We start from the raw sequence: 123090 nt of genomic DNA, 5'->3' as shown, positions 1-123090 counted from the left end.
ACTGTCGTGCGAAACCTAATTTCATTGACCTCGAGGTCACCGATGACGTCACAGGTCAGGTCAAAGTAAAAATTATTAGCATTTTGGCTTTTTCACGTTTTGGGCTCTGGCCGCCGTTTTACAAGTCAGATTAGGCTCATTTTTGGTTCACACACTCGTGAACAGATGCTCTAGATACTCTGAGGGTACCAAACTTGTACTTTGATTTTCAGGTCAAGGTCAGGTCATCACAGGTCACGAAAATATTATATCATCCGTCGGTCACGTGACACATAATTTATGGTCCATTTAGGCCAAACATTTCGAATTTGATGTCGTCTGTGTCATTCGAGGTCATTTTGAGTCAAATTCTGCTCAGGTCAGGTCACTTTCAGGCAGTGGCGTAGACAGGGGGGGCCATGGGGGCCATGGCCCCCCCTTTCCGCCCAGCCGCCCAGGTGGCGCCCCAATTAGCGCCGACTAGGCTGATGTCGTTTTACAGAGGGAACATGAATTAAAAAGTGATGTGCAGGCAGGGATCGAACTCAATATCTCTGGGGGTGCCTGGACACCCCAATGTTCTCCAGGGCACCCCCAAATAGGACCTGAGCCCTCCAATGTTTAAGGGCGCCCCTCCGGAAACCAGAATATTCCGAACCCCCAGGGTCGATGGCGCCCCTGAAAGCCGCTGGCACCCACCTGAACGGAACAGTCGCCCCATTGAAGGTTGATTGCGCCCCTCTGAAGTCCACAGCTGCCCCATTCGGCCCATCCAAGATCGATGGCGCCCCCTGAAACTACTGGCGCCCCTCTAAAGCACCCGCATTCTTCTCAAGATCACAGTCGCCCTATCCGAGATCAATAGCGCCCTCAAGAGAGCCACTAGCGCCCCCCTTGAGACTGAAGTCGTCCCGCTTGAGACTAAAGTCGTCCCATTCAAGCCCAATGACGTCCCTCCAGAGCGTCCGGTGCGTTTCTGAAGATCACAGTTGTCCTCATCCGAGGTCGCTGGCGCCCCTCAAAAGTCACTGGCGCCCATCTAAACGGAGATCACAGCTGCCCCATCTTAAGATCGATGGCAACCCTCTGAAACCAATGGCGCTCTTCTAGAGTACCCGGCGCCCCTCTGAGAATCATATTCGCCCCATCCGAGACAACGCCCCTTGAGACTACAGTCACCCCATTCAAGCTCAAGGCGCCCCTCTAGAGCGTCCGGCGTCCTGCTGAAGGCAACAGCGGCCCCATCCATGCCCAATGGCGCCCCTCAACGCCCTTCTAAAGATCACAGTCGCCATCAATCCAAGGTCGCTGGCGCCTCTCAAGAGCCACTGGCGCCCACCTGAACCGGGACTTCAGTCGCCCCATCCTAAATCAATGGCGCCCCTCTGAAAGCACTGGTGCCCCTCTGAAAATAACAGTCAAATCATCCGAGATAAATGGCGCCCCTTCAGAGCGTCCGACGCTCTAATGATGGCAGCAGTGACCCCATCTAAGCATTACATCCCTCTAGATCACCCGGTGCCCTTCTGAAGATCACATTCGCCCTATCCGAGTTCGTTGGCGCCCTCCAGAGTCCAGTAGTCACTGACGCCCATCTGAATGGAGACTTCAGTGGCCCCGCCCCATTCAAGATCGATAGCGCCCCCCCCCCCCGAAACCACTGTCGCTAGGTAGGTAATTATTTGACAATGGGGCTGTCTCATCGACACCAAGGACCCTTTTCAAGATTCAGCAGCCAGGCGGCGCCGAGCTGGGCTAGGATGTGCCAAGCGTTTCTTATAAGGCAGCCTCGTTAGTGCCACCCCTCGTTGCGATACCACCGCTCAATGCGACGCCGCCCCTTCACCGTACAATGCCACCCCTCAACGCAAGTGGTGCCCCCCAGCGCATTGCCGCCTATTTTTGCGATGCCGCCCCCGCCTAGCAGTGCGTTGCCGCCCCAGCGTACGCTACACCGACGGAACGATCACTTTTGAAACTTTCAGAGATTGATAAGACTAACAATATGTATAAAATGTTTAGCTCGGACTTTTGATATCCATGACCAGGTCAATTTTGCGACTTCTATTGGAGAAAATTGAAATGCGCCTCTTTTGGACGAATGTGGTTCAAAGCCCTCTCAAACTCGGTTCATAGGTAGACATAACACACTGAATCGACAAAATGCACCTGTTACCCTGCTGTGTGCCCCTGAGGTCATCTCAGGTCATGAACGGTCACCAGCATTTCTTTCGCTATACCTTTTGATAGAGACGTGCTAGAGCGGTGAAAACACGTCAGATGTGTTCAGCTCGACGAAACGGATCGAGTGATATGCAGCATGACCCTTTCCGTCAAGGTCATGACCTTGACCTGAGGTCAAATTTTCAAAATGACCTTCCAATGTCAACATTCGACGCGTTTCGACGAGAGGAGCACGATGCTGGCAAAATAAATGTCGTCACTGTCTTGAGTCAAAAGTTATTGCAGAAAACGATTTTAATAAGAACTGCTATTTTTGGAGTTGTTGCCTTGTTGCCCTCTGGAGGCTAGTGGCAGTCAGTCACTGGAGGCTGTCATGCATGTCCACAAGTATAGGCTGCACGCACTAGACATCGAATTGTAAAGGTGATGTGTGGAGAAAAAATCCAGAACGTATGTCAGTGTTCGGTCGCCTCTGACTGCAGTCGCTCCTGGTATGACAATGAGTTGAGATCTCATGGTGGATCTCATGGTCTTAAATGTTCAAGTCTTTCCTTGATTCCAATTTAGGCAATGAGTCGCAGCGTGAATCCTACATACGTGCGCTCTGAGATTCTAAACACGGCAACCCCGGTCGACCACAGGCTGCAGCCCACAGGTCACTTCGGATCAGTGAAAGAGCCCGTATATTTTTCTTTTTTTGCAAAGAATTAAGATTGTGCCTATCGATCAACGTATAGTCATTTCATCGTTTCGAATTCGCATGGATGCGTTTGAGAATAAAATGTCCGTAGCCTGAGCTCGTTTCCTATATCATGCTAAAAATTCATCTAGATCAAGGTTTTTGATCAAAAAAAAACACCAGGCTGCAAATTGCATTAATTGGATTTTATGAAAATCAGCGAAAGCTGGTTCTTATGTATTTTGCAACACCTAGTAAATCATGCATGAACATGACGTTACATTTTAGACTGACGCACCTGTCACTAGCTGACAATGTCGCCCCTCTTAAGGGAAAAAGTCGCCCCCTCGAGGACCATGGCCCCCCCTTTCGCTGATCTCTGGCTACGCCACTGCTTTCAGGTCAAAAAAGGTCAAATTTTGAAGTTATAATTTTTCAATAAAAAAGGTGTCTATTGGATGCAGTTTGAGCTCAGGAACACGATGGTGCTATTTATATTGGCGTACGATGTCAAATTCGTGCTGAAAAATTGATTTGAAAAATTAATAATTGTTAATTTTTGCAATAATGCGTATAACTTGGCCATTTTTGAAGATATTTAGCTAAAACTTGCTAGACTTAGTCATAATAATGCGTTCTATCACATATATTCCGGTTTTTTTCGAAAAGTCAAAAAGTTTTTGAAAAAAATGTAAAAAAATAAATTTTGAATTTTATTATATAAAATTTTCGAAATTTTCAAAATTTCGAAAATCCGAGATAGCAGTTTGATAGCGCAGTCTATTCTGAGTCCGCTCATGCAAAGAAATTGGATCTAGCTTAAAAACTGAGCTCTTGGGAGCGATTGCCGTGGTTCAATGTTTTGCGTCGAAATCGGCCGAACATGACGTCACTCTGACGTCATTTCCGGCCGACCTATGGTAGGTACGAAGTTCAAATTTTGACACAAGGTGTCAAATTGATGCAGCCAAAGGTGCTGAAAGTTTGGCGTCGATACGTCAAACGGTTTGGAAGTTATTGCAGAAAAACGGGAGGGGGGTTATAAATAGCCCCCCCCAGTGGGGCGCGGGTTAACATTAAGTACATCCACTAAATAGCGCCGAATGCAGGGCACAGACAAATGGAATATTTAGTAAAATGTAAATAATGAAATTTCTTAGATGATATATTTTGAATAAAAGGCATGTGTTGTGTTCGGGTATAGGGGGTGTGTACTTGGACCGCCTCTGCGGCCCCACCTCTGTGTGCCTGGGAGCGCCCCTGCCGGCGCTCAGATGATCGTGCGCGCCAAGCGGCGTTACTGGCGCGGGCGACTAGGCGTGGCGCTCGCCATACTTGTTTAGTTTTTGGAGGACTCTCTCGGCCCATTCGCACCGGCAGTAAATAAATCGCGTTTCTCTTAAGCTCTCTCTCACTCGAACCGTGAATTACGAACATAACAGCATGCTTTTCACAAATACACAATAAAAAGCAAATGATAATGACCCAAAAAATTAGTCATGCAGCGCACGCGTCAAGTCACCAATAAAACACTCAAAGTCTTGTTATTGGTTTATTGCAGAGTGATTCACCAATGCGACCCCAGATCCGAAGCGTAGGTAGTTGAACCTACGAGTACACAGCAGCTCTCTGGCTAACAGACTACCAGCTGTGCGGCTGTCCAGGGTAACGGCGCGGCTCTCTGGGGTAACGGCGCGGCTCTCCGGGGTAACGGCGCGGCTCTCCGGGGCAACAGCGCGGCTCTCCGGGGTAACAGCGAGGCTCTCCGGGGTAACAGCCTACCAAGCACGCGGCTCACGGGCAGCGGCGGTGCTGCGCACTGGCGCGGTGCCACGCCACGACAAGGGGCCAGCTACTCTCAGTGATATGTGACTACGTATGGACTGCCAGCGGCCACCACCGCGCCGGCAGACGAAACGGGGCGACCGCCGCCCGTATAGCGGACGCGCATCACAGCTCAGAACCAGGAGAAGAGGAGCGGCCGGTGGGGGGAGGGGGCATCACAGGGGCACCGGTAGCGGGGCGGGGGGGGGGCAGGGGCGGCCGAGACCGGCCGGCCCGGGGGCACAGCGGGCCGCAGCCCACGCACGGCGCGCGGCGCGCCAGTATACACCAAACTCGTATGCACGTGTGCAAAAGTGACGACTGTCATACATAACTATATCGACGGTATGCATCAAACATCGACAGAGCATTCAACAGGAAACAGTCAGCTGTTGGTTTGACACGGAATAAAGTGAATAGTACTGTGATGGATTCGAAGCATGAGCCATCGGACATGGTGGACGAACTAATTTTGAAATAGTGGCACACAACTCAACCCTCGCAGTGCCAGGGGGCTTACGCCCCCCCCCCCCTTCGTTTTTTTTACAAATAACTCAGAAGCTATCATAGACAGACGGCTGAAATCGGGTCATGTTCCTATTGATACATCATTTTTTCAGCTTGTACTTAAAGTTCAAGCTGAGGTCATCTCGGGTCAGGTCACTATGGAGTGCCCCAGCCTCAGAAAAAGCTTGAAATCTCACCGCAACCACTCTTGCCAACAGATCAAATTGAAATGCTCAAAAATTCATAAGCTAACTATTACATAAACTAACTCGCGACAGCCATCTAGTACACATTTGGTGCAGATTCCGTCAAATTAGGTTCACTGTGTTTCTTACAAGCTGTCAGTTTGGGCTTATCAGATGCCTATATACCTCATTTTTTCAAATTATCAGACATTTTTTTCGATTTAACCCTATTCCTGGCGGGCTCCGCCGGGACAAGAAACTGGCGGGGGGGGGCGATTCGGCCCCCCCCTCAGATCTCAAAAACTACACATCGTAGCGACAAACGGTAAACGACATCGGATACGCACGGTCAAGATCTACAATTTTTACTAAGGTCATTTTCAGGTCAGGTCAAAGATGACGTCACAGGGGTCGAAAAAGTCAAAATGGCGGCGCTAGATATGGAGAGAGTTTTTCTCGAATAACTTTCGAATTAGTCAAGATAGGAACAAACTAAGGGCATCATCGTGATCCTCTCGTCAATCCGCATCGAATGATATATATGTTGACCTCGAAAGGTCAAGGTCAAAGGTTGACCTCAGGTCACGTGACCTCGAGGTCATCATGTATATCATTCGATGCGTCTTGACGAGCTGAACACAATGAGACCATCCACGCGTCTGTATCTTGTTCCTGTACGGAGTTATTGGCCAAAAACCTTTGGTGACCTTTGATGACGTCACATGACTTCACAGCTGCCCAACAGCAAAACAGACCTCAAGGTAGTGAAAGTTGATCGTATATGAAGTCATGTATGGTATATGGGGCCATTCCGACCCGTTTTACTGGTAAAAACAGGGAGTTGATTTTTCCCCCATTGACTTATAATGGGGAGGTCGCGAAACAGACCTGACCTTAGGTCACCGATATCAAAATTCCGAGATATACAAATTGCACATACTGGTACCCTAACTAAAGCCTGAAGAGAAGAAATTGATCGGTCAAAAACTCTAGCTCTGGCGTGATTGCAAACTTTTCTGAGGTAGGGTCACCAAACCGCCTCTGGTGACCTGACCTGAGGTCAGATCAACTCAAAATTTTCAGAGATGTTGCGTAGAAGCCTTTTAGGAAAAGTCAGAAAATTTGAGCTTCCTAGCTCAACGCGTTTGGGAGAAATAACCAAAAAACCTCAGGGGGGGCTCCTGAGGCCCCCCCCCGCCAGGAATAGGGTTAAACGCTGAAATAAATTCATGACATGAAGACAATTTTAAGACATTTGCTGCAGAGTTGGTCAAATTAGCTGCATTCGCCAGACAGCTAGCCGCTGATCACGAATCTGGCATCCATTTTTCTCTCAGCGTTCATTTAGAGTCTCCGGATGGCAAAATTATTTTATTTATTATTACTAACTTGAATCAGTGAAATAGCCTCTAGCAAGGACGCTCTCCCATGACCTAGACATTGGAACAGCCTTGTATCGAACGATGAACTACACATTGGGACCTAATAAGCCTCAAAGCATTTCAAAACATCTTGGAATTTAGTACGCAAGATGTTCGAAAAAGTGAAAAGTTTGAGGTCAATTTTGAGCATGACCTTGACCTGGACCTTTCATTTAGAGCACATTTTCGGAATCATCAGATTTCCATCTTTCGTTTCACTCCCATTTTAGCTGGTGGTGTGCATCCTGCCCTTCTCTTGAACACTTACCCTGAGATTACTACACTTGTACCGGGTTTTGCCTTTGATCGTGACCTGTGCGGGCTGTGACTTTGAAAATTGACCTGAGATAAAAAAGTTAGGTGATTTAGAATCGTCTTGTCGAGACCTTTCGTTTGGTTCCACTTTTGTTTCCGTAGCTCCCTTAGGTACGGCGTAAGACAGGGGATGGGGCGAAAAACGCACCCCATGCCCCCTCCCCCACTTTTCAGCAATTTTTCAAAGTAAAATATTTATTTTTGATTTAAATGCAACATTAAGAGCAGGAAATGGCTCAGCAAGGTGAGATGAGCACAAAACTGCAAATAATTTCTTTATAGGGTTATTGGGTCTCAAAAAGTGACAATGAAGTTTCGCTGCCCCCCCCCCCTCACTTTTCGTGAGGTTCCTACGCCCACGGGCCACGACCCCCCCCCCCCCCCCCCCCCCCGGCTGCGGTGGTTGGGATTACCCCGCGCCCCTCCCGGGCCCGGCCAGGTTAAGCAGAAATCGTTGTGGATGATAAGGGAGGCATGGCGAGGCTTGAACAACAGTCATGTGCAGCTGAACTTGAGTAATTTGTGCGGCTCATGATAACTTGCGACATTATTTGAAGGAACTGCAAAAAAAAAAACATAAGTGTTTATGTTACTTTCATTTTACTAGGCCTTCCATTACTTGAGAGGATATGCTATTTTGAATCGTTGTTTGTAAGTGCACGATTGAGTTAGCAAAATTTTCATATAAATAAAAATATCATATCAGGCACATGGAGTCAATGACACTGTTTCTGCCAGTGCCGCACATTGCAGTACCTGATAACAATGGAATTCTACGCGACCACTGATAGAAACTCGGACAAATACGACCTAAGTAAAAGGCTTGCGAAACTACGGAGCATCTCGCAGTTTCACGCAAACATTATCTCGGTGAGAAGTAAACTCGCTTGCGATTGTGAGAACATCTCACAGTCTCACATAAGCACTGATTCGCAGTGAGTAGGTAACAAACTCAGGTGACAGAAAGGGTCACCGCTTATTCACCTCGGTACAATTCGACTGAACAGTCGCACACACTCGCACCTCTGCGCGGCCCGCGGCCTGTCGCACCTCCCTCGCGATCCGCCCGGCGGAGCGATACACGCACTGGAGCGCGCTCGCTGCGCCCCCGCTGTATCGTTGATGATCGTTGCCTTCGTGTGTGTGCAATGGCAGGGTGGTGGGCCTGCCACCTGAGCCGTGCACTCGGCTTCGAGAGGCACTAGCCGGGCGCACAGGTCAGGCCGGCTCGGCTACCCTCAACTTTAGGCATACGCAGGTTAGACACCTGTCATAGCGGCTAGAACTCGCGTGCCGAGAGCGCCGGCCGCCGGGACTGGGCGAGCGCCGCCGGGACTGGGCGAGCGCCGCCGGTCGGTTCCGTGCGGCTGGTGGCAGGCGGGCCACGCAGATGTGCGGCCCAGAGACAGCCGTACGCCCGGCCCGGCCGCGCAGCTGTCCTCTGCCTGTGCTCGCCGCGCGATCCTCGCACCGCCGCTCAGCCGCCCTCGGAATTTGTACCGGCGACACGAGCGGCCCACCGGTCCTCCAACCGGTCCGCTCCAGCTCGCGGCACACTGCGGGGCCTCTCGGGGCCTCTCAGGGCACACTGCGGGGCCTCTCGGGGCACACTGCAGAGCCTCTCGCGGCGCGCCCCGGCCGTCCCTCGGCTTCAGACCGCCGGTATAAAGACCACGCGCCCTCTACGACACTTGTGTTTTCCTACATCAGTTCACACTTTTCCTTGATCTTGCGTGTGCCCTTCTGCGACTTCTTCTTGCCGTCCATTTGCAGAGTCATGGTACGGGTTTTGTCCATGTTCAACAGCTCCTGAAATAGCTCCTTGACGTTTGTGTTATTTTTGGCTGAAGTCTCCAGAAAGTTACACCGCCATTTCTTCGCCTGTAACGACAAAAAAATGAAAGAATTTCATGATGTGTCGTTAAAAAGACAAAAGCGAACGGGAAGAGTGTGATCTCGTTTCGCATGGACTGAGAAGATATCCCCCCCCCCAACCCCCCAACCCGAGATTCGGAACACTGAACAACGGTACGAGTATGAGTACGACATTAAAATTTCGCAAAAAGGTTTAAATAGTTACCTGGATTTTTCATTGCGAATGCAAGGGTAGCGTCAACGGAGGTCACCAATGAACAGGACCAGAGACTGGAGACTGGACTGGATAAAGGGGCGCCCGTCCAGCGAACAGGTGCTCACGTACCTGCTCCTCGCCCTCCGTGTGGGACACCTCGCGGTTTTCGTTTTCATCGCACTTGTTTCCAACAAGCATGACCGGAATGTCCTCCTCTGAGCCGCTTTTGACCTCCCGGATGACCTCGAATATTGGCCTGCATTGTCAGACAATAGCACGTACTGTGTGAGGCACTGCACTGCCAAAACTAGGCAGCAGGCGACAGTCAAAACGCATAGAAAGCACAAGACTGATTGGTAAGATTAATGAACATTAGATATAATGGTATCCATGCTTTGTTTCAACTCTGGATATGACCATCAGCAATTAAAACAAAATAGCATGCATAACAAACTGTTAGAATAGTGAGCCGATCGAACGAGGTATTCTTTTTTAACGGATCAATCTGTCAACAATTTAGTTTTCGTTATTTGACCCAGCTTACTGAGAAGGAGGATCATAGAGGTCATAAAATCTCCATTTGATCATAAGGCGACATTGCATGCCCATTGCCCAATTGCCACTGTCCACTCGAGCTCGATGGTGACCCCTGATACTACCATGTCCGGTCTCGCACCTCCAAAGTCCTAACCTTCTACCACCACTAATTGCATCCTGTCCCCAACCAACCTTCCTGTGGCGAGTCAGTCTCAGCACCGCGCCCCAGTGTCCCCCAGTATCACGCCCCGCGCCCCTCAGCACCGTGCCCCGTGTCTCTCAGCACCGCACCCAGTGTCCCTCAGTACCGCGCCCCACGCCCCTCAGCACCGCTCCCCGTGTCCCCTCAGCACCGCGCCCCGTGTCCCCCAGTACCGCGCCCCGTGTCCCTCAGCACCGCTCCCGTGTCGAGCGTACCTCAGCTCCTCCAGGCTCTGTCGCGATGTGACGGAGAAGACCAGCACGAAGGCGTGTCCCTTGGAGATGGAGAGCCGCTGCATGGCCGGGAACTGGTGGCTGCCGGTCGTGTCAGTGATCTGCAGCGTGCAGATGTTCTTGTTGCAGCTGATCACCTGTGAGCACACCACGCGGACCGTGACCGAACGGCGTCTATACGGGCACCACCGCCAACGCGGCAGCAGACACCGGCATCAACACGCATACACGGTCACACACCGACCGACTGACCGACAGACAGACAGACAGACAGACAGACAGACAGACAGGCAGACAGACAGACAGACAGACAGACAGACAGACAGACAGACAGACAGACAGACAGGCAGACAGGCAGACAGGCAGACAGGCAGACAGACAGACAGACAGACAGACAGACAGACAGACAGACAGACAGACAGACAGACAGACAGACAGACAGACAGACAGACAGACAGACAGACAGACAGCTATCGCTGGGTAAGCCGCGTCCGCCGGGACGATGGGACGCCCGGTCGTCCCATACAGACAGCTATCGCTGGGTAAGCCGCGTCCGCCGGGACGATGGGACGCCCGGTCGTCGCGGAGCGTCGGAAGTCGGTCGCAGCTCACCCCAGCCCAGCCCAGCATCCCGGCGCGCGCGCGCGATCCGTCCCGGTGCGGCGTCGGTCGGGCGGCCGTCCATTAGCCGGTGCTCTATTTGTGGTGCGGCTGGTTGGCCGAATCAATTGCCTACACGTCGGCTCGGTGACCGCGCACGGACAAACGTCACAGCCGCAGCTGAACAGCCAGCCGGACGCACTGTGTCCGCCTACATATCTAACATGGAATGCTCAGCAATATAATATAGGCTCTGAGGTATATGTAGGCTGTGCAGTGCCAGTTACGAATCCCTTACACCTGAGTTACATACGAGTAGACTAATCTGTGTTTCGGAGTCGAAGTCGCAGACGGAGGAGTCTGGGGTCACAGCAGCCAGTCAGGGGTCGTATCGGGAGTCGAAGTCGATCAAACCACCGTCAATCCGACAACGAAAGGTTCAGTAGGTACCGAGCGAGCGAGCGGGCGAGTTTACCTGTGGTAGCGGAACAATATCACCATTAGGGTGTGTCGATAGTCGCAGATTCGCGTTAGACAAAGATATAAATTGGCGCGAGCATGCCAAAACACTAGCCCTGCAGTTGGTTTTGCGTAAAAATGCGATTTGACGAGGCTCGGGCAGGTCGAAGTTACAGCGAAAAAGTCGCAGTCGACGGTGCTGCCACCTACATTGCCAATAACGGGCACTATCATATCGTGATAATTGGGGTAGTTTCAAATGAGAAATGACTTCTATTTTTGTTCAAACTGCTTAAGAAGAAATAAACCTTTTCGGAAACACACATTTTTCCCAAATATCGCGTTCCATTTTTTCCTGTTGAGTTGTTAGGAAAGTGGTAAATTTCAAGGTTGACGGCCAAAAAACGAAACAGGAGGAACAGAGCAGGAATCACCAAGACGTGTGCCGCGCCGATGCTGTAGCCTGTAGATAAGGGGTGAGCAACAGAACCAGCATACCTAACGATTTGATAGATATTTTTCTCTAAATGGAGGACTATTAGTACCTAACTCAGACAAGCCTTCTAATATAGGTAGGTATCGACAGGGTTGCGGTAAAAGGTACAATCGATGGCACATTACCTACAATTATTCTGAGTTGGGTAACAACACTCTTCAGATACCTACCATCAACAACCTCACTATCTCCTATATGGGAGCTATATCATCTGATTCCAGCGCCCTGAAAACAAACAGGTTATTACCAAAAATCTCTATATTAGCGCCTACCGACATACGCTGAATGACGCTATCAATACCCGACATTTGTAAAAGGTGATTCGCCACACAGCCCGCCGGCGTCTGACGATAGGCGTTATCACAAGTGTATTCGCGGCCATTGGGGCGACGTAAGGAAAGAAGAAAACATCTGGCCCCAAGAGCTTTAAATTATCAGTTAGCATGCAACTTTTCCTTGCTGTGTAAAGATTCTACCATCAATTATTAGATAAAATTGCATTTAAAATCTTCCTTTTATGTTTTTCCATCGTTTGCACAATATATTACTTTACTAAGCTAGATTAACACTAATTATAAATAGTTCCAGCATCATCAAGAACAATAAGGAAGGCTTGAAGTGAATACAATAATCTAAACGGTTTTGCAAGATGTGAAGATCACTTCTAAAATTGCCTCTAGAAATATTGAAGGCAAAAGTTCAACTTTTTTACAAGACGGGTGTCTATAAACCTATTCAACGTGTAACAACTCAGCCGGTATTTCGTCGCCTACAGCCCAGCTTTCCCTAGTGACCGCTAGAGGCGCTGCTATCGATGTCCACCCGTGCCGCCTAACGAGGGGTTGAATAAGTGAGCCAGATTGCCAGCGACTCACCGCTGAACTACCGGGCATAACAAAACGGACGATGCGACATGACTCAGAGATCATCACAGACGCAACGAAAAATGCAACCGAAGGCCATCTGAGCTGTTGTTGTTGTTGTTGTTGTGTGTTCCCTCCAGCCGCGTCACCGCGGTGTAGCCGTGCGGCTCTGGAGGTCCCTCACGGCGGCCGCCAGGGCCGCCACCTCTCCGTCGTCGCGGACGTCTTCCGGGTTCAGGAAAATCGTTCCGTACATCCGGAGACGCCAGCCCATGAGGGCCAGGCACCGGAAGAAGTGCCGGGGCGTGTGGCCTCCTCCCGGCACACGGTGCACCGGCCCGCCGCACAGTCGGTGTCAGGGCACTGGCGGCAATCATCGGAAGGGTTCCGTCCAATCCGGTGAAGGTATTGGCGGGATCCTGACCAGTGGCCCGCGCGGAGCTGGTGGACGTCGACGGCCGACGATCTGTCCCCCGTCGCGGCCGGCGGCGGCAGCCGGTTCTCCATCAGGGTCCGGTACCAGCCCTCCGGCCAGGCGGCGATGGTGCGGTCGCGGGCCAGTCGGGCGGCCGCGCGGTGGGCGGTAGCGACGTCCACCGGGACCGCCGCCTGGGGGAGCGCGGTCGCCTCCTTGGCGATCTGATCGGCGCGCTCGTTTTCGTCGACGCCGCAATGGGACGGCACCCACTGTAGGTGGATCCGGCGGGACGGACCGGCCAGGGCCGCTAGTTCGGTCCAGATGGCGGCTCCTAGCAGGGTCTTCTGGGACGCCGGGCCCTCTCTCAGCGTCGCGAGGGCCGACTGCGAATCCGAGCAGATGGTGATCGGCGCGCTCGGCTGGTGCGGGTGGTCGCGCAGGTGGTTCAGGGCCGCGCGGAGTGTGACCATCTCCGCCCTGAAGCTCGAGCAGAGTTGACCGGCAGGGACGCGTAGCTCGTCGGTTGCACCGTCCGGCCACTCCACAAAGGCTCCTGCTCCTCCGCTGCGGACTCCCGCATCCGCCGACCCATCCGTCCAAACCCAGATGGCTTGCTGGGGGAGGGACGCTAGGTGTCTCTGCGCCGCCTGGTGCAGTTCGTCAGGTGGGGCGTCCCGCCGCAACGCTCCGATGTCCAGGGAGAATGTGACGTGTGGGCAGGCGGCCACCTCCCACGGCGGCGCGCGGGCGGGCAGCAGGGGCTCGATCGGCAGCACGATCCCAGCAGCCCGCCAGGTGTCGTGCCCCACCCCGCCCCATCTGAGCTCGTGCGGAACCCTCGTTCAGATACGTAATATCGCTATCTGCCACCTCGCGGTTCCCTTGTCAAGCCGAACTCATAGGCGGCGGAACGGGGAGGGCACCGCGGCACCGTGCCCCCTTTGATTTTGGCATTTTAACATTAGCCCTATGGGCGTTGCATGGAATGAATGGGACCAAAAGTCGGCAGTGCCCCCCTTAATTGAAGGTATTCCGCCGCTACTGGCCGAACTGATGACACGCAATGGCCAGTCAGTCACAGCTCAGCTTCCTGCGGAACACAGGAAGACACATTCAGTGAGAGTCGGTGGTTATTGATTGTGTCAATATTATTGACATGGTGACTAAAGAACGGTTATATTGCGCCAATACTGTTGCCAGTAGCAGCACCACCAATCTTTTGAACTAAAACCACTTGACATCGGTAAAAAGAAACCCTCTAGCTTTTTTCAAGCAATCCGTGAAATAGAGGGGATTAGAAAAACCGAAAACCCAAATATTAGCACTAGATAACCCGCGCCCTGCTGGGGGGGGGTGTTTGAACACCCCCCCCCCTTGTGGTTTTTCGCGAATATCTAAAAAACGGCGGCGCGGAGCGCCGCCGTTTTTGGTACACCTTATCATACATCAATTCTACACATGTTGTGAAAATTTCAGACCAAGGTCATTCAAGGTCAGGTCACCAGTTCACTTGAAGTGACCTCACCTCATAAAAACTTTCAATGTCTGTCATAGCTACACCGAGTGACCGATCGCTTTGAAACTTTCAGCGATTGCTAAGAGCAATAGCATGTACAAAATGTATATCTCAGAATTTTGATATCGATGACCTAAGGTCAGGTCAATTATGCGACCTCCCCATTATAAGTCAATGGGAGAAAATTGAAATGCGCCTCTTTTGGATGAAAGACATTATAAACACTCCCAAACACCGAATTACAAGTGGTTTAGACACACCGAACTTGAAAATGGTGTCCGTGACCCTTGTTTATGCCCTGAGGTCATCTTAGGTCACGAATGGTATCTAACAGTTTTTCGCAAATAACTTTTGATAGAGGCATGCTAGAGCGCTGAAAACGCCTTAGATGTGTTCAGCTCGACGATACGGATCGACTGATATGCAACATGACCCTTTCCGGTCAGGTCATGACCTTGACCTGAGGTCAAATTTTCAAGTTGACCTTTCAAGGTCAAGTCATAGTTCATTCGATGCGTCTTGACGAGAGGAACACGATGCCGGTAAAAATAAGCTCGTACAAGGCTTGGGTCAAAAGTTATTGCAGAAAAACTGTTTCCGAAAAAATCGCCTATTTTTGCAGTTTTTGCCCCCTGCAGGCAAAACCGTTGACGTTAGGTCAAATCTGAGAGAATTACTCAGAAAGGGCGTTAAAAGGGCTATCGAATGCGCTTTTCCGCGGCGCTGTAGCTCTATTGGTTCCCGAGTTATGCGTTGGCTTCTTGGAAATTTTCGACATTCGACCTGGAAATCGACGAAATTTTGCCTTCAATGACCTCTGGTGACCTGACCTTTGACCTGACCAAAAAATTGACCGAAGTGATTTCGTCATTATTTTTGACGCTCTTTCGAACGCCGCCTTCCGCGTATCGCTACGTGGCCCAGGAGCCGAGTTACAAGGGGGGGTGTTCAAACACCCCCCCCAGCAGGGCGTGGAAATCCAGGACCCCCAGCAGGGCGCGGGATAACATAGATCTTAAATTTTGGCCAACATTTTTAAAGCATAGGTACATCAGAGGAGCTGTTGGCGGCTTACCGTCGCGTCTGTGATGATCTCTGAGTCATGTCGCATCGTCCGTTTTGTTACGCCCGGTAGTTCAGCGGTGAGTCGCTGGCAATCTGGCTCACTGATTCAACCCCTCCGACGCCGGCGGGCTGTGTGGCGAATCACCTTTTACAAATGTCGGGTATTGATAGCGTCATTCAGCATATGTCGGTAGGCGCTAATACAGAGATTTTTGATGATAACCTGTTTGTTTTCAGGGCGCTGGAATCAGATGATATAGCTCCCATATAGGAGATAGTGAGGTTGTTGATGGTAGGTATCTGAAGAGTGTTGTTTCCCAACTCAGAATAATTGTAATGTGCCATCGATTGTACCTTTTACCGCAACCCTGTCGATACCTATATTAGAAGGCTTGTCTGAGTTACTAATAGTCATGAATTTAGAGAAAAATATTTATCACTAATCAAAATCGTTAGGTATGCTGGTTCTGTTGCTCACCCCTTATCTACAGGCTACAGCATCGGCGCGGCGCACGTCTTGGTGATTCCTGCTCTGTTCCTCCTGTTTCGTTTTTTAGCCGTCAACCTTGAAATTTACCACTTTCCTAACAACTCAACAGGAAAAAAATGGAACGCGATATTTGGGAAAAATGTATGTTTCCGAATTGTTTTATTTCTTCTTAAGCAGTTTGAACAAAAATAGAAGTCATTTCTCATTTGAAACTACCCCAATTATAACGATATGATAGTGCCCGTTATTGGCAATGTAGGTGGCAGCACCGTCGACTGCGACTTTTTCGCTGTAACTTCGACCTGCCCGAGCCTCGTCAAATCGCATTTTTACGCAAAACCAACTGCAGGGCTAGTGTTTTGGCATGCTCCCGCCAATTTATATCTTTGTCTAACGCGAATCTGTGAGAAAAACCCCTCTGTCGACACACCCTAAGATTCACCATGCACGACCGGGCCCGGCGCGGCCCCGTGACGCTTTTCAGATCTCGGCTTCCGCTCGACCGACCAACGAGCGGTCTTCTGCATCAGATCGATCCATTCCTTAGATAATGAACTTGTCTTCTTTTGATCCATATGGATGCGTTACCCAATGCGTGTATGTTCTGTTCACAATGAAGCCACATTGATTGGGCGGATTGCGCTGAAACCTGCTCAATAGGTGGACTACCGAGACCGAGACCGAGTGATGCATTCCCATGTACATACCACAGTTGGGGTGCCAAGTGTGCACGTGCAGAGGTCGCTTCAATATCTTAAATGTAGGCTGATTGCGTTAAAATGTGGTACACCGTTAGAAGCAGGTTAGTAACTGGGGTGCCCGCACAAGTCCGGTTGAGCCTCACTTTGCACGTGCGCACGTGCAGGGTAAGTACCGCTTCTATATCTCAAGAACGACTGGGCTAATTTCGCTCAAAGTTGATGCATGTGCTTACGTACATTGTACGTGTATTCACAAAGTATTTCACTTTTATTGCACAATTTTCGCTGTCATAAAAATTGCGCGGAGGAGGAGCCGGGACACAGCGGCTCCTGAGGAGACCAAAACGGGACACAGCGGCTTCCGGGGAGACGGAGCCGGGACACAGCGGCTCCCGGTCCGCGGGGGATGACAATGCAGTCTCTCCTGGTCGCGCCACCAGGCCGCGGCTGCACCGCCGCTGACCTTTACGAATAAAGGTCACAGTGGTCGACCCGGAGTGGGCGTCAGCCACAGCACTGGCAGCCGGAGCAAGGCGCGAAGACGACGGAACAAGGCAACAAAGACGCCGACGTAGCCGGGACGAAATATACCGGACCGGACAAAACCGCACGCCACGGGACAACCGGATCTGCAGGCGGGGACAGACGGGACACGTAGGTACGTCTTTAGTGTGCAAATGTGTTTGTTTTTTGTTGGGTCCTTTCAGTCTACCAAGTACCAAGACCATTTAAGAGTCATGGAATGGAATGATAGGTGCGAAGCATTCTGGACTGATTCCACCGCAACTTGGTGCGTCGCTGTGACTGAGCCCATCTGTAGATAGGGCGGAAGTGGAGATGTCAATCGAATGCTTACTGTTAGGCATATCAATACCAAACCGACACCGAAAATGCTGGTATTTGGCATTCTAAAGCTGACGGTTTTGGTCATTTCTAGGTCGCTGGTGTATGTGATGCCTGTGTCTAGCATAAAGTTAACATTTTTCTCAATGTCTCAGGTTGGTTTTGTTGCACCTGACAAGTATCTTTCATGGTTTGGTCTGTATTTAGCTTGACATCTGTTTCTATAGGATCTGCAACATCAATAAACGTAAATGCTTCATCCTCGTGGGACAGGACGCATATGAGTATAGGGAGTCCAATGATCACCGCCTCGTGGGGGCTTTACCGTCTATCGGCCATGTCCGGTGCAGGTGACCGTCGCTCGGACCTCGGTCCGGACTGTGTGGGGAGGTGGCCGTCGGTCCGGACAGGGTGGTGAGAAAGACGATCCTGTCGTCAGTCCTCGCCTATCTACATATAGACAGGTATGTCCTCGCCTGTCCATAGGTGTCCTTATCTGTAGATGTGTCCTTACCCCTCTATAGGTATGTCCTCACCTGTCTATAGGTGTCATCACCTGTCTATAGATGTGCCCTCACCTGTCTGTAGATGTGTCCTCACCTGTCTATAGGTGTGTCCTCACCTATCTATAGATGTGTCCTCACCTGTCTGTAGATGTGTCCTCACCTGTCTATAGGTGTCCTCAATGGTCGGTATGTAGCTGTCGCGGAAGGTGCCTTTCACAAAGCGTAGCACCAGCGAAGACTTTCCGACGCCTCCCGCGCCGAACACCACCACCCGGTAATCGTTACTCTGTTCCGGCATCCTGCCGAGGCTCGCCACTCTGTGAACGGGGTGGCATATGTCACTCTGTGGACGGGGTGGTATGTGTCACTCTGTGGACAGGGTGGTATATTGTCACTCTGTGGACGGGTTGGTATGTGTCACTCTGTGGACAGGGTGGTATATGTCACTCTGTGGACGGGGTGGCTCGCCACTCTGTGGACGGGGTGGTATATGTCACTCTGTGGACGGGGTGGTATATGTCACTCTGTGGACGGGGTGGTATGTCACTCTGTGGACGGGGTGGTATATGTCAGTCTGTGGACGTTGAGGTGTGTCACTCTGTGGACGTATGTCACTCTGTGGACAGGGTGGTGTGTCACTCTGTGGACGGGGTGGTGTGTCACTCTGTGGACGGGGTGGTATATGTCACTTTGTGGACGGGGAGGTGTGTTACTCTGTGGACACATCTAAAAATACAAGCGAATTTCGTAGCAGTCACAGGTCGGCTGGAAATGTCAGAGTGGCGTTATGTTTGGCCGCTTTTGCTACAAAACATGGGCTTAGGGCAATTGCTCGGCATTGGTCACAGGCTTCGGTGAAACATCGTTCGGAATTTAAAATTCAAATGTCGTTGTTACATCGCGTGTCCTCGTTTCGTGCTAGTGTTAATAGTAACGGATGTCTCAAACCGTGGATTACCAACTAACTTCTCCACTTCATCCACGCTAAAACCAATCCAGAGTAGGGGGATCTGGGAAAGTGGGGTAAGACGGACCAGCTGAGGTTTAAGGCCGCATATCTTGCTACACTGCTTCGTAACTCACATTGTTTATAGTCTTCTGAATGCTCAATTGTGGCGTGATACCGGGATCGTGGTACAGCCCAGATCAGGTACAACATCGGCGCCGGGGACGGGATACCACGACCCCGGTATCACGCCACATCAATCCTTCCTCTTTTAATATGTGCAAAGGCTGAAGCTCGCATCAAAGAAAAATATGTGGAGGCTGCTGTTAAAGGAGGACATGTCAAAATCTCCGACAAGAAAAAAAAACGCGGGGTAATACGGACCACCCAGCAGTGCCTGTTATTCATTCATGTTTGGTACGCTTCTAATCTCTACTCTTGTAAGTAGAAGTAACCAGAGTGGTAAAATATCCAAATGAGCCTTTTTTCTACTCCATCACCCATTAACCCGCGCCCCGTTGGAGTCTGCCGAGCAACGCGCTCTGCTGGGGGGGGGGGGCAATTTGCCCCCCCCCCCAAGATCTCGAGAACCACGCAACATAGCGACAAGCGGGAAACAGTGCTGGATAGCCCTTACAGGGAACTACCCTGTGACCCAATTTCATTGACCTACGTCAAACCGATGACGTCACAGGTCAGGTCAAATGTCGAATTTTCACCGTTTACAGGCATTTCAAGAAATGCGTTGTAATATCGAGTAAACTGCATTTCATTGAAAACCATCGATGGCGTATTGTTCGTCAAACACATATTTTGCTAGTTGAGGTCACTGATACCAGGTCAGCTCACAGAGGTCAGGTCACTGAGGGTCACAACATGAGAATATCATGTGATACATGTTTCATGGTCCATTTTATGTCAAATGCGATTATGTGGGCCAGGCAGCCTTTGGGGTCAGTTAAGATTATGTTCTGGTGAAGGTCAGGTCAAGGTCAGGTCAAGGTCAGGTCAAGGTCAGGTCAAATTAGGTCAAATTTCAAAGTTGATATTTAGCATAAAATGAGTATCGATGCGATGCAGCTCGTCACGGGGAGTTCAATGGTGGTCTTTGTTTTGCGATACGTGCTCTAGAATTGCCAAACATTGAGTTCAAATATCTGACATCATCAATTTTGAACAGTTTTTACGCTATAACTTGGCCAAAAAAAGAGGTATCGATCTAAAGATTGGTGTGTAGATAGAAAAGCACAGGAACTATCACATATATTCCGTTTTCTCGAAATTCAAAAAAAAATCTTTGGGATTTTTTTACGTTTTTCAAAACAATTTTTCTTTAATTTTTGGGGGTCGAAATTCAAAACTTTTGAAAATCTGAGATAGCAGATTTGTAGCGCCGTCTTTTTTCTACATGACCATATAAAGAACTTTGAAATTGCTAAGTAACTGTAGCTTTGGTGAGCGTTTTAAGATTTCATGTTTTTTGCTCATTTTTGCTCGAACATGACCTCAGTTTGACCTCAATAACTCCTGACCTAAGGTGACCTAAGACTTGAAATTTTGTGTGGAGGTGTCAAATTGATGCCCAGTAAGGTTGCCACCCCCCCCCCCAGCGGGACAAGGGGGAGTGGTGACCAGGAGTGCCCCCATCGTAAGCCCAGCGACTCACAGCACCTTACGTTAACACCAGACAAGAATAAAAAAGGATAAGTCGCGACACTCCAAGCTAGGAAAAGAAGGACATATAAATCAAGCAAAAGAAGTGCGGGCCACAGGTCAATATTAACCCTCGCCGGGCGAGGGGGAGCGGCAGGTGCCACCCCCCCCCCCCCATACGTTTTTTCGCGATAGCTCCGAACACGTTGGTGATAGAAAGCTGAAACTTGACATACCTGATCTTTGATTCAAGATGAATCTTTTGACACCAACCGCATTTTCGGGTCAGGTCAGGTCACTGACCTAAGACGTCATAAGCGAACCTCTGCACGGTCTTCAGATGTCGCAACTTCGCAACATGCTATTTATAGGTAAGCACTTGCATGCATGGCTCACATGCAACAAGGACTCTTTCCTGAAAAATAGCTTACTGAAACTTTTGTCAATGTTTTAGAAAATAACTTTTCATGTAAGTACAAGGCACAGTGGACCACCACAGGGTAAGACGGATCATAGTAGTCCGTCATGCCCCAAATCTAAGTTCTCTCATTTTCATCAAGTATATGTTAAATAGCCCAACATTGCGAAACCTTGCCTGTCCTAAAGTGTGACTATGTTACAGGCAATGTGTGGAATCAGGCATTCTATAGAAAGCCTAGGCATTCTATAGAATGCCTGACCGACCAGGCATTCTATAGAATCCCTAGGTATTCTATAGAATCCCTGACTGCTTAGGCATTCTATAGAATGCCTAAGTATTTTGATTGTCCGAAACACACTTCGAAAATTAGGGGTCAGTGGCAGTAATGCTATTTGTTTACCTAATTTTCATTGTTGTTCAGGGCAATGAGCTGAGAGGAAGCGAGGGAGGTATTGGGCTATGCCGACCACCAAATGGTGCGCCGCAAGCAGCAGCTGATCCAATTCCGTTGGCACGGGAGAGCCACGGCGCAAGGCACGCGGGAGAGTCACAGGCCAGCCAGTCGCTTAAACGGTTACCCTCGGAGGATTATGCTGCTACAGATACAAAGCTGCATTAGAAGAATGTTGGCTGGGAGGGTGGACCGTAGGCTTGAATCGAAAGTGATTGGGAATGACGATGGCTTTGTTCTGATGTTAGAAATGAAGGTGAAAAATACACCAAAGGTCACATTTTATGTCGTCATAAGCACTTCGTGTAACGACTCTCAATATGCGTACATGGATAGCTCAACCTACACCGTAATGTCAGGGAATGACCTGAATAAATGGTTCATTATTCCACGCCCGGCCGGTGGCCCGGCCGTAACAAGAGCCGGATTAGGTGTTGTTCGATCTCCCCTTCCAGCTTGACTTCTGGGCCATGCGATATTCGAAAGGTCGTCAAAGACTCAAAATTATGAAATTTTACTTCAGTTCTTCTTTGGCAATGTTCGAAAGGGTGCCATTTCTAAAACAAATAGCTAAGCCATTTTTTAGGTCAGCCCAATTTTTGTCCATTTTTGGCTCGTAGCCGTTTTCTCCAGTTTGAACTTAAATCAATTCCTTAGAAGGCAAACACCTCCAAAAATGGACGATTTGTCAATTTTTTTCTGTGTAATTTTTTTTACCAAAGGCGTTTCCGATATTGACATTACCACCATCGTCTTGTTTATTATTGTTTATTGTTTATTATCACTATAGTCTAGTCACGATAGTCACGACTATCTCTAGACTAGTCTCTAGTCTCTAGACTAGACTAGTCTCTAGACTATCGTGCCTTACTGCAGCATTTTAACACTGATTCCATTAAAGCTCGCCTCGTTCATGCCGATATCATGTTATTGTACAGTGTGCTTCACCATCGTATTGACAGTGCTCACCTGGTCTCCATGTTTGGTTTGAGTGTACCGGGGAGGCGCAACCGTCGCACCGGCCTTTTTCACATTCCATTCGGGAGAGTGAGCACTGTTAAGAACAGCTTGACCGCGCGCATCCCTCTTGTGTGCAACGAATTCCTGACGCATAGTCCCTCCGTAGACTTTTACCACCCGTCTGCATCATTTCGGAGTGAGGCTTTGACGTACAGTCTGTCTTGAAAGTACCGCAGCATGGGCTGCGGCGGCCCGGCGAACTGAAGGCCGGGAGCTCGGTGGTTTGAGAGCCCCAGAGCACGTGACGGCAGTGAGCCAGGAGAGAGTGACCGGGCAGGTCGCGTGGGGTGCCGCTCTCCCTTACTCTTTCCACCCCGCTGCGGCGCGTGTCGCCCGGGGGCACGGGCCGTCTGCGAGCACGAGTGGAGAACTTGACCGGCCCGGCCGATCCCCCGGTGGCCGGTTCACCCTTGGAACCGTTTTATTCTCGACGAAAAGACAGACGTAGCCAATCTAAAGGATGAGCGCGACTGCTTGCATTGTTATCAGAACATGATGCATATTGAGCAATAATTTACGATCATGGAACGGAACAGAATAAATGTAATAAAACTGAAGTGATGATGTGAATAACAACACAGAACAATGTCAATGCAGTAGTTTTGTCGAAAATCTCAGATTAACTATGGGTTTAAATCTGATCGATTGATCCAGTAACTTAGGATAAAGTAATTTTGTTTCGTATTTATTTATGCGAGATAAAAAAGAAATCCCATTCTCACCACCCTTGTTGAAATTGAAACACAATAGTACCTATTCAAAGCGAAAGCCAATGGTAGTAAGATGGAATGGTAACCTTTGCTAATAACTTAAGGAAGCCAAAGCAAATCATACACTTGGGTGTTTTTCGTCTTCCTTTTATTCCATCTTATTACATGTATAATCATCATAATGAAAAAAAAAACGTTTCGAACCATTCAAATTATAGACGGCCAATGGCTGCTACATAAAAAACAACACAAAATAACTAACGCATTATACTCCTTTGTTTCCTATCCATAAAAGTTACAGGCAAATATTTTCATTTTACGATCGAATGGCCAAGCAATTGTTCGTAGCGCCTACTTCCAGACCTAGAGGATACGATCACTTTGATAATCGTATACCAAACACGAATTATGCGTATTTGTGCGGAAGGTCACTGAGATTATGGGTAGCTAGCGGCATATTAATCTTTCAGTTTCTGAGTGCTCACTGTTCACTGTTCAGCCCAAGATGAGAGTTGAGATCATACGAGGCTGTATAACTAGTGTTTATCTTATTCGTTTAACGATCTATCAAAACTCCTCTCTTCCTCTCTCTCTCTCCCTCCCTCTCTTCCCCCTCTCTCTCTCTCACTCTCTCTCTCTCTCTCTCTCTCTCTCTCTCTCTCTCTCTCTCTCTCTCTCTCTCTCTCTCCCTCTCCCTCCATAAGATCTGCTGAAAATTTTAGCAGACCAACAAATGTTGCAGAGTCTAGCTAGGAAAGCAGTCCGGGAGAGTTGCGTCCATCCCCGTACCGGCAAGTGATACGTTTAGCTTATGGCAGGGCACTGGTCCGGAGTCAGAGTCGGAGTCGGAGCCGATCAGCAGACCGAAGTCAGATTAAGAGTCGCAGTCGGAACAGCGCCGTCGCGACTCAGAACCCTTTTTCTTTATAGCTTCGTCTTCAAAGTAGCTGGCTAGATTTATTGCTTAACAAAGCAGGCTCTCTGCACACTGCTGCGTTGGGGAGGGGGCTGCAACACCCCTCCACGCATGCCTGATAAGTGATATTGCATCTTTTCTTAACACTTGTGATGGCGGAATGAATCAGACCCAGATATTTCAAGGTCGGGTCACTTAGGTTACGTTATAGTGTCCTAGCCTCAGGAAAAGTTATAATGCTCGCCGGCACTGAATAATGCTCGAGAGGTCACCGGTTGACCTGAGCTCTTAACCTTCACACTTACAGGATGAGGTCAAACCGATGCGTCCCCCACGGCTTTTTCACGAATAACTCGGCTAAAAAGCGACCCACCTACAGACCACGACAAAACTTTCAATATGCTCGAATTGATCAATGTTATATCTTCCCTAAAAATATGACCCTGAACCCAATGGCCTTTGACCTGAAGCCTCTTTCTCGATACCATGTCAGGCCAAAATGCCGATTCCATGCATGTCAGCACATATTATCTACGCGTTTCCAGGCATTTTGTGATTGGAAACATCAGGTCCCAGCAGGTGAAATGATCAGGGCCGACCTGATCAATTCACATATCCGATCAGAAGCCGAACGGCTGTAAGGCAGGTTCCTACGGACCATTTTCATCAGTAGACGCTATAAAGCGGCCAATACTGGAAATGTTAGAGGTAGTTACCAGTCACTGTGTCTCGTAACCACGCACACAATTTGTTGGAAGCCCTAGCTTAATCTGAGCGAAACGACGGAGGCCGCACCCGCTGCCCTCTAGCCGGATTACATTGTAACACGTAAATGTCTGGCGAGGCTCGAAAGGGAAGCATCACTTTCCATTTATCAAAACTTTCATGTCAGGACGAGAATTACTACGCTTAGCTGGTGTCTCTGTTTAAGTAGGTATTCATAAAACAGCGCCTTGTCTGCCGCACTGGCAGCACAGAGAGCCCGCTCACTCGCGCCCATCCCTCTCCTCCCTCCTCCCCCCAAGGGTCAGGCGATCCAGTGGCCCTCAAACCTGACCGCCCTCCGCTGCGCCGGCCCACCAGCGCCACCCTGCCATGCTGCGGTACTTTCAAGACAGACTGTACGCCCGTACTCTGGGCAGCTACATTGGCTGATTGAATACCTACACTACAGCATCTGTTTTCAGTTTTATGCATGTGTTCGTGCATTTTGTCGATTGCCTTTTTAGCTATGTGACTGCATCCGTAAGTGGGCTCTTTGTGCCTGTGGGTGTCTTGGTGATAATAAACAATAAACAATAATAAACAAGACGATGGTGGTAATGTCGATAGTCACGATAGTCTAGAGAGGGACAGCGTCTCTGGGTCTTCGCCGCTAGCCACATAAGGAAGCGGTGCTGTAGCCGTTCCAATCGTGCAAGATGGGTTACGGCGGCCCCACTCCAAACCACGCTACCGTACTGGAGGACGGACCTGACATGCGCGTTAAAAACGCTCAACATCGCTTTGTACTCGAAGCGTGCCGCACGAGGACAGTCCGGCATCTGCATGCTCCTCATGAGAAGCCCAAGCATCCGATTAGCTTTTGACATGGTGTAATCGACATGATGACAAAACGTGAGCTTGGAGTCTAATATTACGCCTAGATCACGGATCTGACTACACCTTTCAAGCGAATGGCCATCCAAGTTGTACACAGCGTCAACAGGTGACGTACGAAGGGTAAAAGAAATGAATTTACACTTAGATGGGTTAAGACGAAGTCTCCACGTGTTCGACCAGAGGTGGAGGCGGTCAAGGTCAGCCTGCAGGGAAAGGACATCGGCGGGACTGCTGATGCGGTGGTAAAGCTTGAGATCATCAGCATAAGCAATGCAGTTGGTCTCAATGTGGTGAGGTATATCGGCCACATAGCACGCAAACAGTAAGGGGCCCAGGATGCTGCCCTCTGGGACGCCCGACTGGACAGGAATCCACTGTGAGCGTTTCCCATTGAGGACTACTCGCTGTGTCCGGTTCCTGAGATAGGAGCAGAGCCAGTCATAGGCGACACCAGATATGCCAAAGGAGTGATGCAGCTTGTGCAGGAGTAGGGTGTGGTTCACGCTTGTGAAAGCTGAAGAGTAGTCAGTATAGACTGCGTCAGTCTGCTTTCCTCTCGCAATCGAGGACCAGCAGTGATCAAGGAAACAGGATAGGTTGGAGACGCAGGATCGGTTTGGAAGGAAGCCGTGTTGGGAGGATGGCAGGGCAGGTAAGCAGGCGGGTAACAAGCTCTCCGAAACCACCTTTTCCAAAATCTTTCCACAGATCGGTAACAGCGACACAGGCCTATAGTTGTCGGGACTCTTTCTGGAGCCCTTCTTATAGACGGGAATCACGTTAGCCTGTTTCCAGGCCGCAGGAAATACCCCTGACCTGACAGAAACAGAACAAATGATCTCCAGAGGGGTTGCCAATTCCACCGCACACTCGTGCAAAATTCTAGCACTGAGCCCATCGGGGCCGCACGCCTTGTGTGAGCTCAGCTCTCGCAGGAGCGTAGCTATCCGCCCTCGTGGGACAGTGAACTCGTCCAGTCCAGGAGCGTTCAGCTCCGGCGGAATAGGCAGTGCGTCGACACGGGGGTCACAAAACTTTCTAGCGAAACATGCGTTCAGACAGTTTGCGCGTTGTTCATCGCCTTTAAAAACAGAGCCGTCTGATACTAGCACCGGTGAAACATGTGAAGATGATTTCAGTGATTTTATGAACGACCAGTAGCGTTTTGGATTGTCTTTAAAGTCGCGTACTAAGCCAAGCAGATATTCCCTATACTTGAGGTCTGACTGGTGCTTAAAGTCGGATCTAGCCTGAGCATGAGCAGCGACGTTCTCAGCTGTCGGGTTCAGCTTCTTACGCTTGTGAGCTATCTCTTTATCCCGGAGCAGAGCGCGTACAGATCGGTCGAACCACGGGGGATACTTCTGGCGCAGTTCGATCAGAGGCACATGATCAGTGATAGCCGCAAATACAAGGTCATAAAACACATCAACGGCGCTATCAACATCCAAACAGTCTAAAATATTCCATGGCATCAATATTTTAGACTGTTTGGATGTTGATAGCGCCGTTCTAGCCGTTCTATCTTTCTAGCGTTAAGATAAATACTCTGTACTCTCAGAATGAAATCCTGATACAATTTGACCTAATAAGGTCAGATTGAATACCTGACCGGAAAATTTGACTGAATGAACATTTGACTGAATGAACATAAATAGCTGAACGCAAGGTAGCCTGGCAGAAAATAATAATGTTACATGTCGGTCTGTGCTCATAATCTTATACAACATACACTTATATGTTGGAAAGATTCATTTATTTCCTAGGCATTCTATAGAATGCCTGAAAATCAGGCATTCTTTAGAATGCCTAGGGATTCTATAGAATCCCTGGTGGGTCAGGCATTCTATATAATACCTAGGGATTCTATAGAATGCCTGGTCGGTCAGGCATTCTATAGAATGCCTAGGCATTCTATAGAATGCCTGATTCCACACATTGCCTGTAACAACTATAACATTGTTCTTCACAAATCACAGTAAAGTGCAAATAATAATTAATCGTACAAAAAAGGCACCTTAGACCTCTTATATTAGATCGGTTTGACCACAAACAACATTTTTCTCAATAGCTCAAAAGCTATGAATCCTGGCAACATGAGGCGAGCTCAAGGTGGCCATTGGTACGAAGGAAAACAAAGGTAGTGTTTTCCTTCGCAGCAAATGGATAAAGCAGCATAAAGTAGATTAAGCTTCAAGCAGCAGATACCAGCAGCGGTTCAGCCGGGAAGGCAGGTGGTCCATTTTGCCCCGCTGGGCCGTCTTACCCCACCTTCCCCTAGGCCCTACTGCGGTGCTGGGTGCAGCCCCCCACTAACATGAAAGCGCTGATCAGTGCTGCCATCTAGCGAAAATGCAGTAAACCAATTCAAAGTACTGCGGTGTAGCCTACATGCAGGCACCGATTAGTGCTGCTATCTAGCGAGGATGCGTCAAACCAATCCAGAGTACTGCGGTGCAGCCTACATGCAGGCGCCGCTTAGTGCTGTCATCTAGTAAGGAAGCGCCAAAACAATCCAGAGTACTGCGGTGCAGCCTCCATGCAGGCGCAGATTAGTGCTGCCATCTAGCGAAAATGCGCCAAACCAATCCAGAGTACTGCGGTGCAGCCTACATGCAGGCGCCGACTTGCGCTGCCATCTAGCGAAGATGCGCTTAACTAATTCTACTGTGGTGGAACCTACCTGCAGGCCTGATAATTAATCAGCGCCTGCAAGTAGGGTTCTGGCAGCACTGGACATTGCGTTCATGCTGATTGTGGACTCAACCGCAATACCCTGCATTGGTTTAGTGTGGATGAAGTGGAGATGTTAGCTGGTATTCCACGGTTTGAGACATCCGGTAGGTACTACACCATTTACACCACAAATCGGCGTCTGGTCATTCGATTTCGACACTTTGCATTGGATATCGACAGAGCTACCTACCTCCGATAACTCGAGAACAAATAGGCGCAACGAAATGCGCGATGCGGTAAACGAAAGAACGTGACGAGATGCTCCGAATGAGCACTTGAAAGTTGAATTTTGAGGTCACAGGTCGGGTCAAGGTCAGGTCAAACACCTGAAATTGGGCTATCAATAGCATGGACTTTAAAAGGTCGTACTGGGCGTGTCTCGTCAGAAACTCTGTCAAGACTTGCACTATCCCTTATAAGTGCTACACGAGTGTCAGATCCATATAGGGGTCAGTCAAGCATAGGTCAGTGTCATGGTCAGGTCAATCCGGTAAGAACATATTTCCTAAAATCAAAATTGGTGTCCGCAGCATATGACACATGCTTTATAGGTACTTTTAGGCGTAGAAAACGATGGTGACATTCATTTAGTCATAGGAGTACAGGTTTGCTCCAAAAATATCGATTTAACCCGCACCGGGCCGGTGCTCGGCGCCAACCGTGCGGGCCGGGTGGTATCTAATTCCCCCCCCCTCCCCCTCCAACTCGGTTCCTGGGCCACGTAGCGACCCGCAGTAGGCGGCGTTCGAAAGAACGTCAAAAATAATGACAAAAATACTTCGGTCATTTTTTGGGTCAGGTCAAAGGTCAGCGGGAACTGATAGAGCTACAGCGCCGCGGAAAAGCGCATTCGATAGCTCTTTTAACGGTCTGTCGCCAGCATATCCTCAGATTTGATTTCAGGCTAACGGTTTAACCTCCAGAGCAAAAAAAACTTCAAAAATGGCCGTTTCTATGACAAAGAGTTTTCTGCAATAACTTTTGGCTTAATGACGTGACGATGTATATTTTACCAGCATCGTGTTCTTCTCGACGAGCTGCGTCGAATGAACTATATTCTGACCTTGACAGGTCATTTTGAAAACTTGACCTCAGGTCAAGATCATGAACTGACCGCAAAGGTCATGCTGCATATCAGCCGATCCGTATCGTCGAGCTGAACACTCTGAGGTGTTTTCATCGCTCTAGCATGTCTCTGTCAAAAGTTATTGTCGAAAAACTCCTGGGGACCTTTCATGACCTGATATGACCTCAGGGGCAGAAGGAGAGGTCACAGGTGCCATTTTTGGGTTCAGCTTTTCGAGTTTACCCGTAATTCGATGTTTGAGAGTGTTTGGAATGACGTTCGTCCAAAAAAGGCGCGCCGGTTAGAACGACCCCTCCCTCTCCCTGCCAGGCCGCGTTATGAAAAATGCCCTACCAGGAATAGGATTAAGACGAATAAAGATCGCCCTCCGGTGTCCCACTCACCACCATGGATCCACCTCTCCAAAATGGCCAGAGATCGCCCTCCGGTGTCCCACTCACCACCGTGGATCCACCTCTCCAAAATGGCCAGAGATCACAGTCGCCGGCGCACAATCAGTCACTTGGCACTGGGACTGGGGGCGGCGGCGAGCAGGGCGGCCCGCCATCCTGCCGGCGCTGCCGACCCACCTGGGCGAGTCTCACCTCTGGGCCCGCGATCAGCGGTCAGCGGTCAGCGATCAGCGGCCCGCGGTCAGCGGTCAGCGGTCGGGCCGCATTTCCGGTGGATGGCAGCAGCCGACCCGGCTCCGTACTGCCTCACTGGCCGGCCGCTGGAGGCACGCCTTCTGGCCGCTCGTGCCGTATTCGATAGCGCGTATTGACTGGACCTCCGTGACGTCACGTTGCCAAGGTTACGCCGCGAAAATCGTTGGCTGACGCCGCGGCGCCTGCGCCGACGGAGAAGTGGCACTGGGGCAGCGGTGACCTGTGCACGGGATCCACGCTGAGGGGCGGACAGACGTCAGGTGACGTCGTCCCAGCCAGGCAGCGTTTGTGGTGCCCGTCTGAACCGCCGAGCACATCCAGCCTGAAGTGAATGTCAATGCAATGAAGATAAAATTACCCCTCTGCCGGATGCAAAGCTTTTACCAAATAGGTCAGAGCTTCGTGGCATTCATGGATTATTAGAGAGCTGTGTGAAGGCTGAGTGGCAGCACCAGGCCGGAGCACGCCCCCACACCTGCCGTGGTGAGGTATGTGCCTCTGAGCTCCGCCGACGACCGGTCCCGCGTGACGGACACATCACCAGTGCCGCCCCGCACCACCCGCACACCGGCAGCCGGTCCCTTGTGGGTACTGGGTGCGTTTAACCCTCGCCGGACCTATTGGTTCAACATACGCGCCAGCCAAGGGGGCCAAGTTGGTACGACCGGCCAAGTTGGTATGACCCCCTCGCCGTTTCGCTCCTCATGGAGCTAGAGCGTCGCGGAAAAAATGAGCGCGTGCGCCGTTACGAGACGCAGCGACTGATACCTACTCGATTTCAAGGTCTCAGGTCAACCGGTTACCTCTGAGGTCAGGTCAAGTGGCCCAAGACACGGGCTTGGTTTTTATAAACAACTTCGCCAATTACAGTTACAGCGCCGCGATTATAGCACCATCGTGTTCGCCTCGCTCAGGCGCGTCGAATGGTATTATGGTATACTTTTGTTCGGGTGAGGTCAACTTGAGATGTTGACCTCGGGTCATGGTCAGGTCAGAGCTCGCAGGTCACGAAGCTGGTCGAAGGAGGTCATACCGCATATCATACCATTCGGCAGGTCTTCCGGAGTCCATTGGTGGCTCTCCCGACTCGCTAGCTCACTTTAATTAATTGAGAGTTATTGACGAAAAACACTTATGAACCTAGTGACGTCATAAATGACGTCATGCAAGGTCAACAATGCTGATTGAAGCATCGGACCTTGCAAAAAGTGCACGAAATCACGATTCCGTGTGCTTGAGATAGTTTGAGAGTTTCCCTTTTTCCCCTTTGATATAATGGTGACTGGCGAGGTCATGTGACCGAGCTAGCCTCATGTGACCTTTATGTAAAATCCTAGATATCCCGCGGCCCAGTGGCGGTCTCAGCCAACTTCCCCTAGTGGAGGGGGGGCATATGTTACCACCCACCTCTAACTCAAAAACTAAGAGGGCTAGAAAGACGCGGTAAAAAACAGTCGATAGCTCTCGATGCGTACGTTTGAAAATGATTCCTGTCATTTTTCATCTAAGAGCAAAATTGGGGTTACCAGAGGTCATCAAAGGTCAAAATTTGCCAATTGTCATTATAATTTTCAGAAAACATGCCGTTATCTCAGGAACTATGGTAGCTAGAAAAACGCATGGAAAAGCAATCGATTGCTCTTGAACTATTCTTTTGATAAGGTTGTATCAAAATTGACCTCAGGTCAACGGTTTAGCCTCCAGAGGGCAAAAACTCCAAAAATAGCTGTTTTTACGAAAAGTGATTTTCGGCAATAACATTCGACTAAAAAAGCCACGACATTTCTATTGCCAGAATCGTGTTCCTCTCGCCGAGACGCGTCAAATGAACTATAATTTGACCTTGAAAAGTCACCTTAAAAATTTAACCTCAGGTCAAGGTCTTGACCTGACCGGAAAAGGTCATGTTGCACATCAGTTGATGCGTCTCAACAAGACAAACACAATGAGACCATCCCCAGCGTTCTATCTCTTTCCAATCGCGAGTTATTGGCAAAAATCTGTTTGTAGCCTCAAATGTCAAAATATGTGAATCGTTTGCTGTGTCCAGGGACATATAATTCAATGCTAAGAAGAGTGTATGCATGGTGTTTAATCCCCAGCGTCCAAGTGCATCTTCGCATCTGTCCATGTCACAACCCCCAATTGCGAGGTTGTCAGGTACCAACCTAACATGGGTTGATGAGTTTAAGCACAGATAACAGTAGTAGTGGTTTAAGTATCTTGGGCATGTGATTAACAGCAAACTGAATGATAGCAGCGACATGCGTAAGCTGAAGAGATCGCTATACTATCGTGCTAATATGCTTTGCGCGTTGGTAGGCCATGCTAAAAGAGAAATTCTGATAAAGCTGTTTAAGTCCTACTGCGCGAGCCTGTATGGGTGTGAGCTGTGGGATCCATGTAAAGAAAAAAATGTGTTTCGTGAACTGTGTGTGGCGTATCACTCATGTGTGAAGAAAATAGTCAAACTACCGAAATCATTCAGGAACCATCCTCTCTGTCTAGCTCTTCAAATTCTCCCCTGTCCTATGCTAGTAGCAAGCAGACAGCTTCTGTTCTATAAAATACTCCACAGTAGTGAAAATGTGTTGATAAAGAGCTTGCTTGACAGTGATATTGGACAAAATGGTATAGCAGCGAGGGTGCATCTTGCCATCCGACGTGAATATGATATCATGGCCTTAGACTTGTCTTCCTCCTCTCGTGCAGACATTTTGAATATTTTCTTAGGTAGTCTGAAAAGAATGGTCAATCAAAATCCGACATATCATGCTCATGTGAGAAGTGTCATTACAGACAATGTATGAAGCTGAGACGAGCTTCCTCTTGATCGATGTGCGTGCCTGCACTGATTTTTAACGTTCTGAATATGAATATCTTGATGTGGGTGTGTGTGTGTGTATGTATGTATGTATGGATGTAATGATTGTGTTAGCTGTCACTGGAACTTCCTGTATGCACCAATGATGGTGTGAAATAAATGGCATTATTAAATGACCTCGGATGACCTTTCTAGAGACTATCAGCAAAAATGACACCTTGGTCATCACAGGTGGTCCAAATCATTGTGATTCTGAAATAGTTGGACTGTTCCTATGCGTACACACGGATCTAGAGGCATTTTCATTTTTCTCCATTGACTTGTAATGGAAAGGTCACGCCACTGACCTGACCTTAGGTCACGGATATAAAAAATCCGAGATATACAAATTGTAGGCGCCTATAACATCATGCAATCCACCAAGTTTAAAACCTTTCTGACAAACACTGCAGGCTGGACATGATTGCAAACTTTTTAGGCTTGGTCAGTTAACTTGACCTGGTGACCTGACCTGACATGACCTGGGGTCAAAAATTTCACACATTGTCCAAAATTGATGTACCAAAAGCTAAACCAAGCAGCGCGGCGCGCGGTTTTTTATTCACACGCAAAAAAACGCGACATGGTGGTAACATATGCCCCCCCCCCTCCCCCCCCCACTGGGGCGAAGGATATACAAGTTGTGAGACCTCTACATAGAGGATACACGTACAGAGAGAGAGAGAGAGAGAGAGAGAGAGAGAGAGAGAGAGAGAGAGAGAGAGAGAGAGAGAGAGAGAGAGAGAGAGAGAGAGAGAGAGAGAGAGAAAGAGAGAGAGAGAGAGGGAGAGGGAGAGACAGGGAGAGAGAGGGAGGGAGGGGGAGGGAGGGAGGGAGGGAGGGAGGAAGGTCCAATACTGATGTGACAAAAGACATGCCTATTGCCTATAGGTATATACGTATGCATTGGTATCAGCACTCAGTGTGCCAGTGTGCCTCCTGAGATGTTAGTGATTTTTATCGATTCATCAAGTTGACGATTTGTTTTCGCGGATATCTTAACCCGCGCCCTGCTGGGGCGGGGGTGTTTGAACACCCCCCTTGTGGTTTTTCGCGAATATCTCAAAAACGGCGGCGCGGAGCGCCGCTCTTTTTAGTACACCTTATCATACATCAATTCTACACATGTTGTGAAAATTTAAGACCAAGGTCATTCAAGGTCAGGTCACCAGGTCATTTGAAGTGACCTCACCTAATAAAAAGTTTCAATGTCTGTCATAGCTACACCGAGTGACCGATCGCTTTGAAACTTTCAGCGATTGCTAAGAGCAATAGCATGTACAAAATTTATATCTCAGAATTTTGATATCGATGACCTAAGGTCAGGTCAATTTTGCGACCTCCCCATTATAAGTCAATGGGAGAAAATTGAAATGCGCCTCTTTTGGACGAAAGACATTATAAACACTCCCAAACACCGAATTACAAGTGGTTTAGACACACTGAACATGAAAATGGTGTCCGTGACCCTTGTTTGTGCTCTGAGGTCATCTTAGGTCACAAATGGTATCTAACAGTTTTTCGCAAATAACTTTTAATAGAGGCATGCTAGAGCGATGGAAACGCCCATGTATGTGTTCAGTTCGACGATACGGATCGACTGATATGCAACATGACCCTTTCCGGTCAGGTCATGACCTTGACCTGAGGTCAAACTTTCAAGTTGACCTTTCAAGGTCAAGTTATAGTTCATTCGATGCATCTTGACGAGAGGAACACGATGCCGGTGAAAGTAAGCTCGTACAAGGCTTGGGTCAAAAGTTATTGCAGAAAAACTGTTTCCGAAAAAAAATCGGCTATTTTTGCAGTTTTTGCCCCCTGCAGGCAAAACCGTTGACGTTAGGTCAAATCTGAGAGAATTGCTCAGAAAGGGCGTTAATAGGGCTATCGAATGCACTTTTCCGTGGCGCTGTAGCTCTATTGGCTCCCGAGTTATGCGTTGGCTTCTTGGAAATTTTCGACATTCGACCTGGAAATCGGCGAAATTTTGCCTTCAATGACCTCTGGTGACCTCACCTTTGACCTGACCAAAAAACTGACCGAAGTGATTTCGTCATTATTTTTACGATCTTTCGAACGCCGCCTTTCGCGTATCGCTACGTGGCCCAGGAGCCGAGTTACGGTGTTCAAACACCCCCCCCCCCCAGCAGGGCGTGGAAATCCAGGACCCCCAGCCGGGCGCGGGTTAAAGGGACCCTCTCACCTTCAAAAAAGTTAATGAATTGGCATGAAAGCGATGTCGCTCGGTTCAGAAAGAGCGAAAACGAATATCTACCAAATTTCACCGAAAAATATTCACCGGTTTTCAAGATATTAGACTTTTACTTTTGTTTACTTTTTGGGATCTCCGCTGTTCCTAGCGACTTTATTTGGAAGCAATAGTTTGGCAGCTAAAAGTGCGGCACTTGTTGCGCGCAAAGCAGCATATACCACCGCGTGCTACAAAACGTTTTAGTCAAACATTTAAAATCGTTAGATATCTGCGCTGAAGTCACACATTCAGAGGGGTATTCCTATGCATTAGCCCCTCTGAATCAAAATGCTGCAATTTTGAAATTCAATATTTCCGATTTAAGGCATTTCTCGATGTTGTGAGTGCCGAAACCGGTAATTGTGAGCCAGGGACCCCATTTTGGCTATCTCAACTCAAATCTAATGTTAAGGTGGGAGGGTCCCTTTAACCCGCGCCCCGCTGGGGGTGGGCAGAATCTGCCCCCCTCCCGTTTTTCGCCAATAACTTCTAAACGCGTTACGCCAGCGACGTCAAACTTTCAGTACCTTATTATACATCAATTTGACACATTCTCTGAAAATTTGAGCAGAATCCGTCAGAAATTTTTTGAGAAATTGACGTTTTATTGACGTCATGTTCGCTATTTTCGCCTCAAAAACGGCAAAATTTCAAACGCCGCTAACATCTTCATTTTTAAGGGAATCAAGACGTTAAAAAAGGTTATACGTGATTCTACTTTGTTTATCAAATTGCTATCTCGGTTTTTGAAAATTTTGGATTTTGGCCCAATTTTTTTCTTTAAAAAGCTGACTTTTTTGGAAAATAATTAAAAAAATACAAAATTTTGAACGTATCGAAAAAACGGAATATATGTCAGAGAAGTGGTCTATGTGCACCTACATACCAATTTTTAGAAGAATCGGTTCAAAAATGTGGGAGTCATTCAAAATTTTATGACGTCACGACACACCAAAATTTTGAAAAATGATTTTTTTGGAAGTTCTAGACCTCGTACGAAAACAAAAATAGCACCATTCGATTTGCCGTGAAAAACTGCATCAGATAGACACCTTTTTAGGCCTTAACAACCAACTTCAAAATTTGACCTCACTTGACCCGACCTTGACCTGACCTCGACCTGAAATTCATCCAGATGTGGTCCATATCACTTATTGAGTGTGCCTATTGAATTATATGAGTAAAATGACCCATAAAACATGTGTCGCACATGCCCTTTGCTATATTTTGTTTTTGGTGACCTGACCTGACCTGACCTGACCTTGACCTTGACCTTTGAATGACATTGTATGCAACGAATATTGTCTTGGTAGTCTAAGAACACGTTTTGGGCAATCAGTCTCAGTCCATTCTTCGGCAACTACGGTGCAAGGCCGATACTGTAGAAACTTGCATTTTGTACCCTTGACCTGACCTTGAACTGACCTCTGACCTACTTAAGCAAAAAAATTTGGGCTCTTTAGATCTGCCTTGTTGAGAGCTTTCGATTGCCGTTTTCCCCGTCTTTCTACGACCATCGGTTCGGAAGTTAGACAGGGGGGGGCAGAATCTGCCCCCCCCCCCCAGCAGGGCGCGTATGGCTGAATAGCCCAGCGGGGCGCGTGTTAAAAACGGCAGCGCTCCGTGTCGGTGTTTTTTTTTAACTTATTAATAACTTTTAGCTTTGACTTTACCAATACCAATACTTACCAATACATACGTATACACCTATAGGCAATAGGCGTAGGGGAGAGTGGGGCACATTCGTGCAAAAAAATGGATAAACCCATATATCTGTTCTTTGGTTAGTGCAATGGCAAAATTGTTGATTGTAGTATGGAAAGGAACTATTGCAGATAGTTTTCCTCTTTAAAAGTTATCCTATAAAATTATTGCTTCCATTAGAAAAAATGACTTTTATTAACTCTGAACATTTGCACGAAACTGCCCCACCTATGGGGCACATTCGTTCAAGAGATGGGGCACTTCCGTTCACCCGGCAAAATTCGAGAAATTACCGGGCATTACCAGAAATTTACCAAAGGAAATTGGCAGGGGGTCATTTCACTTGATTCCTTTCGACGAGAATGCATTGCACAACAAATGTAGAAAGAATGGGCTGGCCAACAAGAATGTGCCAACTGCCGGCCTCCGTGACCTCGCCAAGTTCGCGTGAATTGCTCGTCACGACGTCGCAAGCAGTCGAGACTGAGTCAGGCGAGCGTCATTAGAGAAACCTACTACAGATAAAGTCATAAATCGCAAAAACTAAAAAAAAAATATGCACGAATGTGCCCCCAGGCAGTGCGTACACGAACCTGCCCCACAACGTTATTAGTAATATACTAGGGTTACCCGCGTGCTCCGCAACGCGAAGAAGGGTTATTTTTGACCCGTGGGTATTGGGTTGGTCTGTGTCGGTTTGGTTGGTATCCATTTCGGTCGATTGCTTTTTGACGGCCAAGCATTTTGTAATAAAACAAAAAGATACATCGCATCGAGGTGCCCGTGTCGTATTATCATGCGTTCTACTTAAGAATGATTCGAAAACTGGCGTGAAGTCTTTTGAGGGCCATCGCTGAATTTCGCTAAAAATGACAATATAATGGTTTGGAACATTTACATTTTTAAGAATACTGTTGCTCATCATGCAAACATGAAGAGTGAATCTTGGACAGAATTGAATGCTCTTTCCAACGGTGCCATTTTCAATTGCCAAACGTATCAGGTTATGCAGCAAAATCCGTGTAATTAATAAAGTGGCACATCATCGACAAACACCATTTTCTCTAGCGATTTGTACCACCTTGGCGTCGATCAATTAGCTATTCACAATTTTTATATGAGAGGCGGTACCTTTCTCTTGCAAATAGGCGTTGATTCAACTCGCTCCATTTAACGGTCACCTAAAAATAAAATTAATTCCAAAATCCCTCAAAAACCGCAATTTTTCAAATAAAAGTGCCCTCTCCGGTGCACGTGGCGCGTGCTATCCTCTGCATTGCACACCATTCAATAGCCCGTTCAATTCTGTACACGATGCTGTTTTCCCCGTGCCGATCCGGCCCACGGTTACCGAGATATTGCACGGGGACTGGACCCGTGTCGGCCAAAATTAGCCGTTTTCGCCCGATTTCGCACGCCGATTTATACATGTAAAGTCTATGACGCGAATTTGCACTTTTTGAGCACGCGCCACGCGCTCCCTATCAATCCGATCGAGAAAAGACCCCTCAAAGGCACGTCGCGCATCCTTGATCTATAAGTTGTGCAAATTTCACCGGGCTAGGTGCAACGGTCTGGCCTGTAGTCCACGCAAAGCACTACCAAGTCGGGACCTCGGTAACGGACAGACGCACCCTCCTCAAATAGTAATATAGACAAGCGGCTGCGCCACTTGCTTTGCTGCGTGGTGAGCAAATGCGAAAGCAAATTGAAAAAAACGCCCGTCCGCCGACGAACGCAAACATCGCACAAACAAAAATAAAAAACGACCGCCTCCAACCGCGAACAACACCGCAAACGCCGCAAAAAATGAAAACCGCCCGCATCCCGCGCCCGCCCGCCGCCAACCGCAAACGCCGCAAAAAATTAAAACCACCCGCATCGCGCGCCCGCCCGCCACCAAACGCAAACGCCGCAACAAATGAAAACCGCCCGCATCGCGCGCCCGCCCGCCACCAAACGCAAACGCCGCAAACAATGAAAACCGCCCGCATCCCGCGCCCGCCCGCCGCCAACCGCAAACGCCGCAAAAAAATTAAAACCGCCCGCATCGCGCGCCCGCCCGCCACCAAACGCAAACGCCGCAACAAATGAAAACCGCCCGCATCGCGCGCCCGCCCGCCACCAAACGCAAACGCCGCAACAAATGAAAACTGCCCGCATCGCGCGCCCGCCCGCCGCCAACCGCAAATGCTGTAAAACTGAAAACCGCCCGCATCGCGCGACCGCCCTCCGCCAACCGCAAACGCCGCAAAAAACGCCCGTACCTCTACCCCTACCAACACCACTGGGTCACGTCAGGTCACGGACTAAGTTAATATAATAATAAGTACTAAAAATAAGACTTGAAGTGTTCCCAGCCCTGCTCCTATTCGTGCCATTCCATTACGCTTAATCGTATTTGTCGGAAATGGCGCTTTGTGGCGTATGTGGCGCATTGTGACAAACGCGGCGCATTTTCACCCGGCGATTTACCATGCATCTTGGCACCAAATTGCACCCATATCGGACTACATTTGACAAAACTGTGCGATTTGCGGCAAAAATGACGCCCTGAGATAATTGTGGCGCATTGCGGCAAACGCGGTGCATTTGTAAACTCTTATCACAAACTGTTTCCATCGAACGAAAATTAACACATTTTTCGCCACTTTTCATTCAAATTAATAACTTGCCGATCCGCCAATGCGAGGCACTCGCCACCGATCGGCATGCATTTAGCTCACAAAGTTTGTCGACCCCGGCTCTCAATGAAGATATAAGAACCGATCAAAATTTCATTGGCGATCTTCCAGCGCGCCCCACGCGCGAACCGTGCACCCCAGCGAGCCGAAACCTAGAAAAGGCGCTGACCCGCTCTGTCACCTAGAAGGTGTGCAAATTTCAACCCCCTACGATATACCGTCTGCCCTGTAGGCCGGCTAAATTGAACCCACTACACGGCGTGGCGGACAGACAGACAGACAGATGGATCCTGTTCAAATAGTAAGATAGACAAGCGGCTGCGCCACTTGCTTTGCTGCGTGGTAGGAAAAAATTGCGGCACCAGCTAATTTGCTTTCGAATGGTGTTCGATTCAAATTGATGTGTCGTCTAGAAGCATAGATATGGACGGAAATGTGAAGAGAATTTAAAAAAGAACTGTTCTGAGGCCTTTGTTGGATGAAATTTGGCTGATACGGGGCAAAGACGGGTCAAAGGGGTCAGCCCCGGTCACTTTGGGTCAGGCCAGGTCACATAGGTCACCTCTCGTCCGCTGGGATCAGCCCGGGCAACTGTTCTGCTTTTGCCTCCACCACTACCCCTACCCCTACCACTACCCCTACCACTACCACTACCCCTACCCCTACCACTACCACTACCCCTACCCCTACCACTACTACTACCCATACTCCTAACCCTACCCCTACCCCTACCCCTACCACTACCCCTACCACTACCCCTACCACTACCCCTACCACTACTACTACTACTACCCCTACCACTACCCCTACCCCTACCCCTACCCCTACCACTACATCTACCCCTACCACTACTACCACCCATACTCCTACCCCTACCACTTCCCATACCACTACCCCTACTACTATCCCTACTACTACTCCTACCACTACCACTACCACTACCCCTACCCCTACCCCTACCCCTACCCCTACCCCTACCAGCACCGCTGGGTCATGTCAGGTCACAGAATAATTGGATCCAATCAGTACTAAAATATCAGACTTAGAGTGTTCCCAGCCCTGCCCCTATTCGTGCCATTGCATTACGCTTAATCGAATTTGTCGGAAATGGCGCTTTGTGGCATATGTGGCGCACTGCGACAAACGCGGCGCATCTGAACCTGTTGGTTGAGCATGCATCCTGGCACCAAATTGCACCCATATCGGACCATATTTGACAAAACCGTGCGATTTGCGGCAAAAATGACGCCCTGTGACCAATGTGATGCCTTGCGGCAAACGCGGTGCATTTGTAAATTCCTATCACAAACTGTACCCATTTAGCGACAATCAACACATTTTTTCGCCACTTTTCATTCAAATTAAAACCTGCCCATCCGCCAATGCGAGGCACCCGTCGCCGATCGGCATGCATTTAGTCCACAAAGTTCTTCGACCCCGGCTCTCAATGAAGATCTACGAACCGATCAAAATTCCATTGGCGTTCTTCCGGCGCGCCCCACGCGCGAACCGTGCACCCCAGCGAGCCGAAACCTAGAAAAGGCGCTGACCCACTCTGTCACCTTTAAGGTGTGCAAATTTCAACCCCCTACGATATACCGTCTGCCCTGTAGGCCGGCTAAATTGAACCAACTACACGGCGTGGCGGACAAACAGACAGACAGACAGATGGATCCTGTTCAAATAGTAGTATAGATTTCAAAATTTCTTTTTTTAAAAATGACACTTTTTCAACAAACAAGTTTGCAGCAGTTCCGTGAATAGAGTGGGCTTCTTCACCCCCAATTTTGAAAAGCTGAACCACATTTCCGAGTCAGGATCATGAAAATGGATGATATGAGAAAAGTTTGGAAAGCTCATGAATATTACAAATTTGCGTTTTTATCAAGCATGACAGCAGGTACAGTGCTGTCTTCTACGTTGAACGAAGGGCGGCAATGATAGACATATTTCCATAATTTACCTTGAGCTCGTGCAGTCACTCGTGTTCCCATAAACTGCTGAAAACGAATGTGCCCCATGCACGAATGTGCCCCACTCTCCCCTACGGCATCATATTGGACCTTTCTCCACCCCACCCCACCCCACCCACCCCCCACCCCCCGCTCAGCAACCGGACTGCACGGGATCGGGCCGGTCATGAGTTCCCACACTGCGGAGCCGTGGAAATTTCAGACGGCTCCGAATCCAGCTCCGGCTCCGGGTGAAATGCCATGGCCGCTCCGGCTCCGGCTCCAGCTCCGAGTAAAATGGTCCGGCTCCGGCGGCTCCGGCTCCAATACTCAGTATATATTAAATACGGGTGGCAGAAAAAGAAGATGGGATTGGTGCACGTTACTTCTGCATTTGCATAACAAGGCTATTTTTATATTTTGAATACCGCATGTTTTACTGCCTGGAACTGCAAGTTCAAGGCAGTTCGGTTTGACAAACCGAATTAGGTCAATAATTTTTCCTCTTCAAAAAAAAAAGGAGCCGGAGTCGCCCTCTTTTTTGACAGCTCCGACTCCGGCTCCGGCTCCGGGCTATATCATTTCACGGCTTCGGCTCCGGCTCCGGGCAAAATATGCCGGCTCCGGCTCCAGCTCCGGCTCAGGCTCCGGCTCCGCATCCCGACCCTGCCTCAAACTGAAAGTCTGGTTCCACCCTGGTGCCCTAGCTAATCGCTAACTAGAATCAGCGCACACAGATGCCGCGGTTTATATGTATATATGTTACAGGGAGTTTGAGAAATCCGTGAGTTTGCAAACTCCCTAGTGAGTTTGCAAACTCCCTGACCCGTCAGTGAGTTTGTAAACTCACTAGGGAGTTTACAAATTCACTAGGGAGTTTGCAAACTCACTGACCGGTCAGGGAGTTTGAGAAATTCCAGAGCGAATAGGCCAAATAAAATCAAGTTTGTAAGATGAGGGTGGCATACGTGCTGTCCGTGATGTTAAAACAAAGGCGACTAGTGGTGCGGCCTATATAACCGTCGCACGCTGACAAAAAGCTTACAGCTCCTTAATTGTTTTACCGGAAAAAAATGCTACTCGCGGCTATGTATAGGGGAGATTCGGAGCAACGTGCTCCTCCGTTCCGTCGTTTCCATCATCAGGAATCAGGATATACTGAAATCCTTCTCCTCCACGCCGAAACCCCCACTCCGGGCTGGACAGGCACCTTTATCTCATGCGGGCTGCTCCCTTGGAGCGGCACCGCTGCTCCCGAGGGAACGCACCCCGTAGCCGGGTGCAGAGAGTGCTTGGGGGGGGGGGGCTGGTCGGCCTGTCAATTCGGACGGGCTCAGCCCCGGCGACTCTGTAGGGTGTCCGCCCAGACCAATGTCGTCTCCCCCTAATTCCTATCATTCGTCCGGCTCTGAAATGGTCTTGTCAGACCGAAACGGCCTAACCCAACAAAACAAAAACAAACAAGCAGCGTGCGCCAGTCGCAGCTGGCTGCCAGCAGCGCCGGCTCTCGATGACACGTCTATTGCGGAGTGGGAATGGACTTGAATTGTTGCGTGTGCCTGTACTTTAGCATAACTGACCAACAGTGAGCTGTTTCTACTTTGATATATTGAGCCTGACTCTGGAATAGCCACACTTGAGTGAAACGGATCTAATTAGGACGTGAAATAAATAAATGTATGGCTAAATAAAGCGGCGGTACATGCATGGATAGATCACTAAGCAGTTTAAAATAAAAAAGGTATTAATGGTGTGCATATGATCTATAAGCTTTTTGTCAGCGTGCGAGGCCCTACAACTAGCCGCCTTTGTTTTAACATCACGGACGGCACGTATGACACCCGCATGCTGCACACTTGTTTTTATTTGGCCCAATCGCTCTTAAATTTCTCAAACTCCCTGACCGGTCAGTGAGTTTGCAAACTCCCTAGTGAATTTGTAAACTCCCTAGTGAATTTGCAAACTCACTGATGGGTCAGGGAGTTTGCAAACTTCCTAGGGAGTTTGCAAACTCACGGATTTCTCAAACTCCCTGTAACATATATATAGATGTCGCAGCCATAGCGACACATGCAGTGCAAATGGTAGCAGACAACAGTAGTTTCCCCTACCGAAGTGGTTGTTTTCTACCACAGATGCTCGTCGAGGTCGGAATTTCCAAATACGCATTGCAAATATGTGTGATGATTGAGAATAGGTCAGGTATGCTTTTCTCACAGACAATGACAATACAAAAACAGTGTAAATAAGACCACACGTTTCGACAACAAAGTGCCTTCGTCAGTGGAAAACAAGATATAGGCTTAACATCGATAAAATGTAGAAGACAACCAGGTTGCACAAAATACAGTTTTACCCAGGGTATATTGAATCGACAAATTTGACAGGGCTATCGAACGCCGTTTAAATTTTACGGATCCGTCCAGTACTTTTGGAGATACCGGGGGGGGGGGGGCAAAAATGCCCCTTCCCTCCCCCCATTGCGCGGAAGGTGGCCGGGAGGCCCACCGCCTGCCGGGTTAACCCTCGCCCATGTAGGGGGGGGTTGGTGCACCCCCCCCCCCCCTGAGGCTTTTCGGAAATAGTGCAAAAACGGCGGCGCGCAGCGCCGCCAAATTTTGGGTACCTTATGTGGCAAACCTTGCGCATCTTTTGATAAAAAAATTTGACCGGGTCATGTCAGGTCACGGAGTTATGACGTCACAAAGGGAACAGCCTCCGGCCGGATTTTCACAAACTGAGTGCCAACGCCCGAGGTTTCCTGCCGATGGTACGGACATCGGTTGATGGATCGTGATGAAACTTCCCATGCATGTTGGGGCAAGTATTGGCTATCATATGGTATAAGAAACTTGACCGGGTCAGGTCAGGTCACGGAGCTATGACGTCACAAGAGGAACAGCGTCCGGTACTATTTTTGAAAAGCGCCCGAACCACTATTTTGCTAATTCTTGTCACCTCAATGGGAATATGCAGCAATATTAGCTTATATAGGGAGCAAATGGACCTCCCAAATCCAAAAATACAATCAGATTTCAAAAATTTAAATTTTGATTTTTCGAATTTCTGCCGCCGACTGTGACCTTGCCGACTTCCGGCGCTCCCAACGCGCCATTTTTAGAGTTAGGGAAACGAAATACAAACCAAACGATAGAGAATTGATCAAGGAACACGAAAGTGAAGGTTTCAAGTCGATATCTCCCACCGTTTTGCCGCAATCGCCGCCGAAAGTTGAAAAAAGTCTATTTTTCCGAAAATATGACCTTTGACCGGTCAAAAGTAGGTCAAATGTTGACCTAGGACCAAAAATATACCACCAATCGCGAGATCTTGGCAAGAGCAATCCGTTGGTCTTTTCCGCTAAGCTCTACGACGCTCCGTTTTCAAACGCCAAGGGGGGGGGGTCGCACCAACCTCCCCCCCCCCCTGCATGGGCGAAGGTGGCAGATCGCCGTTTACGGGCGAGGGTTAAAGCACGGATCTCCAGCATGGGACCATTCCATCGGCCATGTTTGGTAGCGACCTACGACAACAATTACATACTGTATAGCGGCCAGTGTTTGAAGTGGCCAGTGCACGATAGGCGGGCGGCCGCATTTAGCGCGACAAAAATCACTTTGGTGACCTCCGACAACATACAACAATGATGCGTTTAAACTAAGAAATACCTGGGGCATTCAAAAATACCCAAATAAGCGTGCTGGCATAATGCCATCAACGCTAAAATGAGCGAAACATTCGACAATGTTTACCATCCATCACATGGTGGTCAATCTGCTATGCTCAATGCGCTGTGTTCGTTGCTTTATCAAACAGAAACTGCCCGACGGTAAGCCTATTTTCTGAAGTTTTACGATGAACAAGGACATAGTCAACGCAGAGACAGGTATTTCACTTCCCACAACTCCCCTGCACAATATCTACATGCATTTTTGTGAGACGCTACGAACAAGGCTTCAGAAAATCAAATTTTTATTTTCAAAGAACCCTGAAGTTATAATTTCCGCCGATTTCCGCGACGTAGTTCTTTGGTTTAGTTAAAATGAGTGTTTATCTACAAGTTGCGATAAAATGTAGCTGCTAATACCCCCGATCTTCATAATTACAACCATTTTTGTACGACACGTATATGCCCGTGCACACCGAGGCACGAGGGCGGCCGGGCGCCTGGGCGATATGAGGCATGTCGCTGACCCCACACGTGGGCTTATTCCGGGTCGCTGATTGGCTCGTTGGTTGACATGTCACGTGACACAGCTGACAATTTGTTGTTACCGGTTGCAATAAAATCGATTTTTTTTCAGCTAGATTGGTACGGACTGACTTAACTTGTCCCTCAACCCTCGCCCGTATAGGGGCGGGGTCGAACGGACCCCCCCCCCGCCTCGGTTTTTCGCGAATAACTCGCGTAAAAAGCGGCCGATCGCGACGGAACTTTCAATACCCTCACGTTAATCAATTTTACACCAACCCTTGAAATTTCATGCTCCTGACCCTAACGACCTTTGACCTGTGACCCACTTTTCGAGACCATGTTTGGCCGGAATCGCGATTCGGCGTATGTCGGCTCGCATTAGCCGCGTGTTTGTAGGTAATCTTTTCGTGGCTTCAAGCGTTCAAAAATGGGATATGATGTTGGTCCCATGCAAAAGGGCGGGTGTCAAGGTCACCGGAAGGTCAGGTCAGGTCATTGACCTTTGATGACCTTGGTTCACTTTTTCGGGTTTTACATGTTTCTAAACTAGTTTTTTTAGCTGAATTCGAATTTAACAACCATTTAAACATTTACTTAGTAGTTTTGGTGCCTTTATAGCATGTTACGATGCTGTCAGAGGCGGTTGCCATCACTACGAATACCCGGCAAAAGCCTCACTGGTTGACCAGACCTGACCTGACCCGACCTGGTCTAAATGCATGAGGACATCATCTATGATCATAAATAACATGATATTCGTGATCAGCACCCCGAAAAACCCCACAGCAACCACACTTTACGACGTCCTAACAGGTCCCGATATTCCCGAATTTTGGGTCATTGACCTGACCTGGAAGGTCACCCGATGACCTAGGACCTTAAAATTGGGTATCATCGACTTCCTCTCGTCACGGACAGCACGCTCGTTATCTTCCGCGAAGCTCTAGCTCGATCAGGGGCGAAACGGCAAGGGCAACGTCCAACGACCTGAGCGGTTCCGGACGGTCCCTCCCCCCCTATACGTTCGCGGCTGTCAAAACCAATACGGGCGAGGGTTAAAGCAATAACATTTGAAATAGTTCGCATTTCATTCCTGCACGGTTGCTAATGTATATGATGGGTTTTGGCGACCTCATAGTATTTTCATTGAATATTGCACCACGGGGCTGCTATGGTAAGCATAAAATAAATGTACTTCATGCGTCCCAGAAATATCTTTTACTGTATGCCTGGCCTATTCAAATACATTAGCCAGAGGGGTGTGGTAATAACTGGTGTAAGCATATTGACCACGGTCAAAAATGCATTACCAGAATGCACTTAAGCCAACATTTTGGGATGGTCTCGTTCCTAAGTCGACTAAGAGCTTCGGTCCAGAAAATAGATTTATCGTTGGCATACAGTAAAATACATACCAAACTCGGCCGGTGATAAATTTTCAAGACCTCAGTCCTTACTGATTTTTGAACTCGGCCTTCGGCCTCGTTCAAAAATCCAGTAAGGACCTCGGTCTTGAAAATTTATTTACACCGGCCTCGTTCAGTATTATATAAAACAACATCCAAAGACATTTCACCTTAGCATTATTCGCTCTCAAGCACCCAGAGGCTCCGACAGGCGAAACTGTATTTTTGTCGCGCTAAATGCGGCCGCCCGCCCATTGTGCAGTGGTGTAACCTTATTTATCATAATCTAAACTTACCTTAAGTGGCCACTTTAGACACTAGCTACAGCGATCATTCTAGCACAGTGGTCGGCAGGTCCTCCGGGGTCGTGCCCCCTTTTTTGGCGCCAGGCAGCGCCATTACCCCCACCTGCCAGACCCCATTGGTGATATAACCATGGTTACTAAAATTCCATACTTTTCCGCGACTCTTTGGGTACCATATCTGCGAGAAACCACAGGCCTGCGGTTTCTCGCAAATATCTCAAAAAAGTTGAGCGCCACCATTTTGTCACATTTTGTCATGCATTTTGTCTGCACATGTTGTGAAAATTTCAGACCAAAGTCGCTCAAAGTCAGGTCACCAGATCACGTCAAGTGACCTCACCTCAGTAAAGACTGTAACGCCTGTTGTAGCTACACAGAGTAACAGATCTCTTTCAAACTTTCAGGAATTGACAAAGGCAACAAAACATGTACAAAATTTGTAGCTCGGATATTTGATGTAGGTGACCAAAGGTCAGCTCACTTTCACGCCCTCTCTCGTTATCAATGGGAGAGGTCGCAAAGTCAATGGTAGAAATTGAAAGACGCCTCTTTTGGATGAGTGTCATTCCTAGCACTGTAAAGCACTGAACTGAATCACAAGTAAACATGACCACTTAGCCGGAAAACTGCACCCGTAACCCCGCTGTATGTCCCTGAGGTCATTTCAGGTCGTGAACGGTATCTAATAGTTTTTCGCTAATAACTTTTGATAAAGGCATGCCAGAGCGATGAAAATACCTTAGATGTGTTTAGCTCGACGACACGGATCACCTGATGTGCAACAAGACCTTCGATGCTTCTCGACGGGGGGAGCACGATGCTGATAAAAGTGAGCTCTTGCAAGTTCTGAGTGAAACGCTACTGAAGAAAAACTATCAGCAAACAACGTACATTTTAGCCATTTTTGTCTCCGCAGGCTAAATCGTTATTCTTAGGTTAAATCTGAGGGCGTCATCAGAAAAAAAAAAAAACGTTAAGAGAGCTATCGAATGCGTTTTTCCGCAGCTCTGTAGCTCTATCCTTTCCTGAGCTATAGGCCAGTTTGTCGAAAATTGTGAAAGGTTGACCTGGAAATTGGCGAAATTTTACGTTCGATGACCTCTGGTGAGCTGACCTTTGACTTGACCTAAAAAGTGGCCATAGTTTTCCTTCGTCATGTCTTACTCTCTTTCGAACGCCGACTACGGCGTTTCGCTAGTGACCCAGGAGACAAGTTAGAAGGGGGAGGGGGTTCAACTTCAACCTCCAGCAGGGCGTGGATACCCAGGATCCCCATCAGGGCGCGGGTTAACCCCCATACGAATAGGGGTAGCGTGTATTTTTCGGGAATAGATCACGTTAAAAGGGTCGGATCATAAAAACTGTACCCTCGAGCCGATCATTTTTATCTGTCCTGAAAATGGCATGACCTTAACCCGAATAAACGTTGATTTGTGAGATCTTTCTTGAGATCATGGCAGTCCACAAAATCTCACTTCAAGAAGTTCCAGCAAGAGCCGATTTACTCGGGACTTGTCATTGACCTCTGGAAGGTCACCAAATGACCAAGGACCTTTAAATTGGGTAGCAGCGCGGCTGCCTATCTTCACGGGCAGCACGCTCAATTTTTCTGCAAAGCTCCAACTCAGAGGCCGAGATGCTCGGGTCAGGGTGCAATGGACAACTCCTCTCCCTTGCGTTAGTGACTGTGAAAACGCCAACAGGCGAGCGCCGGCTAATACATGACAGTTACTTTTGCGCGACTGTACGGAATGGTGAGCAGCTATGTACATGAAAATGGGCATGCGCCAGCTGATCAGTTCATGCTTTGTGCATTTGCCCTCGACTAATTTTTGAATCCTGGGGCACAACAGTTGCGATGTCTGTCCCATCAAGGGACCCATTAATTCTAAAAAAGATGAGGCTTTCTCAGAGGCCCTCATTACCCCCCGCCGAAGGGCGCCATTACCCCCAAAGGGGGCATGCCCCACCATTTGCCGACCCCTGTCTAGCACATGGTTCAATGTGTCAAAAAGCCCCATAGTAGGGGAGAGTGGGGCAAAGCGGCCACCCTAACGCTTCTCACGATGCCAACCCTTGATTTTTAAACTTGGAAAGATTCTTTCTATACCAATGTGATCCCTATTAAGTTGCCTTTTATTTCAACTGCGTTTTATTTCCAAAGGCGTTCACATATGAAAGATATTGACAAAACTTTAAACCTATGCATATTGGCCACTTTGCCCCATACCCTGGGGCAAAGCGGCCACCGGCGTCTTCTCAAGTCCCGACATGAGAAACAAAATAGTTGCCTCGTGTACGACTAGGGTATTTGATGGTGACAAGGTTAAGCGAGGATGGATGTTTACATTATCATCTTCCATCTGTAGGTAAACAAAGAAAGGATTTTCATGAAAAAAACATTTAATTGCATTATTTGGTAACTCATGCAACTGGAAAGTGGCCAAGATGAATGCATGACGACACATTTGAATATAAATAATGTTTTTTATCCAGATGGAAGCAGCTTATGGCCAATTGGGGGGTGGCCACTTTGCCCCGGCTACTTTGCCCCGCGCATACCGTCCGAGACAAAAATATTCCAGCTTAGCTATTAGTGGGGTAAAAAACATTAAAATTGGTAGAATATATGTACGATAACCATGCAATGCATGGACAAGAACGCTTATAAAAATTCCAAACGGTTATGGAATAACATAACATTTAAAAATTGTAAACATAGTTGGTAACCTGGCAAGAAATGCTTTTCCGTGTTTCACAGAACAATGGTGATGGGCCTGAAACCCCGGTCTGGCTCATTCGAACGACCGTGAAGAGAAGTATAATTGGAAACCATAAATTGGAACTGACGCCAGCTATGAAGGGCTAAAACGATGGGTGGCCGCTTTGCCCCGGGTGGCCGCTTTGCCCCACTCTCCCCTACTGTTGTGGCCGGACATTTGGCACATCATCCTATGGACAGTTTAAGCCTAGGACAAAGTTATTTCTGGAGTCAGCGGCTGTCGGAACAGAACAGAACAGAACAGAACAGATTTATTTGAATAAGATCCACGATTACATGGCTTTTCACTTACTCGCGTCTGAATGGTAATACAATGGGAAGTTGGAACAGACACACGGAAATGACTACAAACATTCGCATACCATGCATACACTCGCACCAGAACCGATATCGTGAATCAGAGAGATCCAGCGAACAGCCTGGCATCTGCCCGGAAAGACAAAGTGCCAGGCTCAATGCCGCTGTCGTTCAGCAGCGACACACCGCGGTAACAGAGTCGCCGCCTGCCGGCCTCCACACGGATGGCCGGAAGGGTAAACGAGTCCGCTCGCCTGGTGTTATGATCATGCCGCTGGTGGGCTCGCTGTCCGAAGGTCTTAAGAAGAAAGTCCGGATCAGGGGGTGTCGAAGTCTAGTAGGAAAATCTGGCAAATTCCCTGCGTGACGTCACGTCGGGGATGACCGACGGCACCTTGCACTGAAAGATACGGCAGAACGGCTATTTTTGAAAAATGATTAAAAATACTTTTGTGCTGTTATGACGCATAAAACGCTTATCAGCATCTTCCACATCATGTGATAAAGGCATATCCGTGGTCGAAAATAGCTGAGCCCCTCCCAATTTCCAACCACCGACCTCATAAGCAAAGGATGTAAGCGTAATCCTTAAGGGCGACTTTCCTATACATATCCGTACATATGCGTCCTTATGGAAATCGGTAGTGTGGCGATTGGCGACGCGCGCGACATCTGTGTGGCGACCAAGTGGCGACTGTGGCGACACCTGGTGGCTGCTTTTCTGCTGTATGTAGGCATTGGGGTTTTGCCAGATGTGGTTCCTACTGCTACACCACTATGTTGACCCAATACTAGAAAAGTTATTTTGCTAGTAAAAGGCAAGCAAATTGAAAGTTGATTTATAAAATTGCTTATAAATGATAACGAGATAATAATAAAGAAATTTTGATTGAATAATTATTTAAATAATCAACCGTGAAACTATATTCTGGTAGGTTTAGTAGAAATAAGTCCGTGCAACCTTGTATTTAGGGCCTTGGTCCGGATGACCTGACTTCATCGTCCGCTCGACTGCACACAAGGTATGGTAAGCCACCAACTGTTCGGCCGTGCGCCAGCCGAGGCTCGGCCGAGGAGTACGCTGGACAATTCAGCCCCTGGTCTATATGGCGGCTGATCTGGCCGGGACACTGCTAGGACTGGCCACTTACTTCAATCACTGACCAAAACGATCATCTCCGTACCCATGGTCTACGCATTTCCCAAACACTTCAAGCACTAGCCCTCGCCCATGTAGGGGGGAGGGGGGTTGGTGCACCCCCCCCCCCTGAGGTTTTTCTTACACGCCGAACCGTTTCAGATAGCCTGCTCAAATTTTCAGTACCCTTTGGGGCATCCTTTGCGCAACTTTTGGTAAAAAAATTTGTCAAGGTCATGTCAGGTCACGTTGTTATGACGTCATAAAGGGAACAACCTCCGGCCAGATTTACGCTAAATTGGAGATTGCTTTACATTGGTATAAATGCCGACTGACCTGACACACTGATTGATTGTTTTAGAATCACAACTGGCTGATTTGACATTGGCACCATGTCCGTTGACATTTTGAAGGTTACTAAAGGTCAAGGTAAGGTCAGTGACCTCGGTTGACCTGAAATGACTTCTTGCACTTGTATGCCTTTTCGGGGTATTTTGATGCCCTGAATTCGACTTTGCTATCCATTTCAGGCATCGTCGGTTGTTTTTTGTAGTTCATTTTGGGTCAGGGTCAGGTCAGTGACGTCACACGCCTGACGTGACCCAATGCACAAATGACCTTGCAGACTTCCGATGCTCCCAACGCATCATTTTTAGAGTTATATGACATCGAAATATACACCAAACGATAGAGAATTGATCAAGGATCACGATAGTGAAGGTTTCAAGTCGATATCTCTTACCGTTTTGCCGCAATCGGCGCGGAACTCAGAAAAAATTAGATTTTTCCGAAAATTTGACCTTTGACCGGTCATAACTAGGTCAAATGTTGACCTAGGACCAAAAATATACCACCAATCGCGATATCTCGTTGAGAGCAATCCGTTGGTCTTTTCCGCTAAGCTATACGACGCTCCGTTTTCAAACGCCAGGGGGGGTCGCACCAACCCCCCCTGCATGGGCGAAGGTGGCAAAACACCGTTTACGGACGAGGGCTAGGCTGTGCAATGTGCATCCATTTGACCACATCTGGACCATATGAGCACTGGCCTATGTGCTCATATGGTCATCGGTCTCAATAGGACAATGTAATCTTGGGGCATTATGAACGACGTACCCATTCAAGGCACTGGCCATTTCGACCACTGGGCACACAATGCCCTGGACATTCAGAACCACGGTCCAAACAATACGCACGCACCCGTTGCCCGGCTACAATGCGGGCCTAACCCTGATCGAGGGATTTTTGGGCTGCCGTACAGCAGGACCTGGACTATGGACATATGGGGCGTTCCACGACAAATCGACAAGTGCCCTGCACCCTCATATTTTATTTTTTGCTTAAAATTGGTCTAAGGGGTTGTGATGGGCGGGGAATCCAGCTGTGGCAAGGATTTTTTTCTTCGAACAACGGTTTCCGAGATATAGCCTCGGGCAATTCCCGGATGTCGCGCTGCAGCCCTATGTTTGGCGGCCTATAACTCGAAAACTATTGGTTTTCTACGATAAAAACTTTATATGGTTCAACTCATAATCAACCAACAAACTTTTTGGCTATCTCGGATTTTCAATTTTTGAAAATTTTGATCACGTGACCTTTTGACCTATTTTTCGAAGAGTGACCTTGATATTTTCCCCACTGAAAGTTGCAATTTTGTCTCATGACGATTAAAGCCTTATCAATTGTCATTCATATGCGAAAATAAAAAAGTGGATATCGCCCTGCGTTGACCTCAGGTCAGGTCATTTTTATGACCTGTCCATTATTACGAGCGGGAGCGACAGCGAGATCTCGAGAATAAAGCAAGATAGCGACAAGCGGTAAACGGTGCAGGGTACAAATGGATAAGGTCTATAATTTTTACTGAGGTCATTTTCAGGTCAGGTCAAAGATGACGTCACAGGAGCAAAAAGGAAGTCAAAATTGCGGCACTACATATATATGATGTTTTTCTAGAATAACTTTTAAGGTATCCCAGCTAGGAACAAACTAATAGCACCATCGTGATCCTCTCGTCGGTCCGCATCGAAACATATGTATGTTGACTTCAAAAGGTCGAAAGGTCAAAAGTTGACCTTAGGTCACGTGACCTAAGGTCAACTTTTGACCACGGGGTCTCCGGTTCCGTCTATCACTAAACGCCGTCTGGTCGTGGATGAGGTCGAACTTATGGCCATGAACGGAACGTCGGTTCAACGCCCCCCCCCCCCCCCCCGCCTCCCCCAGTCGATCTCGCGTTAATCGTCGGTCACTGCGAGTGTGCAGGTATATGAGCGACCTTTCGTTATTTCCGTTATTTATATGTTTTCGTTATTTAGGGGAAGTTGGGGCAATGCCGGAGTTGGGGCAAAGCCGAAATTCGAGATATTTCGAAAACCGTAAGATATGGATGCCACCTGTCAGTGATGCTCTGAACCTTAAGTGACTACAATTATCGCATGTTTGTTTCGAGTCGTCATTCGGAATACTTCGGCTGTGAGGGCGCCAAGAGCGTTTTCAAGGTACGCGTTCCTTGTACTACATGCGCCTTTGAAGCTGCATTTCTTACTCATTATGCTACCGTTTGTCTGGCCAATTCGGTCACGTAATCTTCAGCATGTCTTTGCATAAGTGTGCTGCCTATTTGAAATTTATACGGCACGTTGAAAAGTTATGGGCCTGCAAATGAAAGTATGGCTGGCTGGGGTAATGCCGAAAACGTGCAATTACGCACGTTAAAGCACGCTACGTGGACTTTACTGCTGTAGAATAGCAACGCGAATTTTTAGTCACACAAATTACACTTTCAACCGACACAACGGCCTGTTACCTATAAGGAATTATTTACCTGGCATTTTCTTATTATATCACACAATTATAACTTCCAGTGTGCACTAAGCGTCCTCAAGCTCTTAAAACGCCTGTCAGCTTTGATAAATTTTTGATAAAGTTTGAGATAAAGTGGCAAAACATCAATGTCGGCATTCCCCGTAGATCATTTCTCCCATTTTCGGCTTTCCCCGCAGTCCGGGGCAACGCCGAAAGTCACTTCTTTGATATTTTTAGTTTGTGCGCTTAACGGTATGCGAATTCATCAAATGCGCCTGGTATGTTTGAAAGGCAAAAGACTGGCCTCTCGAATGACGCCAACAAGAATAGCTTATGTTGTCTACCTTGCGTGCTACGGGCGTCAGAAAAAAAGTATTCGGCGTTCCCCCAACTTCCCCTATATGTTTGTGTATATATTTACATTTGTTTATCATGCATATGATATGAAGTGTTAATAAATGTTCCATTATTATTTCTTAATTTTATAATGTGTTGGATGCTTGAAAGATGCACTTACACCGGAATATTGCAGAATGCAAAACACAATCATTGAGACTTGTAGTTATCACTTATCTAGGATATAACCTTTTTTGCACGTCTTTTCGGCCTTACACAATTTCCTTTTTGGTAATTGATTAGTCCTTTTTGCAGTAACTATAGTGAAAGTATGTGCTGCTAAAGAAAGCAGTTTTTGCGAACTTTTCATGCAGCAGCTTTAACTATAGTATAGATATTCTACTTTCAGCCCCAATGCTTTCGTTAGCATTATTCTACTTGTCGTGGGGTAACAATAGCGCTAAAACGGTTCATATGTGAGTACGGAAGCAAGGCCCTAAAACATAAGGTTGGACGAAGTTTTCTACCAAAAATGTACTAGAATAGCGCACGAGTCAAAGCTATTTCCGTTGTTTCTTTACAAATATGTCGCAAACAAGCTTTTTCTGTAATAAATTATTATTTCAAAGTTAAGCAGCCAGTTTCTTTAAATTCGATAAGCAAACACTTATTTTTTATATAAAAGCCTAGCTGATATAGTCCAACTCTAGTTGAATGATCAAGTAGCTACTAAATTTTCCAGATGTGACACATATTGCGCACTTCAGACAAATGCGTTGCTAGGGCGTTGCTAAGGACTCTTTGGCATGTTTTGCTGCCTGGTTTTTGTTATGAAGCGTGTTATGAAGTGAGGGAAGTGAGATGGACAGGCTTTTTTAATTTTTTTTTCTGGTTTTCTAGGACAGTCTCAATTATTTAACTTCACAAACTTTTCTTGCTTTTTTATCCGAGGCTTTTTCAATAATTGGTAAATTCTAGCGTGTAAATAAAAGGGCGAGCAGGCCACAGGGGTAAACGCAAGTCGACTGATGGTGAAATTAAAGGTAGAAGTGTCTGTTCCATTAGAAATTTAATGTGATGTGATGGAACATGAAGCAACAGGATCAGACGCAAGAATCACCAATTAAGAACCCCAGAACCAGCAAGCGCCATGCAATCAAGAGCAGCCATGGTACCTAACGTTTGACTAGCTTTCAGAAAACCTTGGAAAACGCCAGACGGTGAGCAATCAAGAGATCTTACAAGACAGTAGTTACTTGAAAACGAGAGCCGCCAGGAAAATCAGTAGATTCTTCAATGGCAACACATTTCAACATCTATCTAGCAATGATTTGCACCAGCAAGCAGGGCTGCGGAGTCGGAGTCGGAGTCGGAGTCGGTCGGAGTCGACAGTTGTGATCGGAGTCGGAGTCGGAGTCGAAGTCGATTTTAGAAACCCGAGCCGGAGTCGGAGTCGGAGTCACCGAAAATCTGTCGACTCCGCAGCCCTGCTAGGTCTGCGGAGTCGGAGTCGGGAGTTGGAGTCGGTCGGAGTCGACAATTCTGCCCGGAGTGGGAGTCGGAGTCGGAGCTGGTTTTTGAAAGCCGGAGTCGGAGTCGGAGTCGGAGTCGCCGAAAACCCATCGACTCCGCAGCCCTGTCAGCAAGAAGGTGCTATCATTGTGTTTTGTGTTTGTATCCCTAACTGCTCAAAAATATGTGTCAATAAATAAACAAACAAATAATGCGTCTTTTTCTACTGAAAGTAAGTCCTCCAAGTGGCAGGGGATGAATAATAGAAGGTACCTACCTAATTAATATATATTAACACATGGTTTCCCGTGTGTAAATGGTTTTAACGCACGACGTGGATGGATTGGAGCACGAGTGTGTTAATGCACGAGTGAAACGAGTGTCCTTCGAATTAACGGACGGTTAATCTCCAGTGAACGCACCGTAAAGTATGTATTAATTGTCATTTATTCATTCAATTCATAGGCAATTCAGGGTATCGATCGGCAGCGCCCTTACTGCATGTTACTGCGGATCGTCGATGGGTTTCTTGATGACTCCGACTCCGACTCGACTCAAAAATCAACTCTGACTTTGATTTCAAATGTCGGCTCTGACCGACTCCGACTCCACAGCCCTAGCAGGTCGATGCGGAGGCAATGGATTTTTGGTGACTCCGACTCCGACTCTGGCTTTTAAAATCGACTCTGACACTGACTCTGGTCAGAACTGTCGACTTCTGACCGACTACAACTCCGACTACGGAACTCTGAAAGGTCTGCGGAGGGGATCGAATTTCGGTGACTGACTCAGACTCCAGCTTTTAAAATCTACTCTGACTCCGACTCGACGACTCAGGTCAGAACTGTCAACTCCGACCGACTTCATGACTCCGACTCCGGTGCCCTACTGGCAGCTATCACGCCAGGGAGCTGCAAATCGTATGTTCCGTGGCGGTTTATGGCATTAAAGTCGATAATGCGGCTGAATCGCACTATGAAACACCCTTATTGGCTGCAAGAACCACGAAAGTTAGCGCATCACCACTGGAAAACGTGACAAGTTATCGATTAATTGGCCCTGGATTTGGATAAATAACATGTTGATGATCACATTAGCACACATTTACATTATCATCTATCTCAAGGTTGCCCTTCAGGCGGCTCTAAACTATGGCAATTTCCCTATCTTCAACATGTAAATGCCCTCGAGCGACCTCGTGGTGACGTAGGCATGGGAGTGCCAGGTTGGTAGGAACTAGACTTCGACGCTCCCTGTACGGAAGGTACTAACTGCATGCTATTCTTAGCACCTTTTAAAGTTTAGCACCGCTAGGGTACTGAAAATTGGTCTAGCAGGTGTAGGGTACTACATTTAGTACACGGGTGCTAAACAAATATGGGTACTTATATTAGCACCTTGATACTAAACTAGATCTCAGTTAAGTACGAATAAAATGCTTAGCTTAGCACCGCTAGGGTACTGAAAATTAGTCAATTGAAAAGTACCTCTATGGTGCTAAACTTTTTTTACAGTGTACACTGTAAAAAAGTTTAGCATTTGGGGTACTAACGCCTGCTATTCGTAGCACCTTTTAGCGTCAAAAGAACCCTACGACGTATTTACAAAGAAGCATGGTGCTAATACTGTGCTAATGATAGCTAACATTCCCATCAGATATTATAAGTTTAGATCACCTATTCTTCTACTGAGCTTAACGTCTACTTCTGCTAGTACCCAGTCCATCAGTGAGTGCTCTTTCAAGCTGGATTTCTAATTAGAACCATTTTAAGTGTTTTAGAAGTTGGTAATGCTGAATATGGTGCTTACGTTAGTATCACAATAGAACCGGACATGCTTACAGAGGAAACAAATTTGAAATTGGCGCCAAAGAAAGTAGCTAAGCCCTGCTTTACAAATCTCTGGGAGTCTTATCACCAGCCCTTTAGCACGTTTTGACGGCGCAGAGCGATACACTGTAAAAAAAAGTTTAGCACCATAGAGGTACTTTTCAATTGACTAATTTTCAGTACCCTAGCGATGCTAAGCTAAGCATTTTATTCGTACTTAACTGAGATCTAGTTTAGTATCAAGGTGCTAATATAAGTACCCATATTTGTTAAGCACCCGTGAAATGTAGTACCCTACACCTGCTAGACCAATTTTCAGTACCCTAGCGGTGCTAAACTTTAAAAGGTGCTAAGAATAGCATGCAGTTAGTACCTTCCGTACTCACATATGAACCGTTTTAGCGCTATTGTTACCCCACGACAAGTAGAATAATGCTAACGAAAGCATTGGGGCTGAAAGTAGAATATCTATACTAGTTAAAGCTGCTGCATGAAAAGTTCGCAAAAACTGCTTTCTTTAGCAGCACATACTTTCACTAGTTACTGCTAAAAGGACTAATCAATTACCAAAAAGGAAATTGTGTAAGGCCGAAAAGACGTGCAAAAAAGGTTATATCCTAGATAAGTGATAACTACAAGTCTCAATGATTGTGTTTTGCATTCTGCAATATTCCCGTGTAAGTGCATCTTTCAAGCATCCAACACATTATAAAATTAAAAAATGATAATGGAACATTTATTAACACTTCATATCATCTGCATGAAAAACAAATGTAAATATATACACAAACAAACGCACGGGAAATAACGAAAGGTCGCTCATATACCTGCACACTCGCAGTGACCGACGATTAACGCGAGATCGACTGGGGGAGGCGGGGGGGGGGGGGGGTCGTTGAACCGACGTTCCGTTCATGGCCATAAGTTCGACCTCATCCACGACCAGACGGCGTTTAGTGATAGACGAAACCGGAGACCCCGTGTTGTTGTCGTAGTTGTCCTCCATTGTAAGTGGTAGTCGACGGAAGAACTGACCAGGCCCCATGCCTGGAGCAAAAAAAAACTGGATCAGTTCCAAGATTTTTTCTGTTGGGAGCTATTTTCGCAAACAACACAACTTTCCTTCAGACCAAGAAGGGCGATTTGCCAAAGTCGGAATATGAAGCACTTAAACAATATAAGATAATGTCAAAAGATACAACGTGTCAGACTCACCAAAGTCGATCAACGTCGGTGTCGGTGCAATGTGTCGGTGGCAAATGCCATGTACCACCCGGCCCCGGAGCACTTCACTTCACTTCACTGCACTGCTGCACTGCACTTCCCTCCACCTCACTGCCTCCCGGAGCAGGGGCACGCACTCCCATGCCACGCACGACGGATTCCACCGATAATAGCTGATTTAAGCTATCATTCCAGAGCTATCACTCGGTGGCATGTGCCCGGAGCACTTCACTTCACTTCATTTCACTTCATATACCGGAGCACGTGCACACACTCCCACCACGACCAACGGACTCCACTAAAATGGCGCAACACGTGGCCGGAAACAGCTGGCACGCGCATGCGCATATCGCTCTGCGCCGTCAAAACGTGCTAAAGGGCTGGTGATAAGACTCCCAGAGATTTGTAAAGCAGGGCTTAGCTACTTTCTTTGGCGCCAATTTCAAATTTGTTTCCTCTGTAAGCATGTCCGGTTCTATTGTGATACTAATGTAAGCACCATATTCAGCATTACCAACTTCTAAAACACTTAAAATGGTTCTAATTAGAAATCCAGCTTGAAAGAGCACTCACTGATGGACTGGGTACTAGCAGAAGTAGACGTTAAGCTCAGTAGAAGAATAGGTGATCTAAACTTATAATATTTGATGGGAATGTTAGCTATCATTAGCACAGTATTAGCACCATGCTTCTTTGTAAATACGTCGTAGGGTTCTTTTGACGCTAAAAGGTGCTACGAATAGCAGCCGTTAGTACCCCAAATGCTAAACTTTTTTTACAGTGTATGCGCATGCGCGTGCCAGCTGTTTCCGGCCACGTGTTGCGCCATTTTAGTGGAGTCCGTTGGTCGTGGTGGGAGTGTGTGCACGTGCTCCGGTATATGAAGTGAAATGAAGTGAAGTGAAGTGCTCCGGGCACATGCCACCGAGTGATAGCTCTGGAATGATAGCTTAAATCACCTATTATCGGTGGAATCCGTCGTGCGTGGCTGCATGGGAGTGCGTGCCCCTGCTCCGGGAGGCAGTGAGGTGGAGGGAAGTGCAGTGCAGCAGTGCAGTGAAGTGAAGTGAAGTGCTCCGGGGCCGGGTGGTACCTGAGCATTTGCCACCGACACATGCCACCGACACCGACGTTGATCGACTTTGGTAAGTCTGACACGTTGTATCTTTTGACATTATCTTATATTGTTTAAGTGCTTCATATTCCGACTTTGGCAAATCGCGCTTCTTGGTCTGAAGCAAGGCTATATAACCAGGTAGGCTACTCCGGTTTCCATAACTGGCAATAGGCCCGATCGGCCCGCCACCTACCGGCCGGAGCGCGGAACTATTGTGACGTCACAAAGACCCTAGCGGCCCCCTTGCGCCCGCCGTAAATACATTACGCCGGGCGGGCGGCAGGCTTTTTAACGTATTTTTGGAAAAAGTAATAGGTTTAGTGAAAAATGGTTCTTAGATATTTCGAAGAAAAATGTCTCGTCTTTTCGATGATGCATTTGGATTTGGGACAATCAGGCGGACATTATGATACTTTCGGTAAATGGACTCGCCGTCGCACTACTAGCGATGTGCGGTGCGTCTGTAGTTTAGCTGCAGTGATCTTTGCCCCTTGTGGTGCTTCTTTTTCCTTGATGACGCTTTTATTAGGATTTTTTCAAATGTTTTGAATGGACGGGTGAAGGGTTGATAATTGACATGTCATGGGTAGCTTGTCGAGAGGGCACTTCCCAATTGAAAAGAAATCCGGACTCCTGAGAGCTTTGAAAGCCAAAATGCCCACACATTCAGACGAGGCTTGACAACTGGCTAAACCTAGCCTAATGACAGTTGGCTGCGGCTGCCAACACCAGCTGCAGTCAATCCTGTCAGTAATCTATATCGATTCGCTTCAGCTCGCGCTTATTGAAAATTCAGCGCCGTGTCCATAAGCTCGAAGCTCTTCACTGAAGAACAATAACTAGCCGGCCAACTGAGCTAGACGTCTAATACAAAGACCAAAAGAAGATCACTTCAATAGCCCAAAGGGACTTCTCGGTTTCTTCACAAGACCCAATAGGCCACCCAACACGTAACAAGAAACATATACAACAAATTGAACTGAAAACATTAAGACAAGGTCGAGCGTGACGGAAAAAATAATTTATTATGTAAAAACGCAGTAATCGAACGATGACAATGATGTACGTACTACTCATCTGTCCGGACTGGCGCCGGATTGCAGAAGGATATCTGGCGAGACGCAGTCGTAAATGCGCTTTTCATGCCAAGCTTGATTTAGACGCGGTGACTGGTTGTTGTCATGCCACCTTGCAGCTCTTTTGTGCTACAATGCGTGGACGGGAGTGGGACACTGGCGACTGTCGGGTCCTCTGCACTGCTCTGAGCGGACGGGACACCGACGTCTGTCAGTTCTTATGCGTTACACTGCGCGGACTGGACGTCGGCGTCCGTCGGGTTTACTGCGCTGCCCCGGTGGCACATCGTGACATCAGCATCTGCCGTCTGTCAGTTCTTGAAGCGCGGGCCGGACATCGGCGTCTGCCGGTTCTTCTGCGCTGCGCTGCGCGAACGGGACACCGGTATCTGTCAGGTCTTCTACGCTGCGCGGACTGGGTACTGGTTCTTTTGGACATGTAGGAAATGCAGGATCTGAAAGGGACACGAGCACATATATCACAAACAAGGCAGAAGGAATCAGTGGCGGATCCAAGGGGGTCATATGGGTCATGCCCCCCCCCCCCTTGGGGCCCTTGCGGTGCCCCACGGGGGCACCACAGGCCTGCCAGGGCCACCACCGGCCTATCAATTCCTAGGGGCACCACAGGCCTGACGGGGGCACCACAGGCCCTCCAGGGGCACCCAACGGCCTCGCAGGGGCCAGGGGCACCCCCGGCCTCACAGGGGCACCACCGGCTTCGCAGGGCCCAGGGGCACCTTGGGCTTATCAGAGGCACTTCAGGTTTGTCAGGGGCACCACAGTCCTGCCAGGGCCTAGGGGCACCAGCGGCCTAGCAGGGGCACCACAGGCCTGGCAAGGGCACCACGGGGCTGTCAGGGGCACCATAAGTCTGTCAGGGGCACCTCAGGCTTGTCAGGGCCCAGGGTCACCACAGTCCTTTCAGGGGCACCACAGGCCTGTCAGGGACACCAGAGGTCTGTCAGGGGCACCACAGGCCAGCCAGGGGCACCACCGGCCTCGTAGGGGCATCTTGGGCCCGTCAGGGGCACCACGTGCCTGTCAGGGACACTTCAGGCCTTTCAGGGGCACCACAGTTCTGTCAGGGCCCAGGGGACAGGGGAAAAATAAAAAAAAACAGGAAAAAAACTAAAAATAGGGCCCACCACAAAAATAGGCCCACAAAATTAAGTGGCCGAAATACGTTAAATTTTAATTTTGGGTATAGGTAGGGGCCCCACTTCGATTCGTGACCCCCCTGGAGTTTTTCTGGATCCGCCCCTGGAGGGAATATGATGGCTTGTTTAGTGGATGGGGCAATATGTGAGTGAAAGGTTGAAATAATGCCTACACAAAGTGCGGCGACAGTTCCAAATGCAGAATAAACGTAAGCTGTGACTCAAATCTATAACAAAAGAAGCAGGAGAAGAATCAGGTCTCCGCACGGACAGTGGCATTTTTATGTTTCAAGACTTTCAGGTTTAAATCATTGTTGCATGGCTAAGAAAGACAAAACCAGAGTAAAATAGATATGGTGCATGCTGCGTACTCAATTTACCAAAGATTTTGTTAAGATTTTGTATTATTTTTTCACTGTTCAAGCTTCCTATGGATTTCAATTAAAAATGAGCCAGTTATGAGCAAACATGTGCAGTGTAAATTGGTGCAAAGAAAGTTCACTGATCCTTATGCAAGGTTGCATTACTATTTTCACTTTTCAGTATGGTAACTTATAAAGCATAGGCAACAAAGTTATTAACAATTTCATTTTTGTACTGCAACAAGCACTCATTCATGGAGTCCAGGACAGGCTCAGGAACCTGGGCTGCGGAGAAGTCGCTTAGCACACCAAGCTGATGCTCGGAAAGCATCAGTATCTTTGTTTTTATAGCATCAAAGAAAGTATAAAATTATCCAGCCAACTATTTAAATGGACTGGCATGAGTTTTATTTGTTTTGTTGACATATTCATTAAAAAAGAACAAACAGTTAGCTGACAAATGCTAATGTGAACTCCGAATCAGAATAGTTTTATATCTAGTCTTGAACACCCATCCAGAATAACCAGCAAGCACATTTTCTTTGAGAATATAACAAAATAAACACCCTTTCTAATAGACACCGCAGTACAGATTGATATGGATGGAATTTTTCTGAAGATATAAACATAACAAATGTAGGTGTACTGATACTCACCTGTTTTGCCCAAATTGAAAGGTATGGCAGGACATTTACATGTCAATATTATGGTGATGATCAATTTGACGATGCCTGCCACAGAAGCCTAGTAAATTTTCAAAAGAACTTCGTAATAACTTCATATATTTTCACAATATCACGGTGGGTAATACAACATACAACCCGCAACAAAAGCTAAACAAGTTTGCGCCGACATTGTATCATGCGCCATTCAGGCCTTTTCTAGGGGGACTGTCTTCTGTGTAAATCAGGAAAACGACAAATGACGTCACCAGGGGTACGGTTATCGTTCATCCCAAAATTTGTAAAACTTAGAGTGAAATATTTAGTTTCGTGCACATGTGTCACTTAAAACGAAAACTAACTTTCATAAAAAGCCTCAAGTTTGCATCAAACTCAAGGATATTTTTTAAACGAGGTCAAAAAGTAACCACGGGCTTCTATAGTGGTATGTGCAGCAGGGGATAGTATGACGTGGCAAGGCTGACAGCCAATCAGCGAGCCAGTTGGCCTATTGCCACTTTTGAATATCCCCTTTAACACGGGAATGAACCCCCCTGGTCTGAAGGAAAGTTGTGTTGTTTGCGAAAATAGCTCCCAACAGAAAAAAATCTTGGAACTGATCCAGTTTTTTTTTGCTCCAGGCATGGGGCCTGGTCAGTTATTCCGTCAACTACCACTTACAATGGAGGACAACTACGACAACAACACGGGGTTTCCGGTTCCGTCTATCACTAAACGCCGTCTGGTCGTGGATGAGGTCGAAGTTATGGCCATGAACGGAACGTCGGTTCAACGACCCCCCCCCCCCCCGCCTCCCCCAGTGGATTTCGCGTTAATCGTCGGTCACTGCGAGTGTGCAGGTATATGAGCGACCTTTCGTTATTTCCCGTGCGTTTGTTTGTGTATATATTTACATTTGTTTTTCGTGCAGATGATATGAAGTGTTAATAAATGTTCCATTATTATTTTTTAATTTTATAATGTGTTGGATGCTTGAAAGATGCACTTACACGGGAATATTGCAGAATGCAAAACACAATCATTGAGACTTGTAGTTATCACTTATCTAGGATAACCTTTTTTGCACGTCTTTTCGGCCTTACACAATTTCCTTTTTGGTAATTGATTAGTCCTTTTTGCAGTAACTAGTGAAAGTATGTGCTACTAAAGAAAGCAGTTTTTGCGAACTTTTCATGCAGCAGCTTTAACCACTGTAAAAAAGTTTAGCATTTGCACTGTAAAAAAAGTTTAGCACCATAGAGGTACTTTTCAATTGACTAATTTTCAGTACCCTAGCGGTGCTAAGCTAAGCATTTTATTCGTACTTAACTGAGATCTAGTTTAGTATCAAGGTGCTAATATAAGTACCCATATTTGTTTAGCACCCGTGTACTAAATGTAGTACCCTACACCTGCTAGACCAATTTTCAGTACCCTAGCGGTGCTAAACTTTAAAAGGTGCTAAGAATAGCATGCAGTTAGTACCTTCCGTACTCACATATGAACCATTTTAGCGCTATTGTTACCCCACGACAAGTAGAATAATGCTAACGAAAGCATTGGGGCTGAAAGTAGAATATCTATACTAGTTAAAGCTGCTGCATGAAAAGTTCGCAAAAACTGCTTTCTTTAGCAGCACATACTTTCACTAGTTACTGCAAAAAGGACTAATCAATTACCAAAAAGGAAATTGTGTAAGGCCGAAAAGACGTGCAAAAAAGGTTATATCCTAGATAAGTGATAACTACAAGTGTCAATGATTGTGTTTTGCATTCTGCAATATTCCCGTGTAAGTGCATCTTTCAAGCATCCAACACATTAGAAAATTAAAAAATAATAATGGAACATTTATTAACACTTCATATCATCTGCATGAAAAACAAATGTAAATATATACACAAACAAACGCACGGGAAATAACGAAAGGTCGCTCATATACCTGCACACTCGCAGTGACCGACGATTAACGCGAGATCGACTGGGGGAGGCGGTGGGGGGGGGGGTCGTTGAACCGACGTTCCGTTCATGGCCATAAGTTCGACCTCATCCACGACCAGACGGCGTTTAGTGATAGACGGAACCGGAGACCCCGTGTTGTTGTCGTAGTTGTCCTCCATTGTAAGTGGTAGTCGACGGAAGAACTGACCAGGCCCCATGCCTGGAGCAAAAAAAAACTGGATCAGTTCCAAGATTTTTTTCTGTTGGGAGCTATTTTCGCAAACAACACAACTTTCCTTCAGACCAAGAAGCGCGATTTGCCAAAGTCGGAATATGAAGCACTTATACAATATAAGATAATGTCAAAAGATACAACGTGTCAGACTCACCAAAGTCGATCAACGTCGGTGTCGGTGGCATGTGTCGGTGGCAAATGCTCATGTTCCACCAGGCCCCGGAGCACTTCACTTCACTTCACTGCACTGCTGCACTGCACTTCCCTCCACCTCACTGCCTCCCGGAGCAGGGGCACGCACTCCCATGCAGCCACGCACGACGGATTCCACCGATAATAGCTGATTTAAGCTATCATTCCAGAGCTATCACTCGGTGGCATGTGCCCGGAGCACTTCACTAAAATGCTAAACTTTTTTTACAGTGTGGGGTACTAACGGCTGCTATTCGTAGCACCTTTTAGCGTCAAAAGAACCCTACGACGTATTTACAAAGAAGCATGGTGCTAATACTGTGCTAATGATAGCTAACATTCCCATCAAATATTATAAGTTTAGATCACCTATTCTTCTACTGAGCTTAACGTCTACTTCTGCTAGTACCCAGTCCATCAGTGAGTGCTCTTTCAAGCTGGATTTCTAATTAGAACCATTTTAAGTGTTTTAGAAGTTGGTAATGCTGAATATGGTGCTTACGTTAGTATCACAATAGAACCGGACATGCTTACAGAGGAAACAAATTTGAAATTGGTGCCAAAGAAAGTAGCTAAGCCCTGCTTTACAAATCTCTGGGAGTCTTATCACCAGCCCTTTAGCACGTTTTGACGGCGCAGAGCGATATGCGCATGCGCGTGCCAGCTGTTTCCGGCCACGTGTTGCGCCATTTTAGTGGAGTCCGTTGGTCGTGGTGGGAGTGTGTGCACGTGCTCCGGTATATGAAGTGAAATGAAGTGAAGTGAAGTGCTCCGGGCACATGCCACCGAGTGATAGCTCTGGAATGATAGCTTAAATCAGCTATTATCGGTGGAATCCGTCGTGCGTGGCTGCATGGGAGTGCGTGCCCCTGCTCCGGGAGGCAGTGAGGTGGAGGGAAGTGCAGTGCAGCAGTGAAGTGAAGTGAAGTGCTCCGGGGCCGGGTGGTACAGGGACCCGCAGTTGCTTCTGTACACACTAGTATTTCAGCGTATTCTTGGCCTGTGACACCGTTGGAGGCGAATTGGGAAATGATTGTGTGCTTATTAAAACCACCATCTGAAGGGCTTTAAACTGATGTGCTGCTCTCCTAATTCAGTGAACTTTTTATGGCTATATCAGCAAAACATTGTTTTCAGCGCTTTTTCCTGCCCCATTCCTTCTGAAACCTGGAACCGCTTATTCCATTTACTCCTGCCATCTGACGATGGTCTTGCTGACTACTAGTTCCGGCGCTAGTTACTGCTCCAGTTTTGCACCCGGCACAAACTCGGGCGGCACCGGGCCGTGGCTCGACCAGGGGAGGGTCGGACCGAGCCGACTGCCTGGGGCGCGGTTAGATCAGACGCCCTGCTGGGGAAGGGGACGGGAGTGAGGGGGAGGGGAGGAGGTGGTCACGTGGTCCGTCCAAGCTCGCAGACGGCCTGTCCTGCGCCCAGCCATGTTCCGTGATCCAAAATGGCACGAGAGCTGTGGAATGCCTGGAGGAGACGCTTCGAAAACGAACTTCAGCAGCACTAATTTACCATATTCTGTGGAGATAAATGAATATTATCTTAATGCAGAAAAAATTGTATGCCTTAGCTGTATAAGCTGTATCTTTTTAAAAGTTGTAAATAGGATTATTTTTAGGGACTTATAGGTTTCGGATACACAGTGAATTGTGTTACATCAAGCCGTTTCGCTGTTATGGTTACTAACTGAAGAGTTATCCTTTTTTCTCACAGGGAATGACAATACAATAACAATACGAATAAAACCAGACGTTTCGCACAAAAAAGTGCCTCCGTCAGTGGCAAGAAATAAGTAATTAGGCATAAATGTTTTCTTTCGATAAAATCGATGAAGTGGTTATCTTTATTTTTTTAAAGATATATTTTCAGCAGTTTTTTAATCGCATCATGGAAGCTTATAAACATTTGTGTATTTTATCGGCAACCCGGCTGGACAGACCGAGACGGTGCCGCATATAGTTCTCATCGATGTTAAACCTATACACTTATTTTTCTCCACTGACGAAGGCACGTTGTTGTCCGAAACGTTTGGTTCTATTCGCATTGTTTTTATGCTGTCATTATCCGTGAGAAAAACATACTCATATGGACTGGTCTCAGTTCATGTAGAAATTGTTGCATATTCATCAACACAGATAAAATGAATATTAGCCCTCACCACACATATAAGTAGAGGTAAGTAGACCGCGCCCCCTGTTTTTCACCAATAAATCGCGGCAAAGCGAAGGATTGCGACGATTCTTTGGTGCCCTGGAGTTAATCAATTTTACAACTTCCCGGAAAATTAAATAGCCCTTATCATTTTTGCATCTTGTCTGAGAATTTTAAATCCCTGAACCAAATTACCTTTAACCTGTGATTATTTTTCTCAAGATCATGTCAGGTCAGAATAGCAATTGAAAGTCAGCACACATCTTCTGTGTGTTTCCATAGTCGTTTCGTGATTAGCAACGTGACACCATTGCATGTGAAATATACTATCTAATGTTTGTCTCATTGATTGTTGTGGGTGCTAAGGTCACGTGAAACTCAGGTTAAGGTCATTTACTTGAAATGATCTCGGTTAACTTCCTTAAATTTGCACCTTTTTACTGTGGTTTTTAGGAAGTGTTGGTTTGAAATTTAGCACTCATTTTAGCATTTGAAAACTAGGCATACTTAGGTATCAGTTATAGTGCCTATGCAATATGTTGCAAGGCTGTAAGTGCTGGTTAACCCTCGCACGACCAGGCCATTTCTCATAACACGAACGACCAGGGGGGGGGGGTTGTTACGGCCCCCCCTGGCGTTTCGAAACGGAAGGTCGTAGAGCTTAGCGGAAAAAACCAACGGATTGCTCTCAACGAGATCTCGCGATTGGTGGTATATTTTTTGGTCCTAGGTCAACATTTGACCTACTTATGACCGGTCAAAGGTCAAATTTTCCGAAAAAAAATCAAACTTTTTCAACTTTCCGCGGCGATTGCGGAAAAACGGTGGGAGATATCGACTTGAAACCTTCACTATCGTGTTCCTTGATCAATTCTCTATCGTTTGGTATGTATTTCGTTTCCCTAGCTCTAAAAATGGCGCGTTGGGAGCGCCGGAAGTCGGCAAGGTCACAGTCGGCGGCAGAAATTCGAAAAATCCAAATTTAAATTTTTGAAATCTGATTGTATTTTTGGATTTGGGAGGTCCATTTGCTCCCTATAGAAGCTAATATTGCTGCATATTCCCATTGAGGTGACAAGAATTAGCAAAATAGTGGTTCGGGCGCTTTTCAAAAATAGTACCGGACGCTGTTCCTCTTGTGACGTCATAGCTCCGTGACCTTACCTGACCCGGTCAATTTTCTTGCACCACACGATAGCCAATGCTTGCCCCAACATGCATGGGAAGTTTCATCATGATCCATCAAACAATGTGGGTATCACCGGCAGAAAACCTAGGGATTCGGCGCACACGTTTGGTGACTGTCGGCCGGAGGCTGTACCTCTTATGACGTCATAACTCCGTGACCTGACATGACCCGATCAATTTTTTTTCGGCAAAAGATGCGCAAAGGTTGCCCCAGAGGGTATTGAAAATTTCAGCCCGCTACGACTCAAGCCGTTTAGCGTGCACTTCGAAAAAACCTCAGGGGGGGGGGTGATACACCCCCCCCCTAGGCGTTCTAGGGTTAACCCTCGCCCGCACATGCCAATTTCCCATCCTAGAACGCACATGGGGGGGTGGTTGCCACCCCCCCCCCCCCCGCGCCATTTCGTTCCTGTTGGAGATAGAGCTTAGCAGTAAAGACCAAAAAGATTCTTTGGGAAGAGACGAATCCAATGATACCCAGTTTTACCTTCTCAGGTCAGTCATTGACCTTCCAGGTCACGTCAAACTAAAAAATGTTGCTGTTTTGGGTCACCGTTGGATATCAAGTGTGCTGCTTATCAAATACCAATGACGATGCTGTTTTCTGGTGCCAAGCCAGCTAGAACCTCTTTGTCACACTACCCGACCAGAATTTTGCTGCTGAGGTCATTTCAGGTCAAGTTAGGTCAAGGTCAATTATATGTGTTTGTATGTCTGTGTGTGTCTGTGTGTATACTGATGTGTGCACCGATTGTTTTTGGGTCCATATTACATGAAATCATGATCTGAGAAGCTTTTACCAAAAATGCAGTCAAAAAAACTTCAAAAAAAGTAAATTCAGCTTGCCTAAAACGCAATTATCTTAGGTGACCTAGGTTGACCTTGACCCTGACCTTGACCCCTGTACATCGTCGAACAACATGTTCCATGATAGGTAGGAGGTAAGACTGGCAAAAAAGGCCGAAATCAGGGTGTCAAAAGCTCATAAGGCCCATGGCAAACGCAAGATGTTGAGAATTGGCCATTTGGGTCATGACATGACCTGAAAAACAAGGTCATATCTCCGAAACCAAAAATCACAGAAACTTGAAATTTTCAGTGGACATCAAGAAAGGATAGAGGAGCAGCTATACGAAAAATCAGCCTTCTAGCTCTAAAAATGTTGAGTGCAGAGCAGAAAGACTACCTGGGGGGGGTGGCAACCACCCCCCCCCCCCATGTGCGGGCGAGGGTTAACATTCTATGGATAGCCGGCAGAACGCCTAATGGGTGATCTGGCGTGACCCGTCCTACCCCAAATGCTTTGATACATCATCTTTTATCAAAGCAAGTGCAAAGTCGGAGTCAGAAGCAAGCCACGTCCCAGCAAACTTCACTTGTAGAAATTCTAGTAGGACCCAATTTTCCGTGCTTTTGGGTTATTAACCTGATCTGGGAGGTCAACCAGTGACCTAGGATCTCAGCATTGACCAGGACATAAAAATAATTGGCTTTCTCTCGTCAGCGATGACCAGGACCCTCAAATCATCGGATTTCTCTCGTCACGAGCAGCTCGCTCTTTTTTATTTTTCAGCGAAGCTCTGGCTATTTTTATCAAGGGCCGAATGGCTGAGGGTTTCTACGCCCCTCCGCTACATGTAAGACGCTGAAAAGAAATGCCTAAGTGGGTGAGGGTTAAATATCGATTGGTTTTTAAGTGCCGAAGCCCGAAGCACTTTAATTTACTTCGATAGCAGTTTTAAGACCAACGAGCTCGAATACTATAACTTCTTGAACAATGTAAGCACCACATAAAATGAATCGTAAGAGAAGCGGCTCAAGATTAAGGAGCTATGAGACACTTAATAAAAAACGGCATAGATTAGAAACTGCACCTAACTTGCACTGGTTTTTAAACCTTTTCGTTGCAGACTGGTAGATTAAATTTTAGGATTGATTTCAGCTGATGCTCAAATGGAGCTATTCATTCGTTCATTCATGCGACCATCCAATCCCATTAATAAAAGAAGCCAGTGACAAAATTGTTCATTTTAGATAAGTGTGAAATACAAACTCAATAAAAGTTGAATGATACGGCAAATTTGACAGCTTTTATAATGAACACACAAAAAACTTTAACAAATCAAAGTTGACAGCCCCAAATAGGGGAGAGTGAGGTAAGATCCAGACATGTGCATTGATCCGAGTGATGGATCTATGATCTCAGTGGATCTCGAAGCAAAGTACAGGTTGGGATATATGATCCCACCGGATCCGGCGTGAAAAATACATCTTGGATCTATGATCTCATATGATCTGACGATAAATTAAGAACATGGATCTATGATCTGAGTGGATCCCACCAGGCACCACACTTGAAACCATGTTTTAAAGGGTTTCTATGCCAATAAGTGACACAAAAATATGGATTATGACGTGCGATCACATAACATCACTAAAACAGAACGTTTGTGAGTTGAAACAAGTGCTTTTTGGGGATGTATGTGTTGACAAAAGATAAGTGAGGATCTATGATCTCACTGGATCTCAAGTAAAAAATGAGACTCGGATCTGTGATCCATACGGATCTCTCGATAAAGTACAGAGCTGGATCTATGATCCCGTCGGATCCGAGATCAGGATCCGTGGGATCAGATCCCAGATCCATTTTCTCGGGGATCCATGCACATGTCTGAGATGAGCCAGGGGCAAGTTTAGCCACCCCATGTTTCTCAGCTCCTATGGCGCTAATTGACTTGAGCTTCCATGTGCCGTTCGCTTACGATGCTGCAGTCTTTCACGTGAGACGGCAACGTTCTCACGCTCAGCACCCGGTAACATGTGGTATCGCCCCTGATAACTAGGACATGTTTTGCCTTTAAAATGAGATGGTTGTTATCTGCGGTGCGTGGTTATTTTCCTTAGCGGGTGTCATTAATCGAAAATGGCCACGGGTGGGGCAAGATGAGCCATTTTCACCTGGGGGAAGATGAGCCGGATAAGCCATTGTTGTCTCCGCTGTCGAAAACCAGACTGAGCTGCGCTTGTTTCTGCTGAATAAAAATGGTAGAAAATTGTTTTTCTTTGTTGATTACACAAGTTGTAAGTGATTTGCAGATTAGCTGAAGGATAAAATGATTTCTTCCGTGATAGAAAACTTGACGAGCTATTGGAAGGCTTAAAACAGCCACTTTTTGATGGAGGAAAAAAAAACTTTGCCATAAGTATCTATGCCATGGAGTAAATAAAAGAGCCCACTCTTCGCCGCGCCCGGGAAAAGAAAAGGTTCGCTTTTTCTATCCATGCTCAACTTTCCCCACGACGTGTCTCTACTTACCCCGCCCATGGGGTAAGATGAGCAACGTGCAAGATGATTTTTGACGTAGCCTTTTCAGTACAAAAATAAGCGGTATGAAACATTTCTGGCCACCATTACATGCGCAAATCGCCACTCTGTCCGTCCAACCCGTAAACGCAGAAAAATGATCAGTAAGTTAGCCTGTAGCTTACGAAAAACAAAAAGCGGCTCAACTTACCTCATTCTTCCCTACGTAACACAATTGAGGGCATTTTTAGGCCATCACAGTCAGACATGTGCATGGATCCGAGAAAATGGATCTGGGATCTGATCCCACGGATCCTGATCTCGGATCCGACGGGATCATAGATCCAGCTCTGTAATTTATCGAGAAATCCGTAGGGATCACAGATCCGAGTCTCATTTTTTGCTTCAGATCCAGTGAGATCACAGATCCTCACTTATTTTTTATCAACACATATATCCCAAAAAAGCACTTGTTTCAACTCACAAACGTTCTGTTTTAGTGATTTTATGTGATCACACGTCATAATCCATAGTTTTGTGTCACTTATTGGCATAGAAACCCTTTAAAACATGGTTTCAAATGTGGTGCATAGTGGGATCCACTCAGATCATAGATCCATATTCTTAATTTATCGGCAGATCATATGAGATCATAGATCCAAGATGTATTTTTCACGCCGGATCCGGTGGGATCATAGATCCCAGCCTGTACTTTGCTTCGAGATCCACTGAGATCATAGATCAATCGCTCGGATCCATGCACATGTCTGATCACAGTATTTGTCAACAATTGTTTGGGGGACTGGGGAGGGTGGTTACTGGCTCATAATCTGTCCCCCCCCCCAAAAAAAAAGAAAGAAAACGAAACCGATCATCCGCAAAAAGAACTATTGAGCTCGAACCAAGGCGACGAATCGATTTATACGTATGCAGGATGACTAACGATGCCACTTTTTGACTTCTTGTGTCAAATAAATTCCATCATCTGGATAGCACGTCAACATTCTATTTGACACTTTGCAACAAACGTATACTATTTGGCGCGACTAGCCTCATAAATGTTCTGAAACTAAAACCGTTTCTTCGCAATTAACTTGAACCACGTTATTCCAGCTTATGCACGACAAAAATAAAATAATGCTTCAGGATCACTGGCCTGAATTCCAATGCTTAAAGTTTACTCAAAACCGGTGTGGCTGAGGCACTCTTCGCTACATCTCGTGACGGCCACCATTTTGTTGCATTTTTCGGTAAGCTATAAGTTAATAAGGAAAGGATTGGTGAGTGGGTTGAAAACAGCCCTCACCCTCCACCCCCTCCTTCTGGAAACATAAGTAACCGAAAGATCTGGTGATGGTTTATCCACCTCCTCTGCCGCCGCGCTGCGAGGCCTCGATTCGTTCGGTATGTGGCTTCCTGAGCGGTCCTCCCCGGAGGCAAGGTGAAAGGTCATGGCCTGTATCAGAAATTTATACGTTGCTGAATATGTTTTATAGTTCTTCCAAGGCCTTGGACATCGTTGTATTATATCGGATAAGCATTGCACTTTCTTGTCAATCAATACATCTAAAGAAAACTTGATCATAATCTTATACTGCGGCAATTGTAGTTCTGCTTACGGTTGCCTCTTTATGATACGGGCCACCACCACCTCCACTGCGCTGGAGCTCTGGCGTTCTACCCCTCCCCGCTACGGACCGGCCCTCGGGCTAGGTGTGTTAGTACTGAGCGCAAACCTGTAGTAGTCACGTGACTTTCATTCACGTAGCGGGAACGGAAGCTATAGGCGATACCAAGGACGGGCTCTGGGGAGGCAACCGGCGCGGAAAAATAGCACGATTGTAGTTTTGGAAGAATATCTGTTGCGGTAAGAGGAATTATACAAAACATACGTCCTAGGAGCAAACATGTGTTATTCGTCCATACTTTGCACTACATTTCCTTTCTCCAATGGCCAGCACTTAGCAAATAATAGCGCAATTCTAAATTGGTAATATATGTGTACAGTAGCAACTGCGGGTCCCTGTACATGAGCATTTGCCACCGACACATGCCACCGACACCGACGTTGATCGAATTTGGTGAGTCTGACACGTTGTATCTTTTGACATTATCTTATATTGTTTAAGTGCTTCATATTCCGACTTTGGCAAATCGCGCTTCTTGGTCTGAAGGAAAGTTGTGTTGTTTGCGAAAATAGCTCCCAACAGAAAAAAAAATCTTGGAACTGATCCAGTTTTTTTTTTTGCTCCAGGCATGGGGCCTGGTCAGTTCTTCCGTCGACTACCACTTACAATGGAGGACAACTATACGACAACAACACGGGTTCTCCGGTTCCGTCTATCACTAAACGCCGTCTGGTCGTGGATGAGGTCGAACTTATGGCCATGAACGGAACGTCGGTTCAACGCCCCCCCCCCCGCCTCCCCCAGTCGATCTCGCGTTAATCGTCGGTCACTGCGAGTGTGCAGGTATATGAGCGACCTTTCGTTATTTCCGTTATTTATATGTTTTCGTTATTTATATGTTTGTGTATATATTTACATTTGTTTATCATGCAGATGATATGAAGTGTTAATAGATGTTCCATTATTATTTCTTAATTTTATAATGTGTTGGATGCTTGAAAGATGCACTTACACCGGAATATTGCAGAATGCAAAACACAATCATTGAGACTTGTAGTTATCACTTATCTAGGATATAACCTTTTTTGCACGTCTTTTCGGCCTTACACAATTTCCTTTTTGGTAATTGATTAGTCCTTTTTGCAGTAACTATAGTGAAAGTATGTGCTGCTAAAGAAAGCAGTTTTTGCGAACTTTTCATGCAGCAGCTTTAACTATAGTAACCGAAGGTTTGTTGTCAATAGTTAAAACACTATTCTTTAGAATTGTGTTTTTCTATTGAAAAACAAATCTGAGTTCCCTGACAATTTGGCAAAAGCTGCCTGAGATCAGTACAACTTGATGCTCTTGAAAACGGCTGCTCCAAAAATTCTGATTTTTTCAGGATTTCTAGTGGGCCAGGTGATCTACGTTCTGGTATGGGTCTCCCCTCCGCGGACCATCTGGTGCACGTGCCACGTGACTTTGCAAATTCCCGTGTTAAGCCAATGGGCAAAATGAAAAAATGCGTTCCACGGCAGATTGCTCGAAAACGATCCAAACGACCCCCCATTTTCTTCCATGCAGATCAACCACCATTCGGTGCACTACTCATGGGTATGTCGCAAAGTGGCCGGAAAAGTCCAGAACCACGTGCCACGTGCCGTTGAAAATGACCCTGCACACCGGAAATTGGGACTTTTGGTTATTTCGGCGCACCCATGATGCAAAGTATGGCGTAGGTGACCAAACAATGGGTGTCATCCGGTCGGCAACTGTTTAAGGTGTCGTGCAGTGGGTCAAAGTGGTAGTTTCAAACTTTTGGGATCCACCATTCTGGGGATTCTTTTTGACAATATACTAACGTTTCTTGGCGCAATGTGCATTCCACCCAGCCGGTCGTCAATGCGTTAGGTGACCCAAATGACGATTGACCTGATGGAAGTTGGGGGCGAGGAACACGCACGTGCCATCCGTTTTTTAATCGGGCGCTTTCATCTAGGAGATTTTTGCAGATATCTTTTTGATTTGTGAAAATGACCAGCCTAGCGGTATGCCAGTCGTTGATAAATTAGTATCTTGCTGCGGCCGGCCGCTTATTTGCGGTGTTTGCGTTTGGCGGCTGGCGGGCGACTTTTAGTCGTTTTCGGTTAGCAGTTAGCGTCGGTGCGGTGCGGGCGATTTTATTTTTTCGGCGTTTCGGCGTTTTTTTCTGTGTGGTTTACGGCGGTCGGGCGATTTTTTTGCCGCTTGCGTTGGCTTTTCGGGCGTGCGTTTTACACGTTTTGCGGTGTTTACGTTTTGCAGCGGGCGGGCGTTTTGTGTTTTTTTGCGGTGTTTGTCTTTGGCGGCGGGCGGGCGGGCGGGCAATGCGGGCGGTTTTCTTTTTTTTTGCGTCGTTTGCGGTGTTACATTTGTTTGCGGTTGGCGGCCGCTTTTTCGTTTTTTTGCGGTGTTTTTTTTTTGGCGGCGGGTGGGCGATTTTTAGGCGTTTTCGGTTGGCGGTTAGCGGGTGTGCGATGCGGGCGGTTTTATTGTTTTGCGGCGTTTTTGCGTTTTTTTTTATTTGCGGTTTGCGGCGGGCGGGCGTTTGTTTATTTCTGCGACCTTTGCGTTGGCGTTTCGGGTGTGCGTTTTGCGCGTTTTGCGGTGTTTGCGTTTTGCGGCGGGCGGGCGTTTTTCACAATTAACCCGCGCCCCACTGGGGGGGGCTATTTATAGCCCCCGCCTCCGTTTTTCTGCAATAACTTCCAAACCGCTTGACGGATCGACGCCAAACTTTCAGCACCTTCGGCTGCATCAATTTGACACCTTGTGTCAAAATTTGAACTTCGTAGCTACCATAGGTCGGCCGGAAATGACGTCAGAGTGACGTCATGTTCGTCCGATTTCGACGCAAAACATTGAACCACGGCAATCGCTCCCAAGAGCTCAGTTTTTAAGCTAGATCCGATTTCTTTACATGAAACGACTCAGAATTGACCGCGCTATCAAACTGCTATCTCGGATTTTCAAAATTTTGAAAATTTCGAAAATTTTATTTAATAATATTCAAAATTTATATTTTTATATTTGTTTCAAAAAGTTTTTGACTTTTCGAAAAAACCGGAATATATGTGACAGAACGCATGATCATGACTACTTCTAGCAAGTTTTAGCTAAATATCTTCAAAAATGGCCAAGTTATACGCATTATTGCAAAAAATTCACAATTATCAATTTTTCAAATCAATTTTTCAGTACGTATTTGACATCGTACACCAATATAAATGGCACCATCGTGTTCCTGAGCTCAAACTGCATTCAATAGACACCTTTTTTGTTGAAAAATTTTAACTTCAAAATTTGACCTTTTTTTGACCTGAAAGTGACCTGACCTAAGCTAAATTCGACTCAAATCGACCTCGAATGACACAGACGACATCAAATTCGAAATCTATGGCCTAAATGGACCATAAAACATGTGTCACGTGACCGACGCATGATATAATATTTTCGTGACCTGTGATGACCTGACCCTGACCTGAAAATCAAGGTACAAGTTTGGTACCCTCAAGGTACCTAGAGCATCTGTTCACGAGTGTGGAAACCAGAAATGAGCCTGATCTGACTTGTAAGACGGCGGCCAGAGCCCAAAATGTGAACAAGCCAAAGTGCTAATAATTTTTACTTTGACCTGACCTGTGACGTCATCGGTGACCTCGAGGTCAATGAAATTAGGTTTCGCCCGACAGTTTTTCCGGGGCTATCAGACGCCGTTTGAATTTTGACGATCGGCCCAGTAGTTTCGGAGTTAGGAGGGGGGCTATGAATAGCCCCCCCCCCCCCCCAGTAGGGCGTGTTATACACAGACCCCAGTGGGGCGCGGGTTAAAAGTTCAAACCTTCGGGCCACAGCGCTCCTCGAAAAGCGCTGCCCTCGAGTATAGATATTCTACTTTCAGCCCCAATGCTTTCGTTAGCATTATTCTACTTGTCGTGGGGTAACAATAGCGCTAAAACGGTTCATATGTGAGTACGGAAGGTACTAACTGCATGCTATTCTTAGCACCTTTTAAAGTTTAGCACCGCTAGGGTACTGAAAATTGGTCTAGCAGGTGTAGGGTACTACATTTAGTACACGGGTGCTAAACAAATATGGGTACTTATATTAGCACCTTGATACTAAACTAGATCTCAGTTAAGTACGAATAAAATGCTTAGCTTAGCACCGCTAGGGTACTGAAAATTAGTTAATTGAAAAGTACCTCTATGGTGGTAAACTTTTTTTATGAGTGTACACTGTAAAAAAGTTTAGCATTTGGGGTACTAACGGCTGCTATTCGTAGCACCTTTTAGCGTCAAAAGAACCCTACGACGTATTTACAAAGAAGCATGGTGCTAATACTGTGCTAATGATAGCTAACATTCCCATCAGATATTATAAGTTTAGATCACCTATTCTTCTACTGAGCTTAACGTCTACTTCTGCTAGTACCCAGTCCATCAGTGAGTGCTCTTTCAAGCTGGATTTCTAATTAGAACCATTTTAAGTGTTTTAGAAGTTGGTAATGCTGAATATGGTGCTTACGTTAGTATCACAATAGAACCGGACATGCTTACAGAGGAAAGAAATTTGAAATTGGCGCCAAAGAAAGTAGCTAAGCCCTGCTTTACAAATCTCTGGGAGTCTTATCACCAGCCCTTTAGCACGTTTTGACGGCGCAGAGCGATATGCGCATGCGCGTGCCAGCTGTTTCCGGCCACGTGTTGCGCCATTTTAGTGGAGTCCGTTGGTCGTGGTGGGAGTGTGTGCACGTGCTCCGGTATATGAAGTGAAATGAAGTGAAGTGAAGTGCTCCGGGCACATGCCACCGAGTGATAGCTCTGGAATGATAGCTTAAATCAGCTATTATCGGTGGAATCCGTCGTGCGTGGCTGCATGGGAGTGCGTGCCCCTGCTCCGGGAGGCAGTGAGGTGGAGGGAAGTGCAGTGCAGCAGTGCAGTGAAGTGAAGTGAAGTGCTCCGGGGCCGGGTGGTACCTGAGCATTTGCCACCGACACATGCCACCGACACCGACGTTGATCGACTTTGGTAAGTCTGACACGTTGTATCTTTTGACATTATCTTATATTGTTTAAGTGCTTCATATTCCGACTTTGGCAAATCGCGCTTCTTGGTCTGAAGGAAAGTTGTGTTGTTTGCGAAAATAGCTCCCAACAGAAAAAAAATCTTGGAACTGATCCAGTTTTTTTTTTTTTGCTCCAGGCATGGGGCCTGGTCAGTTATTCCGTCAACTACCACTTACAATGGAGGACAACTACGACAACAACACGGGGTCTCCGGTTCCGTCTATCACTAAACGCCGTCTGGTCGTGGATGAGGTCGAAGTTATGGCCATGAACGGAACGTCGGTTCAACGACCCCCCCCCCCCCCGCCTCCCCCAGTGGATTTCGCGTTAATCGTCGGTCACTGCGAGTGTGCAGGTATATGAGCGACCTTTCGTTATTTCCCGTGCGTTCACTGAAAACACTTTGGAAGAACGTTAAGAACGTACAGGGGTATTTAGACCCCTGTGGGGTAAAATGTTATGCCACCGTTTTTCAGAACCCCCATGGTTCTTCACGTAGACGGCTTTGCATTCTCATGAAAAGAATCCACACGATTCTTCCAAAGACTCTTATGAGGTTTAGGGTTTATAATAAGAGCGTTCCTAGCACCTAGATAAGAACCCCAAAGGGTCTGTGAAGAAGCCCCTGAGGTTTATAGGGAAGCCACCCTGTGTTCTGAATATCGGTTGTAGAACCCTTTCAGTTCTATTGCAATACCGCAAAATCCCCGTTCATTCGTCTATTGAACCTCCCATGCATGGCTATCGACCTACACCGTCACATCTGCTGCGCAAACACATGGTATTTGATACACCTTAAAATGTATTACCTTCCTCTTTACTCTGAGCAATCAGCCTGCAAGTCTCCAGTCAGGAACAACCAGCCCGCAACCAGCCCATGCGATCAGCCCGCAACCAGCCCGCATTCAGCCTGCGATCAGCCCGCAAGCAGCCCGCAAGAACGCTTTACCCTCGGCCGTGTCACTTGCCTTACACATACAAGCCAAAGAACTCCAGAGCCTTTCGGGCATGTTTAATTATTCAGGTTGATTCCTTCACGCTCAGGGTTGCTTTCTGTACAAATATGAACACATTTTTAGCTTTAGCAAGTGGATGTTTTCCCAAACACAGTAAGCGCTATCGCCCATGACAGCAGCCGGGTGGCGATATCGCATTCTCCCAAATCACATACAGTTTCTCCTTCCACCACCAGCTTCAAGCCAGCGTTTTCGACGATGTCGACGTCTCCGCGCGCCAGGACGCTCTCCTCAGACAGGGCCTCAATCAGAGCGGGGATGGCCTCGTCCCCTAGAATAAAGAGTCGGGCGGATGCGTTATTCAACAGGCAGGGAGTAAAGAAACTTAGATTGACTTCAGAGACCATGAGCCTACTCCAAAAATAAAATAATGCACTTAACATATAAAGTGCAGCTAGATAAAATATTGCACTAATCAGCAAGAACATACGTTTATTAAAATCAGCCAAATTTATACCTAAATCAGTTGACCCCAAAATGGCAAGCTGATTCTATTCCTGATATATCTTCATTTGGAAGATTTGTCTAAATACCACATGCATAATTTAAGCTATGGGGCATTTATACAACATATAAATACTTACTGCATTGATTGGTCTTGCATACCTACCTATGAATTTTCTTCATCCAATGCATTCGTCCATGCATTTGAAGAGCGTTGTGATCTTGCTTATCATTGTCAATCACAAGTAATATACCTAAATAATACACAACACTTGACAAGCCAAAAATTAACCTTAATTCAGTTCTTCAATATTCGATTACTTGCCATTCACCCAATCTTGCACCAGCCGCTCGTCACTGCACAAAGCGTGATCCAACGCGATCGAAAAATGGCGATCGCTTCCGGTGAACGCTAGAACGTGGTACCGCGAGCGTGGTCTTGATGAAAGCCATTACACTGAATAAACCACAACCCCTTCTTCTTAAACCCGATGCTAGTTCGTGCAAAACCTTCAAAGGGTTTATCTTTCGCGCGCTTTGTGTGACGTAATATCACGTGACTAGGGAGAACGAAGAAGAACCGGTGTTGGTCGAGTTGAAGTCCCCTGGGGCCGCTAAGACTGCACGCGAAGAAGCAGCACGTGTCTTCGGTCTATGTGAAACACTGTGTGTGTTCTTCATGAACCAGACGTTCTGCTTCGCCTCTAAGCCAGTTTACCCTAATACCCAAAAAACCTAAGCATGGAATATTTTAAGATGCTTTTGCATTACGTTCTTTCAACTTGTTTTCAGTGTTTGTTTGTGTATATATTTACATTTGTTTTTCATGCAGATGATATGAAGTGTTAATAAATGTTCCATTATTATTTTTTAATTTTATAATGTGTTGGATGCTTGAAAGATGCACTTACACGGGAATATTGCAGAATGCAAAACACAATCATTGAGACTTGTAGTTATCACTTATCTAGGATAACCTTTTTTGCACGTCTTTTCGGCCTTACACAATTTCCTTTTTTTGGTAATTGATTAGTCCTTTTTGCAGTAACTAGTGAAAGTATGTGCTACTAAAGAAAGCAGTTTTTGCGAACTTTTCATGCAGCAGCTTTAACCACTGTAAAAAAGTTTAGCATTTGCACTGTAAAAAAAGTTTAGCACCATAGAGGTACTTTTCAATTGACTAATTTTCAGTACCCTAGCGGTGCTAAGCTAAGCATTTTATTCGTAATTAACTGAGATCTAGTTTAGTATCAAGGTGCTAATATAAGTACCCATATTTGTTTAGCACCCGTGTACTAAATGTAGTACCCTACACCTGCTAGACCAATTTTCAGTACCCTAGCGGTGCTAAACTTTAAAAGGTGCTAAGAATAGCATGCAGTTAGTACCTTCCGTACTCACATATGAACCATTTTAGCGCTATTGTTACCCCACGACAAGTAGAATAATGCTAACGAAAGCATTGGGGCTGAAAGTAGAATATCTATACTAGTTAAAGCTGCTGCATGAAAAGTTCGCAAAAACTGCTTTCTTTAGCAGCACATACTTTCACTAGTTACTGCAAAAAGGACTAATCAATTACCAAAAAGGAAATTGTGTAAGGCCGAAAAGACGTGCAAAAAAGGTTATATCCTAGATAAGTGATAACTACAAGTGTCAATGATTGTGTTTTGCATTCTGCAATATTCCCGTGTAAGTGCATCTTTCAAGCATCCAACACATTAGAAAATTAAAAAATAATAATGGAACATTTATTAACACTTCATATCATCTGCATGAAAAACAAATGTAAATATATACACAAACAAACGCACGGGAAATAACGAAAGGTCGCTCATATACCTGCACACTCGCAGTGACCGACGATTAACGCGAGATCGACTGGGGGAGGCGGTGGGGGGGGGGTCGTTGAACCGACGTTCCGTTCATGGCCATAAGTTCGACCTCATCCACGACCAGACGGCGTTTAGTGATAGACGGAACCGGAGACCCCGTGTTGTTGTCGTAGTTGTCCTCCATTGTAAGTGGTAGTCGACGGAAGAACTGACCAGGCCCCATGCCTGGAGCAAAAAAAAAACTGGATCAGTTCCAAGATTTTTTTCTGTTGGGAGCTATTTTCGCAAACAACACAACTTTCCTTCAGACCAAGAAGCGCGATTTGCCAAAGTCGGAATATGAAGCACTTATACAATATAAGATAATGTCAAAAGATACAACGTGTCAGACTCACCAAAGTCGATCAACGTCGGTGTCGGTGGCATGTGTCGGTGGCAAATGCTCATGTTCCACCAGGCCCCGGAGCACTTCACTTCACTTCACTGCACTGCTGCACTGCACTTCCCTCCACCTCACTGCCTCCCGGAGCAGGGGCACGCACTCCCATGCAGCCACGCACGACGGATTCCACCGATAATAGCTGATTTAAGCTATCATTCCAGAGCTATCACTCGGTGGCATGTGCCCGGAGCACTTCACTAAAATGCTAAACTTTTATTACAGTGTGGGGTACTAACGGCTGCTATTCGTAGCACCTTTTAGCGTCAAAAGAACCCTACGACGTATTTACAAAGAAGCATGGTGCTTGTTAAGATTGTGTTACGGTAGCCGGGTGGTACGGCTGGCCGCCGCCGCTGCAGCGAGCGGCGGGCGGCACAGCCTACCCGGCGGGCGCCCGCGCGGAGGGCTCATTGGTCGGAGAGCACGTGACCTGACCGTACGCGATGTGGGGTCGGGGGCCGCAGCGGCATGTCACTCTTGGTCGAGAGTCGGTCGGGGCCGGGTGGACCGCTGAGTTGGGCTGCTGGTGCGGGACTTCTGGCCCGCTAGTAGCGCCCTTCGCGGCTTGTTCAATGTAGTTTCGTTGGCGGCTGTCAGATGGGACTCTCGTCTTGTCGAAAGCTTCTGGCCAAACTGCATTGGACGGTCCAAATGCGAGAGGCGGGACTGTAGTCCAACCTCATAACCAGACGTCTTGGTGCCTGGTCCCGGCCGCTGCCCATGGTCAATATACTTTGACGTCATATTGGTCCATGGGCAGTCCTCTGCGGAGGTTTAACTTGAATCTCACGGCTTAACCGTTTTCAAGGGAGGCTATTCACGGGTAGGATTGGCCTTCTGCCAATCATTTACACCACTTACATACCTGTCGTCGCATTGCACAGTTTGGCTGTATGTTGCCTGTTTGTTTGGTTTAATAAGAATACGTGAGGAGCCAAATTTACAGTCTTTTATTGGTCGTTAGTTGCGACCGGGGCAAGAAGCTACCAGAGATTTAGTGACAATTGGGCCTCGTTCGCAACATAGTCCTCCGGGCCGGATAGTCTTTTCTTTCGTTGGGACTCTCGTCCAAACGATTGGACTGACTTTCGGTTGCTATTTTGTTCAAATTATATTCCAAATTTGAACGCGTTCCATTTGGTCGAATTGTCATTCGATTAAATGAATTTGGTTTAATTTGCTTACACAATTAATTTGAATTTCTGAATGAAACTTTTGCTTCTTTGATTGGAACTATGGATGAATTATTAAGTACTCGAACGAAACTTCGCTCTAAGGCAACAAAACTGTGCAATGAGCTCCGAACTTACCGAGAAGGTGACCGCAAACACCTGGACCCAGACCTGCTAGCCCTAAAGCTCCACCATGTCCAGAAGGTGCAGAGCGAGCTGCACAGCACTCAGGCTGAGCTCGACAAATTGGGGCAGGCAGACGACACCGGTCACATGCAGACCATGGAGGATGAGGTGTTTCTTGGCTCTCGCCTCCTCACCCGCCTTGAGGAAGTAAAGGAAAGGGCTGAGGCACCGACTGTGTCGGGAAACGCTGACTTCAAATCTTCTATCACCGTGAAAATTCCAACTTTTTACGGTGACATCATGAAGTGGTCGGAATTCTGGGAGTTATTTGAGATATCGGTGCACAGCCACCCTGGCTTCGCTGACGTCCAGAGGTTTGTGGTCCTAAAATCACACTTGTCTGGAGTGGCTCTGAAATGCGTTGAGGGCATCCCTGTCTCGAGTGACGGATACGCTGAAGCAGTGTCAGCTCTCAAACAGCGCTTCGAGCGTGATGACGTCCGTCGTGAGACGCTAATGAAAGACATGCTGAACATGCCGGCAGTCCGTCAGAACGACCTCAAGGCCATGAGGTCTCTCATCGATCACTTGACCACGCATACTCGCGCCCTGAGCACTCTGGGAATCACTTCGGACAGTTTTTCGACTCTGATGCTACCCGTCGTGAAGGACAAAATTCCCGAGAGCTGGCGTCTCGAGTGGGCAAGGCGGAACAGCAGTGATTTTCCCGAGTTTCTCGAGTTCTTGCAGCACGAAATCAGGGTCCGGGAGTCGGCCAGAGGGGGATCGGTACCCACTGTCTCTTCCGATACTCTGAACTCTGAGCCGTCCGTGACCAGCAGTCTGCACGCCCAGCGTCTGACTCGCACCGGGAGTAAACCCAGCGCACCGGCGTGCGGGTGTTGCGGACGCGGGATCCACCGACTGGACCAGTGCGCCAGGTTCCGGAAGCTGTCAATAGAGGCCCGATGGAAGAGCGCCAGAGCTGGTAAAGTTTGTTACCAATGTCTAAGGGCAGGCCATCTGGCCGGAGCTTGTCGAGGCGACGCGTGTACCATATGCGGGAAAAGGCACCACCCGCTGCTCCACTATGCCAGCGCTTCTCCGCAGGAGACCGTTGAACGGAGGCACGGGTTGTCACCCGAAGCTCCTCCCTTTTCTCCTGCCCAGGTCACAGCTCAAGGTGCTCATGCTGCTCCAGAATCTCGAAACGCCGACCACAAGGGTCACCACCGCTACAATGCCAACAGCATGTCTGGAAACAAGACGTTCTTCCAGACGGCATTGGTCGAGGTGGAGGGCCCCAGAGGCAAACAGAGGGCACGCCTCCTAATTGACGGAGGTTCTGACTCCTCTTACATAAGAGACACACTGGCTAAGGAGCTGGAGCTCCCAGTCACCGGTACAGGTACGTTCGCCTGTATCGGCTTTCAGGAGAAGACGGAAGAAACCAGGCAATAGGTACAACCAGGTTGAAGTGACTCTCAGGAGTCGGTTCGGGGGTGATCCCGTATCCATGAAAATGTGGAGCACTGAGTCGCTGTGCTCACCTCTCCCTGCCACCTCACCACCCAAAGTGCCTTCCGGACTGCCGGATTTGATGGCCGATGATTTTGACGGTGGGGAGGTGGACCTCCTGATCGGCATCGATAACATGTATCGTGTCGTGTTGTGGGGGCAGTTTGAGCTGGGAGAGGGTCTGCGAGCCATAGAGACGGTCTTTGGCTACGCGATTCACGGGAACCGCGGCGATGATTCGCCGATTCAGCGCATTCAACAGTCTTCCCAATGTCAGCTGAGACAGGTGCTGAAGCTGAACGAGACTGGGGTCGGCCAGAATGAGGCCATGACCATGGATGACATGCTATCCGAGCCACGCTGTAACGAGCTAGTGGACTCTTCCAATAAGACTGTGTCCTTGAAGTCGGATGAAAGTCCACCATTCCATCATGGTTCTGCAAAGCCGCAGACACAGCTGCTCGATGCAGAAAAGGCTCACCTGTGTGATGAGCAGGATGAAATGATGACAAACAATGGAGAGATGACTCTCTCCTTCAAGGAGTCGAATGCTGACTCAGAACCCAATGATGAGAGCGGCGCCGGGCTGATGCCAGGCAAACGTGACTCCTGGGCTGCTGCCCGGTGTCAGGGTGTGAAGTCCTCCTCACATCCTTTTGGGGAGATCGTTCCATCATCCGCGGTGGACGGGATGGGCCGGAGCCAATGGTGTGCTGAAGCACCCCGGCGGCCTCCACGGTGCCTGTCGGCATCGACACTGGGATGCCATCGGCAGCCGTCTCCAAAGAATCGACGTCTGCGGAGCCGCTGGAGGAGCGAAGGCCCAAGATGGAGCTGGAGCCGGAGCTGGAGGACGCCTGCCCCACCGGAAGCGCCGTCTCACTGCCCGGCGTTCCCACGCCTGTGGAAGAGAAGAAAGAAGAGGACGTAGCCAAGGACGCTGGCCTCCGGTCCTAGGACCAATGGCCAGCTGCGGGAGGACTGAGACCCGCAACGACGGCCGCAAGCAGGCAAACGTGCGGCTCGTGGTGTGATGTGTGCTTTGTTGTGAATTGTGCGCGCGTTGTGTTAATGTCATTTTGAAAATGTGTTAACCAGTGAGTTCCCACATTTTGGTGGGGAGTATGTTAAGATTGTGTTACGGTAGCCGGGTGGTACGGCTGGCCGCCGCCGCTGCAGCGAGCGGCGGGCGGCACAGCCTACCCGGCGGGCGCCCGCGCTGAGGGCTCATTGGTCGGAGAGCACGTGACCTGACCGTACGCGATGTGGGGTCGGGGGCCGCAGCGGCATGTCACTCTTGGTCGAGAGTCGGTCGGGGCCGGGTGGACCGCTGAGTTGGGCTGCTGGTGCGGGACTTCTGGCCCGCTAGTAGCGCCCTTCGCGGCTTGTTCAATGTAGTTTCGTTGGCGGCTGTCAGATGGGACTCTCGTCTTGTCGAAAGCTTCTGGCCAAACTGCATTGGACGGTCCAAATGCGAGAGGCGGGACTGTAGTCCAACCTCATAACCAGACGTCTTGGTGCCTGGTCCCGGCCGCTGCCCATGGTCAATATACTTTGACGTCATATTGGTCCATGGGCAGTCCTCTGCGGAGGTTTAACTTGAATCTCACGGCTTAACCGTTTTCAAGGGAGGCTATTCACGGGTAGGATTGGCCTTCTGCCAATCATTTACACCACTTACATACCTGTCGTCGCATTGCACAGTTTGGCTGTATGTTGCCTGTTTGTTTGGTTTAATAAGAATACGTGAGGAGCCAAATTTACAGTCTTTTATTGGTCGTTAGTTGCGACCGGGGCAAGAAGCTACCAGAGATTTAGTGACAATTGGGCCTCGTTCGCAACAGTGCTAATACTGTGCTAATGATAGCTAACATTCCCATCAAATATTATAAGTTTAGATCACCTATTCTTCTACTGAGCTTAACGTCTACTTCTGCTAGTACCCAGTCCATCAGTGAGTGCTCTTTCAAGCTGGATTTCTAATTAGAAGAACCATTTTAAGTGTTTTAGAAGTTGGTAATGCTGAATATGGTGCTTACGTTAGTATCACAATAGAACCGGACATGCTTACAGAGGAAACAAATTTGAAATTGGTGCCAAAGAAAGTAGCTAAGCCCTGCTTTACAAATCTCTGGGAGTCTTATCACCAGCCCTTTAGCACGTTTTGACGGCGCAGAGCGATATGCGCATGCGCGTGCCAGCTGTTTCCGGCCACGTGTTGCGCCATTTTAGTGGAGTCCGTTGGTCGTGGTGGGAGTGTGTGCACGTGCTCCGGTATATGAAGTGAAATGAAGTGAAGTGAAGTGCTCCGGGCACATGCCACCGAGTGATAGCTCTGGAATGATAGCTTAAATCAGCTATTATCGGTGGAATCCGTCGTGCGTGGCTGCATGGGAGTGCGTGCCCCTGCTCCGGGAGGCAGTGAGGTGGAGGGAAGTGCAGTGCAGCAGTGCAGTGAAGTGAAGTGAAGTGCTCCGGGGCCGGGTGGTACATGAGCATTTGCCACCGACACATGCCACCGACACCGACGTTGATCGACTTTGGTAAGTCTGACACGTTGTATCTTTTGACATTATCTTATATTGTTTAAGTGCTTCATATTCCGACTTTGGCAAATCGCGCTTCTTGGTCTGAAGGAAAGTTGTGTTGTTTGCGAAAATAGCTCCCAACAGAAAAAAAATCTTGGAACTGATCCAGTTTTTTTTTTTTTTGCTCCAGGCATGGGGCCTGGTCAGTTATTCCGTCAACTACCACTTACAATGGAGGACAACTACGACAACAACACGGGGTCTCCGGTTCCGTCTATCACTAAACGCCGTCTGGTCGTGGATGAGGTCGAAGTTATGGCCATGAACGGAACGTCGGTTCAACGACCCACCCCCCCCCCCCCCGCCTCCCCCAGTAGATTTCGCGTTAAAGGGACCCTCCCACCTTAACATTAGTTTTGAGTTGAGATAGCCAAGTTTGCGGCCAGGCTCAGAAACCACCATTTATCCTAGTCGCAACCCCCGCAGCCTTATGGTGTTCAAGAAATTTCTTCCCTTTACTTGCAGGGTGGGACCAGCGTGGTCCCTATCTCTTAACCATTACGGGAATCTGATGACGTCATCAGGCTTTCGAACGTCCGTTAAATGTTTGACTAAAACGTTTTGTAGCACGCGGTGGTATATGCTGCTTTGCGCGCAACAAATGCCGCACTTTCAAATAAAGTCGCTAGGAACAGCGGAGATCCCAAAAAGTAAACAAAAGTAAAAGTCTAATATCTTGAAAACCGGTGAACATTTTTCGATGAAATTTTGTAGATATTCGTTTTTGCTCTTTCTGAACCGAGCGACATCACTTTCATGCCAAATCATTAACTTTTTTGAAGGTGGGAGGGTCCCTTTAATCGTCGGTCACTGCGAGTGTGCAGGTATATGAGATGATATGAAGTGTTAAAGGGACTGTCCCACCATGGGTGTAGGAGCGCCAAAAATATTGGTGAAGGATGTCACCTGAACCTTCGGAGAAGTCACCTAAACCTTCGGAGAAGGTGTAGGACCTTACCGCAGTGGAGGAGGGGGGGGGAATTTCGCCAACTCCTGTTTTTTTTCTCGCAAATTTCTCACGCCATTATCATCTAATTAACGCCAACTTTTCAGTACATGCCTAAAATTGAATTTTTAGGTATCCAACTTCCAAGCATACCTTTGGATACCTACCAAAGGTATCCACTATCCAAGCATACCTTTGGAACCTGAAGGTATGCTCCACTGCTCTTTTTTCGTGACCAAAGTCTTACAAGTTACAATTCCCTTACAACTTTCCCACGAGTAAAAACAAGTCAATATATTTTGATAATCACGGCATTTACTGAGACACATTTACACTTTTACCAACTTCAGTACAGTTTTCGGCTTTACCTATCATTACGGAGCGAGCGAAGCGAGCGTAGTCTTTCCTTAGATTAAAGGGACCCTCCCACCTTAACATTAGTTTTGAGTTGAGATAGCCAAGTTTGCGGCCAGGTTTAGAAACCACCATTTATCCTGGTCGCAAACCCCGCAGCTTTATGGTGTTCAAGAAATTTCTTCCCTTTACTTGCAGGGTGGGACCAGCGTGGTCCCTATCTCTTAACCATTACGGGAATCTGATGACGTCATCAGGCTTTCGAACGTCCGTTAAATGTTTGACTAAAACGTTTTGTAGCACGCGGTGGTATATGCTGCTTTGCGCGCATCAAATGCCGCACTTTCAAATAAAGTCGCTAGGAACAGCGGAGATCCCAAAAGTAAACAAAAGTAAAAGTCTAATATCTTGAAAACCGGTGAATATTTTTCGATGAAATTTGGTAGATACCATTCGTTTTTGCTCTTTCTGAACCGAGCGACATCACTTTCATGCCAATTCATTAACTTTTTTGAAGGTGGGAGGGTCCCTTTAACGGAAATTTCTGAGTATGAGCAGCCGGCCGACCGGCCGGCCGGCCGGCCGTGGTCACGATTCTGCGACGCTTATATCTCAGCAACCACTTGACCGATTTACACGCGGTAATTTTTGTAGGGTGGCTTCATTCCTTCTACCAAGTATTGGACTATTCCCGATGCATGTGGGTGACCCCTTATGCACATGCCACGTGAAAAACGAAGAGGTGTCACTTTTGTAATTGTTGCAATATTTCGGTAACTACTTGGCCGATTGCGCTGAAAGTTGGCATGTAGGTAGGCACCCACTAGGCAATGCATATCCATGTGCCAGAGTTGGGGTGCTGCTGCACGTGCGCACGTGCAGGGGTCGATTCCAGATCTCGAGAATGGCTGGACCGATGGCGCTCAAATTTGGTACACAGTTAGGGACCGGTTAGTAGGGTGCCGTGCAAAAGTCAGTTCGGGCCCATTTTGCACGTGCGCACGTGCAGGGTGCCGCTTCCAGATCTCGAGAACGACTGGGCAGATTGTGCTCAAATTTGGCACATCGCTAGAGACCGGTTAGTAGGGTGCCGTGCACAAGTCAGCTGGAGGTACCCCGTCGAAATTTCGCACGTGCAAAGCTCACCCTCTCGCTCGCTCCGTTAGTCGCCCCAAAAGGCGTTATACTGGTTTATTAAATGGCGTGAATTGTGAAGAAGGTGGGCATAACACTTCATAACTGAAAGGATGGGGTAATTGGGTACCTGTTGCCGTTTTAGCCTTTTTGTTCATCCCATTCGGCATTGCTTTTCTTTTTTTAACATTAGATCGACCGTCGAACCCAATCGTTCTAGCATTGGTGAAGACCCTCACCTGCATTGCTCAAGATTGGTGAAGGATCCTTCACCAATCTAAAACTTTGGTGAAAGGTATTCTTCACCAAAGAGATACGTTGCTACACCTATGTGTCCCACCTTCAAAAAATTGCTTTGATATACTGTTCTTGTGTTGCAAGACATAGATTATGGGTCCCTCTACACGAAATTGGCAAACATTCGGCCCATAGTTGGCTAATTGTTTAAAAATTCCAATTTAAAGCTTTTGGATCGATTACGTCATATGATTGTTTTTTATCGGGCAAAGTTTTTTTCCTAGCTGCCAAATCGGTGGCACAAAGTTTTGTTACGGTTCTGCCGCGAATAGTACAAACATTGCGCATGAACTCAGGAAATTGGTAAACATGTTCAATGTTCATGGAAAGGATTGAAATGAAAATTGGAAAATTGAAGCTTGAACTTTGTCCAGAAGAAGGTCGCAAACTGCAAAGAATATCAACAAGGCCTTATTTATCATTTTTAAAAGGTTATAGAATGCTCCCTAATAAGCAAAAGCAAGATATTGATGTTTGATTATTGCTGCTGCCCACAATGTCTTGGGCACATGGATGATGGAAGTGAGCTCAACTTCAATAATCAGACCTAAGAATCACAATGGATATGGCCATGAGCCAGACTGCAAAGTAGGGCGATTTTGTCTAGATTTTGTCAGTGCGGACTCCTTCGTCTGGTGCGGATTCAAGTGTGGTGCAGTGCGGATTTGGTTTAGTGTGGTGCGGATGTAGGTAGTGTAGGTAGCGGGGTGCGAATTTGGCTTGCTGTGGTGCAGATGTGTAGCATTGTGAGGATTTGAGGTCAGTGCAGATTTTGACTGGCCATTTTGGGGTTTGGTGCATTTTTTGTGTTCTCTCAGGCCTCAGCCCCCTTTGGTGTGAATTTTCGGGCTCTGTTTGAAAGGTTTGTGTCAATTTTGAGCTTGGGAGTTGGGCCAGTGCTCCTTGGCGACCTGCGAGCCATACTCTGCAGTACTGGCCTGGGCCCATGAGCAAAGTATTATAATATAGTCTGTTCAAGATTCAATATAATAAGTCTGCAAAACACATTCCAGCAATTGTAATTGAAGCAGAATGAATTGTAGTGAACTGCATTTGTATTTTTGTTGTGTCTGTGAAAAATAATAAATATACCTACCTATTGGAAAAATTGTGGCCTTTCAGCACATTTGGCAGAGTTGTGTGACTCTGATTTAGTGGCTCATGTGGAACGCAACGAGCTGCGGAACAAGCTTGAATAGCATTTTGCCTCACGGCTATCTGCCAGAAACATTTCATCTGCATAAATTTGCCTACAGGCAAGTCTGACAAATTTGTGGATTAACTGAGATCCTTGTAAGCCTGCATATTAAATTCTAGCCCACCAGCTCAGCCCTATTCTCAGTTTCAGCATTCAGCATGATAACAGTTCTGATCAAGTCTGATTGCCACCACTGAGACACCAATGGAGTCCTCTGAAATTTTGCCTTTTTATTAGATTATTTGTAAGAGTTTCAGCTACATTTACATAGACCAAACGTTTCACTCTCAAAGATCTGCGACCCACCCCACTCGTCCAGTAGGATGCCTGGTGCGCAAACAGTCCAGCAGTGAGCTGCCAGCCGGTACGCAGGGCAGCAGCAGGCGGCGGCAGCAACAGCAACTAGTGAACATGTCTTGGACTGCAGCCACGACATGATCTAGACTAGCATCTATTCAATTTGTCCATGTACAAGTACCACAGCTCCTGCCCGAGGTCGCGCAAGTCAGGGAACTGACCACCTCCAGTCCAGGCGTGGTTCACTGACTCAAGACATTTCAACTGACCAGTCAGAGTTCATGTTTTGCAACTTTTATCCAAGTTATTTGTAATTGTAATATTCTAAACTGAATTTTAGGCATGACTTCATTTTTCAAGAACTACACAGAACACGCCTTCCCTGTACAGCACGTCTATTGTCCTAACATTAGTCAAATAGTTGCAAGAAGCGACTTGAATGCGGAACCTGCCTGTTTTGAAGCCCTGTTGTCTGTTGGGTGACACTGCACAGAGGCAAGGATGGGGTGTGATTTTGCTGCTGTTTGTCAGGTGCAATATGTGTGTCAATGATCACAAAGTACTCTTAAAGGTTTAAAAAATGCACAGCATGGCCTAACAGCATGGCACAGCATGTCCCCTCCGTGGCCGAGTGGATTAAAGCGCCGGAATTCGACGCTTAGCCGGTAGTGAGAGACCGGTTCAAGCCCCGGTGCGGGCGGCCACATTTAGCTCCTACGTGTAATGGCGTGCGTGTCTGTGGCAGGGGCCGCACAGTAGCCAGGTAACGTGAGTGAGCGGAGAGGGCCGTGTCCAGTCGTGAGGGCACGTTAAACGTTCGGACAAAATTCTGCCATACAGCTGGAATTGCGCGATCGGGTGGTGGGGTCAGGGTCAGCACAACAAGCTATGCTTAGTGCGGGCTCTGATTCCTCAAATCCACCCATTCAACCATTCGGACTAAATTTATAAAAAAAAAAAACAAGGCACATTACCTAGGTTTTGACAAGCAGCGCAGCGACTGTGGTACAAAGGCCCAGGGCCATGCTCATGTTAGTAGCTGGATCTGCTCCCAGGAAACAAAGGTAAAACACTAATGACAGCTTTAAGATGAAATCTGCAGGAAAACTAAGCCATCTATAAAATCTAACATAAGCTTAAAAGCCCAACAGAGCATTTTTTATTCAACATGCAGCACTTCCGCTTTCATCCGCCATCAGCAACTCAGTTCAAAGAATGATACATTACATCACTAAAATTTATTTCAAAACACCTCTGCATGGTGTTTACACAAACAACAGTTCTTTACTAGGCATGGTCGACCTCATGCCACCCACACTTCAGCATACAAGGTATTATCAATGTTTAACGGCTCAAGGTTAGGTAGTCGTCTTGGATGCTCAGAAATAAAAAGGTGAACATTCATTTGTCTCTTCCTTAGTTGTCACCATCAATAGATTGTGGACTCCTCAGAGCATGTCTTGATTATGGAGTTGAAACAGCAGTGAGCAAATCATTTATCATTTTGATACTATGATTAATTTTAGAGAGTTGCACACTTAAACTTGACACCTGCCATTGATATGTTCATTGCTCTTGCATTCTTCAGTCACATTTAGGACGGCCTTTTAACTATTTAAATACAAAAATAAAAATACTACAAGAATTAGAAGACTATTAGAATTAGTTTGGCATATTAATTTATTTCTCCACCTCGTGGCACCGGAACGAATGGGCGCTGTTCCAAGAGGCGTTGTTATTTTTCAAGGTTTCGATAAAAACAAGTCGACAGATACAGAAACTTCGGAAAAGGCGGAAACGTCACAGGTTTTAAGTGCCAATACCAATACATTTTGGCACTTATTTGCACAGATGTCAAAATCAAACACAAATTTCTTTGCGATGAAGTAATTGATGGAGAAACGGTTTTCACGGCTCTGATTTTCAAAGAACGCCCATCAAGATGGCTATCTCAACTCAATTCTAATGTTAAGGTGGGACAGTCCCTTTAATAAATGTTCCATTATTATTTTTTAATTTTATAATGTGTTGGATGCTTGAAAGATGCACTTACACGGGAATATTGCAGAATGCAAAACACAATCATTGAGACTTGTAGTTATCACTTATCTAGGATAACCTTTTTTGCACGTCTTTTCGGCCTTACACAATTTCCTTTTTTTGGTAATTGATTAGTCCTTTTTGCAGTAACTAGTGAAAGTATGTGCTACTAAAGAAAGCAGTTTTTGCGAACTTTTCATGCAGCAGCTTTAACTATAGTATAGATATTCTACTTTCAGCCCCAATGCTTTCGTTAGCATTATTCTACTTGTCGTGGGGTAACAATAGCGCTAAAACGGTTCATATGCGAGTACGGAAGGTACTAACTGCATGCTATTCTTAGCACCTTTTAAAGTTTAGCACCGCTAGGGTAGGGGAGAGTGGGGTAAGATGCCCAGGGTGGGAAAGACGCCCCACCCCCTCTAGCGGCGAAAGGAAGAATCGAACCTGGAAATTAATGTTCTTATAGCGTAAAGCGGAAGCCTGCCTTGTTAACTGCACAAAAATTTGCGAAGCTCAGTTGGGCAACGTCTGGCTGGTGATTGCATGTTTTTTATTTGCTTCTTTCAAAATTTTGGTGTCAAAACATTGTGAATATCAAAGAAGGTAAATAATTTTTATGTCCCTTGCTATGATCGTGATACATGAACATGCGTGTACTGTGTCCCAAACAGTTTGTTTCAGGGTGTAGTTTTATGGCTAACAAATTGTACTGATTTAATGTTAATTCGGTACCTTGGGGTAAGATGCCCCCTGTCCTGATGGGGAAAGACGCCCCCTAAATCCGTAGGCTGGCCTTCAAGGAACCCGTCAAATTATTTATTACATACTTGTGATGAGAGACAAAAGCCTATCTGGGACTATTGAGAGTCCAGTACGGTCGGGTGCTCCCCATGCCGGTCTCTCGGCCCACACAGCGACTTTTTGGGCGGCATATGACTCTGAGAGCCCTCATGACGGCCTCTGTGGGCCCCATTATTGGCTCCAACGCCCCTCACGACATCCTTTGAGGGCTCCCACGTTGGCTCCACGGGCCGCGCTGGCATCTGAGGTCCCCACGATGGGCTCGAGGGCCCTCAATCATCATGAAGACCTATAAGGGCCCCACAGCGGTCTCCGAACGCCACCACGAAGGCTTGTTTGGCCGCGCTGAACTATGATGACCCTGACGATGACCTCTGAAGCCCCTTACGACTACTTTTGAGGGCCCTTACGATGACGTTTGGTGTCTACTGCAGGCTCAAGGGACTACTGATTCGTTCAGGCGATTCACGTACCCATTTATGTCACTTTTAGTGCAGGGGGCATCTTCCCCAACGCCAGGGGGCGTCTTTCCCACCCTGTGGGGTAAGATGCCCCCTTTCACTTCTTCAGGAAAATGCTTGATAGCAAAAAAGTTATCATAATTCAGGCACGAAAGTGTGATATTTTTGGAGAAAAATGATGTCGGCTTCCGTTGAAACTCCAAGTTTTTGCTTTCCGACCGTCATTTTCGAATAATATATGACAAAGTAAAACCCTGGGCATCTTTCCCCACTCTCCCCTACTGAAAATTGGTCTAGCAGGTGTAGGGTACTACATTTAGTACACGGGTGCTAAACAAATATGGGTACCTATATTAGCACCTTGATACTAAACTAGATCTCAGTTAAGTACGAATAAAATGCTTAGCTTAGCACCGTATAGGGTACTGAAAATTAGTCAATTAAAAAGTACCTCTATGGTGCTAAACTTTTTTTTTACAGTGTATGCTGAGCAGTAGAGAGAATCGCTGTTTTTTGTGGCAGCACTGAGACCACGCTTTCGGATAGGACAAAACTCATGCCGAACGTTGTACATATTCATATGGGCATTTTATAAAATGCCCGATACACATATTGTCTGTAACATATACACAGTACTGGTGTCGAACGGCTCTTTCTAATCAAACATATCCCGGTACAGCAATTCTTTATTCAAAATACGAAAAGCTTCGCTTCGCTCTCTCGCTAGCAAAAAGAAAAATCTAAAGAGACAATTGAGACGAATGACAAACATGTTTATAAAAATATACCCATCTAAGATGTCAACACAGCACAGCCACACAACAAATAGCTTCACAAATCACAACCCCTGATCTAGAAAACCTGAGTGAGTGATACCACATCTATTCGCCAAGTATGCAATGCACAACAAACTAACATCGAAATGCAAATTGAAGGGATTACTTTTTATCAGAGCTAGAGTTAGCAGTCCAGCGCGATTTAACTTTGCTGGAACGTTGACTAGGCTCTCTCCCATAAATTTGAGGCCAACCAACGCTATTATAGTTCGTTTTTTTTTTCAAAAGGACTCTGGCGCCAAGTATGTTTTCCGAATAAGCACGTGTTTTAGCGAGCAAAAGGAGCAAAAACTGAATCTGAAAAAAAATCGAGCATGGACTAATTTTCACATGTGAATTCTTCCCGATAATTTCCATACGTGCGTTTTGGAACCAGATATGAGAACAGTGGTGACGTCATGCTGTCGAATTTTGTATTGCATTGTAGCGTATAGCTATCATGGACGGAACCGCTTACTCGATTATAACCTCGGCAACAGTGAAAAACGAAGTATCCCCCAAATTCGTCGACGCTTTGCCCCATTATGCGGACATTGGATGCCTGCTGCCACCAGTGACGTCGTCATGGTGTGCTATTTTTTAAGACTCAATTTCCGGGTAATTACCGTGCACAATTTGAAATCGAATGTTTTTTCGGTAAGAACTTCTTGGCCAGACGCTGAAGCTGCCAAAACTCACGTGAGAGCGTCGATAATGAACTTGGAGCCAGAGTCCTTTTGAACAAAACACGAACTATAGCTTCCAAACAGGTCGTGTCACATCAGCAACGAACTTCATTGTTTGTTGTTCAAGCTTCCTTACACTGGCTACTTGGCCTGAAAGTTAGCCGAAAGGCATTCGTTAGAGATAGTTGCCGGGCGTCCTAACGGGCGGGTAGCTGGCTCCGTAGTACGGGGCGCGGGTCGTGTCAAACGGCGACCCAGCCGGCGGTGGCGGTGGCCAGTTGGCTGCGGGGTGCCGGCGCTCAAACCTGGGTGGAAGAAAGGCGTCTTGCGAAGGAAAGCGGGGAGGATGGCTGTTCATGGGGTGGGAAAAATGCATGGGACCATCGCTTCTAGGAGTTAGCTGTCTGACAGGATTGCTACTGGGGATGACAGGCCGGGGAGGGTGATTCGGCCGCGGCCCGAACCAGTGCGCACCACGATTGTGACCAAAATTTCCAGGAAACCGCGGCTGCATATTCTCTGGAGACTGATGAGCGGGGTGGCCGCAGTTCAAGCGAGCGATGCCGTCACCATCATTGTGGCCCGGGGGCTCGCAGGGAGGGGGAAAGCCAAAGTCGCAGTAAATACACCGAAGTGTGCGATTATTCATTATTTGAGGAGCGGCCATCCTCACAGGAGGCCGGAACTCTGGAGGACAGCCAAAGTTGTCAGGTCCTCGCTCCATAGTAGAAACAAAGTCTGTAGCATAATGGGGGCCGTTGGGACCCACATATCCACCGTTCATTTCTACATTCGGGACCCAGTCCATTGGGCCCTGCTCCATTTCACCGTGTGGAAGATCCAGGTCTACAGGTGGGTTAAGGTTAGGTTGGGGTAGAAGGGGGTGTGATTTCACGGTAGCTACCTGCGTTTCCCTCTTGCGATTACGCTTCTTCTGCTTTTTGCTCTTTACATTTCGCTCGGAAGCGACGCTTGCGGCAGGAGATTCGCTGAGAGGATCATTTTTGCGACTGTGATTAATTTCGATTTGGAAAGGATTCAACGGCAGAAATTCTGGCTGCGCATGACCAATGGGTCCGAGGTGCTCTCCAAAGCCGGTGAGCAGCTCCGCGCGCAGCCCGTCCGAGGAGATTTCGTACCACTGCTGTGCCTCGGCCAGGTGCTTGTTTAGGCTGTCGTTCAGATTCTTCTTGTGTCCGAAGACGACAGTAAACATAGCAGCCAGCCGTTGTCCGCCCGTGCGCATCAACTCGTCGACGGATCTGGAGGAAAGCCGCTCCAAGAACGGTCTTCCGTAAGCAGCTGAAAAGAAATATACGAAAAATAATTAGCGAGCTGATAAAACAGGCCCAAAAATCGTTATATCAAAAAGTATCTTTCTGGTTAGATACTTAAATGCCTGAAACAGACTCTTTCCGCAGTCACGAAATCGCATGCGAGAGCCTATTCAAATACATGGAAGCACGCTCGCATCAATCTCACGCACCTCCCGCAAGCGATTGATGCGAGAAGAATTAGGTATAAGGTATTTGAATAGGCTCTCGCATGCGATTTCCTGAACGCGGAAAGAGTCTGCTTCAGCCTTAAATGTGTCGGAAACTATTTTAAATCAATGCTAATCAATCGAAAATGATGTTTTTGCGAGAATAAAACAAGACATGATTATGAGCCTGAATGAGTAGGCCCAAAGGAAGGTCGGGACAATGAAAGGGCACGTGGATGAAAATTTGGGAACTAGCTTCTGTGACGGTTTATCCGCACCTATCTGTTTGAGCGTGGTTATGCCCCTGCCCTGACTTATGGTCGGGCTGGCTTTGCCGCCTCTCGATTCGTCAGCTTTGTTTACAGTTGTATACCTCTGTCATCTTGCCTCTGTCTATCTCTCTAACGTCTGGTTCGATCGCTTTTGTTCTTTTGTCCCCTGGAGATCAATGGTTGACCTGAGGTCCAATATATGAACAGTGGACACTGGACACTATGAAAACCCTTTCAAAAATACTTCCGCGATGTTGTAACTGGTAACACCATTAACCCGCCGCCCATTGAGGTGGGGGGGGGGGGGGGGGAACGGGGCCGATGGCCCACCCTCTATGGTTTTTCGCAGATAACTCAGAAACGGCTGTGAATTTCGACTTGTCGTTTTCTGTACCTCTCCAGACATCAATTTTACGTAACTCTTGACAAATCTAGTCCTAAGTCAACTCAGGTCATGAGTTATAGAGGGTAAAGTGAGGTCACCTTCAGACATTTTGGTCGAAAAAGTGGTTCACGGAAAAAGTCGCGGAAAATCAGACTGGTACAAAAAGTATAGCAAAAAAAACAGCATCAAATGTTTCCAAAATACACCAATCTCAAGATCGAGATTCTCCGGCTCAAAATTTAGATTTCTTGAGACAAATTTGAAATATGGGAGAATTTTCCACACCACGGCATATGTCAGAAAAAAAACTTACCGCATTTACACATACCAAAAATCAACAAAATATCTCTAAAACTGCCAGAGATATAGCCATTTGAATGACTAAAAATATAACGATTGTTCTTATTACGTTACATTTTTTTGTATATGCACTTAAAATCAGTCTAGGGCAATATTGATTATACTCATCTACCTCTGTCTGACTGAATATGAACGTTGTCGTCTCTTTTACGTCATAAACGTCACTTTTACGGAATAAAATGTTTGTCATTTTAAAACGGTATCATTTTACTTTTTTCCTTCCTGTGACGTCATAGGTCCAAAACAATGGTCAAGGAGGTTTCTGTGGCTGTAATGTATGACATGCCTTCATTAAGACTCGAATATTTACAATTCAGGATGCCGTTCCATACAATTCACGCAAGCGTTTTGATTGGTCGAGTCTGACCTGTCTTGTGACGTCACAAGTCATCATCCATTCAGATGACTATCCACATGTCAGATTTATGATATTCATCATATCCAGACTCATTTTAGAAGCCTAGACTTCTTTCTTTATGACCGACTTCTAGTCATCGTCAACTGGACTGATTTGACCTGTTTGACCTCCCTGTGGCATCACAGGTCAAATGTCGAGGTCAGATACGTATCCTGTGCATCTCGATGAGCTCTTTTGAATGCCGTTTGATTTGTTCCGATCTGGCTATTGGTTCCGGAGAGACGACGGAGAGGCCTTTGCCCCCTCCCCCCCCCCCAATAGGACAAAGAACCTGCCAGACCTTAACCCGCGCCCCGCTGGGGGGGCAGAATCTGCCCCCCCCTCCCGTTTTTCGCCAATAACTTCTAAACGCGTTACGCCAGCGACGTCAAACTTTCAGTACCTTATCATACATCAATTTGACACGTTCCCTGAAAATTTGAGCGAAATCCGTCGGAAATTTTTTGAGAAATTGACGTTTTAGTGACGTCATGTTCGCCATTTTCGCCTCAAAAATGGCAAAATTTCAAACGCCGCTAACATCTTCATTTTTAAAGGAATCAAGACGTAACAAAAAGTTTATACGTGATTCTACCTTGTCTATCAATTGGCTATCTCGGTTTTTTTGAAAATTTTGGATTTTGGCCAAAATTTTTCCAAAAAACTGACTTTTTTGGGAAAATATTTATAAAATCCAAAATTTTGAGTTTATCGAAAAAAACCGGAATATATGTCAAAGAAGTTGTCTATGTGCACCTACATACCAATTTTTAGAAGAATCGGTTCAAAAATGTGGGAGTTATTCAAAATTTTATGACGTCACGACACACAATTTTTTGAAAAATGATTTTTTTTGGAAGTTCTAGACCTCGTACGGAAAGAAAAATAGCACCATTCGATTCGCCGTGAAAAACTGCATCGGATAGACACCTTTTTAGGCCTTAACAACCAACTTCAAAATTTGACCCCACTTGACCTGACCTTGACCTGACCTCGACCTGAAATTCATCCAGAGGTGGTCCATATCACTTATTTAGTGTGCCCATTGAATTCCATGAGTAAAATGACCCATAAAACATGTGTCGCACATGCCCTTTTCTATATTTTGTTTTTGGTGACCTGACCTGACCTGACCTGACCTTGACCTTGACCTTTGAATGACATTGTGTGCAACGAATATTGTCGTGGTAGTCTAAGAACACGTTTTGGGCAATCAGTCTTAGTCCATTCTTCGGCAACTACGGTGCAAGGCCGATACTGTAGAAACTTGCATTTTGTACCCTGGACCTGACCTTGACCTGACCTCTGACCTACTTAAGCAAAAAAACTTGGGCTCTTAAGATCCGCCTTGTTGAGAGCTTTCGAGTGCCGTTTTCCCCGTCTTTCTACGACCATCGGTTCGGAAGTTAGACAGGGGGGCAGAATCTGCCCCCCCCCCCCCAGCAGGGCGCGTATGGCTGAATAGCCCAGCGGGGAGCGGGTTAACGGGGCGCGGGTTAAATGAATCCGTATTCGTCTTTAACCAATTTGTCAACAAAAAACAAAACGTTCAAATTAGTCACAAGTACAAAAAATGACCGCTGCTGGTCGCACCTAGAACCTGACATAAAAACTGGCCACTTCACTTGGTGCGATTTTTATCACACCTCGAGCGTCTCTTACTATTCGCCGCTACGCAAGACATTAGAATGGGTGCAAAACTTGGTGTGTTTCTATCGAACCATCGCCGTGGCGCGACTAAAAGCCAGCGCTGTAATGCAAGGTACGAGTTGCTCTCTGCATTTATAACTGCGCGTTAAGCGTGCTTCGCTAGCAATTTCACTCAAATGACGCGCGGACTATCAGATTGCATGCTCGTATTTGCGGACATCAGTTTTCATAAGCTGAGAACATAATTTAGTTGAAATGAATGTTGAGTGTTATTTGGGATCGCCACGTTGCGCAGTACCAGATGCGGTTATTAACACGTTTCCTGGTGTCACCTTCACATGCGTTATTTCTCACCTTCAAAGAGGGTTTTCAACGTGCGGTAGCCGGTCGTTTGGTCCCAGGGCGTTCGGAGGTCAGCCTGCCGAGGAGCGGCCGCTGCGGAGGCGTGCCCGCGCGCCGGCTGAGCGGCAGGAGGGGCCGCCGGAACGGACGAGCTCCCCTCCGGCTGCGCCAGGGCGCACTGCACCCCTCTATCACAGTGCACTAACTGAGCGCGCTGGAAGACCGCCTGCCACGCCAGCAGCGTGTGCTGGATCGCCTTGTGACACGTCTTCAGCTGGTCACGCAGCGACAGGCCAAAACGCATGCTGAGTCGGCCCACCCAGTGCTTGGCCTCGGCCATTGCCGAGCGCGTCTCGCCTTCGAGGCAGCGGCAGCCGCGCGCACTCTGTTCGTCAGTCGTCTTTTGCAGTCGGCCTTGGATGAAGTTTTCCAGCACCCAGAACATGCGCTCACAGCACGAGTCCACAGCGGAGACGGCAGGGTCGTCTTCGCGCGCACGCTTTCCGAAAACCTTGGCCACCAGGGGAGGCGGTCGGTCGGTGGGCGGTCGACCGGTTCCAGCCGGCGGCGGCACCGCGGGCCCACCAACAATGTCCGTCTGTGCATGACTGTCCTTCACTTGCGGTCTCAGCGTGCTGTGGCCGTAATGCACAGGCCCGCGGTGCCAAGGCGTCGTCTGAGTCCCCGTTTCATCCTTCAAATGATGCACGTTCGTTGGCCTGCCAGGGTTGTCGGAAGGTTCGATCAAAAGTCCTTGTTCCGTTTCGGATGATGGAACCGAGTGACCGGGCTCCGTTACATCGTTGTCATTAAATGTACCCAATTCCTTCTCGGATCGTTCCATTTCCTTGATTTCAGAATTGAGTTCATCAAGAAACTCGTGAAATTTGCCGATTTCCACATCTTCAGACGACCAGCTTTCGCCTGACTCTGAACCTGTGTCACTTTCCTCGACTAAACCCCTAGCAGCATTGTCACTTTTTATTGAGGACATTGTCTCGCATTCCTCTGCTGCAACCTTTTCAAGCTTAAGTGGAGAGACCGCTACACTTCCTTTTTCACACACATTGTGTTTGTTCTCAAGTTCATTAGACGTTGCTGCTGTTAGCATTATCAAAGCCGATCTCTGAGTATGAACAAGCGCGACGCTTGAAAGTGTCGCGGCTACGCGCCTCCTCACACCCCCGGATAGCGGGCTAGTTTCACGACTTCTCTGCGGCAGGACCGCCGCCGTCACACGCGTCGAACTTCACGCCACCCTGAGTGTGGTGCCGGTGCGCCGCAGAGAATGTCGTGCCGGTCACCCACAGAAGGACCGTGCAACTGCAGAGGCCGATCGGACCCGAGCAGCCAGCATACGGGCAGGTAGTTCACCTGTGAGAAAAACGACACGGCACCGTCACACATGTAATTGTACTGTCTTGCAGTACCTTTATTTAAATGAACGAATGAATAACAATACAAAGCAAGAAACATAAGCGCAACTCCGCGCGGCTCAAGCGTCAGCTGCGACTCCCAGTCCCACTCCGCGAGCCGGCCGTACCGGTGTCGTGTCACCGCCAGGCGGCAGCACTGGTCCGGTGACCCGACATCACGTGACATTGAGACACCACAGTAATTTTCTAACAATGTTTTCGGTGCAACTGTGTCATAACGCTGCCAGACCTTACGGTTTTCTGCATGTGTCTCGAACGAGCATAGCGTCATGCATAACCGCCTCGCCGTTCCGGCCATACTTCCTCAAAGAAATGTTGTCCAAATGGTTAAATGGGTGGCTGTGAGCCCGGGTGCCTCGTTAAACAGTGCTTACCGCGAATGGCTACCCAGCCCCACCACCCGACCTTGCCCGCGCCCGGTGATAGTTTATTCACAAGTTTCGTGCTTCACAGGTCGATGGCGGCACGGTCCTCTTGGGTCTAGATTGGCCCTCTCGCCAGTTGCCAGCTGCAACTCACCAGGAACGCGAGTGAAACGACAGCTGGAGCTCTCTGGCCGTAAACAATCGCACATATGCTCCATTAACAGACACAGTAACAGATCTGTAAACATAACCCGCGTCCTGCTGATATCAGTCAAGACAGCCCAAATTCAGCCCAGATTCAGCCCGAATTCAGCCCAGATTCGGGACACCTCAGATCGAGCTGAAATTCGCACACAATGTAGGCCGTGACATGCCCAATCAACTGTCCGAGGCATTTGGTGGCACTCCCAGCCGTTTGACCTACAGAGGTCAGCAAAGGTCACGTGGCCCTAATTTGCACAGCAGTTAATGGCTCTTCCAGGTGGAGCTAGAGCGCTAAAAACGGCACCAAACGACTCGCAGGCATCTTAACTTACTTTCCCGCTAGCAATCCTCAAACCCGCAGTTTTTAGAAAAGTTACTACGTCTCATGGGCTGGATGGTATGCTTTGATTTGGAATTCGGTCGATCCTTATACTCGAGCACCGCTGCGCAGATGTATTTTCGACATAGCCCGTAAATGATCTTAGGTCAACGTATGACCGCGGGAGGTCAAATTGCTAGTGGGAAAGTAAAATCAGATGGCTGCGAGTCGTTTGGTGCCGTTTTCAGAACTCTAGCTCTACTTGGAAGAGCCATTAACTGCTGTGCAAATTTGGGCCACGTGACCTTTGCTGACCTCTGTAGGTCAAACGCCTGGGAGTGCCACCGAATAACTCGGACTGTGGATTGGGCATGTCACGGCCTACATTGTGTGCGAATTTCAGCTCGATCTTAGGTGTCCCGAATCTGGACTGAATCCGGGCTGAATGTGGGCTGTCTTGAAAAACTTATCATTTTGCTTTCTTTTTTGCCGAAAAAAAGAAAGCACGCAGAAGGACTGCGAAGATGGATTTTTTGGTGACTCCGATTACAAATCAGGCACTGCAAAATTTAAAATTATAGCTCCAACTCAGACTCCTGACATGTCTATTAATGTCCGCATCACTTCAAAGTGATTCGTGACTCTAATGCTGTTTTGTTTGCCTGGATTTTTTTTTCTGGGTACAATTTAACACCCCATTCCACTGAGATTCAGCTCTGTGCTCCGTCCTCCGAGTCTTCGAGGGGCCGAGTCCGTGATATGAGCAACGATCGATACGAAAACTGTGGGGTCCCGTCTCGGCGCACTGAGATTCCACATTTCAGGGGGCTCACAATGCTCTTCAAGGCACTCAAACCCATGAACTGGAACAGTCTACGACTATCGGGGAGAGTCTGGAACGAAAGCTTGTCAGCGCTGCTGGCGGGTGTCGCTGCCGAGCACTGGGCTGTCGGTGGCCCCGTAACCCCCGGCAGCCACGCCACAGTTGCTCTAGCCACCCGCCGAGCCAACGCAGCGGCCACAGATGGCCGAGGTAGCCGCACAGATCCGCACGGCGTGAATCCGCACCGCACAGTTCACCGCTGACATGCCCTACAGCCGAGAACGGAGACTCTGAATCCGGGACCGGACACTCATCAGCCGAGAATGGACACTCATCAGCCGAGAAGGGACACTCTACCTACAGCCGAGAATGGACACTTTACAGCCGAAAATGGACATTCCATATCCGGGACCGGATACTCTACAGCCGAGAATAGGCACTGCGGCCGAAAATGGACACTCTACATGCCGCCGAGAATGGACAATGCATTCCTCAGCCGAGAATGGACACTCTACAGTCGAGAATGGACACTCTACAGCCGAAAATGGACACTCGACAGTCAAATGGACACTCTTCAGCCGAGAATGGACGCTCGACAGCCGAGAATGGAGACTCTACAACCAAAAATGGACACTCTACAGCCGAGAATGGACACTCTACAGCCGAAAATGGACACTCGACAGTCAAATGGACACTCTTCAGCCGAGAATGGACGCTCGACAGCCGAGAATGGAGACTCTACAACCAAAAATGGACACTCGACAGCCGAGAATGGACACTCGACAGCCGAAAATGGACACTCAACAGTCAAATGAACACTCTTCTACAGCCGAGAATGGACGCTCGACAGCCGAGCATGGAGACTCGACAGTGGAGCCGGCGGCTACGTAACAATCTATGGCACGTTGAGCACATCAAAGTTTTCATGTGCAGAGAGAGAGAGAGAGAGAGAGAGAGAGAGAGAGAGAGAGAGAGAGAGAGAGAGAGAGAGAGAGAGAGAGAGAGGAGAGAGAGAGAGAGAGAGAGAGAGAGAGAGAGAGAGAGAGAGAGAGAGAGAGAGAGCAATTAAGCAAATGAAGCCCAAGCCATCCCTACGAGCAATCAAAGAAAACGTATATTAAAACTTAAATGATATATGCACACAATCATGCTGATGTCGAGGCGATGCAATAATCAACAAAACGGCCAAGCTGCACAGCCGAGGGGCCTGGCTGTTGCAAGTTGTCTTAGCTCACCTTAGGCTGGTGCGTGCCGGGAGAGACTGGCTGGTGAAGGGGGACGGAGTACGCGCGGCGGCTGCCGTCGCCGCTCCGGCCAGAGAGCCACGCGGCGCCCAGCCGTCCCCTCAGAGCACGGGGCGGCGCCTTCCCTGACGAGTGGTTGGGCCCGCCACCGAGCCCGCCCTGTCGCCGCCACCGCGCGGGGAGGAGCTGGCCGGTCGGTCGCGGCCTTCGCAGCTGCCACTGCCCTGAATACCGGCACGGTGAAAGGAAAGCGCGGCGGACCGGACCGGCGCGGCGGTGAACGGTGGCTCTACATACCGACCACACTTTCTTCGCCCCTGGTCGGAATCGGCTGCTGTGCTGCCGTCAGCCGAGATTCAAGACCCTGATTTTTTTTAATGTTTTCGAATTATATTTTCACATCCATGCTCAAAGGTTAAAACAATTTTTCGAAATGCTGTATCCAGCTGCGCAACATAATATTATCGCCACCCCACACACCGTCACCACGTCACTTCCCCTCCCTCCTTTTGGCCTCTACCCTCCACCATGTCCCAGGTCAGCCGTCTGCGTGGCTGCCGAGTCCAATCGCGTGGCAGCGCTGCTGGCGGTCCCGCCCCGCCACCGCGAGGGTGGAGGAGCGCGTATCGTGCTACTGCCGGCCAGCGCGGTTCGCCACTCGCCGTGCGCCGGGGCAGTGCTCTTGGCACCATCATCGCCAGTGAAAACTCCTGCAGGGGCGTGTCTCTCTCGGGCCCTGTAGCAGAGAAGGTAGGCGGTGGCGTCTCGAACGCCGGCGGCAGAGCACTCTCTCACTTTAGAGTCATCCATGAAGAGCCAGCTGTCGGCGGGATGATTGAAGCTGTACGCTGTGTAGTGGCCGCTATCTTGACTGCTGTGGTGCTCTACCACGCCATAGAGGTCGTAGATCAGCCTGTACGTGTTGGGGTGCGACCCAACTGCCAGCCGACTCAGGTCGAGGTCCAGCAGGGGGAAGGTAACCTGAACGTGGTTCTTGCGCGCGGTGCCGCCTGCGAAACTGAACCTCTTCAGGTGGAGGATGACAATAGGTGGAAGCCACCAGAGGTCGAGTTTCTTGTGGACGTCGCACCGACACTGACACTTTGGACAGGTCCAGTCCGTGATGAGGTCGCCACGTACGTACTCGTCCAGACACTGAGTCAGATTGCTTTTGCCCATCGCTAGCGGCAGCGACAGCAGAGAGAATGTTTCAAATGTGACCGACTCGGACCCGCAGCCGGTGCAGAGTAGTGTCGACTTATGCAGCCCGTGAAACAGTTGCGTCACTATCGAGCTGTTGTACCGCTGGAAGTCGCACCACGCCGCCTCGCCTGCCTTGATGTTCGGGAGGCCTTCCGCCGGCGGTCGAGGAGGCAGTTCTCCAGTCGTAGTCACAGCATTTAAGTCGTCGTGCAGCCAACTAAGTAGCAGGACTATAAACTCATGCGCGTCTTGCATTTCCATGCCGCCGAAGTCCCTGCAACGAGCACTTACTGCATTGCGAAAACGGTGAGGTGATATGCATTGAAACTTTTGCGACCAAATTACCTCAAACAGCTGAGAGATTTCCGTCGCCACCTGACCTTGGCTTAGCGGCTGCTTGTTCGTGTTTTCATAGAGAAACTCGTCTACCATGTATTTCACCAGCGCTTGCGTTTGTGCGAGTACCTGGAGGACGGCGTTCATGTAGCAGGTGTTCCCGAGGTTTTCTAGGCCAGCAGAACCGGCCGGGAGAGACGATGCTTTGGTTTTCGAAATGAGGAACGAAGTAGTCCTAGAGATTCCTTCGTCTCCGGCTACTGACTGGCGAGGCGCTGGTGCTGCTGGGGGGGGGGGGGTCTTCGGCTGGCCAGCCGAGACTGTTCCAAAGCTGGTCAGTTCAGAGGCTGGTGACATCAAAGAATATCGAGGGCACATTGCAATGGACTTCGCATCCGCGCTTGAGCATGTGTGATGAGGCCTGCTGGTGTGACTTGGCGACACATAAGCGCCTGTTGGGATGTGATGCTCTTGCGTGGCGGCGTCAAACGCTGACTGTAGCGCAGAGCCTCGTACTGCAGCTGCGTTGCCTCGGATGATGGCCATTGAGACACGCTGCCAGAGCCAAGCCGTCTCACGCCTTTCGCCGGTCGCAGCTACCAACAAGCGACCTAGCTCGTTGATGAACCTATTGGAGGCTGGGCCAACAACTCCAGATGTTTCGACTGCAACCGGCGTAAATAGGTACTGCGTTGAGATGCTGAGTAGGGTGTGTCACTAATCGCAATGCAAGGTGCTCCATCGATTTTATTGTGCCCCACTCATGTGGAAATGGCGTGGCATTGTTAATTCCCCGCAAATTTTAACCCCCAGGCGGCGCCGAGCGAGAGAAGTTTACCCTATCTCACAACATAGGCGACCCTAGCGCCCCTGGCGGCTGTTTGCGAAACTAACAGGCCGCTGACTGTATGGGCTTATCCCTGCTCTCTGTAAGCGCGTCTAGGGACAAATAATAGTATGGGCAGATTGCAGAGAGTGCAAGCTAATGACGAATACCTATAATGAATACAATATATTGTCACAGGGGCCCAGGAACATTCTTCAAGTTGGGGGTGCAAGCCCAAAATACCTGACATGACGCATATGAAATAGTAGCGTAGTCAGGGGTCCCAGGAGGCACGTGCCCTCTAGTCCCCCCCCCCCTATCGCATTCAGAGGACCCCTCGGGTCGGAGGGGCTCTGTGGCACCAGTTTACCGCTCAGGGTCTATGCTGGCCATATTTCGATTAAGAAAGAATAGGGCTCGTAACATCACCTCGTGAGTCCAAAGAAGCCTAACTGAAATGTCCATGAGGGTTACACGCCGGCTTCTGAAGGCTACTGGCGGCCTCTGAGGGCCCTTTACCGGCCTCTTATGGCCGCTAGCGTGCCTCTGAGAGTCCTTGCCGGCCCAAGAGGGGCCATATCTAGGGCCTTACGCCAACCTGTAATCAGTAATGGCCTCACACCAATGTCTCTGACGGCCCCATTACGACTGTGAGACTGAGGGCCCTCACTGGTGCTTCTGAGAGCCCACCCGGCCATAAAGGGCACTGCGGCACCAACTGACCTCTGAGGGTCCACGCTGACTATATTTCAACTGAGAAAGACCTCACAGGTCTCGTAAGAGCACCTCATGAATCCCTAAGTAGCCACACTAAGATCTCCGTCAGGGTCTACGCCGGCTTCTGAGGATCCCATAACGGAGACCGCGAGGGCCCTCAGCAGGGCCTCTGAGGGTTCACAACCAGCACCTCTGAGAGCCCCACACCAGTGGTTCTAAGGGCCCATAAGGACACCACTGAGGGTCCCCCAAGCCAGTGCCACACCATTTATGCAACCCTATATTGGTGGCTCTGAGGTACCCACACCTGCGCCTGTGAGGGTTCGGCAAAAGCATATCTGACGGCCACCTACCTGCAACTCTGAGGGCCCTACACCGGAGACTGAGGGCCGCACTGGCGTCTCAGAGTACCTTGTCGGTATCTAAGGACCCCACAGGGCTTCTGAAAATGCCGCCGGCCTCTGAAGGCCCCTTGCCGGTCTGAGGTTCCCCTCCCCGGTCGTTGAGGCCCCCTGCCGACTTTTAAAGGGTTCGCACCAGCAGCTCTAAGGGCCACACACCCACATGTAACGGACCCACACCAGTGTCTCTGAGGGTCCACAACGGCTATTCTGTGAGGACCCTCACCGGCGCTTATGAGGGATTCACACTAGCACCTCTGAGGGGCCACACGGGCGTCTGTGAGGACCCCACACCAGTGCCTCTAAAGGCCCCTAATTGGAGGCTCTGAAGGCCCTGCATCGGTGATACTGAGGGTCCTACCAAAGTCAAAACACAAGCCATTAGTCTCCTTTCTGAGTCCCACACACCGCCCTCCCACCATAGGCGGCGGAACGGGGAGGGCACCGGGGCACCGTGCCCCCTCTGATTAGGGCATTTTAACATTAGCCCTATGGGCGTTGCATGGAAAGAATGGGACCAAAAGTCGGCAGTGTCCCCCCCCTCCACTTAATTGAAGGTGTTCCGCCGCTACTGCCTCCCACCGGAGCGAGTAAACCTGTATCAATCAACGACTTTACCACCGTTGTACGTCATAATGTTCTCATCACGCCAAATCAAATACCATCCGGAACCAAAATGGTCCAGTATAAAATCTGACCTACCAAAGTTATGATCAAGTTCAGATAAAATCAAAGTGGGATGACAATAGCAGGTGTTCTTAAATCGATGCCGAATCAGCAGAAACCATTCACATGCAAGAGAAATACCTTGTGCTGATGTTTATATAAAAACAGACATGTAGGACGTAGGTCCATAAAAGGGAGCAGAGATCCTTCATCGTTGCATCAATGTTGAGGGGGGCGGCGCCCACTCGGCTCTCAAGTTGGAGGGGGGGTAAGCGCCCCCACTGCCCCCCCCCCTGTTCCCCGGGGTGTATGCAGTGAACGACGCTACCAAAAAAAAAAAAAAACGTGACACCTAATAGCAGGCACTATAAACATGCGCTCGTACGTATCCCGTCAGACCAGGACGGGGATCGGGGGTAGTACTATGCAATATACATTAACACAGAACTATTTCGTGCTTTAAGATGCATAACATCACATTTTCACCAACATTCTGAGTGCCAGACAAGCCAACAGCAAGGCGTCAGTTCGGTAAAATGCATTTACTGATGATCGTAAGCTCACAAAGCATAGCGACCGTGTTAGTTCAAAACATTGCCGCTAGGAGCGCTGAGGTCGCTAATGCTGAGAGATAGGCCAAGGTGTCGGCGGTCGGCGCCGCATGGGTGTTAATATTTGGGGGAAATAAAAAATGTCACACGGTTTCTACGTGTCTGGGGCACGATAAAATCAGTGGAGCACCATGTTTTGCGAAAAAAGTCCCCAAAATGACACACCCTAATGCTGAGGTATCGGTGCTTCTTACGCGTCTCTGCAGCCAGGGCAGCCGATCCTGGCTTTAGTGCTGAGTTAACGACTGTGCTTTCGGCGTATGTGTCCGTGCAGGTCGCGTCCCAAGCTAAGCACTTTCCGCATTTAAATGGAAAGGTCGTCAGCCCGTCCGGTCGTCTCCCATCTCCACGGTCCAGTCCTACCGGCTCAAGAACTGAAGGGATGCCGGCGACGGAGAGGCTACGCTTTACCAGGTCATTGAGCTGGGCGTGGCGCGGGAAACGGCCTGCACTTTTCTTGCACGATAGAGCATGGTGCCCAAGGTGACCAACAATACCACCACAGAGGCGGCAGGCATGTTGCTCGCAAACGGGAACACCGAGTCGGAGAGCGATAGCAATTCTGACTGTTTCGGGGTCCAAATGTAAGCCTAGACTGGGCACGGGAACCGCATGCAGCCATGCACCGGTATGTGGCTCGCTCGAGGCTAAAAGACGCGCCCTGTGAACTTGGTTTGCGTCTTTCAATAAGCTTTCCTTGATGATGGTACACGTCGCGTCATCCCATGTTCTCTAATTGGTCCTATTGGTCCAACAACTAATCTGACAAGTTCATAGATTGCCTGTAATCCTGTTAGGTTCTTGTACATCGGACTGGACCGTAGAAGGTACTGTAGTCTAGGAGCTGACGTATGGTGAGAAAGGAAGAAGATGGCAGTATGTGCGTCCAGCATGCGGAGTCTATCGCACAACATCTTCACTGTAGAAGCGGCTATTTCTTGACAAATAGAAATACTACCCTCGCCTAGAGGAGAGCCGAGTAGAGTTAGTTGCAAGGCTATAGAACTCCAGGTAAGGACACCAGCCGTTTGACCTTGAACGGCGCCGGCCGGCGGATGACGTCATTGGAGGCAAGCCGGCTCCGCCGGCCCGGCGGATGCAGCGCTAGATCGCTCAGCGGAGTGGTGGTAGTAGTGGATTGCGCAAATACAGATATTAACCCGCGCCCTGGTGGGGTCTGTTTATAACGCGACCTGGTGGGGGGGGGGGCTATTTTTTGCCCCCCCTCGTATCTCCGAAACTACTGGACGGATCCGCAAAATTCAAACGGCGTTCGAAAGGCCTGTCAAATTTGTCGAAGGAAACCAAATTTCATTGACCTCGGGGTCACCGATGACGTCACAGGTCAGGTCAAAGATGAAATGTTTCACCGTTCACGGGTCTTCTAGGGAATGCGCTATAACACCGAGGAAAACGCATTTTGTCGAGAATCAGCGGTAGGGCGTCAGTTGCCTAGTAGATATGTTGCTATTAGAGGTCACTAGCAATACCAGGTCAGGTCACAGGTCAGGTCACCAAGGGTCACAGGTCAGGTCACATGAGCCCAACTTTACTAAGGTTGTGTGATACATGTTTTATGGCCAATTTTTCATTTCCAACTCAATGGTGTTGGTTATAAGACTATCAGGTACGGCTTAGGTCACTTTCTGGTGAAGTTCAGGTCAAGGTCAGGTCAAGGTCGGGCCAAAAAAGGGCAAATTTTAAAGTTGATATTTTTGCATAAATTGGGTATTGATTCGATGCAGCTTGTCACGGGGAGTCTAATGGTGGTCTTTGTTTTGCGCTACGGGGTCTAGAATTGCTAAAAATTGAGTTTGAAAATTTTACGTCATCAATTTTGAACAGTTTTTTCGCTATAACTTCGCCAAAAAAGGAGGTATCAATCTCAAATTTGGTATGTGGATGGAAGGCGGTAAGGACTATCACATATATTCCGGTTTTTGCGAAATTCAAAAAACTTTTTGGATTTTTTGATTAGTATATCCAAAAAATCTATTTTTTGATTTTTGGGGGTCAAAATCCAAAAATTTCAAAAATCCGAGATGGCAGTTTTGTAGCCCTGTCCAATCTACAGCTTTTATGTCTTTATCATTTTTCTGTATTTTCAAAGCTATAGGCCTGACAGCTCTTCCCGCAAAACCCTTTTTTGGGTCGAAAACGGCAGAACATGACGTCACTCTGACGTCATTTCCGGCCAACCTATCATAGCCTTTGGAAAAATTTTTGGTCACAATGTGTAAAATTGATGTCCGGGAGGGTACTGAAAGTTTGGTGACGATCGGCGCAGCGGTTCTGGAGATATATCGAAAAGTCTGGAGGGGGGGCAAAAAATAGCCCCCCCCCCACCAGGGCGCGGGTTAATGTGTGAACATTAAAGTAGTTAAATGATGATTGATTTGCTCACTACATCTTGAGCGCCTTGATACATTTAAAGCCCTGAATAGAGTGTATCTTCGTAGGACGGCCACCCTCTCCGTAGCTGTCTAGTGTCTATATAGCCATAACATCCGTGACTATGACCGGTGCCATCCATGAAGGATCGAGAGGAGATTGTGAATCCAGGGCGGGTCTGACGACTGAGTGTTTTTTTTGGGGGGGGAGAGGTAGGCAACTTGATCGGGGCCCCCGTCGCCGTCGCTGTTTGACCGATAACAAATGGTACATTGGCCGTAAGGCTCTCAGTATTAATATCTGAAACTACTACTAGACAAGTATATTCTGGCACTTCTGAGAAACATGAAGTCGAAGTTGTATGCATTGCCAGGGACTATGACTCCTCACTTGCGTGGATATGTTACTGGTGAAACTACCACGGGGTGCCGCTGGAGCTAGTCATCGATTCCGGTCAGCGCTCGCGCTAGCGCCCTGCTCTGGTACGAGTGGTACCCAACGGCCGAGGCAACCACCCCGTCTCGTCACAGTTCCTGTGAGCTTTGGTGGATGTTGCCCAACAAGAGGAGGCGGGCCCACAGGGGCACGGGCAGCGCAGAAGGAGCCCATCTCCTGATTCCTGATGGCACATCACGCAGACCCCACCCCACCGGAGCTCGCCGTCGACTGCTGCATCTGCCCTCCCCCCCCCCCCCCATGCAGAGCTCGGCCAGATCCATCATACGGGTCGGTTAGTGTTGCGCGGGGGAAGGCCGGAGGGCCGGAACAAACAGCCTTATTACCTATTCTTACGACTGCGGAGTTTCCAACCTTTATACATGTATGTACTTTGTCAGGATATGTCGAACAATACACGGAATGCCAATACCGAGCGGTCCCGGCCGCCATGAAGAAGCAGGCTGACCTGACTGACTCGGACTGTATCATATCGAGCCCAGGCCCCAGGGTGACATGTGTTCTCAACTCGTGAATGTTACAGAAGTCCCTTACCGCATCCCAAGAGGCGGCTACGACTGCCCAACCGCCTTTTGTACTACTCGGGTCGAAAGAACGACGCCGGCTAGGACGATATCCTGTGGCAGCGGGCGCTGTCTGCTGGACCATCGAAGCCAGGCCCGCTCGGCAGAGCAGGCCTAGTGTCCTTGGCGCGGATGGGCTGCTGGCGCCTTTCTCTATGAGTGATGGGTGCAGCTATCGGGCTATCGTAGGTCAGACGGAAACACAGTCTGCCGCGAGAGGGCCGCCACGCGAGACTGCATCTCCATTATTTGATAACCCAGGAGACCCCGACACAAGACGGAAAGTGAGCGTCGAAGTGTGCCGGGCAGATCAAACTGGGGTCGTCACTCGTCGCTGGTGGCTCGGCCTACTTGGAGCTAGAGGAGTGGTGAGCCAGCTGTCTCGCCGCACGCCGCTCTGCACGCGCTGCCTTCCGGTTGTTGTTCAGACGACGCAGGCAGAAGTGCAGGCGGGTACTTGCCAGCTTTCTCGCCACCCTCTGGTCCAGCTGGGGGTCTTTCGCCCGGATGAGCGCCATGAGTTTCGTCATGATTCCAGGCTCCTGGCTGGCGGTGTCACCCATAATCATCTTAAAGTTGACCTCGAAGGCCCGAACCACGCCCATCCAGCGGGCGGTCGGGACGAACAGCCTGCCTCTGTTTATCGTCAGCAGCCAGGTGCTTGGGACGGCAGCCAGCTGCTCTGGGGTCGCCCTGCCCATGGGGACGCCAAGGCTGCTGTCGACATGGTGGCACTTGAATGCCACGTATCCGGCTGCGAAGGCCATGGCGTCTTCGAATACAGCAGTCTCCACCACGCTCGGACCTGGAGCCGTCCTGCCGCCGCTGAGCACCAGCTGCAGCGGCTCCTCCAGCTCCAGGAGTTCGTCGGCAGCGACTGCTTCGTCCTCCTGCAGGAAACATAAAGAGCTTATTGAGCAGGGGTTGTCTTGTTTCAAAGGAATGCCATGCCGGTTTCAATGAGGTAATTGACTTCATCTAACAATTAATCGATATCTTCTAATCATGTAATATATAATCAAACATATACATAGCTTAACATGGACGTTGAAGTAAAATAAACAAGAAAACGTTCCAAGCAAAACATAAATGAATGCAAACGAGTAGGAACTAGGAAACACAACCATAACAAAAAGAAGTCACTATTCAAAAGCAAAATAACAAATGACTTCCCTCAATGCATCAACCTGATATCACGAGCATTTAAGTACTTAGAAATGCATATAGGTACTGTGAATGCAGTGGGTAGAGATGGCATATGAATGCAAGTTTATGCATTTTCGATTTGTTCGCGATAAATAGGCAAACAATTCTTATTTCGTTCGTGATTCATTTCTAGATAACTGGTTGTTGCTTACAATTCTTGAATTCCATTCTAACCATCCTATTTGGCATATGGGAAACACTAATGAGAGGCACCGACCGGCATTAACCACTCGTTCGATGTCTTTCGGACGACGGAGATTCTACGTCGTCCGAACTACACACTACTACACAATATAAAATCAACTGACCTGCATGTCGAGACCATCGAGCACACGATTGCTGACGAAAGCGTCCGGGCCCAGCCGCTGGCCGGTACTGAGGTACCCCGTGTCGTGCTCCAGCTCCACCGGGCGGCCGCTGCTGGCGGCCACCAGAGTGGAAGGCGCGATGAGCACGCATGCAGATTGCAGACGTAGTGAAGCGTTGTAAAGTCACCGGCGCGGCGGTTGGTCGGGGTCGCCGAATGGGTCGGAAACATTTGCCCTCTCCAAACGGATAAGCTGGATCCGCCCCCGACGTCATGTGACGTAAAACATTCAAGACTCTGGACTTACTAAAGTGGAGACCGGGTTAACATCAAGTTGATATCAAAACATACGTTTAAAAATGTTTTTGAAATAAATATAAAGATTGTAGGTCCTATATGAATAAGTCTTATAACTATAAGAACATTCAAGGTCACCTGAGGTCATCAACGCTAATTAACACGGTCATGTCCGCAAACTTGACTTGCCTCGTCGATGAGCCTTGCTAAGACTTGCGATTATTCTAAATTTATAGATACCTAAATGTTCGTGCATTCATAGCTAGAACATGACAATATTTTTATATGTTTCGTGACACGTGTGACGTCATAAACAAGTACATAAGCATCTGGTCCGACACATTTTGCACTTTAACTGATCGTTAGTACCCAACGTTTCGTTTGAGCCCAAAAACACGTCTGTATCTCATATAGTTTTGTGGTAACCACGTGTGTCGCCGGCCGGCACGGGAGTTCCCGGCGCAGACCGATTCGCGCGCCGACTTGTGACGTCGCTACCCCGCCCCGGCGCTGGGGGGCGGCCCAGGGCGTGTCTGTTAGTGAACTTTGTCCCATCACGATGCGACCGCGTGCCTGCGGCCTGCGCTGCCGCAGTGCGTCGGCCAGTGACCAATCCGCGCTCCGATCCGCAGCCACGTGGTGTCCGAGTGCTTCTGCGCATGTCTGGGGCCCGACCCGCTGCGTCGGGCCGCGCGCTCCCCCGGGGCTTCTGGCCGAGCTCTTGGCCCAAGGCCCTATATACCAGGTAGGGTCGTCCGGCGATTCTACCTTTTCGTGACGTCAGCTCGTGACGTCATTTGGAGTCAAGTCTCGAAGCCCCGTTCAATCCCCATGTAAATGAGCGAATTTCGAAGCACTGTAGAATGAAGTCTGCACAAGATATATCAAACCTAAGCATCTTATCTGAAAGAGCAGACAATTTTCTGCAAGTTATCTATTACGTGTTTTTCGCTAAATCTTTTGCTTTTTTCACAAAAGCGTAAAATGTCCCCCCATGTCTCCGCAGCCTCCCTGCCGCCGGCCGCCGCGCGGTCGCGGTAGTGTAGTGGTTAGCGTGCCCGCGCAGTATTCCAAAGGTCCCGAGTTCGAATCTATGCGGTGCGGAACTTTAATTGCAATTCCAAGCTGAATATACGCACATCCCATAAATAATTATTATTCGTATAGCTAAACTGTCACCAAGCTATCCATATAAATTGACTTCACCCAAAATATCGGCAAGATTCTATTAAAATATAAATTCAAATATGGCGGCTTGGACTGCCGCGTGCGTTAGGCTCCGCCTATAGCTCCGCCCACATGCGTGACGTCATTCGTGTTAGTGGACACACACGGAGATAGGGGACGACATGGGCCTGTCTTGGCCCGAGCAGACGCGTCACGTCTGGCTCCGCGATTTGACTCGTTCTGTCCGGGATTTATAACTTAGATTAGGCAGGGCATATTTGGCAAACTTGGATTTCATTCTCGTCTCTTCGTCGCTCCATTGTCTGATTCGCTGTTTTGGTTTTTGACTTCGTTTTGGTAATTTAAATATAACAACCCGCTCCTTAAATTAATTCTTTTACTTGGGGCCGTTTGGATCGAACTGATTGAATTTTTGGAACACGCACCAGGTTGATATTTTCCATTTCTGATTAACGTAAAATCCAGTCACTGATATGTGGTGAACTGCCCCACCGCACCACAGTTTCTTAGTTATGAGCCCTGGCCAGTTTTGGTCCAGAGTTAAAACATAGTGCGAGCGTGTTGTGTCGCGCCAGTCGCCACACACAGTTAAAACCGCAGAGACAGTGACTTATCGTTAGTGACTGTGCCAGTGAGCAACCGGTAACAAGAGAATGGAGGACGCGGAGATGAAAGCAAAGTTTTGGGACACCATTAAGGATCCGGACACTGCAGCCGTGCTGGAGGCCGTACTCGCTCCTATCGTCGCCGCGGCCGTCAGGGCGGCGATGGAGAGCAAGGAAGAGGAGATCGCCGTGCTGAGAGGAGCATGGTGAGACGAAGGCGAAGCTGGACGACCTGGAGCAGTATCCTCGCAAGAACTGCGTGAACATCTCCGGCGTCCCCGAGACGGCGAGTGAAACCACTTCACAGCTGGTGCGAGATCTGAGCAAGATCATCAACATCGACATCAGCCCGACGGACATGGACGCCTGCCATCGCATCGGGCGTCAGACCGCTGGAAAACCCCGCACGATCATCGTGAAGTTCGCCCGTTCGACCAGCGCCAGGAGCTGTTCGCGGCACGCAGGCAGCTGCGAGAAGTGGCGGCGCCAGCCGGGGGACGTTTCACGGCCAAGCAGCTGGAGAAGATTTTTGTCAGTGATAACCTGACTCAGCACCGACAGTCGGTACTCTACGCAGCCCGCCAGCTGAGACGGAAGGGGAAACTGTTCGTGGAATGGAGCGATGTCGGCCAACTGAAGGTTCGTGTTACCAGGGGTGGTGACACTAAGCACATCACCTCCTTCGACGACCTGCGCAACCTGGCGGGAAGCAACCCCGACCTGCCGTGCGCCGAGTCCGTCGCCCGCCCTGCGGCTGCCGCTGCCGACGCCGTCGCATTTGTACCGGCCGCTCCCACCGAGCGGCCTCCTGTCACCAAGGGCAAGGGTAAGCGTGGGGCCCGCTAAGCGTGGGGCTCGCTCGCTGACTGGCTTCAGCTGGTCCGTCAGGCTCTGGCACAGGCACCGCACAGCCACAGCCGCGGCGGACGGCTCGGGCTCTGCCACGGCGGGCTGGCCCCCTGACGGGACCAACACCGGCACCGAGACCGCCGCTGGCGCGAAGTCCGCCTCGTTGAAGACGTCCCTGCTTAAAGGCGACCAGGCATCGGTAAAATCCTTTTTGAAAGGATTGCATTCCCAATCCACATTCCTAGTACCGAAGTGGATTGCATTCCTACCCGCAATCCCCTTTTTTCACTTGGATTGTGATCAAATCCGCAATCCTTTTTTTGCAATCCTGTTGTAGGTATTATTAGGTATGTGGCATGTGCACTAGTGGATCTGGGGGAGGGAGGGGGGGGGGGGGCATAGGGCCGTGCCTCCATCCCCAAATCACCCATTTCTAGTACCCAGTCTTGCGAGTAATTCCTATCTAAGGCACAGGTATTTTATGAGAAATATGTTTTGCCTCAAACACCCCCACATTTAAACCTCTACCCAACCCGTGTTTTATATTTCTAAAACTCTCCCTCAAATACGTTATTTTGCCCTTCCTATGTAGTTCATCAGCGTATATTATTTTGAGCGTTTAAATCAAAAGCGTTTAAATTATTTCAAGTTTCGATGTAAAGCCCTTGATAGCAAAGTACATTAAGCCGATGAAGCCGATCTCATAATTTTCAATCGCAACAAACCATTTCAAAGCACTAATCAAACACCAAAACACATTTCGTCAAATTGTGAATGTATTTGACACACTTGGCTATAACTGCAAGTCAACCATCTCTAGCTGTCCTCTCCGACCACTGCCGACCACACTACGTTGTGTTGAGCTTCAGCATCAGCTGCATCTCGAATGGTGTAGTTCTCGCCTCTCGCCCGGCCCCGCGCGTGTTGTCATGCAAGCAGCGCAGCGCCAACTTTGCCTTGAGACTGGGATAATTTGTGTCTATGGCAACCGGCAGTATTCTAGTTAGTTCAGTCGAGGCACATTGCACAACTTAGCGGCTGCACATCATTCTAGGCCTAGTAAGATTGGGAAAATATCAGACATGACTAATTGCCCCAGGAAAGGATTGCAATCCGGACTGGATTGCAAAAATTGGAAGTATGATGCAATCCAATCCGCAATCAAATCCTGTTTTTTGGAATGGATTTCAAATCCAGGTGCAATCCACCAAAAAGGAATGCAATCAGGATTTTGCAATCCTGCAATCACAATCCTACCGATGCCTAAAGGCGACACACCAGATGTTGCGAACCCGTTCAGGATGTTCTTCCTGGTGAAGCTGCAGTCGTAGGCGCGCCGGAAGATGTCTGCCATCTGGTACAGGTCGATGCGCCGTCCGGGATTTGTCATCTGGTGGTCATGCAGAGCTCGTTTGTAGGCGGACTTCATCGGCCCGTACAGTAGGTCTACTAAAAAAGTCCCCCGCTCCAGAGGCGGCCGGCCGGCCGAACCCCCGGATTCCAGCCCCGACTCTATTGCGCAGGCCGCGGTAGCGACACGGGTCAGGTCGCGGCGCCCGGCGAGTGGGTCAGTTGGCGGCGGCCGGCCGTGGGGTGAGGACGCCGTGTGTGGGGCGCAGAGATGCCGCAGTGCAGAGGAGGGGAAGATAGTGACTCTGCACGATGCCGGAAAGGATGACTTTGTGATCTAAATTAAACACCTGCACTGCAGTGCATATCCTCCCTTGCCCCAATCCCATTTTATCATAATCCTTCAATAATCCGTAATGGCCATTCAACGCAAGCAAGCAAACAAAATAACCCGTTTAGCGGCGACATCATCTCGGATAAAAAAGCGACAGTGATGATTAGAATAGACTTCGCGCGAGGGCAAATCGAGGGGTATAACTATACCTATATATCACATACCGAGTATTTTATTCCCATCTAGCGAATTAAAATTGGGGATCTTGTCCAACAAGTCAGCGGCCGTTCTAGACACAGATAAATGCTTTGTTTTCGGTCGCATCATTATCTGCAATAATTCGAAGCGAGGTTTAACCCTCGCCGGCCGAGAAGAAGGGGTGGATGCCGCCACCATGTTTTTTTTTGCGGTAGCTCAAAGCACACTGATGAATGATGATAGAAGGCTGACATTTCACATGCCTTACATTTCATTCAAGCCGGATCACTTGACATCAACCACGTTTTCAGGTCAGGTCACTTAACCCTCGCCCGCACATGCCATTTTCCCATCCTAGAACGCACATGGGGGGGGGGGTTGCCACCCCCCCCGCGCCATTTCGTTCCTGTTGGAGATAGAGCTTAGCAGTAAAGACCAAAAAGATTCTTTGGGAAGAGACGAATCCAATGATACCCAGTTTTACCTTCTCAGGTCAGTCATTGACCTTCCAGGTCAGGTCAAACTAAAAGATGTTGCTGTTTTGGGTCACCGTTGGATATCAAGTGTGCTGCTTATCAAATACCGATGACGATGCTGTTTTCTGGTGCCAAGCCAGCTAGAACCTCTTTGTCACACTACCCGACCAGAATTTTGCTGCTGAGGTCATTTCAAGTCAAGTTAGGTCAAGGTCAATTATATGTGTTTGTATATCTGTGTGTGTCTGTGTGTATACTGATGTGTGCACCGATTGTTTTTGGGTCCATATTACATGAAATCATGATCTGAGAAGCTTTTACCAAAAATGCAGTAAAAAAACTTCAAAAAAAGTAAATTCAGCTTGCCTAAAACGCAATTATCTTAGGTGACCTAGGTTGACCTTGACCCTGACCTTGACCCCTGTACATCGTCAAACAACATGTTCCATGATAGGTAGGAGGTAAGACTGGCAAAAAAGGCCGAAATCAGGGTGTCAAAAGCTCATAAGGCCCATGGCAAACGCAAGATGTTGAGAATTGGCCATTTGGGTCATGACATGACCTGAAAAACAAGGTCATATCTCCGAAACCAAAAATCACAGAAACTTGAAATTTTCAGTGGACATCAAGAAAGGATAGAGGAGCAGCTATACGAAAAATCAGCCTTCTAGCTCTAAAAATGTTGAGTGCAGAGCAGAAAGACTACCTGGGGGGGTGGCAACCACCCCCCCCCCCATGTGCGGGCGAGGGTTAACTTATAACTATGACGCCTAAGTTAACCTCTGCACGGTTGTCGCCTGTCGGTTATAAAATGATGCAATCCGCAATGCACTTAGTCTGATATAAGCATAATGGAGAATTATGGAAACTATTTATTTGGCGTCGGAAATGATATGAAACTACCTCAAGCACATGAAATCGTGAATTCATACATTCTTGGCAAGGTCTAATGCTTCACTTTTGCATTGTTCAC

The 123090-nt window shown here is 48.0% G+C and overlaps 2 protein-coding genes and 1 long non-coding RNA gene across 7 annotated transcripts; all 3 read right to left on the bottom strand.

Moving 5' to 3' along the window:
- Positions 1–7671: 7671 nt before the first annotated feature.
- On the bottom strand, positions 7672–107286 carry LOC122387552 (GTP-binding protein Di-Ras2-like). 4 transcript variants are annotated; one of them, XM_043377874.1, is made up of 6 exons: positions 107129–107286; positions 102759–104120; positions 18255–18411; positions 10120–10274; positions 9295–9421; positions 7672–8975 (listed from the first exon to the last, which is right to left on the bottom strand). In XM_043377874.1, exons 3-6 carry the CDS (start codon positions 18390–18392, stop codon positions 8796–8798), a joined length of 600 nt encoding a protein of 199 aa, XP_043233809.1. In that variant the 5' UTR covers positions 18393–18411; positions 102759–104120; positions 107129–107286; the 3' UTR covers positions 7672–8795. The 4 variants fall into 4 exon arrangements, with proteins under 4 accessions (XP_043233809.1, XP_043233825.1, XP_043233816.1 ...); XM_043377890.1 differs by lacking the exon at positions 102759–104120; XM_043377881.1 differs by lacking the exons at positions 102759–104120; positions 107129–107286 and adding an exon at positions 30221–30351.
- On the bottom strand, positions 61981–64471 carry LOC122387570. Of its 2 annotated transcripts, none has more exons than XR_006257622.1 (2): positions 63941–64471; positions 61981–62217 (listed from the first exon to the last, which is right to left on the bottom strand). It is a non-coding gene; the product is annotated as an uncharacterized LOC122387570 (long non-coding RNA). The 2 variants fall into 2 exon arrangements; XR_006257621.1 differs by having other exon boundaries at positions 61981–62128.
- Positions 107287–115391: 8105 nt separating the features above from the next.
- On the bottom strand, positions 115392–116950 carry LOC122387547. The gene is made up of 2 exons (XM_043377851.1): positions 116822–116950; positions 115392–116197 (listed from the first exon to the last, which is right to left on the bottom strand). The coding sequence occupies exons 1-2, from the start codon at positions 116825–116827 to the stop codon at positions 115655–115657; spliced, it is 549 nt and encodes a 182-aa protein (XP_043233786.1). The 5' UTR covers positions 116828–116950; the 3' UTR covers positions 115392–115654.
- Between the last annotated feature and the right edge of the window lie 6140 nt (positions 116951–123090).

This window comes from Amphibalanus amphitrite, unplaced genomic scaffold (genome assembly GCF_019059575.1).
Source record: "Amphibalanus amphitrite isolate SeventyFive unplaced genomic scaffold, NRLGWU_Aamphi_draft 000017F_arrow, whole genome shotgun sequence".
Classification (NCBI taxonomy): domain Eukaryota; kingdom Metazoa; phylum Arthropoda; class Thecostraca; order Balanomorpha; family Balanidae; genus Amphibalanus; species Amphibalanus amphitrite.
This window is presented reverse-complemented; position numbering and strand designations above follow the sequence as displayed.

Excerpts from the sequence above, each read along its gene's own strand:
- LOC122387552 (XM_043377864.1), bottom strand. The coding sequence starts at position 103,857 with ATGCTAACAGCAGCAACGTCTAATGAACTTGAGAACAAACACAATGTG. Across the intron at positions 99,160-102,758 it reads GTTGAAAACCCTCTTTGAAG|CTGCTTACGGAAGACCGTTC; the intron begins GTGAGAAATAAC and ends ATTTCTTTTCAG.